Genomic DNA, 144,179 nt, shown 5'->3' on the forward strand with positions numbered 1-144,179 from the left:
GTATCACGATTAACGACATGATAGACAACATAGTGTGAGGACCGAGACGATAATAAGGCTGAAGAACGGAGGTCCAGGATCATTCTTTATGCACTACAATCACTTGGTCCAAGTAGAATCTTGGCTACAAGGAAAAGTAGGTATAGGTTTTAACGATGCATTTATAAGTAAAAATTCAGTTGGGCGCATTAACTTACTAGTAGCTGAAACAACAATGAATTTTGTTAAGTAAAATATCCAGCGTACAAGGAAAAACTAGAGTAATTCTAGATACAGGAAGGGTAGAATGAATCAGTCGATGCTTATTTTCTATGAAAACTAGGAGCAATACGGGAACTCTTGTGGGAGCTATTGAAAACCCGAAACATTCGTTTCTTTCCACTAGGACTCCGACGTAATATCTTCCAAAAATTTGCTGTTGAACCATTCCAAACAATCGAGTTTATACAAACTGGTCTCCATTCGTTAGAATCTGCATATGCTTTGATGAGGCAACGAGCTTAGGAAGAAGTAAGTCAAAGATATACATTAGTTTTGTAGCTAATCACTTCGTAATCAAGCACATTTACAAAGCAAAACTAATAATTTCATGACCATTCCTTTGTGACTCCTCTAATCTATTACTCTGATTCATCAATCTATTTCTTCAGTTTGAATAACTATGTCCTCCATACACATACCAAGTTACGAGTTTACCATTTCAATGGTAGAAAAAATACTTTCTGCCCAGCCAATGCAAAATACATACCCTACTCATTCAACCTTCAATTTACCACAACCAGCAATTGAATGTAGGATTCATAACTTCACCCATACTCCTCTCCCTCAACAACGTAATTATACCTTTAACATCACCAAAATAGTTAACAAAATGCTCGAATTTTCCTTCACAGTCGTTCAAAATGCCATGCAACAAGCTAAATTTACACAATAACACACAAAGAAATAATAAGAATTTTGACAAATCAAAGAATTATGATAAGATTGACAAGATACCAGTTTGCTCTATTTACTTAAAGGGAGGTCGTGGTATATCATCATCCTGCTGAGAATTTAAGCAAAATTTAGAAACAAACGAACGGGCATACTTTGAGAGACTTAACTTGGGAGAACATGGTGACCCATAAAGGTTAAACCAATTAGGGAACAATACCAATAACAGGATATTCCAATCAATCTATTAGTTTCCGTATAAAGTAAAGAGAACTTTCGCACTTAAGGACTTCAAATAATAAACTACTACTTCAGGTAGAACTCAACACAAATACGTTACCTGCTATCATTGGTACAAGATAATTGGTTTTTGTCTGGACTTGGTAAAATTTGCTTCTCAACACCAAGTTGATTTCGTTCGAAACAAACATATATCCAACAAACGTTTCAATTTGAACCACATGGATTGTATTAAATTTCGATTAGGGGACATTAAATCATCGCATTACTTTTTATTATTGATTGTGCATTCCTTCCTCCGCTCTCACCTTAAGATATACAAGCCACTTCGGATATAAATGATGAAAAGACGATTTCCCATGAAGATTTCACATGGTGTGAAACGAATTACTTCATTTTGGATAATGTTGATTGTAAAAGTTATTTTGATAGTAACTATCAGACTATTCCTTAATTAAATTTTATGATAAATGCACCGTTCTCTCTGATTAATTAGAAGTAAGATTATAGGGTTAGTTTTTATACCTCGTATACTATATGTGCATAAAATTGTGTAAAGTATTCCAAAACAAAGTAAGTCCACTATCATGAAGTACGTTTCCTGGAAAACCGTATTGTAGAAAAGAATCCAATAATTCACTACACATAATTTTTGAAGGTAAACCCCTTAAATGTTATAACACTACAAATATTATGCTATCTAACACTACAAAACTTGCTAAAATATCACTATTTAAATATGACTATCAGTTGAATATCAGATGAATTTCAGTTCACTGACAGAATTTTTCAACTGCAAATCAAGAAAATATGTTCGTCAAATTGATTCACTCTATGGATGGTTCATTTAGAAAACTTCGATGTTTCGTCTTAAAAGGCAAGAGTTCTATCTGCAATATGATGAAGGAGGTTCTAGGCCTTTAGTATCCGTCACAATTGCTTTGTATTATATATAGGCACAGCCAACACGTATAGTGAAAACGAATTTTTGACGTTGGTAGTCCAATATTTCAATACTGAAAATTGATGACGTAAACGGATTTTCCAATTTCCTCCCACAGTTCATTTCACCAAATCTTCCACCTTTTACACTTAGAAAAAATCATTGTTTCGATTGGCCTATATAACAAAAATCATAGTTAAATCAATTTAATAAAGTCATTTTATTTCATTTTTACATACAACAAATATAAATTATGATTACTTGTTCATATTACGCCTGCTCGGTGCAAGCAACCGACGCTGCCGAAAGTAACGAGTCAGCATATCCGTCTCATATTAACGCCTAATATCAGCTTTACCTTTAGATTACATATTTCTGATAGTATGTGTTCTGTCAAACAATTTTCTACAAATTATAGTTATAATGGGTACAATAGATTGATAAACAGACAAGGTCATATAATAATTTTCTAAAACAATATATTAATTTTGTAAATCAAATAAATCATAAACATAATTAACAATTGCAATAATTTGCTTACAGGTTTCTTCGTCTGAAAATAGAGAACAGAAAGGATTAAAACTAAATTATATACAAAAATATACAGCCTAACCGTATATATATATATATATATATATATATATATATATATACAGGGTGGGCCATTTTAATTAATCCACGGAAATATCTGAAAAATGATAAAACATAGAAGAAATGTTTCAAGTACACGTTATATATTGCTAAGGGGGAAACCCAATTCCGCCAAAAGTACCCCTCCCCGCTCCCCCTAAATGGGGGTAACGGGGGGCAACTTTGAAATGTCAAATGGGAACATGGGTCGAGTAATACCTCGTTCGAAAGGTCTTGGAAAACTAAGTAACGCTGTACCAAAAGATGTTTCATATTGTGCACCGGTTTCAAAATGGCCGCCATAATATGGTTCGGAAACTCCAGTACCCGTAGTGTGAAAACCATGGAAGGTAAATGAATGGAACAAAATTGAAATACGTAAATATCATAGGGCATATCAAACGGTGTGGTCTCTGTGATCCCAGTGGCCTCCCTAAAGGGATCTTGGGGGCTAACTTCAAAATTTCAAATAGTAACATGAGTCGAGTTGTACCTCGTTCTATAAATCTTGCAAAATCTAACATATTGCAGGAGAAAATGATTGATGTGAAATGGCAGTGTTCTCAAAAGGCCGCCGAAACATAGTATCCGTGTCAGAGAAATGTTTAGTACCCGTACTATGAAAGCAATTGGAGATAAATCAACAGATGAAAAACTGGAGTAGCTAACTGACGTAAGGCACATCGAGAGGTGTTGTCGGGGTGACTCCAAGGGCCAACTGAAAGGTATCCGGGGCCAACTTGAAAATTTCAAATAGCAGCTTGAAGCGAGTAACATCACGTTACATAGACAAATTAATATCAAACAGCTTCTGTAAGAAAATTTTCGACATGAGACACCGTTTTCAAAATGATCGCAAAGACATGGTGACTGTGTCTAAAAAAACGTCTAGTGCCCATAGTATGAATACGGTTAGACATAAATGAAAATAACGAAAATTAAATAGGAAAACCACGGAGGCGTTCCAAGGCTCGAGAATAATACAACAGAGATAAAAATATTAGAGTAAAATTGCCAGAGAGAAATCCAAGTCCTGCAAAATAATCTCTCCCTGCGCTCTGTATGTGAGTGGGGTGGAAAGTAAAGTGAAAGTTCAAACGAGAGCTCTACTTTAATTCGTAAATTAAGGCTAACCTTACAAATAGGTATGGTGTGGTTGAAACATTTGTTTGTGAGGATGACGCTGTAGTGACTAAAAAAAAGAGATTCTTTTATGCAATGCGTGCTGGTTATTCAGAAAGCATTTCGGGGATATACGTACACACCGTTTCGTCCCTCAAGCTCATAGTATGACATGAATGCTAAGAGTTAATCAAAATGTAACTGTGGCCTTCCGCGTTAACTTAGTGCACCAATTCTCTATGCATGAAGTCTGCCTTCCAAACAGCATTGGGTAGGTCAAGCGTACGCCCGAACCGTTGTCCGGTCAGACATTGAAAATTTGAAGTTAGCCCACAAAACCCCTTCACGGAAACCGCTGGGATCACAGGGACCACATCATTCGATATGCCCTATGATATTTACGTATTTCAATTTTGTTCCATTCATTTATCTTCCATGGTTTTCATATTACGGGTACTGGAGTTTTCGAACCATATCATGGCGGCCATTTTGAAACTGGTGCACAATATGAAACATCTTTTGGTACAGCGTTACTTAGTTTTCCAAGACCTTTCGAACGAGGTATTACTCGACCCATGTTCCCATTTGACATTTCAAAGCTACCCCCCGTTACCCCCATTTAGGGGGGCGGAGAGGGGGTACTTTTGGCGGAATTGGGTTTCCCCCTTAGCAATATATAACGTGTACTTGAAACATTTCTTCTATGTTTTATCATTTTTCAGATATTCCCGTGGATTAATTAAAATGGCCCACCCTGTATATATATATATATATATTATATACTGGTAACTCAGAAGAAATAATATTTCCTAATTCAAACGAACAACACAATATAAAAAAGAACAGCATATTATCTACCTGAATCTTTCTTTTCAACATAATCATTTCCTTTTGACCATATCTAGCATCTGGTCCTGAACTTCAAAATTCCCTTGTTATGCACTTTTGGCGAGCATTAAACCACAAGATTCCCAAAGTTTCCATAATTTGCGAACCTTTAACTCGCAGAAGCTCTTGCAGCTCAGGGACGAGGTGGAAATCGGTACGATGAAGGTCACGACTGGATGATGAATATTTGATGTAGCAATTGTTGAGTTTAACCTGCTGTGAGTGGGTGGGCATTGGCGTGAATTATTCCTCGCTCTCTGTTTCGAATAGCTTGTTGTAAGTTTCTTAGAGTCTCACTATAAAGATATACTTTGGTGGTAGTGGTTTTGGCACCAATTCCACGAAAATAACGCCTTTAGATTCACACACGATTATTGCCATGACGTTTCGAGTTAAGGCAGTCTGTTTGAATTGCTTTGCTGTTTTAGTGATGAGGAATAATAATACTAAAGTGATTGGCCTTTGCTTTCTTGGGTAATGGGAAATACCTAGAGTAATGTGAAATACCTAGGTCTCATCAGCGGTTACAATCGTTCATGTAATTGGTATCCATCAGTGAGATATCATTGTCAATAATATGATTGCTGATTACATTTTGTTTCTGGTGTTTTTTACTCAGTTGCCGCGGAAACAATTCTGCACCAATGTTATTGTAGTGTTGACATGTCATAGATTGATCAGTTCCGATACCGGATTATGGCTTGATTAGTTGATATAAAAATGTTTTAATATAATCTAAGTTCACCACTAACTTCTAAGATCATCGTAATACAGAACGGGATAATAAAAACATTATATTTTCCCAAGAAGGTTTTTTGTAGTTATGCATGATATGCAGACTTAAACAAATCGGGAAAGGACAGATAATGCATTTTAAGTTGTTTATTCCTTTAACATTTTCTTTCTGAACAATTTACTATTTTTCTTGCCTTACCTAATATTTGGTTTCATCATGTAACTATTCCGTCAGTGTTTCATTTAATTAATACAATAGAGAGAACCCATTTCTTATAAGTGTTTAACTTTTGTTAGTAAATGACCTAGTAACACGAGATTGGGTGTTAACGTTGGGAACCGGTCAAAACCCCCACAGCCAAAACCCCCACACTAGGGTGGGCCGAAAAAAATTTTTTCAGATATTCAGGATTGAGTAGTTATCAAAAGTTGTGTATTGGTACGAAATGAAGCCATGCCAAATATGTTGATTTTAAAACAATATTTAACCGGGCCCCCGTGGCCCTAAAGTTCCTAATTTTTTGTTGAAATAAAACGATTTTAGGTAATAAGAACATTTTTCCAGACAATACTATTAATACATAAAACATGAAATACATGGTTTCAATATACGCAAATAATTAAGAGCTTAACTAACTTTCATAACTACCATATTAACACACGAAAAACCTTTGTGTTGAGCCCAGCTCAGAACTCTCAAACTTTAAGAGAATATCACTTTTTCGCATCTGGATGCAAAATACATAACACTGGCTTTCCGAAGGCGGCGCTTACATTGATGAATTCAAATAAACTAGAAACAATATGACTGCGAGCCTCTCTTCCTGTATTGTCTTGCCTTCGAATTAAGGATATGATTTTGAATTACAAGTCAAAATGCAAAACGATCATTAACCCCATTAAGAAATAAGACACCTCCATTAAGAGCCAAATTAAAGAAATTTAAGAACGGTGCTCAGAAGTTATTTGATATTTTCTCTTACAAATGGTGCGATAGAGTAACCTGTAAGTGTGATAAATCAAATTAAATGCCGCTTTTGAAGTAGGAGCTTATATTAGATCAGAGAAATCAGAGACAAACGACGATTGACAATGTAGATAAAGCAGAACCCCATAGACTCAAAAGAAAGCATGACACACAGATCGATTATGATGCTGCGGTACCAAATACAAGAGGGTTACAATCGTTAGCCTCAATCACGCACTTGGAACATACATTAAGTGCTTCCACGCCGAATTCAGTCGATGAAGAGTTCGCATGGAGCTATCGTTTAGAGAATGAAATCTAAAGTAAACCTAAATAAACAATAGTGAGCCCTAAACAAATGAGTACCGCCAAAGATTTAACAGGTGTCTCGAATAACTCGGCTGCTAAAATTGTATCCGCTGTTTTAGAAGATATTAATTTACTGAACAAAACTAACCAAGACAAGATAAAACCAGAATCCATAGGAAACTAGCAAAAAAAGAAAAAAGAAAGAGAAAAAAGAAACCGTCTACAGTGTAAAGCTACTAATTTTAAGGGTCTATTTTGATGGCCGAAAATACCAAGCTATAGTTCTAATTGACAATTGCAGTAGGCAAAGCACTGAAGAATATGCTGATTATATCGACTTGACCGATTGGTCAGAAGTAATAGTAACGAAACCTCCAATTTTGGCTAACGTATCGACAGAAGAACTAACCGAAATGATTGTGGAAAAGAGGAGGTTTCACAGTTTGTCACGTTTCCCTTTCACACACAGGCTTTGGAGAGGTGTGTAAAGGTAGTAACAGAACCTTCTTCAGAAGTATGCGGTAGTGTTGCACGAGACGGTTATATTCGCGCAAAACTGGAAGCACGAAAGTATCTACCAAGCTTCGAACATAAATCTCAATTTTTTTTTCCAAGATTAAACTAAGGAGCTTTAAATAAGAGGAAGGTGGGTGGGAAGAACTCGCTGTGTAGCCATCTCCACGTGGTGAGTTCTGGGCTGGTTTGGTGTTTTTGGTCAATTTTTCAATCTTACCTTATGTATTTCTGTCCGTACTATTATATCTACTAAACACCAATTAGACGAAGAGCTGCACATCAGATCAGAACATTTAAAATCCTGGGGTCAAGTTAAATTAGGAATCTTAACCAATTTTCTATACATACTTAAAATAATGGTATATATTAAAAAAAATAAATAACACTTTTCGGACCCACAGGTCCTGGTGAAATATTTTTATCTGCATCTGTTTTGGGGAAGAAACATAGCAATATACAAATTTTGCACGGTACAGAAACTTAATTTTCTGAAAACAAATATTTCAATAATATTTTCACTCTCACAACCATATTTTTTCAGCATTAACGTTCTTTCGGGTTCCCGGGGCCCGGTTAAATATATTTTTATCCGGCTCTGTTTTGGCGAGGAAACATGACATTATAAATTTTGCACGGTACTCAAACTTAACTTTCTAAAAAATAATATTTTCACTATTTACAACTATCTTTTCTTTAATAAACGTTCTTTAGGGCCCCCGGGTCCCGGTTAAATAACTTTTTTCCCGGCTCTGCTTCTGTGTGGAAACATAACATTATACAACTTTTGCACGGTACTGAAACTTAACTTTCTAAAAATATATTTTAATAATATTTTCATTGGTCGCTACTTTTTGAAAAAAAATTACTGTTCGTTCGGGCACCTGGGGCCAGGTCAAATATCTTTTTATCCGGCTCTATTTTGGTGAAGAAGCATAACATAAAATTATACAACTTTTGCATGGTACTCAAACTTAACTTTCTAAAAAAAAAATTCAATATTTCACTGCTCGAAACTATTTTTTAAAAAATTAACGTTCTTTGGGGCCCCCGGGGCCCAGTTAAATATCTTTTTATCCGGCTCTATTTTGGTGAGGAAACATAATATAACATTTTACAACTTTTGCACGGTACTCAATCTTAATTTTCTAAAAAAAAATTTTTTTCGGCCGTTTTCGGCCCACCCTACCCCACACTCAAGAAATGCCAAAACGCCCACACAAACGGTCATAGCCCCCACACAAATGGACAAATCTCCCAAATACACAAACGGTCATAATCCCCACAGCCAAAACCCTCACACTCAAGAAATGTCAAAAGCGCCCACACGATCGGTCATAAACCCCACACAAATGGACAAATTTCCCAAATACACGAACGGTCATAACCTCCACAGCTAAAACCCCCACACTGGTAGTCGGTCATAACCTCCAACGGTCATAACTCCCACACAAATGGACAAAACAGCCACTCTTAGCAAAGGTCACAATCCCCACATAAATGGACAAAACCCCCACACAAATGGACAAAACTCCCACATGCAGAAATTGTCGCAACTGCCACACAAATGGACAAAATTCCCACACAATCGGACAAATCTCTCACACTCTGAAATGATCCTGGGTGCATGTCTTGCCCTTGTACTTTTTAATAACATTTTTTATTCCACTTAAACTGATGTTGCAACTATTCTTCTTGGGTGTCATAAAGAGTCGCAACAAAGACGTGAAATGACGATCATTTCAGAGTGTGGGGGTTTTGTCCGATTTTGTGGGGGTTTTGTCCATTTGTGTGGCAGTTGTGGCAATTTCTGCATGTGGGAGTTTTGACCATTTGTGTGGGAGTTTTGTCCATTTATGTGGGGATTATGACCGTTGCTATGTGTGGCTGTTTTGTCCATTTGTTTGGAAGTTATGACCGATTGTGTGGGCGTTCTGACATTTCTTGAGTGTAGGGGTTTTGGCTGTGGGGGTTTTGACCGTTCGTGCGTTTGGGAGATTTGTCCATTTGTGTGGGGGTTAGGACCGATCGTGTGGGCGTTTTGACATTTCTTGAGTGTGGTGGTTTTGGCTGCGGGGGTTTTGACCGTTCGTGCGTTTGGGAGATTTGTCTATTTGTGTGGGCGTTTTGACATTTTTTGAGTGTGGGGGTTTTGACCTACACCCTTAACGTTATCATGACCCAGCAAAAGATTTGTATTTAAAAGCAAAGAGAACTCGGAACTTGGTAGTCAGCCGGGAAGTCAGTTGAAGAGTGAGCTAACACAATAAATTTATGGGGCAAAATTGGGGTCAGTCTAACATATTCTTTATGATCGTCAGAGTAGGCATTAATATGGGGACATGTCGTACAGTAGTAGATCAGGGGATATATAACCACCGCAATAGGGACCAAAGCTTTTAGGTCCATACGTAAGTCTGGGATGTAGACACCATGAGACATACGGCATGGCCTGTTTTAGTTTTGCACGCCAATTGCTTAACAAGAAGTTATTTAAGACCAGACCAAACAAGATCAATGGGGAGTAAAGCTGCATGAATTTGTGAAATGAAGTACTTTACGTATTTTCTTAAATTTTCCATCATCTTTTTCATTTCCCTACTCTCCTATAATTTTGTCAAAATTACTACTTATGTTACAACCCATATATAAACATATTGCTATATTATCTTAATACCAAGGAAAGCGTTAATATGAAACCGTTCTTATGCTTGTTGTTCCAAAAACGACAGCCTCAGACGGAGTTCGCGTTTTCAGGAGATCGACCACGAAGGCAACCGTCCCGGAAGGGGAAGAGATAAGAAAGTCAAGGCATCATCGTTTCAGTCGTATGCGCTTGTGTCATTTACCGCACCGATTATACTGAAGGTATATACCCTTATACTTTGTGAAAGAAGCGACAGACAAATTTAGCTTTCTGCCACAGCTACTCTGTTACTCATATTCCGATATATTACTCAAAATTTTGCATATGCCATGTACTGATTAGCGCTTCTAAACTTTTAAAACCTATGAATTATTTATGTTAAATTATGAAACATTTTTAATAGGATTAAAAAAATTTAAAAAATGATATTGTCTGCTTCATCCCATTTAACATAAAATCAGTTTTAATCGTATTCGGTGGATTGTTTCAGCGAGGACAAACTTTTGTGGCGTGTAGTTCAAAAATCCACCATACTCCTTAATCCATGATTTTAAGATACGGCGAGAAGGATGACCATTTCAAAGACGATATGAACTCCGGAAAATGGGTTATGCACCAGTATTTCGTCCGTCTCCTCATGTGGACCGGCGTCGGATCTTTATGGGAAGTCGATTCCGTGTATACAAAATGACGCTTGACCCACGGAATGGTCTCGAAAGTTTCGCTGTTGTAGACCTCTTTGTTGAATTTGATCCCTTGATCGAGGACCACCACAGGTTACTTGCCGCTTGCAAAAATTCCTCCCGGCACCATATCCGACCTCGGATTTTGGCCCTGTTCGACGATGGTTGAGGTGCCGAGAGCCTCTGCGGACCAGGTCCTGTGGTGCTTGTGCGCCTCGTTCACGGTGAACAGGTTCACGTCCTTGAAGAGAATGCGGTCCCATCGCATACCTACGGCCCGACGATTGAGGAGGCATCATCGTTCAATTCGTATGCGCTTGTTTTCGCCCATTTGCAACGTAACTCTCTGGAGCTTGTACCGCTTGATATTAAGCTCCCTTTTGGCCATTTGCCGCACCGATTAACAGTTGACCCCTGTCCCACGAGTGATGTTTTTCACGAGGACCCTCGGTTTTCGTACCACTGTATTTTTGATGATCTTACTGTTCTTAGACGTCTAAATGGTGCGCTGGATTCCTCTTCCTGGTCGGTTGCCTTCATGGTCGATATCTTGGAATCGCGAACTTGGTCTCAGACTGTCGCTTTTTGAACAACGAGCAAACGAACGATTTTACATTGACGCTTTCCTTGACGCAACAGTTCCAACATTTCCGTACCTTTGTTGCCATTCAAAAACAAAAAAGAAATTCCTTCTGGATGAGCCAAAAAAGCAGGTAAAGGTACACAAGAATCCAACAAAACCTTTCTTATTTAGCTACAGGACACTACATTTCTGGCAGGATACACTAAACTTTCTACTCGTTACTTCTCTTCAGCCTGTATTATAATGTAATTTTGTTTGTTTTATTTTTTCCTAGAAAACATGTCAATGATATTTCAGCTCTTAATCTTCGTCTTATCAGTTTATTAGAAATTGTATGAAAATGAATTTTTACATTATTATTGCAACAAATTATTTTTCGTTCCTGAAATTTTGTACTGTAGAACTTATCTTATCATGTCACCAAAAACCAGGGAGTATCACAATAATTTGGAGTCGAATTAAAATAGAACAGAGTCATTGCTTCTTCAATTGAATATCATTTATGACTTTTAAGGATCTAAGGCTCAAGCCGGGATAGGAGAGGAGTACGAATACGAAACGTTGTTAGTCATGGCCTACGTTGAAGGTGCAATTCCGGCAATTACCTGGTATGACTGAGAAGAAATGAAATCCTGAGCTACGGTGGCTCCGTTCATCGTTTCTTGAAACTATCAACAAAAGGCGTGGGTATCCCTGGAAGAGTAATCATCAATAGATGACATCCTCCGCACATAACTACCTTAGAGCAATACTGTCTGCTCAGCCCATTAATTCAGCTCAGCGCAAGGATATACGCAGAAGTTGGATTTGGGTATGCTCCAAGGTTTGTTTTTGTGCGAAATTTACGTACGATGTTCAGAATTTTGCCAAACGTTATACTAACTTCACAAAAAATCTTATTTTTTCCTGAGGTTCTGGCAAGACTCCTTTCTCCGCTTACGTTCCTGGCTCAGCCCTTTCCCAGGAGAACTATACCAATTACTTTTGTAGTTATATATTTGGAAACAAGCATTTGTGTCCAGTTTAGTATTTTTCTACAAAAGAACAAATTATGGCTTTGAAACCTCTCGTCGTTCTAATGACCGCACACATTTTGGAGACTGTAGTTCTATCGAACATGCGTTATAGTCGTTAATTATTACAAGCTTTGTATAGTCTGACATAAAAAGTGAAAATTAGTACATGAACTTTATCAACAAAGGAGCCCGCACTTTTCTTATGGAAAGTGGCTTTCGGCTAATGATGTTGAAACTTCGCTGGTTGATAGTTCTTAACATGTGGATCAAAAGTCTCAATGGGCACAAAGACCGAAATCCACTCCTTCCCCCACAAAAACCGCCTGCAAGTAGCTGGGGGGATTGAACTGATTTCAGCATGTAAAACAATTTGTTGTTTTAATCAACTCAACAAGGACCCCAAACAACCACATGTTAGACTATCAAACTACCCCACTTGACACCGCCCTTTCCCCCCACATATCCCCCCCCCCCGCGAATTACCTTACGGATGTTCCATATTACTGTAGTTTATAGTTGCGCGTATCTGTTGAAATACCTACAGTTTTGGTCTCACCGACGATATAATGGGTTTCGCGTAACGCTGATTACGAATCTGAGGTGAGAGTTCTAGAATTAAAGATGGAGGATCAATATGGCGGATCAAAAACACGAAACTCCTGAATGTAGCCACAAATAGCTGTTTACTAGGGTATTTTGGGTCGTTGGTTACGAATCTGAGATCAAAATTCTTGAATTCAAGATTGCAGATCCAATATGGTGGATAAAAACGTCGAAGCCACAAATCGTAGTAGACTAGAGTGTTTTTAGATCGCTGTTTAAGTACGCAACATTCCTTGATACTTCATTCACCATGTAGAATTATTCTGCACCCTTGTCCTTTACCAAAACCCACCACAGATATCTTAATGCTGAACGGTGTTAAAATAATTCATCAATTATCTGTTCATTATTTTCATCATTTCGGTTTGCAGCATCTAATGTGGTACTTAGCAATGAGTCATCGGGATATCTAATATTCTGTAAACGTCGGGCATGGCCTAAATACCACAAGACACTTGCAACGTGCGCACATGTACCTAATGTACGAGCACCGCTTTGACATATACAGTAGTAACCTTGAATAACACTTTGATCATAATCCTGGTCATCTTCATCATTGGCTACATATGCTATGAAAACTTGATGCTTAGTTGCATTGCGGAACCTTGAGTAGAGACGTATGCGCAGGAATCCCGGTTCAGTTACGTTTTCGTCAAGCTGGAATTGCTCATCCTTATCTCGTATTAGTTTATCTTGGAAGTAAGAGGATGAGAGATCTACTTGATATGTGCCTACAGTCAAATCTCGTAAGTAGTTTAAGTTAAGTACAGAGAAATCAATTAGGCTTTGATCATTCAGCGGTACCCATTGACCGTTACTTCTAATAAGATTATCTACCTCCACTCTTGCTTTAACAACGTTCGGCATGATTGACCTATTTCCCATTTCTCTAGCTAATTCAATGGTTGCATCTTGCATGAAAATAACGGGATGGTATCTGTTCAAAATAGCTCCAGCTATGCGATAGAAACTATTCAGTTTCTTTGCATGTTCCAGATTCAATGTTTGTGCTAGGAACTTAAAAACAGATCTTAGATGCCCGTTTCTTGCCTCGACTATGCATCGACTTTTAGTAACTAGTCGAGAAGTATTCGCATCTTCTGTTGATAGTTGTCTTTCATGTGGTAGTAGGAGTGCGGGCATTCTATGATCAATTCCTAAATATTCCAGTAAAGGAATTGCATCGCGGTATCCTCTGTCTACTAACACAATGACCAGGATTATGATCAAAATGTTATTCAAGGTTACTGCTGTACATGTCAAAGCGGTGCTCGTACATTAGGTACATGTGCGCACGTTGCAAGTGTCTTGTGGTATTTAGGCCATGCACGACATTTAGAGAATATTAGATATCCCGATGACTCATTGCTAAGTACCACATTAGATGCTGCAAACCGAAATGATGAAAATAATGAACAGATAATTGATGAATTATTTTAACACCGTTCAGCATTAAGATATCTGTGGTGGGTTTTGGTAAAGGACAAGGGTGCAGAATAATTCTACATGGTGACTGAAGTATCAAGGAATGTTGCGTACTTAAACAGCGATCTAAAAACACTCTAGTCTACTACGATTTGTGGCTTCGACGTTTATATCCACCATATTGGATCTGCAATCTTGAATTCAAGAATTTTGACCTCCGATTCGTAACCAACGACCCAAAATACCCTAGTAAACAGCTATTTGTGGCTACATTCAGGAGTTTCGTGTTTTTGATCCACCATATTGATCCTCCATCTTGAATCCTAGAACTCTCACCTCAGATTCGTAATCAGCGATACGTGAAACCCATTATATCGTCGGTGAGACCAAAACTGTAGGTATTTCAACAGATACGCGCAACTATAAACTACAGTAATATGGAACATCCGTAAGGTAATTCGCGGGGTGGGATATGTGGGGGGAAAAGGGCGGTGTCAAGTGGGGTAGTTTGATAGTCTAACATGTGGTTGTTTGGGGTCCTAGTTGACTTGATTAAAACAACAAATTGTTTTACATGCTGAAATCAGTTCAATCCCCCCAGCTACTTGCAGGCGGTTTTTGGGGGGGAAGGGTGGATTTCGGTCTTTGTGCCCATTGGGACTTTTGATCCACATGTTAAGAACTATCAACCAGCGAAGTTTCAACAATATTAGCCGAAAGCCACTTTCCATAAGAAAAGTGCGGGGTCCTTTATGTTATAATTAAATACTTACAACGTACAACCCCAGCACGCGTATTTCTTGAAGATGCTGCCATTGTGTCCCGAACCTGCTGCCTAGTGTTCACGTTTCTAGCTATTTGTAAGTTTGTTCTATGGAGAAAGGTTTCTTTAGCGACCAAGCGTTCCCAATTACTACAAAATTGTTTCTAAGGTGGCAACTGCCGGGAAACACATGGTCGCTTGAGCGACCACAAATCACGGTCAGGTCCGGTGAGGGTGAAACAAAATTTAAAAGAATTTCACCTTTCCAAGTATAACCGCGATGGAAAATATCAAAGATTCATTGGAATACTGAATTATACTCCACTCTTCCCCATTCCACCCACTCTACTGAACAACAACGGAAATGAAATGACCTTTGCACATGTACGACACTTTGCTAAATTGATATTGATTTGTATAATAGTTTTTTCTATAGAAACGAATAGAATAAATAGGTAAGAGTTACTGAATAAATAAAAATTGTAACTTTAAAACAATTACACAAATGTAGTTGGCAGCACTATGCTTAGAAACCAAGTAATAATAAAGAATAAAAATATATGTTGTCTCAGTGTTCCCAAGTTCATATTAGACAATATAAATTATTTTTCGTGAGAAAAAAATATCTTAATGTTGGCCTCATAGGCCCTCATTTGTGTTTCTTTTATCCCAAGAATGTCTTGGTTTATCAAGGTTTAACCTCCACGTCCCTCCCTCACCTTCTCTTTTGATTTACCTTCTTATTATTTTTGGAAAATTATGATACTGGGTTTCAGTTACCAGTTATCAACCATTTTTTGAAACTCTTGTTTAAAAAATTTTAAAGTGTGATATAAAAGTTGTTTTGATGGAAATTGAAGTTTTATTGCACACACGTGGACTCATATACAAGCAATTCTCACGAATATACTTGCAATATAAATAATCTTTCCCAACAACTCCAGTCAGCATCAATTCAATTTTTCAAGATACGGTTGTAATTCATTTATATCTTTTACTTCACTGCTAATTATACGCATCTTCCCTACGATATTTCATTTTCGTTCCAACTTCATCACTTTCCTCTGTGAAATTTCTGGTAGTTCCAACAAACATCTTCTAAATTGCATGCTATACCAAAATTACTAGGTATCTTTTCACTGATTGTGATTTTCGATCTCTCTAACTTCCTTTCTTCTAAACAAAATTTTTGTTCTGTGTCTGTTCTCCGTAAACAATTAGAAAATAACTGTTTCCCTTTTTACTCACAACTATATTTAATTTTCTTTCTCTGTGTTTCAAAACACTTTCAAATTCACATACGCTTCTTTAATTTGAAACATATATTTTTATTCTTTCTCTCATTTATTACCTGTTAAAAATCACCCATATCTTTAGACTCTCATTTCTTACCCCGAAATTTGCATATAATTTAAATCTCAGCACAATATTTCCTTTCTTTCAAACAAACAGAAACTACATTCATTTCATGCACCATGACGTAGATTAAGAAAAAAAAACGTATAACCGTACAGGCAGCATTATGAAAAACATATGCATGAAAGAGATGTTACGAAAGCAACTTCGAAAACGAGGAATGAATTTTGCCAATGCGTTCCAGCATTGCTCACAGATTCAAAATTAAACATTAATTTAGAGGATAGTCACCTGATTTCAATCGACAAAAATGATCATTGCCACACTCATAAAACAGAACCTGAACAATCTATGATCTTCTTCATATCACAGTAATTTTTCAATTACATTTCATTAGTGTCTTTTTCGAAAACAACAAATCTCATGGATATTAGACGATGACACGACGTTTCTCATCGCATTAAACCCTCTCTTCTACTTCTTCGATGATGGCAACCGAGCATGTTTAACAAATTTTCTCCCTAAAAGAAAAAAGATCAAGCACGTGCTGCGGAGTACTACGAAAAAGTGTTATTCCTTGCAACTAACTCGTGAAAGTGAATGATCTGTGACATTAATACTACTAACAAAGCGGTGAGCACTAACTTGGAACGAAATAAATTTTCAGATATACAATAGTACATTATTTACTTTACAATATGCATATGCTGATAAACATCTTGAAAACTATATACAGATTCGTAAGAAAACTGGTTGTTTCCTTTTTAGCATAAGAAATGTCAAACGAAGTACAAAAAAAAGCAGTGAACCTAATATGCATTATATTTTTATGGGATTCATTAGTGTCATTTCCGATTGACACACATGATTTAATATATTTTGTGGTGCGTAGTGATTGATTCATGGTTGATTTTCTTCTGCTAGTTCTTAATTATGAATAATATTTTTTATCTTCTTCAGTGGTTTTGTCACTTAGAAGTTGCTTTGTTAACTATTATTTAGATGTATTATGCTGTCAAATAGCGTTTGGTTATTTTTGATTCCTCCCTCTCAAATTATATACAAAAAGTTCAAAAAGTAAATATTCAATAATGTTAAAAACGTATCTACCCATATCAAAGTCCAAATATTAGAGTGTGGGAAATCATCGTTGTATTATCGCGAAATCGAATGATGGATTGATTTGTGGACATGAAATTTGTCTCACTATAATAGAGGATCACTAATATTTTGTAAGATTTTTTTCTTTTTTTAGTCTTTTATGTTTAGCAGACTTAAAGCGAAAAATGAATGAAAAACAGTATTTCCGTAACGAATATATTTTAGTTGGAAAATTCTGGCTATGTTTCCTTCCTGCAAATTTTCATATTTTATTGTTTGGTTTTTAAGATTTCATTATTTAACTGCTGCATAATTTTCTATTTTACGTAATAAAGTTGATAGAGCTGGTTCCTCATAATTGTATAAAAAATCTGCGACATGAAGGACCTGGTGACACGAGATCGACTGTAAGCACCATCATGAGGCAGTAAGAGATTGTACTTAAAATCCACATAGAACTCAGTAGTAAACGTCTCGCCTGGGAGTCAGTTGAGGATAGAGATCGCAGAAACAGTTTAGGAGTCAGATGCTAATGAGGGTAACGTTAGAGTAGCCTGTGATAGGCAAACTGGTCATACAGTAATTAGGTCGAAAAAATAACCAGATCCATAAGGATTCAATCACAGAAGAATCGAGGTCCATACTTGAGTCTGAGGAACAGCAACCTTTAGGCTAAAAGCACATACTTCTGGGGTTTACATCAATTGCGAATCAAGAAGATACTCCAAAGTCATACAAAGGAAATAGACCATGAATCAAGCTGAAGGATATTGTACCCTAATTTATTGTATTTGTGTCCTCTGCTTATCCACTTCCTCAATCTCTCTTTTTCTCTAGAGAGCTCTATTTTCACTGTAAACTATCGACTTCAGCATTCTGAAAAACGTCCCCAAGCTTTTTCTTGCAGATCCAGCTCTTCTTTGACTTATTACCAAAGGTAGCAAGAGCAAAAGTGGCAGAGAGATTAAGACAGAATTTCACCAATCAAAGAACGAAAATGTCTGGAACAACAAATTGTTGAGAGTTACGCAGCTGCATTTGTTGATAACGGTCTTAACAACATATGTGATGATGATGGGCGCCCCTGTCAGACTTCGTCGTTTATATTTGTTCTTCCATTATTGAAAACTTAATAGAAATATATCATTTCTCTTTATTTCATTACATTATTCTGAAGGAGAAGATAAATTCAAAATCAAATTTACCTAATTACTCTACTTTTAATCTCGGATATATTTTACAGTTTCACCTTTCGAGCGTTCAGAAATTGAATAACACTCCTTACTACAAAGTTGGCTGGATTTTCAATCTAGCACAACAACTGCAAAAACAGACTACTTGCTACCTAGTCAATTTATAGTGGTCACTTTTTTGATCCTTGTGTAATTTAGTGGTAAAGTATTGTTAATGGTATCATTTTGTTCCTTATAATGTAGAAAATGAGAAAAGCTACAGTCGACATGTCAGATCCGCGAATGCGAAGTGGAGGAGGGAAGGAAATGATGAGATCATTCGCTTAACCATTTATAACTCCGCTCATAATTGTCCGACTTTAATTTTGTTTTTATAAAAAAAGGTCTAAGTACGTCCTGCATATTATGTTATCAGCATCTTTTAGGTAAATGTAGCCGTTTTGATTAAAATTTAAAAAAAAATCCTGAGAAAACTATATCATTTAACAAAATAATCATTTTTGTATTCTTTATTTATGCCAAATAGCTAAATTTATAAAAAGAGCATGAAATGCGGATATTTTTTTTCAAAATCGTTGTATTATAACACGTACGGAAACGTAAGGAAAAGAACAGCACACAAAATCTAATATTTCACTCAAGACAAGCAATTAATATTTTTTAGTTATTATTACACCTATTGCTACAGTTTATCATATTATGATCCATATTCAGTCAATTCTGTAGATGTTCATAAACATTTTAGAAATATGTTTCAATTACCATGGAATAAGTACTCCAATCATGTGTTTTCTTATTATATTCATTTACCGAAAAATAAAGGATAATCTTCTGCTTTGAATCCACACGTTAATCATAGGAACACTTCCAGAATCGGAAGATCCGAAGTTGTCCTTCTTATTTCAAACTTCATAAAGTTAAGTTTTCTTTATATTTCAATATATACAACACTAAACTATGACGCCACATTTAGAACGCACTAAGAAAAAAGCAAGAAATGGTTAAAAAGGAGACAAAGGAAATACGCAAACACATACTGATTTCCATTCCTTCACTTCACAGGGATCTTGCGCTATTCAACCAAACGGCAGCAGGTTGAAAGACAAAAAGACACGTCCATAAAAGAAAATAATAAAAAGTCACATAAAAAAAGGATTCGAATAATCAAGTTTTGACAGTGCCAGTTCCTTCTTGTTTCACGAGATATTATTTCCTTTGCATTATTCAAGTATCAGATTCACTATCTGCGTAGTCAGCTTCGAGGTACCTATTTCATAACTATGATTCAAGTTCATCGCTGAGAGAAGCTTTTTAAGGTCCACAAGAATTATCACACATTATTGGCTTGTATTGCCCTTTGCTATTAACAATTCAAACCCAGTCAGTTATTGTGGGTAGTTCAGGATTCACCATATTAAGGCTTAAAAATGTGTTGCTTCTTGGCCGCAAGCAGAGTATCTTCTGTTGAAGGCGTGCATGGTCCATCGATTTGCTTTTTAGTGAACAACTACCCCGTAATTCTTTCAGGGGTGTTATCTTTTGGACTCTTAAGTATACGGAGCGTATAAATGCTTCCAGAACTGGGAATATTTCTTCGCTGAAAGTATATTTTCCCAGTGATGACTAAGCGTCAAGCACTGTCTTATCAGCATCCATAAATGTATTATAAACTGGTTTTGTTTTACCATTAGATGATCTTGTGATATCAGTCCTTGAGAAAGTATGCAATCTAATCAAAGCATCAGCTCGTTTGCGATCTAACTCTTTATATACCATACGAACAGATATCTCACTTGTTTTAACTCAGGATATAAACCAGATATCCTGGGGAAGTTGAGGGCAGAAGTCCGTTGCTAGCACTAGAATATCAGTATCAGAAGGAAATGCCTTCAGAGTTGTGCTCCATTTAAACTTCCAAAGAGTACATGTAATATGATTTTTCCATGTCCGCCATTATTTTCTCATTCCCTACCTTATAAGGAACAAAATTATACCATCCAAAATTATACTCTACCATTAATTTGCACACGAGATACCACTAGAAAACCCACTAACTCCCACTCACTGCAATCTTATGCACAAATGTCACAGCAACAAGTTGTCTCTGAATAGTAAAAGAGGAGTAAGCTGCGCGATGGAAATGTTCGAATGTTTTTATTTAAATGCTGTGACCACCAGGCTTAATGAATCGAAGTCAGAAGATTATAACATGTTAATTATGAAACTTGAGAACGCATGCGACAAATGTTTATTGAAGGTGGTTGTTATGTAAAGAAGCGAGGAAATGTTTTGTATGTAACACATTTTTTTAACAATTACCCTATTTTTCATTTTATATCAGTAAATGTCTTTATTTTCTGGATGGTATTCATATATCATTATTGTCGTTGATGTTTCACTCAACTCAAGCATTGTTAGTACTTGCACAATGAAGCACTGTGAGTAGTACCGTATATTAATTGTGCAAAAAATATATAGAAATGTTGGACACAGTTTACGCGTTTAATGTTCCAGAAAACATTTTCTATAATCTAATCTCCAAAACATAGAGCTTTCTATTTTACTTTTTATTTTTGGATGTGAAGGAGAATTTTATACACTACCATTCAACGTTCCTTAGGTTTCCTTAAGAGTTAGGTAATGAAACTATGTTAAATCTCATTTGATAATGTGATCTAGAAATGCATATTGCATGGTCAGAAATGATACAAGTGGTACCACAAATAAACATGGGTACATTCATCTGATTAAATGTTAATTATCGGAAACACCATCTTGTATTAAAGTTTCGAAACAATGTATGCGTGTATATTGATATTTCTACAGTCAATAGAAAAATATACTGTAGGATATATGTATTTTTTTTAAATTGTGTTGTTTCCATGTCTTCACGTATGACTTGCTCAACAAAACCTTTCATCACAAGAGTGACTGAAGTTTAAAAAAATATGTAAATGGTTCAGTTATAACAAATATCATTCTCAATTTTACTATTTATATAACGTGCCAGTGTTTGAACACTTTTTTGTGTTTGCAGTCTTTATCAAATTCAGAAGAAATTCAATCACGCTCTCTGCCAAAACAAAAGTTAAAGTAATTGTCAAATTTTTATGTGCACTTCTAACATTGCGTCGAATTAAAGCATGGCTACATAGAAGTGCCTTTTGTTTGTCCTACGGTAATAATACACCATTATATTGTTGCAATTAATATGATACTCATGAAAAAACTGTCAGCTGTAAAACCAACTTCAATTTTTTATTCATAATTTATTGTGAGGAATAATCCGTATGTCCCTTGATCAATTACGCGTAGTTCAGATCGGAAAAGGAATTTTCTAATAAAGGTAAATACTTTACCGTTTGGCACCACAACAAAAATTAGATACTGTTTAGAAAGTTTACTTAGGGAATTATACAATGTAATATGTAGGCTGTGAATATAGAAACCCAAAGGGAAAGTCATAATTTGTATTTAATAAGGCGTTGGGAACATTTAGGCGACTAGTGATTGAGAAACCTAGCAGATGTTTCGAGACTTGAGCAGAAGGATTTCCAACAATTCCTCTTGAAACGTTAGATCAGTACTGGCATATGATTGATGGAAACGGTTCTTTACTCTCTCTATCAAACGAAATGCAAGCTCAAAAATGTAGACACCCATGACTGAACTGAAAATGGCAGATGTTCAACATCACTCGGATGCTTGGCGAAACACTCTGTGACAATTTTAGAAGTGGTGATCGTTCAATTATTATCCTGGAACACTGAATCACCGTCCAGGAAGAGTATTCGTACTGCAGAGAGTAGATTACCTCGATAATGATCCTACAATTATTAGCAGTAAAATGACCCAATACAAAAATTAGTGGACCTAAAGTATGCAAGTGCAACCTCATTACTTTAAAGGGTAATTATAAATGATTAGTAATACTACCAGAGTTATTGAAACAATTTAATAACACTAAACACATTAGTATTAAAATGAACATGCGGGTGTTACCGAAAAGCTTGAACAACTTTTGCCGTCAACTGTGTATTGTGAAAAGTTATATCCCTTTGGTTGGAGAACACAATGCTGTGAGTGCATGGAAGAACCTAATCATTGCAATTTTTGCGGAAAGTGAGTAATCGCTGTTCTTAAAGGCTCCAGAAGTCATTCTACTTCCTGGAAAAATGAAGAGTTGTGGAAAGTTTTCAAGCCAACGCAACAATGTCCCGAACATCCTATCATGAATATGAATTACGCTTATAGCTTGCAAGAACCTGGTAGGTTCTAGCTGCATTCTACTATTCCTACTTATGATGCAAAAGACATTATAGTTGACGCTTCGACGTGTAAGATGAAACAACAAAATGTGAACAATTATCGGAAAAAAAGAGTATAGTACAGGTAACACATGTTCTATTTAATCATTATATTTAATTATAATTTGTTAGCCTGTTCTCCTGCAAAGAGGTACATTATTGGAAACACATTCTCAGAAAGTAGCAAACATAGTATTTGGTTACGTAATTGCTTAACGCAGAGAAAAAGAGAGCCCAGCCTGTGTTTAAAATAATTTGTTGAGCATCGAGTGAATGGAATTATTATTATTTTCATTCCGTCAATCTTGAACCTCATGCACTCAAATAACTCACGTTTTATTGCTACAGAAATATTCTTGTCCCGAAAGTGTCATTACCAGGATAATATTCTTTGAACTGTGTGAACTAGGACATCCCAAATTGAATACATGCAAAACGCTTGATAAAATTGCTCTCTACATTGGCAGTGAAAGGGATACAGATGCATGAAAAAGAAATGCGCAACAAAAGGGAATTTCAGTTATGAAAACGGACGCCGCTCGAACTCAAATGGAACATGATTCTCGTATTGCAAAAGAGACTCTACACAAATGGATTACAACATTTGGTATGTAGCATACACTGTTTACACCACATATTTCCACAAATGTTAATTTCTCTAGTAGGCTACTTTGCACATATAATCTTAGGGTACCTAAGGATCTATGCACTACTGGCCAGAAGATTTAGGCAGTCGATGTTTGCAAGATAGAGACTCATGTCTAACGGTTTATATAAAGAATAATAATGGAGTACTTCAAGGAATGAGGAAACTAAAGCTTGGTCTTATTTTTGTGGTGGCCTGAACAAAAAACATTATACCATTCTGGTACTACTTAGTGCAAGACCTAAGAAATTTTGATGAGGCACAACACAATTTTCCGTTACCTGGTGACACTTTCCTATATTGTGACAGGGATTTTGAAATTATTCCAAAAGAAGAGGTGTACAAAAGCAGAATAAAATCCGCATCAGTGTGTCCACATTACCAAATCATTAAAAAGCCAAACTTTTCCAAGTAACAGAAATGACGAAAAATATGCTCCTTTTGTTTCATCATTAGTCTTCCGCAAAGAATTGGTTGAAGACGTGAACTAGTTATCCATACAGAAAATTTCCAAAATTTGAATTACCAAAGAGAAATCTTCTATTCTCCATATTGCTTACTCCTACTCTGATATAAATATTGGCAGGCAATCAACATCGCCAAGCATTGCCAGTGCTCTGGCCTCAAGGAATTGTTTGTTCTCTATTTCGGACGAAGTAATTTATCTGCTAAAAAAATAAAGGACTTACGAAAGCTTCTCACGTATATTCCATCAGAATTCCGAGATTATTAGGAAGGTATTCAGTGTTTTTACAATTGTCTGTAGGTTAAAATACCGTGTAAGATCTAGACGTAGAAACAAAATAGAAACGCTAGCTGTGGAGGAAAAGTGTGATAATCAAGAGTAGTATCACAATCATGTAACGTATCAGTTTCGTGCACGCTAAGAAGCTTGTCGAAGATGCCATTTTTCTTTCAATCAATTTTCGCATATAACCAAACAGCAATTTGTGGATATGTTTCTCATGATCATTTACTACATACTGCAATGATCAAGGCAATATTTGTATTTATTATAAAGTAAACTTTGCAACTCTTTATTTCATAATGCTTTAAAAGTCACTTATCTGGCTTAAAATTTAATGTTGATGATTATGTGAGAACAAGTCAAGTGAAGAAGGAATTAGAAAGTGGAATCGTAATTGAATTACAGAAAATTTTCAAAGAACTAAAGTATTTTCAACTGTTTCACCAACCTATTACTTGAGAGATAGCAATCAACAGCTCGTAGAGGGACGTTTAATTGAACAGAAATTTATAAGACTAAATATATCCATATTTATCATGTTCAGAAATTTTGCTTCAAAAAAGAATAAACAATATATTAAATGGTTAGGTGTACCGTAACAACACAACCCTTTATTGATTCGAAAAATATGTATTAAAACGGTAATAATAATAATATTTTTATTATATCCTCAATTATTTAATTCTATAGCAGAATATATCTCAACACACTTTAACATGTATGGTAGCAGGTCATATAGGATGTGAAAAATCATATTTTTTTCAAAACATTTCTCAATATTTATAGTAGTTTATTTAAAATATAATATGGTATTATGATGAGTGGAAACCATGTGTGGGACTCTTTCCTCATGTTCTAAATTCAAAGAAGGTTTGCCAGAAAGTAGCGAATCTCAGGCAAAATAAGGATCTCATCTTATAATTACAGATAATGTAATGTGTGGATGTGTTAGTCATAGATATTTTCCTCAAGGAGGGTCATCATAAGAATTTAAGCTTTATATTATAACTCAATATATTTGTCATAAACAAAAGGGATCCTGTATATTTAATTAAATTGTGATTACATAGATTATAAAAGTCTTAGACACAAGGCTCAAATTAATTACTTAGCACATCAATTACATAGGGTAGAAAGATAACACAAAGTTTATTCAGAAAGAGCATCAATATGCCATTAAAATTCCTAAAGATTACTTGCTTTCTGATTTAAAACATAACACTTTTGATGAGCAGCAAGTTTGAACAAATACTTTCCATATGATCTTTTTAATTATGTTTATGAAAGTGTAAAAATAATTTTTATATTTTGTATATTGTGACTGCTACTTATGCTTAACAAATTTAAAATGATTAGAAAAGAAAAAAAAAAACATTTTGTCAAGTCAAAATCTATACCACGCAAGACAATATTACATAACGTAGATTTTGAACTATTTCGACTTACTCGTGAATGTCCATATAATGTATTAGAATGAAATGTTCCATTAAATAAAAAAAATGACAAATAGAGTAAAAATATAAAAAGATCTTAGGTATTTGGCAGAAAGGATCTTCAAATAAAAAGAATGCACTAGCAAATACTTGTGTGAAAAAGAGCTTTTCTCGCCATATTGCTTGCACCAATTTTTCGAAGTGTTCTATTTACTTTAATTTGAATGATAATAATTATGCTACATGAGCAAAAAATATTTTAATGTCTCGAAGAAATTACATGATTATCAAAATAATCTAATGTAGATGATAAGATGAAAAATATTTTATATATGAAAAACTTAGTTTTGAAGAAAAATAGATACGATGTTAGGAGGTGTTACAGAAATGTTTACACATTGTTTTGAAACCTACAGCAACAACTAGTGTAGATAATCAGGGGTTGGGTAAGAAAGAGAAGGAGGGTGAAATATTATCTGCACCTCCCGAATTTTGTCTGGGAGAAGCAAGACCTTCATTACGTAAGTTAAAACAAAATTCGTAAATTCCATGGGATGATATTGGTAATGATAATATTTATAATAGAATAACTCCAGGGACTAACATAGTAGATATAATAGCAAATTTTGTTAGATGTAGTAAGAAAAATATTCCACCCACAGGATGGGAACCGTTTGCTATCTTTAGAGCATATATATAAATATAGTCGTTTGGAAAATATTCGGATTCTTACATTAACTACTTCTCTTTCAAAGGAACGAAAGGTGGTGCAGGCCACACTACGTAAAGGTTAAAGTTGCTAACAAGTCACGTGATTACAGAATATGAAGACGATTATTAATAATACAATATTGTAAAATTGTACTGTATTTTTATATAGCAAAAAAGTGAATGGCTCATATCTCTAATATTATACACATCAAGTGGGTAGTGGATATAATGTACAGTATTATCAGGTCCATCCTTTGAAGAAGGATATGATATTCCGGGCTATCTTTCTATTTGGTTTATCCCGCAGTTTGTATCCATTATTAAAACAAGGTGCTGAAACAGTACGTAAAGAATTGTTACGTATATGAATTAATATAGCTGTTGATAAATTTAATGTTAATAGACCTATTAACGAAATTTCAAAATCAAGCTCGCAAGAGCCAAAATTAATTTTAAAATAAATCAGGAATTGGAAGAATCTGCCAAGTTGAAAAGAAAAGTTCGTGTTCACAGACAGATGATAATAATAAGAAAAGAAAAAGAGGGAAAAATATATATTTAATTATTTCAATATAGAGCACAGTACAAGTATTTATTTCACATACCCAGTAATAGTTCTACGAAATATATTTTAAAATACTGGTAAACTATATCATGTTGTACTACAAAAGTATATCATTCTCTTGTACCACAGAAAGGAGTGGGGAAGACAGCTGTTGTTGTTGAAGTGTATTCACGTTGATATCAGCACTTTCCCAGAAATAATAATAATATTTATTACCGTTCTATGTATAAATAAAGCTGGAATATACCTAAATCAAGCCACTACAGTACTATCAAATTGATATTCTATCTCAAATTCATCATAAAACTAATGAATTAGATTTACAATTGTACGTTAAAGCATTGGTAAAACAAATTGAGGTTAGTAGGGTAAGAAAAGATCAGGTAAATCATATAAAAGTACACCTAGCCCCCCAATTAGCAAGAACATTAGGTATTGATCATATCCAACAAAAAGATATTGCACTTATGCATCATGTGCGTTACCTACATGGTCTGCAAAAAGCGCTACCCACACTCAGTGCATGGCCAAAACTAACGAGGTGATTTCAGACATTAAAATAAGTAAAATCAGAGAATGAATCTAATCAACATTTTAGGTTATTTGGTAGTCAGTGTTGTCAACCTAGGGCAATTGGTATCTTTGTTCCTTTTGTACTCCGTTAATTGACATCGCACTTGGACGAATTGACTTTGGAAACGAAGCAAAATCTGTCCCACGTTTAGGAACAGTTTCAGCAATATTTGCAAACGTGAGAACGTCTAGTGCTATTTGAAAATATAACACATTGTACAATCCGTGGCAAAAAACCTGCAACATGAGCATATAAGTTTATTGTGAAATGACGAAGTCTTTTGCTCCAAAATAAGTGTGCACGGGAGGAGGCCGACGTTAATCCTGGCGTGATTCGTTCCACTTAGACATTATGTTCTTCCCTGTGCTGTTAGGAGTAGTTTCACAATAAACTTACAACCTCATGTTGCAGGTTTTTTGCCGCGGATTGTACAAGGTTGTCAACATTGACAACCCAAAGACCTCAAATGCTGATTAGTTTCATTCTATATGATAGCGTAAATATATTTCCACACGCATAATTCCACCTGATTGTTTTAATTTCATAATATTGAACATTCCCATTTCCTTTCCCATACTGAGCCACTGGGGAGACACGTCGATTGAACACCCTGTATCTCGGAAACGAAGCGATACGTGCCCATGTTTATCGGAACATTTTTACTTCTTTGGATGTCCGCATTCACCTCCTCACTTTCGGACATACATTTATGTAACACACTATATATCTATAATGATACTGTAGAACCACAAATGATAGGCGATAATGTAACTCAAATTTTACGTATTATAAGTACAAATATTAAAGAGTATTGTGCTAGTAATGTGCACTTCTTTGAAAATCCTTATTATTTCACAGTGTATTGTAAAAAATGATCAGATTATTATTGGTTTAAAAGATTGTGCAGGTATTCTACTTCCTTTAAAATATGTAATGTATATAATGTGTTATATTTTCGCAGACGATAATAATAATAATAATTTATTATTATAAAACAAATTATTGAAAATATTAATAGAAAAATGCAGTATAAGTGTATGAAACCAGAGTTACATTTATTTGCGGGTTTGCGAATGAAACAAGTATTATAGGCAATATAATAATCCCTTATAAACATAACATTATCTGATAATTCACCAATAGAAAATCTTTGTGTTTTACGTTACACAATTATGTCGACTAAGTTAAAGGAGACAGTGATGATGAGAAATGAAAGAAATGGTGTTAAAAGTTTGAAGAAAGGCGTGAACCCGAGGAAACACATATCGATCGTATATTGAAAAATTACTAAAATATAATGTCAATACTAAATCAACGCATACCAGAACATCCATGTAGTTTAGAAATACTGCAGTCTTTATGAACAATGTGGCCGCTAGTAATTTAGCATTTAAACAATGTTTTGTTCTCACTTATTTCAGCCAATCTTTTGAATTAGTATGTTATATTCATGGTGATCTTTGGAATCAGGAGAAATTTCTACTGAATGGTGTATAACCACGAATTAAACTAATTCCAGTTAAACCGGAATTTTATCAAGTGGATGAAGTGGATGCGTGGGAAAAGTTTTAATTAAAGACGCAACACTGCTTACTATGATGGTTTATGTATAACCCGTGCTTAACATATAGCAAAATAAGGTATTATAAATCCCTAAATATAGAACTAAATATCTTATAATAAAGGTGTAGTTAAAGAAAGAAACTTAACCACCAAGAATTATAGATAGTAGACTACAAGATCTGTTTTCAGGTATAGTGCCTACGTGTAATTATTGAGTTTGTTACTAACATAGCTTTCAATGATACTTGTCCACAAATCTTTTCTAATTATAACATTTTATTTTGTCATTCTTTACATTGTGTGTTGATAAAATTCCTGTACGCCTAAAACTTTACGACCAGATTTTGATAACAAGCATATTCTACATTTTTACAATTACTGGTATTTCCAACTCTAATTAAGATAGACATACTTAATTAATTTAGTATTCTAATAGTTGTATTCTACTCATGTGTGATGTAACACCGGATTGTTCAATGTCAGGGTAGTGCACGATTAGAGGTTCATTTTAAGCTAGTACTGTAATTACCTAAAGCAACATTATATATGTTAAATTGTCCTCAGAAGTAGAAATTGATTTTCAGAGAAGAATATATATTAATTTAAAAAACACGTTAGTTACCCTTGCATTTCATAAAGCATTATAACTAAATTTGCCTAAATTCGTTTAATAGGTATATATGCTGCAGATGAACCCTATTAGTTTATTAATGCATTTTCCGTAGCCATTATATTAATACTAATGCAACCAATATACCTGCTGAGCATGGGGCTGCCCTTTATATATCTAATATGCATGTGAAGTTATAGTTTGATAGCTTTGATCTACACCCCATATATCGTACAAGATTTTTAAAACGAAACTCTTTGTATTATATATGGAAGGATTGATGTATTCAAGATGACTTTCTCAATATTGCGGACACTATCGTTTCTTATATCTAGGCTGTATAGTTTAAGGTCATTTATTACTTTTCTGACAACATTTTATAGCAATATTAATATATCAATTCTAGTCTATTAATATTTTCTAATATTAATCGTTATAGTAATTATATTATAATGTGTTCAATAATGAGAAGTTTAATACAGCAAATTACTAACATTGGGTTTGTTTAAACCATTGGGGTTATACATGAGAGATGTGTACACTACCTTTCGGAATACAATCTTATCCACAAAACTCATACTCCATCATTCTTATAACGTTAGTTAGTCTAGAGCCACCTTATTTCAAATAGTATGTTTAATGAAATAAATAATATTTTTAAAACTTTTCAACGGCAAATATGTGCATGCAAATATGTGCGTATATATCCTCCTTATAAAGTAGGATATATGTTACAATTGTTATTGTTTTGTAACTGATAATGCTTCCATGGTAGAGTGTGTACATTGCAATTCTGTATATAACGTTTGTCATTTTTAGGGTCTAATGCAACTTCATTTACACGAATAGTAAAGCTTTCATGTTGTTTAGATATAAATTGCGTCTGCTCTTTCCTTATACTTTGCTTGTTATAATTCAGAAAGTTTGGTGGGAACGAAATGTAACTATGCATTCCAGAAAATATCACGTTTTTTTTACGGGAAAGGAAAAACAATCACCAATTAGGAACAAGGTTTTTCGTTCAACAATAATATAACCAATTAGTGGGTTGTATTAGTTACTAACAGATTTAAGGGTAGGTGGTGTGGTGTTACTATTTCAAATGTGAAAGCCCTAATAGAAGATAAGGTTGGCGATATAAAGATGACGACAGCTTTTGCGAATTAGTGGAACGGATATTTGATCAACTCAAGCGACACCATATGAAAATTTTATTAGGGGATTTCAATGCGAGATGATATTTTCAAGCCTAATATGGAAGGAAAGTCTGCCTAAGGAAGGAACAGTTTTACACTCTTCAACTTTGTAACATTCAAAAACCTTACCGTAAAGAGTACAAAATTCCCACATCGCGAAGTTCATAAATACACTTGGACCTCACCAGACGGAAAAAGAACACAAAATCAAATTCATCACGTTTTAGTACATAGAATAAGACAATTTAACATAATTGGTATTCGATCGTTTCGAGGGACTGATTCCAACACTGATCACTACTTAGTAGCAGCTTGAATATCAGAGAGATTATGGTTGAATATAGAAAATATTCAATGTCTGAAAACGGAGACATTTTATTTAAAGAAGTTAAAGAGATCCAGGTAATAGAGAAATTCCAGATTGAAGTTTCGAATAGATTGTCGGTTTGAGAAGATTCGGAGTGCATTAGTGTTGAGGATACTTGGATTTAAATTAGAGTTAGCATTAAAGTTTTAACAAAAGATAAGTTGGGAAACACGGAAATATGTAGGAACAAATCAAGGTGGGACAAAATGTTGAGTTTAGATATAACTCCGACTGAGTTAATTATAGTTACAGGAGAAACATTGAAGAAAAAGATACACAAAATTATTCTCCTTATCTGGAATATGGAGGAATTTTTATAATACTGAAAAGAATAAATCGTTGTTATAAGTGGACAAAGAAAGACGACTAAACTGATTATATTTACTATCGAGGATTTTTCTTCTGTCAACATCCTATAAAATCATTTCAAATATTTGTATTAGCCAAATTGAGCCCGTACTCAGATGAAATTACTCTAGAGTGTCGGTGCGGATTTAGGCAAAATCGATCATCTATCGATTTAATTTTTACCATTCGACAAATACTCGAAAAGAAGTGGTAATACAATGCCCCCGTACATCAATTATTACTGATTTTAAGAAATGCTTACGAAACGACGAAAGAAATATTGTACATCATTCTTAAAGAATTTGGAATACTGAGATAGCTAATAACATTAATTAAGATGTTTAGGTGAATAACAATTTAAAGTTCGCGTAGGATAACTTTTGTCCACGAGTTTTTAAGTCGTGATTCGACTAAAACAAGGAAATACGTTTGTAGCCATTATTATTCAACTTTGTCCTGGATTATGATGTAAGAAAAATCAAAGATAGCAAACATGTACTAGTATTGACTGATATTCACCACATTATGACGTATGCTGATGACGAAAATTAATAGAGAATTATAGGAGAAGAATAGAAAGAAACTCATAGGTCTTTTTAAGCGCAATGAGCAGCATGGATTTACGAGTAAATACAGATATAACTAAATAGATTAAAGTTGATCGGGCTTTAATACGGCACATGATGGATGATTTAGAATTGTATAAATGGTTTTGACAAACTGGATACTTTAAATATCTAAAATCTGGCTATGGATCAACATACTAAAACCATATTCAAGAAGAAATTAAATCTCGAGTAAAAGCAGGAATTCGTGTTACTATTCAGTTTAAAATCTTTTCTTGTCCTGAATTCTGTGTAGGAATTTGAGACCTAAAATATATAAAATGATATTGATGCCCGTTATTCTGTATGGTTTGGAAACATGGTAGCTTACTTTGAAGAAAAACATAGACAAAGTGTCTGAGACAAAATCCATGATACGAATATTTGTACCCACAATTAACCGGAATGGGGAATATAGGAAACTCCATAACGAGGAACTACATAATTTATTAAACAATGTTATGGTCATCAAATTAAGGAGGGTTAGTTAGGCAATTCTTGTAACCAGAATGGACGGAAGTAGAAACGATTTCAAAGTGTTTACTGGAAGTCCAATCGAAAAACGTTCATTAAGAAGACCAAGGCTCAGATGGGAGGACAATATTAAAATGGACCTCACAGAAATAGGTACAAAAATAGAATTTGGATCCAGTTGTCTAAGGATAAAAGTCAGTCGAGGGCATTTATGAACACGTCACTGGACCTTCGGGTTGCACAGAAAATAGAGTTAGTTAACGAGTGAGTGAGCTTCATGCTTGAATTAAAAGGTCAAACTTTAAAAGTATTCGAACAGCCATATTATGAAAATGATAACAGGTTAAGACGTAAGTTTCGACATTGGACTTTACCATGAAATAGTTAACCTAATTTGTAATTTTCATACTTATGGGACAAAATGTAAAACATACAACATGAACCACCATATTTTGGAAACAATACCAAGAAAATAGAAAGTGTTTTCCACATTAAACTTTAATATGAAACAATTACGAACGTTTATGACCATCATATTCCTGAGAAAAAGGGTCAAAAATTCCAAAAATTCGGAAGTCATATCTTTAAGACGGTAACAACTAAGGGCATTTTGTTTTCATATTCGAGTATACCATGAAACATTTAACACAATTTTTGAGGTTTATACTTTTGAGACAATCTGTCAAAATTCGAAAACATCGTTCCGTTATATTTTAAAAACGACAATCGGTAAAGACGTGCGGTTTTGAAATTCAGTTTTAGCATGAAGCTATTAAAACCATTTGCAAGTCTCATAGTTATAACATAATTTTTCAAAATTTAAGAAATTCGAATCAGTATATTTTGAAAACGGCAATAGGTAAATGAAATAATTAACACAATGTACGAGTCACATACTTTTTTCTGACAATCGGTGAAAATAAAAAAAATCATTCTTATTTAAAAACGGCAATAGGTAAAGACATGCGGTTTCCAAGCTTAGAAGTGCCGGGACAAATAACATACACATTAAAACTTACAACATAGTCTTCTGAGACCAACAAAGCAAACGCCAAAATATTCAATCTGTGACAAGACATGCAATTTTCGAATTCGCCATTGGTATAACAGTACCAATTGAAATTCGGCATTGGTATCCTATAACGTACTCTGAACATTTGACATTTCATCCTGAGCTCACAAAAAATAAGCACCCAGGACATAAAAATACGAAGTACGTACATTATTGGTCAATACTGTGTTACATCCCCACTGGCTAGGGATAACAGCTTTGATTTTGGTTGACATACCGTTAATGTTGGATCGGATGAGATTCACGTCCAGTTGGTCCATTCCTGGGAAAATTGGGAATGCAGAGCATACAACGTGAGGGTGTCACTGTCTTTTCTTCACTGCCAGTTCCAACCTGTCCCAAATATTCTCAATTACATTGAGATTAGAGGAATTTGCGATTCAGGAAAGATGTTTAATATTTATCTGATGCTCAGCAAACCAATTGAGCACAATCCTGGTTCCGTGAACGGTGCAGTTGTCGTCTCAGAATTGGGGCTCGGGGATATGGCCATCTTGCAGAAACTTGACAAATGACACCCCCTCATTATGTAACGGAATAGTAACGCAGCTGTCATGTGGTTGCTCACCTCTGTCAAGGGGCACACAGCAGCACGGGAAATACATCCCCAAAAGATGACAGTACCACAACCATTCTGCATAGTTCATTGCACACACTCTGCTTTGTAGGCTCCTCTGGTCCGCGGCATCACCGTTGCCCGGCCGTCATTGAAATTGAGGCAGAACCGGGACTCTTCGGACCAGATAATGCGTCGCCACTGATCAGTAGCCTAGTGGCGGTGTTGTTCGCCAAGACAAGGTACGTTTTCTTCTTTGTGGCACTTACCCTAGGGTGTACCAGGGCAACGCCACTGAATATGCCTACACCGTGCAGTTCTCGGCGCAGCTGACCACGACGACTGGTCCTGCATTGTACTACTACAGCAGTTCCTGTCGGGTTTGAAACCGTTGAGAGGTCACTAATCTTCCCCAGACGTCGATGGTCGCGCGCGGCCATTATGAGTTTTGAGCATAGTTGCTCCGCGACGATTGCTTGTTGCCCTACACTGTGCATGGATAGCACTGACCGTGAACACACCAACAAACTGGGCCAAAATGACCTGCAACTGTACTCCTGTAGGGAATGTCCATATTCACGACCAAACATAATGGCTCCTTTTTGCCACTCGGTCATATCCTTCCTTCGGCCCACGGTTCATCGTGCAATGAAAGAAGATACCATCAGTATACACGTCGTACCAGAGTGACAGTGTCAACAATAACATACAAGACACTAATTTGCGGTATCGACAGACATATAGTTATATCAGGCCTGTTGTTTCATATCCTAACGAATTCTCCAACTTTGTAATTTTTTGTTAGGGATGTTTATGTTCAATGCTGTAGTCTAGGTCCAATTACAAATGTCATGTGATCATTTATAATGTAATGTAAAGCTTTTTAATATCTGCCTTGTTAAATGGTCGCTGAAAACAAAAATATCATCTATGTAATATCTGCATAAGGGTTTAACAATTTGTAATCAGTACAATATTCAATAGAAATTTACCAATTTTCCAGGTTCATGTGTTATAGCGGTTGAAAAATAGACTGTGCTTCTTTTATCATTTGCTACGTTAATAGTGGTAGGAAAAAGTCCCATACATGTATGGTTTTACATAGGGGTTGAAAAATAAGACATTTGCAATATTTAATAGTGTGTGGAAAAGAGAACAACTCTGATATGTTCAATGGAGATTATAAAAGTGTAATATCACGTATGTCACATAGGCGTAGAAAAATTAACCCGCATTCTTTTATAAATAAAGAGAAAAAGGGGCCGTAATAGAGAAATACTAAGAGTTGACCGTACTCTGTTATGTTACATAGGGGTTAAGAAATTGTCAGTAATCTTGTATAAGCATACTTGTACACTCCGCATCAAAAAATTGCGACAGCTAACGCCGTGCAGCTAGACTACCCAATATACACCTTCTGATTCCATAATCGTGCTTGGTAGAGAGACTACCTCCCTCTTTCCTTCCTTCTCTCCCATACTAAAATTAGCTAACAACATGAACGCAATTCTAATTTCAAACTACACATGGATTAGTATCGATAAAATGAAATAACAAAACCGAGACGAAACAAGATTCTTAAGTTATTTTGGGAGAAACTGAAACACACACAATGAAACATTGAAACCAATGGATGTGTATTACACAGAGGTTCAGAAATGAGGCAGAGAGAGAGAGAAGGCGAGAGAAAAATAGAAAAAGGAGAACAAATACAAGGGTGGAATCTTAAACGTAGTAACAAAAGAACCTAAAATTATAAAGTTCCGTTACCAGAAATCCAACATTAATATAGAAATAACACTTGTTTTTATTTATTTTTGAGGACTGTTCGAATATATAGAGGATGCTTGAAACATTCATTAACTCTCTTTCATAAAGAATAGCATACTGAATTTCTAGTGGAATTGTATTTCTCACAAACACATCTAAGATAATGTCAAGATCCTAACACACGTGCTTTGCTTCTGCGTGGTTCGGTTGTAAATTTGGTAATGTTCATTGGACATACTGATGCAAACTACATTCTAATAAACCCAGTATGTATCGTAGGTCATATCTTCTATTCCAGGCCGCTAAAGCAAACTGAACAAAAAAAGAAAAGAAAAGAGAAAGGAAGAAAGAAAGATAAAATTGAATGAGTGCTATTGTACTGGTAATTTTTTATCAGAAATATGCTATATTATAAGTCCAATAGTAAGTTATAAATTTTAAAATGGAAATTTGGATGTTCCTTATAGAAGTAGCAGATCTTGAATGTTTCAAATTTCAACATGAATAAATCACATTGAATTATATGATGGAAACAAATTTGTGTTGAACTAATATAAATAAATTTTTGTTTCCAAATAGACAAAGAGGTTGCCGTTTTCAAGTCTTTTCCGAAGGTTTATCTGTACCGAACATCCAGCATCACTTTCATCTCTTGCGAATGTAACGTAATATTGCACGGAGAGAATGAACAACCTAGAGCTCAAACGGATCATAGTGTCAGTCGGATGATGTTGGTTAGCTTATGGAACACCACTGGCTCGAGGATTCATACCCATAGTAACCGGTATTTCGACTGAGACTCGGTAACCCAGATGACAAAAAAGATATTTTGCTTATTCCCTTGCGTTTAAACTGTATTTATTTTAGAGATGACCAGGACTGGAAATGTTATGTCCATAGCACGTAAAACTCGACGCTAAAGTTGACAGTTAATTACATTCTCAGACCAGACGGTCTCTTGCTCCGTTTTAACTTTGGAACACGCACACGCACATGAAGTGCGTGTGTACGTGAGAGAAAGTGGGAGAAGTGAAAGATGCAACGATAGGATAGATAAACAACAAGAAACAGTGAGAGAGAGAGAGACGACTATAAATATGAAACATACTTATCATTACAGCGTATGATGAAGAACGCACCCACAGTGTTTATTCGAATTCTCGCCAGTAATGATTTGTAAGTACTCCAACAGAAGATTAATCTCCGTTTGCAGTCATTATTTTATGCGAAAAGTTATACTACCTGCCGAGGAATCGAACCCAGAGTTTCAGCTTGGAGGTCTGGTTCTTTACCACTACAACACCGATTGTTTTAACCAAATTTTGTTCAGAAAATTCTGTAATATTTTATTCTGAGAACGATAAGAGGAATGGTGTTTACTGCAGATCAATGAAGTGTTTCGAATGTCCTAGTAAATCCCTTGCCCTTTCTCAAGTGACATTCGTAAATTGTCTCTATCATGATAAAGGTGTTTGCTTCCACATTCTTAAGCACTGCACGTATAACATGAGAAATCGATTCTTCATTGTCACTTTGTAAAAAATGCAATTTTGCGTTAACAGGATTTGAACCTATGCTGAACAGCTTTATTTATCGTAACTCCATTACGTTACCGCTACACTATCATGCCACCTGAAACTAGAAGCCAAATATTACTTAATTTAGCCTGGATCTTTGGAACGATCAAGCTTCTTCCTGTAAGTTTAATTGGACCTAAGTGCACAACGAAATTCATTACAGAGAAATTAGTTCCCACTAATATAGGAAACAACATACAATCCAGGAAAAATTACAGAAATAAGAACATATTATGTATTAATTTCGCCCTGCAAGTTCAAATGCACGCCAATAATAATAATAATAATAATAATAATAATAATAATAATAATAATAATAATAATAATAATAATAATAATAATAATAATAATAATAATAATAATAATTGGCCGCTTCGCTGGGCTAGATTGACAAAAAGTAATAATATGCTCCGTTATTCAGTTACTTTTTACTATTACTAAAGCGCTCTTTGATATGGGTCATTTTCGTTTAGTTTTTATATTCCTTCCCCTTCCCATGTTGCGGAGCACGGCATCTTGAGCGCAATTGCTCATCTCAATTACCCGGAAAACTATGATACAATAATATTGTTTTTTTAATCATTTCTATATGTTTCCCTCTTCTCCATATTACGGGCTAAATTTGCATTTAAACGGCATCAGATGTGTCACTGTTCATCTCGGCGACTCCAAAAATTATAGATTCGATACTAATATCGGTCATTTTTCGTTCTCTATTAAATGTTGCTATCCTTCCAGCTTCCTTTAGTTACACCATCAAAATGATATGTGGAAAACCATCTCGGGTTCGTACTTCATCTAGGTTGAAAATTGTATCGAGAGTAATATGGTGGCTCAAGACTTATGAAATTTTATTTTTGTATATATATATATATATATATATATATATATATATATATATATATATATATCCGTTTCGCATTCAACTTTTCTAATTTCTAGCCTATAAGTGAAATAATAAAAAAACATATCAGGCCCGAACCGTATCTATGTTAAAAATTTGATTGAGATAAGTCGCGTGGTTCACGACTTAAGTTTTATTTATTGTTTTACATCTTCCCCTCCCCACCACACCCCTACGTTTTATCGTCAAAGTGATATGATGAAAACCACTCTAGACTCGTACTTCATCCACGTTGAAAATTTGATGCAGATCTGTACGGTGGTTCAAGACTTATTAACTCATTAACATAGTCACTTTTATTTTAATTTACATTGAATTTTTATATCTTCCGTCCTCCCATTCTCTACATTCCACCATCAAAGTGAAAACATTAATATCATTCCACTGCACAAACGTAATCTATGTTGAAATTTTCATCCAGATTGGTTGTTTCATTCAAGACTTATTAAGTTTTCTATATTTTTTAATATTTTTCCATCCTCCCGCTGTCCTAAGTAACACCATCAAAACGAATACATAAAAATACTCCCAGGTACGAACATGATCAATGTTGAATATTTCAGTGAGATCGGTGGGGGGTTCAAGAGGCTATAAGTCAGAAGCTACAGTAAGAAGCTTGATCGTTCCAAAGAACAGGACTAAAGTAAGTAATATTTGGCTTTCAGCTTCAGGTGGAGTGGTAGTGTAGCGGTAACGTAATAGTTACGACTAATACAGCTATCCAGCATAAGTTCGAATCGTATTCACATCAAAGTTGCATTTTTTACAAAGTGACAATGAAGAATCCATTTCTCATATTATACGTGCAATGCTTACGAATGTAGAAGCAAACACTTTTATCATGATAGAGACGATTTACGAATGTTGGTTGGGAAAGGCAAAATATTTACCAGACATTCGAAACACTTCTTTGATCTGCAGTAAACACTTTTCGTGTTATCGTTCTCAGAAAGAAATATTACAGCATTTGTTGAACAAAGTTTGGGTAAAGAAATCGGCGTTGTAGTTGTAAAGTACCAGGTTTCCAAAGGAAAATCTAGTTTCGATTCCCCGGCAAGTAGTATAACTTTTTCGCATAAAATAATGGTTGCAAACAGACATTTATCTTTTGCTGGAGAAATTACAAAGCATCACAGGCGAGAATTAGAATAATGTGTACGTTCTTCATCATACACTGTAATGGTAAGTATGATTCATATTTATATTCGTCTCTCTCTCTCTCTCTCTCTGTGTGTGTTTCTTGACGTTTTCCTATCCTATCGTTGCATCTTTCACTTCTCCCGCTCTCTCTCACGTACGCACGCACTTCATGTGCGTGTGCGTGTGCGTCTTCCAAAGTTAAAACGGAGCAAGAGACTAATAGACCTGATCTGGAGAATGTAACTAACTGGTAACTTCAGCGTTGAGTGTTTCGTGCTATGGACATAACATCTCCAGTCCTGGTCATCTCTGAAAGAAATACTTTTTAAACGCAAGGGAATAAGCAAAATATCTTTTGTTATCATCTGGGTTACCGAGTCTCAGTCGAATTACCGGGTCACTACGGTTTTGAATCCTCGAGCCAGTGGTGTTCCATAAGCTAACCAACATCATCCGACTGACACTATGATCCGTTTGAGCTCTAGTGTGTTCATTCTCTCTGTGCAAATTACAACGTTCTATTCTCAAGAGATGAAAGTGATGCTGGATGTTCGGTACAGATAAACCTTCGGAAAAGACTTGAAAATGGAAATCTCTTTGGTTATTTGGAAACAAAAATTTATTTATACTAACTCAACACAAATTTGTCTCGACCTTATAATTCAATGTGATTTATTCACGTTGAAATTTGAAACATTCAAGATCTGCTACTTCTATAAGGAACATCCAATTATCGATTTGAAAATTTGTAACTCTCCATTGTGATACGGTTTGGACTTATAACATAGCATATTTCTGATAGCAATTTACCAGTACAATAGCACTCATTCAATTTTATCTTTCTTTCTTCCTTTTTTCTTTTATTTTTTCTTTTGTTTTTTGCATTAGTAGTCTGGAATGGAAGATATATCCTACGATACCTACTGGGTTTATTACAATGCAGTTTGCAACATGATGCCCAATGAACACTACCGAATATACAACCAAACCACGGGAAAACAAAGCATGTTTTAAACTGTTGACATTACCTTAGATGTGTCTGTGAGATCTACAGTTCTACTCGGAATTGAGTATGCTATCCTTTTTGGAAGTGACTTAATGAATGTTTCAAGTATCTTCTATATATTCGAATACTCCTCAATAAATATATAAAAACAAACGTTATTTCTATATTACTGTTGGATTTCTGGTAACGGAACTTTATAATGTTAAGTCCTGTCGTTACTACGTTTAAAATTCCACATTTTTATCTGTTCTCCCATTTCTTTTTCATCTTTTCTCGCCTTCAGTTCTCCCTAAATTAATTATGAATCTCGTTCATCGAAACTAATACATGCGTAGCTTGAAATTAGAATTGCGTTCACGATTAGCTAATTTTAGTATGGAAGAGAAGGAAAGAGGAAAGATAGGGAGTCTCTTTAACACACACGATTATGGGATAAGAAGGTGTATATAGGGTGACCTAATTTCACGGCGTTAGCTGTCGCATTTTTTTTTGATGCGGAGTGTGCAATGTTTACTTTACTACTTTCGTATTTACCGATAAATACGAGTCGTCGAAAAATAGATCATAGTCTTACCGCTACCACATTATATAAGAATTTTTTGTGGACACTGTATATTTCGTAAAGACAGTGATTATTATTTTCGATTTGTACTTTATTCTGGGACTCATATAAGTTCTTTCTTGGGTGGGAATTACTTCTTTCCCACAAAATTGGACAGAGAAATCTTTCATCGCTCTTTCATATATATATTTAAAACATTGCTTTTGGTGAGAAGTTAGTGACGAATCATTTCAGTGTTTCTCTTTGATTTATTATATGCACAGTATATAATCTATAGTTATTGGGAACTGAATTAAGTGTTTTCTTTAATCGCTTATGAAACATTGCAATAGATTAGAGCAGACCAGACCAGAATAGTATTCAAGTGACCAAAGTCGCTCAAATTGTGTTGCTTTGCAGATCCTTATCTGTACATTCTCACGCCCGAGTTATCGCAGTGTCTCGTGCATTATGGGAAGTAGACTAAAATTAGCATAAATTATTTTCTGTATTCAGTTTGCATGCGCATACAGGAGCTTTAAGTGAGTGATTTTTGAAATGAACTGCCAACACTTTTCAGTCGACCATTGCAGCCCTTACCTTGAGTTTTGGTGCTCAGGGAGTTTGACTCCAGGTTTAGAAGTCGTAACCACCCACGTCGCGTCGAGCTTCAAGTATGACTTTGTATTAAGGGCACAAGCTATTAGCCGGTGAAGGACGTTTTCTTACCGCTAGCCCCAACAAGTGAAGTCCCAGGTCCGTAGAGCTTGTGCGTACATGTCAGTTATACACGCACCCTCCAACATCAGCATTATACTTTTTCTTTTTTCTTTTTTTTTATTTTGCTGAAGAATTATCTTTATGCTTGAGAATTGTTCAGCGAACCAACTGGATTCATCGTGCGTGATCCAGACAACTTTTCGCCAGTGCTAATCCCCCAAGTGCGTCAATGGTGTGAGGGAAGCATTTGTCGTGATATCTGAATTATAGTCATGTATATATATATATATATATATATATATATATATATATATATATATATATAAAGGGCTATATTGCCTTAAAGAGCAAAGTGTGATTTCAGTGACGAAAATTATTATACATATTCAGTGTTCAGTGTTGTGTTCATTCCTCTTTGCTATTCTTTCTTATAGTGTTCTAATAAATAAGTATAGCGTCATTTAATCCAGTGTGTTTTCGTTGTTTGTAAAGAGTGATGTTTGTGTGCGTTTTGGTCTGGATGACCGTCTGATCGTCCGTTGGGTTTTCGAGACGAGACATCCGAACCTCTTGGCGCCTAATGCTCATCTCATCATTGAGAAAGACGAGCGATTTGGGAACCATTTGTAACTCTTCTTCGAGAGGTCCTTCATCGTCCTGCCCAGATAAGTTCAAGTATCACGAAGATACTTATTGGCAGGACCACGAACCACGAACAGCGATCAGATTACACTGAGTGGTTACAAATAAATGTTCACCCAAATATATACCTCGAACTGAATTGTTTACAAATAAATGGCACCCGAACAGGGACTTGACACCCGGGCGATTACATATAAATGACGCCCGAACTACCGACCGGAATCGAGACCGTTGCTGCTCGAATACTCATAAGATCAATATATAAATACACCATTTCTCTTTCAGCTCAGTACTAGGAATTAAAAAAAACACTTTCAGGTGATTTTAATCATATTGTTTTGTAATAGTATATTTTATTCTAATCGTACGTTTTAAATTTTATTCTTATCCAAAATGGAACAACAGGAAGTAGATGTGATAACGAGGATGATTTCACTTCTCGAAGAATTACTGGAGCAAAGTAAAGAGAGTCGTGCTGAGTTTAAAGAGAATGTTAACAGATATATAAAGCAAAATAGAGAGACTTTTGCTGAGGTAAAGATCGAATTATGGCAAAAGATAGACGGTTTAGGAGATGTGTTTCGTGAAAACAAGCAAGGAATAGAAAGCGCCTAAAGCAAAACATCGGTATGTGAACCCCAGTTACAGTCAGATGGCTTACTGGATACGAAACACTTACTGGAATTTGAGCCTCAGTTAGTGACTGATATTCCTAGTGTAATCAAAATATCGAAATTAGAGCCTGAACCACACACAGGTATTCTAAACCAACCTCGTAACAAATCTGACAATATTTCATTCATTCAGAATCTAGTGAAAATTACGAACATATGATTGTAGACGACAGAGGTCGTAAGCGCACAACAACAACTACCACAAACCACACAGAGAAAAGGCGCAAACGAGTTTACGGCTATTGTAATAAGCGAAGATACGAAGATCAGATTGTAACAATACAAAAGTTAAAGGGAATCAGAACCACGCCCGCACACGAATAGGCAATAACAGAAATAAAAGGAGTAGTAAATCTTGATTACGTAATCTGAGTTATCACAAACTAGACAGGAACCGCAACTTGTGTGACAACATTAAGCATAGATTTGTACGGAGAGGTAATCGTCGTAGAAATAAACGAACAGACTGCAGTTACCAAGACAGAAATAGTAATCATAGGAAAAGAAAGAAAGAAAAAAGGTAACCAAAACATTGTATGTTGATACAAATTTTTCTTACTGGGAAGCAATGAATTTCTTTTAATATTTCTTTCAAATGTTAGGTGATGAACATTTATTCATTTTTCTTCCTTTTTGCTTTTAGTTTTTGATCAGAACTCCTTGACAAGAAAAGAAGAACTACGCATTTCTTTTAAACATATTTTTGCTTCTAGCTTTTAACTGTTCAGCAAAGAGCAGATAATACGTTTTTCTTTTTTTATTTTGATAAGATAATCGCTGTATTTTAGACCACCTGTTTATGCCGACGAATAACGAGCGATACACAGCTGATTGATTTCAGTTTTCTTTTTTTCTGTCTTTCCTCACTGCCATATCTCATACATCCAACTATTTATCAATGTTGCAAACCTTATTAATGACTTACTATTTGTTTAATGTTATTTATTTTTCTTGTTTTTATTTCAGATGTTTGAATTTGGACTTACGTAAGGGAATTGCATTTTCAAAAGCAATTCGAGATAGTAGCGAAGCTCCGTACATCAGCCAGTGGAAAGATGTTTTGGCGTTATAATATATATTCATATTGTGTTTTAATTTTTTTTAAAATTCTTTTTAGAATTCCTTACCACTTTCCAAATTCTTAAACATGTTATCATACGTATGACTCGAAAATAATTGTTTGAATTTCTTTTTAGAATTAAAAAAACAGCTGTATTTTAGACCACCTGTTTATGCCGACGAATAACGAGCGATACACAGCTGATTGATTTCAGTTTTCTTTTTTTCTGTCTTTCCTCACTGCCATATCTCATACATCCAACTATTTATCAATGTTGCAAACCTTATTAATGACTTACTATTTGTTTAATGTTATTTATTTTTCTTGTTTTTATTTCAGATGTTTGAATTTGGACTTACGTAAGGGAATTGCATTTTCAAAAGCAATTCGAGATAGTAGCGAAGCTCCGTACATCAGCCAGTGGAAAGATGTTTTGGCGTTATAATATATATTCATATTGTGTTTTAATTTTTTTAAAAATCTTTTTAGAATTCCTTACCACTTTCCAAATTCTTAAACATGTTATCATACGTATGACTCGAAAATTAATGTTTGAATTTCTTTTTAGAATTAAAAAAAAACATATCGAGATGCCCAGGATAAGAAAACTTTTGGTTGTTAATTACATATACATTTTTTATATTTGTGATTGAAACTTGGTATGTAGTCAAATGCGTAGAACATGGAATTTTACCCTATAATCAATGTTAAATTTCTTAGTGTTAATCGTAGATTTTCGTTTTCATTTTGATAGTAACCCGTAACTAAGGATGTGTAATCTTAGGTTAAATATTTTGAGTATAGTTTATTGTCTAGTAACATTCTAGTGAATATCGTAATGTTTATGGATCGTAATTTTATTGTGTACTTGCATGCTACTGTGTTGTAATTTTTTTATTAATTTTCAGAAAATTATATTTTAGTCATAGTATGTCCCAAAACTATTTGGAATTTATTAGTAAAATTGTTATTGTTATAGAGGATTTTAGAAATCAACATGGCCAAAGATTTTGAACTACAAATCTTTAGGTTTCAGCCATACTATAATTGGCGGATGATTTTCTGCAAAAATCGACATGGCCTATTATTTATGAGGTTTCAGCCGTCTCAGAGATATTGATATAGACCCCAAAGATTATATATTGATATAGACTTATTTTCATTCTTTCCAACAGCATGAAGCCATAACGAGTTTTGTAAATTACTTTGTTAATTATTTTACAAGCTCGATGACTTTGAATTTTAATATGTCAATAAGACTATTTTGAATATTTGTAGCAAAGATGCCTACGAAAGTTTAACTGACGTGGAGTGACATAACTGTTTTGTAGGGAATTTAATTGGATGTTTCAGACCCATCAGAAAGTTGTAATGTCGGTGACTATATTCTTCTTTTTATCCCATGTTTTTGTTTTGATAGGTCTTGAGAAAGACGAGCGATTTGGAAACAAATTGTAAGTCTTCTTCGAGAGGTCCTTCATCGTCCTGCCCAGGTAAGTTCAAGTATCAGGAAGATACTTATTGGTAGGACCACGAACCACTAATAGCGACCAGATTACACGGAGTGGTTACAAATAAATGTTCACCCAAATAGAGACCTCGAACTGAATTGGTTACAGTCTCATATAAATAGGGATTGAAAAAGGGGTCGTAGGTGTAAACAAGCAATAAGAGATGCACCGCTTCTACTGCGGTTCAGAAAATTAATGGAATTTCTTGACATTGTCATTAAACATTCAGACTATCGACTACTCTTCCTGGAATTGGTACAGAACTGGAGAGCGGTAGTAATGGACTGTTCCTACGTATTTACACGTGTCACGATTTTTCTTATCCTGAAATTATAATGCTATCACTAATATCAAATTAAGTATCGTCAACACTAGTGCAGTCCGAAACTTTTAAACCGAGAATCTATTCGAAACTTTAGTCTGGTATTCCTCACTTAGTTGGCTCTCTTCTAATTTTTTTAAATTAAAATTTTCCGTTTTCGTACATTGAATATTACCTATATTAATGATAATCTCTCTCTTATTATAGCCGCTACCAGCTGGTGATCAGTGTTGCAATCAGTCCATCAAAACGACCGGACATCAATTATGCAAGAGTGCCTTCTACTATCTACTATTGAGGTCCAAGTGTAGAAATTTTATACTCTTCACGATTAAGTTATGGATGTTGCCAAGTTCAAGAGTCTAACACTGTTGTCATTACTATCTTTATACAAGCTTTTGTTTCTCGAATTTCTTTGAAAATACCGTCTCGTCCTTCTTTCGCATTCCCCTAAAATATCCGCCAATAGAATGTTCATATGGTATCGCGGGAGTTTGTCAAATATCCGTTTCACTTCTTAGTAAGAACTGCCTTTTATATCATCATCCTTATCTTCTGTTGGGGCATATACACTTAAATCAATAATATCACACCACGGACCCTTAAGAGTAATAAAAGAAATTTAGTCAGTAGCAAATTCAACCAAATAATTCGTGGTAATATTCGTTTGTGAACGAAAACCCCTGTTCCCAATTGGTGATTTTTATTTCCTTCCCCGTAAACGAACTTAAATTTTCCGAACTTCACAGACCCATTTCCTTCCTGAACTCCTACTATGTCCATCCTGTAATTCTCTAACTCACTCGTTACGGATTTTAACGCGCCTGTCCTATAAAGACTTCTAATATTCCATGTTCAAATCTTATGTTCATTTTCTTTTTCTGATTTCGTGCCAAGTTATCAGTCCTTGTCCGAGGCTTTTGTGGAAGTTTCTGAACAAGTGCCTTTTTTACAGGATGAGGTTGTTAGCCTTCCAACACCCCCAGGCTGGAGGAACAATCCTAGTCGTCTGTCCGAGACTGCTTTTTTTTAGCTTATTTGCAGGTAACATTTATATCTAGAGGCCTTCTCCTTGATCCGCAACCTGAGGACGCGCCATGCCGTGGTGACAGGAACCCAGTACACAATATTTAGCAATGCAAATTCAGATCTTTTCTTAAATAATTGTACTTACGCTTCTATCACAGCTTTTTTGGAATATCTTGACTTCTATCTGTCGATCACTATGTAGTTGGAGCTTAAGAGAGAGAGAGTTCAATGTGTGGTGCGGTTGGGTGGGACTAAATCACTAATCACCACGTGAAAAGAAACTTCAGAAGAAAGTACCAACGGGGTCCATCGAAGGTGAAGATCATTAAAACATGGTTTAAGAAGTTTTTACCCAGGAAGAGTGTCAACCTAAAGCCAGGCTGGGGCAAAACACGAACGTCTGAAGGAAAGGCAGATGGGATAACAGAGCCCTTCATTAGAAGCCCAACGAAGTCAGTTCGTAGAGCGTCACGCAAGCTGAACATCTCACGTTCAACGGTTCATAAGGTGCTCCATAAAATACTCTTTGTATGTATATGAGATGCAAAGCTTTCATGTGCTACAGCCCGACGACCTATAAAAGGGCATCAGGCTTGCAATGAGGATTCACGAACGAATCGAATTTGATTCCGGTTTTTTTAGCGTATGTGAATTTTAGTGATTTTGCAACCTTCCACACATCAGGTAATGTGAATTGTCACAAAACTGAAGCCAGCAACTCCGTCTCATCACATGCTACACAACACATTTCGGAAGATAGAATATCGACTGGAGATTCTGAGAGCTACTAATGGGACCATAATATAAGTGGATATATAGAGAAAAACTATTTGAGTTGCTCTTCAAGATGCCGCAAATCGTTATTCTAAGAATCCAATAGTTTATGCGCAATTAATATTTGTAATCAGTGATATTTCAAGTGGACACCCTGTACTTATCTAACTATGCCTAATGACCTAAACGAATACATTTAGTAACCTTACTTAAATTACTTTAATAACTAAGATTAATATACTAAATAACCCAAACTATACCAGCAGTTTGACCTACTTTACAAACATAACCTCACCCAATTTCTAAATTGCCCTAGCCTAGTAACTTAACCGAACCTACTCAGTTGACCTAACATAAAATACTAGTGTAACTTATTACCAAAAACAAACATATCGCAGTAATCTAATTCATGCTGTTAGTGAACATCTAAGTTATGCCTTCACTCATTTTTGCGAAAACAATAGTTGTTATAAAATTATAGTTTGCACTCACATTGTTAAGTCCTGCGGACTAACGATAATAGATAAAAAGGATAAAGGTTTTCATATTCTTAATCTGCTTGATAGCTTCCCTAAATTATGAAATTCAGTGGATTATTCATAAATATAATATTAAGCAAATACCATCCATATAAAATACAAATCATTTAGTAGATACAATATTACATTTGTGTTTTAGTAATGAATAAATTGTTTTTTTCTGTGTGGTGTTTAAAATGTATTATGCGGTATGCGACCAAAGCTCTCTAACAATTACAATGAATTATCTTCAATGCGTAAGCAAATATCTTCATTTCAGGTATTAACTACATAATCTTTGTACAAACTTAAATGTTAAGCACGATATATTTAACTTAACAAAAAAGATATTCATTTCCATGGTCTCAGATAATCGACTGTGATTGCTTGCATATTGTAAATATACGTTGCAATATTGATTTAGTAATTCAAATATGTGCTGAGGTAAGTTTACTTTTAAACTTGTGTCTTATATTTGAAGTTTCATTTATTTGCTAATTGATAATAGCCAATTTATGGATGGTAATAACCTGCATGAACCTTAAACAAAATCGAGGGTTGGAATACAGCCACTCATATGTATTTTCGAAGCAAGGAACAACGCATATGAGAATGTTATGTAATATGTATTAATTAATCCAGAAGAACAAAGTAGGATACAGGAGCTATCATATTGACATTTTTTTCTTCTTTGAGACGATGTTAAGTTTGAATCATATACCTGCCGAAGATGTGTATCATATCGTATAAGTGACGACACAGGCAATATCAATATGAAATTGTAAACGAAATTGTTGGCCTTAGGAGTGAGACGCTGAACGTATCAAAGCTCTCACAAAACAGTTACAGAACAATCTTATGATTAGTTAGTCTGGGGCTAATAAGAAAAATGGGAAAGTTTACAAAATATATCTGAAGTTGGTAGAGGCCTGACAATGTGATGTGCTGGCCAGGCATCTGAGAACTATCATGTGTGAAACAGCGATACATATCGCTTCTTCCTTGCGTGTCAAATAAAAGTTTTCTAAGGGGTATAAATTACTATAAAATTAGTTTCAAAACGCCAGACTGGCAAAGTGAGCACTATTAAGAAATATCAAGTTGTAGACTACCGTTGTTGCTACAGCAGATTCTGCGTTAAAATGAGAGGAAACTTATGGTGACATTTCACTAGACAAAACATACGAATGGATAAACATACAGTTCTCTGCATACTCCTACAAATTTGACTCAACATCTAACCTCCTAGCATGCAACAAAAACAACTGTACATCGCTGTTAATCACGACTTCGTGAACATCTCCTATCGTAATTGGACCATAGAATAATGGTACAATACTTTATAGTTTGATGAATGTTAATAAATTTATCATATTGGATATCGCGTCTCAAACCATATCTTTCAAACTGTGGATCTTGTAAACAGTAATAAGGAAACGACAGGAGTGCAGACTTCATTATTATTTCGGGAACCTTTCAATTTCCATGTATGTCCCTTTGTATCAAGAGAACCATAAAGGTTCTTTACTGTTGGTAAGTCAATACTTGTTATGTGCACAGATTCAAATTCAATCTATTTTCAGCAAGCTAAAGCACCATGCCAGGAATGCATCGTTGTATTGCACTGTTCTGGGGAGCATAATTAAGAATTATAATTTATTTACAAGCCGAAAAACTCACTTCATTATAAATAATTGAACACCTTGTGCGATTTTGAATAACAATTTCCAGTTAATCGCTTTTCTCCTCGAAAGTTTCCTTAAACTAATAATGATTTTGATTTACAAATTGGTGTGTCACATCTGAACTTATATAAAATAGCATATTTCTTTCCAAGATAAGCCACATATCTATTGTGTCGAAACACAACAACAAACACATTTCATTTTATGTATGTGGTTATGATGTTATTTGAATGGTTACATTTTGACACTTGAAAAACATTTACTATCATAACTGCGGAGTTATATTTGCAATTACACTTACGAAATACGCATTCTGAAAAATATAGAAGAAACGAATCTCAGATTAGAGCATTATAATGTACTATTATATGGGAATAATATAATTTTATATTATGTACAGAGATAATACGTAAGACATTTGACATACATATTTTTACTAACAAACATCTTACAAGTCCAATACAATAACAGTTAGTTTATCATACACTTTCTAAAATGTAAGATTTGTAGGATGTGACATTATCACATTTGCTGATAAATGTAAGTTCTTTTAACTGAATAGAAACCATATATGTGAAAAAATACAAAGCCAATACAATGTTACTAACAAAATATGTAGGAAAAATTTGCTACCATAATTCAACATTTCCTAGGTGATCTCTAACAAAAACATATCTTATTTATCGGCTCTAGGAATATCGTTGTCATATTCCCTACGCGTGTATGTTGTGGAGAACAAGAAAATAATAAAGAGTTTATGTTACACTATAAACGATATAAATAAGCAAAACATGTACCACTATGAACAAACTAATAATTACAAGCAGCTAATTTCTAGTAATAAATGACAGGTGTACACTCTGTATGATCGTGGAATGCTTATGTAATTCACAACGAAATCAGCAGTATCTTAGACTTAAGCTCTTCTTAGTTGAGTACACTTGCACGTGCAGATTTTCCTTCAGAAAATCACCCCATATTGTTAGTCTGTATCGAAGTTCACATTTTCAATTGTGTTTTTGAAAGGTTGATTCTAATTATTTTTGTGAACTTCTGGCCCCGCGTAGCGTAGTAGTTAACAATCTAGCCTTCGGTGCAAGCGGTCGCAGGTTCGATTCCCAGTATATGCACTTTTTCGGACCAGCCACACTGTATGAGGTTTTCCTGGAGTTTTCTCATTCCCACCAAGCAATTGCCATGGTAGTACCGAACTTATAGGTCCCAGGTCGGTTCCCTCCTTCCTTCAATCTTTCTTCCTTCCTTGTTCACGGATTGTGTGCTCACCGAGGGACGTCATCCCTCAAAACGTGAAAGCCTAAATAGACTTAGATGCCGAAAACCCAGAAATCTAAATCCTATCCTAGTCTAATCTTTTGTGAACTATTGTATTTTTTGGTCTGAATTTAATATGAAAATTAAAAACATACGAATTTTGCTTATAATCGTAAACTGATAACTGGTTAGCGTAATAAATTCTACTTTCATAACGTATAGTACTTACAGCAGGACAACATTTTAATATGCCGGAATTCAGATTAGTTTGAACACGTTGCGTGAACTAATTTGTGAACCTTATGAAAACGTGCAGTTTATTTCAGGCACTTAGGGTGTATAAGAATCTTAAAGTACGCAACAAATTTTTGGCTAGGGGAATACAGTTTGGCGAACTCACGAAATATCTCTACAAAAATTGTTATGGATGTACCACAGGATTCTGAAACATGGATATTTGGATATGGCACATATTACTTGCAAAGTGAAGTCTAGGCCCGACTGCGGTAGCTCCTACAGTTTTGTAGCTATGAACCTTAATTTCATTTGTCTTTTTTTGGCAGCCTATAACTCCGGAAAGACGCATTTGTGTGCCCAAGTTGTTCTCTACCTCTTGTATTATCTTGGTATCAGAAATCTCCTCCCAATCTTTGTGGTGTTGTTTTAAAGCACCCTATATATATATATATATATATCCATCCATGACAATTCCATCTATGATGATAATAGACAGTGACATATTTTTGAATATCTATTGGATATAGTAGAGACACATGTTATGTACTCGTTTTCTTTCACTACCCATTTTACACCGATATTTAACATGGTAGGGATTACATAAAATGCTATGGCATAATAACAGAGTACAAACACATTTTAACTACATTGTGACATAGACAAGAAACGCAAAGACTACATTTACCTCCTCTAATTAGCCTTGAACCTATGAATACATATTGCAATCACACGAAAGTCTATGAATACGAGATAACCTGTTTTTTGTTTTTAAAAAGCTAAAATTAATTAGAATCAAGGCAATGACATGGTTGTTGACTACGTACACATATTCCAATAAAATTTTTACATAATTCTAATGCACGCATATTTTCAAACTCCGTTTTTAACAAAGCAAAGATTACTCACGGAAGGCTACTTCTTACGTCTTTCAACACCCGTTTAATGCAGAAGAGGTGAAGTTCTATCACTATACGCAAAACTATATTATAACGTCCGAATTACATAGAGTCTAGGTAACGGCATTGCAGCGAACTATGAACGCGTATACCAAACCTAGTTTACATAGGATGTATGCATAATTTCACTGTCTCGACTTAATAAAACAGAGATCACACACGAAAGGCTATCTTTGCTTTGTTGCAACCAATATTTAACATACCAGAAATTACGTAGAGACTAATCTAAAGAATTTTTAAACCCTATTTAACATAACATAACCCTATTTAACATCACCACATTTTAGAAATTAGTTAGCGTAGCAAACAATGCACAGAGAAAATATGGTGCACATACGTAACGTTGTGATTTCGTTTACAACCCGTTGTTTCAACACATATTGAATAGAGCAGGAATTAAAAAAAATATTCCAAGTTTAACATAGCACAGCTTACATAGCAGAAGTGAATGTGAACTACACAAGAGATGCTATGATCATCTTTCAACCTCTTTCATACAGAAATTACAGCATATTCGGTAAACTTGAGGTCAACATTCAAATATCTCGTCAACACGATAACATTAACATGCTCTTCTCACATTTCGCAATAGAACGATGAGTACTACATACTATAAACGTTGTGATCTTGAGGTCAAACGTCAAATACATAAACCGTGTATAACTCGTATTAGAATTTTCTTTTCACATTTCCCAATGTGGCATTCAGTACTACACACCAAAAAAAAGATGTGACCTCCAGATCAAAGGTCAAATTTTAAACCGTGTGAAACTATTGAACGGTACAAAAAATTGAAAATATATTTCTAAATTTATCAATAGAGCATTGGGTACTACATACCATGAAACATGTGACCTTCAAGTCAAAGGTCAAGATTTAAATGTTTATAACAAATGAACGGTATAAAATATGACAAATACGTTTTCAAATTTATCAATGCGGTATTGAATAATTCATAATACATGAGTTGAGATTTCGAGTCAAATGTTACATATTTAACCTTGTATAACTCTGAATGGAGTAAAATATTAAAACTGTGTTTACACATTCAGCAATGGTGCATTGAGTTCTTGATAAGACGAAAATTGTGACCTCCCGGTCAAAGGGCTAATAATTAACAGTGTAACACGTTAACATAATAAAATATTAAAATTGTGTTTTCCCTTACCAGCAATGGGCCGTAGAGTATTACATACCACAAAATTGTTTACTTCGAGATCTTCGGTCAAATTTTTAACCACGTTAAACAGCATAAACAGTACAACATTTAAAAATTCTTCTTACAGTTTTGGGTATATTAGTCCAGTCAAGGTAAGGATTGACTTTGAACAAATTGCAATAGAAATGAAATATGCGCCAAAATAATGCTAAGCAAACCTGAAAAAGTCCTTAAGAATATTTTATCTGGAATGTTGTTATATCCAATATGGACGCCGTTGGTGGTCATTTGCAACAGACATAATAACAAACGGATATAATTATATGACTTTGAAACAAAATTACAATGTCAACATCCCTGATAAAAGTTGTTCACCAGTCTGTGCCCTTTGTAATAAGGGACTGAACTTACTTCTAATATACAGGGTGTCTCAAAAGTCCCCTGATAAACAGTAACTGTTATTATCAGTAACAGTAAACTATAAGAGAGTAAAACGTCTCCAAATATGACATTTTCAATCTAAAGTGAAGGATTTTTTTCTAAATCGGACGAGACATTTGTGCTGTACACTCTTCATACTCCCAATGTTAAACGAAAACGCAACGTTGTCGTTTACTGGAAGGTGGTAAATTTTGTAAGATTATGATGAATGGGGACTTGCCATCGGCACGTTTGCGTAAAAGACAGTAACTTCATTCACTTATGTTGTGGTTCCCGGTAACTGTCAACCTTGCCTTTTGATTTAACATTAGGCGTATAATGAGCGTCTAGCCAAAACAGTTAGCCCAATTTAAAAAAAAAATCATTCATTTTAGATTGAAAACATATTTGGAGATGATATTCCGTCTTAAATTGTGTTCTAACTCTGATAACAACAGTATTACCATATGTCAGGGGACTTTTGAGACACTTTGTACTTTATTCATTATATACACATAGTAGGTCCTTTATGGTTCTTGTAAGTGTAAATGTAACTCTGTAGTTATTATTTTCAAATGGATGAGTGGTTGAATACTGAACTGTAACTGATGATTTTAACTTTATTTATCTCAGAAGGAATACCAAGGAATTGAGAAAGTGAGTGAATTACGTGCAGCTGCTCTGACAGCCAAACATGCAAAAATTACATCAAGGATACCGAAGGAAGTAATCGAATTTCATTCAAATTAAGAAGGAGCTGATTGATAGAAGGAATGGAGAGCTGATGGATATAACGGTAAATGGAATGATCACTATTTAATTTCACTAAAAGCTAACAGTTTTCAAGAAACCATATGAAAATTACATATAGAACACAATGATGATTGAGTCATGACTAAAAGATGTATTTAATATACAAGAGATTTGTTTGCGAAAGACAGAGTGTACCACACTATTTGCAGTATAAGGTTTAGAACAGGAAAGCGGATTGCAGGAAAGATGAGAAAGCTGATTTATCAGGTGAATATGAACCGAAGAAAAACGGTACGCCCATGCAGAAAGAAAGAGAGGATGCGTTCTTGCGAGTGGTTGAGTATTTGGGGATGAACGATGATAGCAGGGAAAGAATCACAGTCACTGAAATAAATTGTGAAGTAGAGCTGTTACTTTCAAAGAGACATCTGTTAGAATCGTCCAATTTAAAAAAATTCATTCTAGGAGGAACTTTGGATTACTTTTATGAGGAGAACATCACAAAAAAAACTAATGGTGAGCAGTTGAGATTACTGCAAACTGCAGCAAAGGTAATAAAAGTGTGCAATAAAGTCTATGGAAATATCAAAATAGTACTACCCTTCCAATGACAAGTACAATCTTGAAAGTGCTGTGCCATCCATTTTTCCTGAGGTGTTGAGAACATTTCTAAAAAGATCGCTACATTTGCACACATTGAAACCAAAATAGCTTCATTGGGTCATTGTATAATCCAGTTAGCTCGATCAAAACGAATGCAAGCCCCACAAAACGTTGGTTCAGGCTTGCAGATGCATCACGTTCTTGGTTCCCGCTTTCTATTGGGCACCCTGTACCGTCACTGGTATTGCGTTTCATATTCTGAGTTGCAATATCTTTTCTGATGTTCTCTTCATAAAACTCTTGAAGATTCTTGCAGATGTCTCTTTAAAACTAACAACTCTACTTCAACATTTATGTAAGTTATAGTGATACGTTCCAATAGCTTAGCTTCCATGTATCTGAGAGAGTGCGTTTGCTCTTCTGAATAGCACAGCTCCTGTTCTATAACCATTAATAAATAACATATGGTAACCTAATATAATCGTTCACCCCAAATACTGAACTAATCGCAAGAAACCGTCCTCTCTTTCAGTCTGCATGGTCCTGATTTTTCCTTCGGTTCGTATTGACCTGATGACATCCGCGTCCTCGTCTTTCCTGCAGTCCACTTTCCTGTTCTAAAATTTACACTACAAGTAGTGTGGTACACTGCATCTTTTGCAAACAAATTTCTGGTATAAGTTATACAACTTTTTACAGTCATGACCCAAGGATCATTGCGTTCTTCACATAATTTCAATATTGTTTCTTGAAAACTATTAGCTTTAAGATAAATAGAAAGGGATCCTCTTACTTAACGCCAGATGAAATGCTAATCACTACAACAGCAAGATGAAATGCTGGCGAATATGAACTTGCAGATATCTCTTCATCGGACGGTATTCTAGGTAGTGTATCCTTCTTAATTTGATTGAAATTCGCTACTTCCTTCAGTATTCTTTATGTGCTTTTTCCAGGTTTGGCTGTCAGAGCAGCTGCACGTAATTTACTCGCTTTCTCAATTCCTTGGTATTCCTTCTGAAATAAATAAAGTTAAAATCATAAGTTACAGTTTAGTGTTCAAATATTCAGCCATTTGAAAACAATATTCACAGAGTTACATTTACACTTACAAGACACATAAAGGATCTACTATGTGTAGATAATGAATAAAGTACAAGGTGTCTCAAAAGTCCCCTGACATATGGTAATACTATTGTTATCAGAGCTAGAACAAAATGTAAGGCGGAATATCATCTCCAAATATGTTTTCAATCTAAAATAAATGTGTTTTTTTTTAAATAGACGAGTCGTTTTGGCTAGACGCTCATTATACAACTAATGTTAAATGAAAAGGCAACGTTGACAGTTACCGAGAACCACAACATAAGTGAATGAAGTTACTGTCTTTTACGGAAATGTGTCGATGGCCAGCTCACATATGAAACATGCTCCCATTCATCATACTTTTAAAAAATATATCTGCTTCCCGGTAAATAGCAACGTTTCATTTTCATTTAACATTGGGAGTTTGGAGAATGTACTGCACAAACGCCTCGTCCAATTAAAAAGAATCCTACACTTTAGATTGAAAACATGATATTTTAAGACGGTTTACCCTATTACATTGTATTGTAACTCTGGTAATGAGTTACTCTATATAAGGGGACGTTTGAGGCACCCTGTATATGGAGGTATGTTCAATGCCTCATTCCAAAGGGCACGTAATGGTGAACAACTTTTAACATGGATCATAAGCCTGTAATTTTGTTTCAAAGTCATATAATTACTGCATTTGTTATTATGTCTATCGTAAATGACCACCAACGATTTTTCAACCCGTACGCAACGTAGCAAGGATTATTACATAACCATTGTAAAAAATTATGACGCCTTATGAACCTCTTAAAAGTACATTCTAAAGAGCTTCTCTTTTATTGGTTTATATAGGTCAAAGGTTGAATATTTAATCACGTTGAACTCGTAAACGATACAATATTTATTTTTTTTATATTTCGTATGTATGCGTTGAAATGCGGCCATCTTCTGCAATTCACGTAAAAAACATCGTACGCCATTTTGTAAAATGCCAAGAACATTTATTTGTAGAAACAATCGGCACGCGAACCCACTGTGACTTATTTTACCTAATTTGTTTGATTGGAAATTGCTTTAATGTGAGACAATTTGTTTATAGTGTATTATTTTCAAATTTGAAAGTGAAGTAAATCAGAACTTCTTCCTTGAACATATGTGCAGCAATCAGAGAAAATGCAACATTCAGCTAAGCAAGGAAGTTATATTTCAAAATTTGGAGACTAATCTTGGGGTACTAATCTTTAATTCAAAATTTAACCAGCCTGGAATGTTGTACTAGCTTCGTAACTTCCTATACTTCTGTAAATCTACTATACAGTAAACAAAGTAGCGTTATTTTGAAAATGTACTCACTTTGATTACCTATTGCTCGATATATTCAAATTTGAGTTTTGTCTAACTCAGCATTTTTTGTCATTTTGTATGTTACATAAACTTGGAATTATTTTAAATGTACGAAGAAAATCATTTAAAAATCTGGGTGGCATATTTACTTCTGGTGCGACATTTTGTACAATTTTGTATATATTTCTACAAACAAGATAAAATTGTGTGATGAGAGTAAGCGAAAAACGAAAATTATAAAATTTGCAAACCAATTTTTGTGATGACAACCTTTAATTCAATACTTTACATGCTAAACTTTACTGCGGTTTATAAATTTTCATACTAACAATACAGATTTTAAAGGGTATCTCGAGGTGAAACTTCAAACATATTCCTTTGTATAGCTCGTAAACATGAAAACGTACACCAATATTCATATCGGTATTTGATATAATGACATTGAAAACTGGTGATTTTCCATGTTCTAACCATGAAACTTAATAATTTACTTCAAAATGCGGCGACCATGAAGCCAATGAAACTTGTTTATAAATTTCAAATTGTTTTAATATAAGTTCTTTTAATTGTAGTGCGTTTCAAAATTTCCATTTTAGGTAACATATTACTTTGTACTATTTTTTACAGCTCAGATTGTTTTGCTCTTTTTGTAGCATTAAAAAAATGTACAATTTAAACAAATCAATTGTAATCATTTTAAAATTTGGTGACGTGATGAGTTATAATACGACGTTTTTACAAGTATATAATTTTTTTATTATTTAACTAAAAATTTAGTACCATTTACAGAAGCGAAGACATGTCTGAACTTTGTGATGTTATTTCATTGTGGTGTGTCGTATTCAAATTCCAATTTTATCTATCTCAAAATCTGTTATTATGCTTGCACCAGCAAATGTTGTATGCTTCAGATAAAGGGTTATTTAGCTATGGTGAACATTAGGGTGCATCGAATTTCCACTTTTTTTTAAATCAGCTTACCCTTAGTGATATTTTTTGCGAAATGGGCTCCATATAACATGTAAAAAATTGCAAGTCGATTAGTCAATATCTTTAGGTGCCACCAACGGCCGAAAATTTTTAAATTTTGTTAAAAAATAAATGTTATTTTGAAAAATGTAAAATATGTACTTTTATGAAATATGGTTATCCTATGTGGTTTTGTTTCTGTGAAAAGTCTATATTTTATGTGGAAAAATTTCAGCTTGATGCGTCAAATCATTCAGGTGCCACCAGTGGCTGAAAATATGGACAAATGTGTCCCTACTTTTCTCATTTCTTAAAATTAAGTAGCATTATTTGGGATTTATCTGGATCGTTAATTAGATAAGAAAGATTTTGTTTTACAACTGAACCTCTTTGCTTATTTCCAAACATTAATGATGGAAATAATCCAGAACTCACCACGAAGAGGTGGCTGAACTTTGAGGTCCGCCCACGCGCCCACCTGTATATACTAATGTTGCATATGGTAGTGCAAGTTCATATCGTTACTCTTTTACATCATTTTTTTGTATTAAATTCTGGTATATTTTTTTCTTGATTGTAGTGTTGTTAGGACAAATCTATGTCGTGCTTCTTGCCCACATACCGCTGATACCGCTTTTGTCACCAAATTTACCATTCTTTCTACAGCGCGGGTGCGACAGGGTAAGGATGTAATAGATTCATCAGCCATTAGAGCCGTCTTTACATTTTCTCTTAGCTTCTGCAGGCTCAAGTGTTTTTTTCAGTGGTGGCTCCATCAGCGTGCATGTTGACCAATTAATCATATCAACATAGTTTGTCGCTTCTAAGTTGATTTCAGGGACGACGAATTCTCGTACCGGTACCCGATCACCAGATTGGGTCGTTTGTCTTGCTGTTAGGACTCTCCTCCAGCCAAGTTCTCGTACTTTAGCATCTTGGTCAGTCAACATTGATGGAAGTAGGTTCTCAGGATGGCTGTACCACGCATTTCTACGGATCACTGGATGAATTTTCCTGTATTTCGCTTCCATGTGGCGAGAAGTCGTGATAAGGTTCACAAATGACGAGCTCCTTCTGCACACGATGGATTACGGATCACAGCAAACCAGAGTGACGTGTACAACATCATGATGTACTGGACGATGGTTTTAAGTTCATTAGTGGGTTCTTTTGTTCCTACGTATAAACGTAAGACTCTATTTGCTGTAGTTAGCCATCTGGCTTGATGAATTTTACCAGGTTTCATGTGAGCTAACCCAACGGAGCATTCTCCTGAAGAAACCGCTTGGAAGATATTCAGCAAATAGTTTTGATCCGTGCTTAATGCATCCTCAGTGAAGTTGAGGTCCCAGTGTACTGGAACAGGCTGAAAATTCTGGAGTGGCAACTCTTCGCAGGTTGGAAGTGCTGATCCTATTGGTTCTCTAAATTGTGGTCCAGTAGACTTGCCGTCTATAAATTCAATCAAATGTCGAAATGGGAGCTCATTCGTGTGTATGATACAGACGATTCTCTGAAGGGGTTCGTTCAGGAAGACTTCAATATATGCCATCGCACCATTCTGCCGACCAGTGTTGGTAGCAGTACCGTCGCAACCCAAAAAAACCAGATCGGACAGGGGGATATTTAGATAAACAAAGAACTTTGTGATGGCAGCCCGTATGCTCTCTCTTCTTCCAGATGAAGGAGAGACGTGGCCAAGATAGTTCGATCCTGGCTCCTGTAGCAGTACATAGTGATCTTCTTTTTTCATTATTCCGTGGTTGATGCCGTCTTTAGTCTCAAGGGTGAGAGTCTGATTCTTTCTTCTTCCGTCGAAGTATAACGCTTTTACTTTGGTCGATTCAAGCGATGGCGTTTCCTAAGGATTTCTTCTCCCTCCGAATCTTGCTTTTGTCGATCTGCTTATGAACTGGGGTAACCAGTCCGATATCTGTCAAAAGCGACGAAGTGATAATTGCGGTCTGGCAGTCTGATATATTACATCTATATACTGCATTGGAGAATGTCGGCAATCTAACCATCATTTGCTAGTCTTCTTTCTTTTAAGCGCAGGAAGAAACTCGACAGTGGAAACTGACTCTTCTCACGATTCATTTTGTAAAGGGGCACTATCGTTTTCTCTTCTGGAACTACTAATTTCATTAGGACTTGGTTGATTTTTCCGACCACGATTTTTTCGCAATAAATGTTTGACACATTTCTGTGTCTCCTTTCTATAAAGTCCTGCCATACCCATCTGTCGGGTGGTTCTCTGGTCAATTAAAAATTAAACCTTCAAATTAGGCACTTTCTTCTCTCTCGAAGAAGTGCAAGCAATCGGATCGATGCATTTGTAAGAAGTGATATCAAACAAAGTTTTGCTGGCGAACTCCTGGAATTCTGGAACTTTGAAAAAAAACGGGTTTGTCCTTGAATTTTTGCAGCTGGAGGACTTTTTTTTGATAATGTAAAATCAACGCTATAACCCGTTGCTCGCTCAAATTAGCTGCACCGCTGATTGATGCATTTTCCCAAATTTGAATTACTTTCCTTGCCACTGAATGAGCTAGCACCTTAGCAGAGGGGTCCTTCTGAAATGCTGCTTCCCATTTCGTGTTCTCTCTTTCCCACAAGAATTGCTTAAGAACACCAGCGATTGTTGGAAGCTGATTAAAAGTGAATTCCACAGTGGATCCAATGACATTATGGACAAAGTTCCTTACATTCAAACGTGACTTCTTCTTAGGTGACATCTTTACGGACACTTGATAGTTTTTTCACCGTAACCAATTTTGAACAGTTAGACACTTTTGTCAACGCAAGACCTCAACAAACTTGCCGCACCATTAGAATGACAACTGACACATTCAATGACTGCCGACAAGCACAAGTAGGACGCAATCCTTCAAAATCGCACACAAATGCACACGTATTTTCACTTAAACACAATCAGCAACGTAAACAGTTTCCACATCAAACACCACTTTTTCTGTATAGAAAGCAACGCAAAATTACTCCTAATCTCATCTCCAGACACACTAACAAGGAGTCACTTTTTTCTTTTCTCTCGATGCTATTCCACTTTTAATTTTACGACAAACTAGCTTTCGGACGACTTCATTCTATGCAGTGCAGGTGTATTATCGCAAGGAGTCTTTCTACTTGTTATTTTTTTTTTTGCGCTACGAACATAAACTGGACAACTACCGGAATGTGTCTTATTTGATAACATTCAATTTACTGTAAAGTCTGATTTTTTTTACCTTGATTGCCCCATTTTTTTACCTAATTAGATGTTTATAAGAGACGAAAACTCGATTTTTTTGTTTTTTTTTTACAAAACACTGAATAAAACATATTTTGGGGGGTTTTGTCCAAATCTTAAGAAGCCGGTAGCACCTGAAGGACTTGACCGATCAAGCTGAAATTTTTTCACGTAAAATATGTACATTTCTGCCGAAAATAACTACTAAGGGTAAAATGTTTTCGTAAAAGTAAATATGTATAATTTGTTTTTAAAAAATGTATTTCTTAACAAATTTTTGAAACTTTATGCCGTTAGTGGCACCTAAAGAAATTAACTAATCGGCCTGCGATTTTCTATATGACATATAGAGACCATTTCGCAAAAAAATTTCGCTAAGGGTAAGCTGATTTCAAAAAAAGTGGAAATTCGATGCACCCTATTGTGTACCCATTTTCAAGATTTTTTATCCTCAATAAATTCTCTGTCAAATGACATTCAAACTTCTACTTACTTGGTTAAGTTTCTTTCTAACGAAACCTCTTCTTCAAGGACTCCGAGACCCCAAAGAGGTCTTTTTAACTTCATCGGATCAGCATTAAACTTTCTCACAGGAGTTGCTACTGAAGATAAAATACATTCAACTAAAAATTATTCCGAACAACTAAAGACACACGTACAAGAGCTTGAAAACCATGAATCTGTTCTCAGTTCTAAATTTTCTGATATTTCTCATCAGGTTGCAACACTTGCTGAACAAACATCTTCTTCCTTCAAAGATGTGCAAACAACGGTTTCTGCTCTCATTGCCGATGAGACACGCCTACTTGAAGCCATGCGCACGGATCACTCCTCTTTTGTTACTTTCTCTAAAATGTATTTAAAATTTGACAACGCGATCCTCCTTATGCTTCGTCAGTTGCTTTACTTAATTAATTTTAACGACATTTTTGACCAATGTAAAGAAAACCGGTTATCTCCTCAAATCATACCAGTTCATCAGTTACATTCTGACTTACATGATTTTAATCTCAAATTGGTTTCAAAAAACTTACGCGTCAATCCCGTTTTGACAGCACCGATCATTTACACCCTACCCCTTACCACTTGCCGTTTCTTTCCCGATCATATCATTATAAACGTAAAACTCCCTGCTATTCTCCTCCATACACTACCACGTTTATTTAAATTAGTTCCCTATCCGGTTGCGTCAGCTCAACAAAATTGCTATTTACAGCTTCCTTCGAATTTTGTTGTCTTCATGGATAAGCAAGATATCCCTTTTTTTTCTGGCTGATCTTAGATCTTGTTCCTTCCCATCTAAACATTTCTTGTGCAAAATCCCTACTATTTATAATCATACAATAGCTTCTTGTTTACACACTTTGAAATATCAACATATATCGGGCTTACTAAAAAACGCCTGTTCTTACAGCTGCACCCTCACACAACAGTTTACCATCACCCAAGTATACGATCATCAATTTATTTTAACCCGACCACCCAACAACCTTCATTATCTTTTCCTTAATGGCACTGCCACGCCATTATACATTAATAATTCTTTAAATCTCCGTGTTACTTTACCCTGTGCCACAAGCCTCCATTCAGGAACTATCGAACTCATACCCCGCTCTCATTTCTGTCTTCCAACCACAATCATTCCTGTCCATTTAGTCCTTCATCATATCCATATCATTGATTCCGATTTACTCCTCTTACCCGCCGATAGGACTCTCCCTTATAACTCCCTTCAACATCTTCCCCTTAATTTTAGCCACCGCATAACACCAATCATAGCTACCAATTCTTCCTTTCAACCGCCAACTTGGCTTTCCTGGCTTCCCACGGACGACTATCCCACCATCTCTATCTCCTTCTCTCTCATCCTGTTTTCCCTCTCTATGATGAATACCCTCTTCATCTATATTTTACATCGTCGTACACACCAGTTACCTTTAACACCTACCACAACTCAGCCACCCGACCTAATTCCCCTTAACTCACGTTAACTCTCCTTCCGCATCTCTTCCTAAAAAAAAGACAATCTGGAAACTAAATCAAACAATTTTTTGGTACTTACCTCGTACCCTGTCCTCCGCCATTTTCATTCCTCGTTCTACATATCTTAACAAATCCTCTCATTATGATGTTAATAAAACACAAACCCACCCCCACACATTCGCGAACGGCACACATTAATTATCACTGCCACTCGCGTCTCCACTTTTTTTCTCAACACCCGTATACAAGCTCCTTTTGCTCACGACTGGCAACCTTATGCAGTTTCTCCCGAATCATTTGTCTTCCAGGTCAACTTACGGTACCTTGGCCAGGAATAAACTACGACTCACTAATATATATATATATATATATATATATATATATATATATATATTGTTTCTGTCCTACTTAATGGCACATTCACTCTTCATTTCTATACTTCTTCTACTATAACGGAATCCTTCGCTATCCACGACCATACTTCCATACACACCACACACAGTAATAGTAAACATGATCATAATAAAAAAATAAAATAAATAAATAAATAAAAATAAAATAATGGGCTCGTCTCTTACAATTTTTTTCTCTCTTTTCTTTTAGCATCCTCTTCTTTCTGGTTATACCCGGTGTTGCAGCTGGCGACTTTATTCCAATATCTTTATACATTGCAATCCCCTTCATCTTTTTCTTCTGTATCATTTGTGGCTTCTTTTACATCAAGTTTTTTTTTAACTCATAAATTTCGTCGCTCCTTTACCCACCCAACGCCTACCCGCCACACTTACACCGTTTCTCACACACCTCCCGCTGCTCCTAACCCAACCTATCTTCCTCTTTTTCATACCAATAACGTCAAACACCCCGGAATCTCCGTATTTCTCTAAAGATTGATTAGGTGCCTTCTTCATTTCAGTACGCCATTATACGTATTTTTACGTTATCCCTTTTGTTCCTTGTACGTTCCTTTTGCAATAGCATTACTCTTCTTCCTAATTTTCTCTTCTCCCTTTTCTTCTTTCTTTTAGTCTTTAAAAAAACGTTTTCACAATGGTCTTTAACAAGTAATTCAGTGCCTCCTGTCATGTAATTTCTTTTCCACAAACGCACCTTGGCTACCCATCATCTTGCTACCCGTTTCCATGGATGATGCCTACCAAGTCGCAGTTTCCCTTTCTGGATGATGGACCTCACGACTTCCAGACCACAAGATGCTGTCCATATTGGCTCAAGGATCACGACTTCCAGATAGCAGACTTCCAGGAGCTAGCCCTGACTCTCGACGTGATGCACCACCACGATCAGGATTTCCCGAGTTCCAGCCTTCCCGGATACACCATTGGGATCACGCTCGACATCTACACGGACCCAGCAGTTTTAGTGATTTTTTTTCTCGTGTGTGTGTTTACTAGTGCCCCCTTCCTCTAGTGTTTTTTTTCTCTTTCTTTTGTGCACCAGCCCCATGGTTATAAAGGTCTTAAACAATGAAACATTTTAAGGGATTCTATGTCACTGGTTCTCATGAACGGTTGACCATTGTACTTTATTAAAAGGGGGATTATTATATTCCCAAAAACATTAAACAATGAAAAGTTTCAAAAATTAGTAGACGTGCATACAATCAGTGACGTCTCCTTTATGAAGAAAAAATAACAATTTAATCTATCTCTAGAAAATCAAAACAGCACTTTCAAGGTGACTATTTTGGAAGAAAGTAAAAACACATATTTTCTCATTATCAAAAAATCACACAAAGTACCTTTCTAAATTCCAAAACAGTTTTGTGACAATATAAAAACTAGTGTTTTAAGCAAAAAGATCATTCTTCCTACATCTGACAATTGTGAGGTAGGTGTATCGAATTCACGTCGCGCAGGAACTGAGAACGCAGAAAATTCCAAGATGTGGCTACCAGGATTGGCATCCATTACAGGATGTTTGTGAGTATGCTTTGTGTAATCGAATATTGCATGACTTAATTTGAGTGAAGGAAGGACCACAAAACATTAAAGGACACACACGAGAGAACCAAGGACTTCCCCTTGGTGCTTTTCTTTCCACTATATTACTTTGTTATATATTATTATCCTGTATATATCATTCGTTTTTATATCAATATCTTCTTAGGTGATGGTTCCAATAAATATTACAAAATGGAAGACATTTTCCTTCTAATTGCCCTTTTAATATAACTAATAGCATAACGTGACAATTTACAAGCATCTTTAAGCTCTTGAAGCTTTCAACAACATCTTACTATATTGATTAGCTGTATTAGAAGTGCAGCATTTCACCTCTACACTATCTTCTCACTTCATAAGGTAGATATTGCTAAGTTCAGCTCTGACGTATGGAACGAACCTGTGATGTTCTTCCTGTAATGGTATTTCCACCAAACTTGCATGCCGAAGTTAATTTATTCGATAACCTGGAGAGAATTTAGTGCCCACTAAGAAACTAAATAATATACAATAGAGTAAAATCACAGAAATGATACCGTATTATACAGTAATTTCGCCGTGCAAGTTCAAAAGTATAATAATAATAATAATAATAATAATAATAATAATAATAATAATAATAATCCTTCGGTCCTGCGCGGATAGTATGAGATGAAAAGAAATGTTCTTAAAAGAAAATTTTCTTACAGCCGGGTTTGAACCAACGCCAAAGTGAAATTCCTTAATAGCCCATACGCTAGAACACTCGACTACAAACGGCGACAGGATCTAACATTTCCTTTCTGCTATATGTATGTGCTTTCCGCTAACACAGAAAACTATATATCAGGTATGTGATGTTCGAGAGCGTAAAAGGCGAGGAGTATAATTTAATTTCTTTTTGATAACACATTGCATTGGAAATGGTGATAAGCAACATTAGTGATATGTAAAATAATAATAATAATCACTAAAAGATTTTTATGGCAACTCCGTATCTTTTTATTTCTTTATCACATGTAGTGATTGAAGCGCAATATCTGCGTTACAGGAAAAATATTAGTAATTTATATCTAGAGAACGGGATGTGGTAGAAGAATTTGAGCAACGTTGGACATTATGCACTCATAAGGCCCATCTAAAAAAATATGTGGAGGTGCTAGCCCCCCACAACTTGATTAAAAAGTACACAAATGAAAATATGCAATTTCAAGCCAAACAATAATGAAGAGCGTCCTTCGGGCCATCGTCATGTGGAGTCATGTGGCTACAGTAGAGCCCTCCACAGGCTAAATGTCAATAACTGGTGTCGAGAGCAGGACGTGGTAGAGGGATGGAACCAACGTTGGGCACTGTGGGCGCATAAGGCGCATGAAAATAATATGAGGGGTGCGCCAGCTCTTAATATCTTCCTGGGAATTTACCCATCACTAGACATCATATATACATGTTACAGTTGGCAATACTTTTTAAAATGACGCAGTTGCAAGAAATTTATAAAGCGATCGTTGCTTGTTTTCGCACCTTTGATACTTGACCAACAGTTTTTGGTAGTTTTCATTACCACATATTCTCCTAATTTCACGACTTTTAGTAGTATTGCCAACTTTAACATTGATTATCATATCTCCTAAACGGTATAAAATATCAAATTGCTGTAAACGGCATTATGATCATTACATCTTTTGAAAGTAATCTAAGTAATTAGATGTGATACTTATCTAAGCTCTTTTTCGAAATAAAACCCTTTGCAAGAAGTCAAGTTTTGAATTCCTTGTAGGTTTTTTCTTCTGTTTGATAGAAATACATCATATGCTGACCATAGTATTCGACACTAAGGTGCTTTCGATGTGCGATGCACCATCCGTCTCACTTGCGTCATCACTGTTATAGAGACCTCCAAAATTGGGATGTTTCTGGATTTTTGTGATATTATAGCATAATTAGTTTGCAACACTGAACAATAAAAGTGGTATTGTTTGTTTTCGATTTGTATGTAGACTTAAAATTTGTAATAACTTAACATAGTGCTATTCAAAAAATACAACTTTGTGTTGAGTTGGCAACATTTTACATCCGATGATATTAACCAATAATAATAATAATAATAATAATAATAATAATAATAATAATAATAATAATAATAATAATCCTTCGGTCCTGCGCGGATAGTATGAGATGAAAAGAAATGTTCTTAAAAGAAAATTTTCTTACAGCCGGGTTTGAACCAACGCCAAAGTGAAATTCCTTAATAGCCCATACGCTAGAACACTCGACTACAAACGGCGACAGGATCTAACATTTCCTTTCTGCTATATGTATGTGCTTTCCGCTAACACAGAAAACTATATATCAGGTATTTGATGTTCGAGAGCGTAAAAGGCGAGGAGTATAATTTAATTTCTTTTTGATAACACATTGCATTGGAAATGGTGATAAGCAACATTAGTGATATGTAAAATAATAATAATAATCACTAAAAGATTTTTATAGCAACTCCGTATCTTTTTATTTCTTTATCACATGTAGTGATTGAAGCGCAATATCTGCGTTACAGGAAAAATATTAGTAATTTATATCTAGAGAACGGGATGTGGTAGAAGAATTTGAGCAACGTTGGACATTATGCACTCATAAGGCCCATCTAAAAAAATATGTGGAGGTGCTAGCCCCCCACAACTTGATTAAAAAGTACACAAATGAAAATATGCAATTTCAAGCCAAACAATAATGAAGAGCGTCCTTCAGGGCATCGTCATGTGGAGTCATGTGGCTACAGTAGAGCCCTCCACAGGCTAAATGTCAATAACTGGTGTCGAGAGCAGGACGTGGTAGAGGGATGGAACCAACGTTGGGCACTGTGGGCGCATAAGGCGCATGAAAATAATATGAGGGGTGCGCTAGCCCCCTTAATTGTTTTCACATATTAATATTAAATTATAGTGTACGAAATTTACGCATATGTCAGCTAGTAATAGTTATTATTAATATTATTATTAGGCCTATTATTAGTAGTATTATTAACAATATTATTATTAGGCCTATTATTATTATTATTATTATTATTATTATCAACAGTGTCTTTCACTACCTGCGCATGTTTGACATGGAATCAAAGAGAAGATCCATCATTCGTTGAACGAATAAGAATAGACAGTTTTCTTTTTTAAAATGCAAAGGAGGACAGAAAATATGAAAAGAGCGATTACATGTAACGAAAAGAAACAATATTGTATTGACTAACGTTTATATCTGTGTAATATTAAAATTTTTATTCTATAAATTAAAATTACCCCATACTTTTGTATTAGTATGTACAGGAACTGAAAGAACTATAAACATAGTTTATTGTTGAAATATAGACACTTTCCAATGCATAAGCAACTCCAAAATAGTCTTCAAGGGTGTGTGACGTCCTAGTTGTTTATGTATTTGAAGACAGAGAAAGTAATTCTCTGATACATATAAACACTTCCCAAAATTTTGCGGTGGGTAATCGAAAGAAGACGAGAAGGACTACTCGCTTAAGTTGTTATCACCGAGAAATGAGAATTTACTTTGGACGAAGACTTGTATGTAAGTTAACCTCTTTTTAGTTGCATTTTGTCTTGTTTAGAATGTATTTAAAACGTGTTCTCATGGAGGCCTCCTGATAGGACTACTGAATACCAGATCCTTCAGATCTTGGTAATTCTATAAAAGTAAATCTTTAATTGTCTTTAAGACAGCAGGCATTCTTTTAGTGCACTAAATAATCAAAATAACTAATTATGTGAATTACTTATTTACTACTTTATATTTTGAATATGTCTGCAACATTTGTAATTATATGTCTTGTTAATATGGGAATTTTTGATCTAATAAATGTACGTCAATTTGAGTTTCATTTATAGACATTTGAAATCTTAATTTACAATCAAAATGTAAAACCACCATACTACCATTAAAATCAATGTCTATCTCAATTAATAAGTCTTAGAATCGATACATAACTCCGAGGAAAATGGTCAAAGAAAAATTCAATTTTCTTAAATCATTAGTTCTTGCTTGCCTACACCACTGAAACTAGCATTCAGCTATTGTGATATGAAACTTTAAATTAATATAATGCTTTCAAGCTTTCTAAAAAAAGAACAGAAATACATTTTCAGTCAAGCGAACTCAATACATTTTTATCAATATCTTTATATATGTAGTGTTAGTTAGCATCTTGTATTGCATATGTAAGATTTCCTCTGTCTTTTTTACTAGAAAAACTGTTTATTCTTACAGTCTTACAATGTCATGAAATAGGCAGCGAACTTCAAATAGTGCGAATTGCAGTACTTCCGTACATACTCCTGCTTTTTTTATAATTCTTTTCTTGAAACCTTTTCTAATGAAGCCGGACAAGATGCTTCAGAATTCTTACTAAGGTTCGATAGATTTGCACTCATTCACAATTGGAATGATGATACTAAGAAACAAGTATTTAATCTTTATTTGTGCAAATTTCCTTATACATGCTTAGCTAATAATCCGGAATATGTCAATCTTTCATGTAAAGATTTGCGAGAAAAATTTTTGACCAGTTCTCACCAACCCGCTCAGCCCTTCAGGCTACCTTGCTATTTCAGCAAACACAACATAAAGGAAGACCGTTTAAACCAGTTTCTGTATAAGAAATACTATCTCTCACAGAAAATTTCTCCCCCGATGTCGTTTAAGTTCTTTTTGTTAAAAACAACTCCTTCCCTCCTTCCAAGGTATTCCTTATTTAGTCAGCATACGTTTGACAATTTTACTCAGGTTATAGCAAAAGCAGAAATAAAAGAACGTTCAGAGACTTCAGTCAATTATCGCAGTTAAGGAATTTACTTTGCAGTCAACTTCCTCTAGTTCGGAAAATAAAGCCGATCCATTAGAAAAGATATCTAACCAGATAGAAGCATTGCAGATCGCTATTAATACGAAACAGGCAGATGAGAATACGATTGCTGTAGATTTCTCAAAACCCTCAGGGCAACAACAAGGTAGGAACAAAAATAAGAATCGAAAAAAAAGTAGGTGACATTCAGCTCTTGTAAATAACATTCCATCTGAGCAGACGAGTAACTGTTGTTCATGCACCGGCAATCCTGCTAAGTTTCATAGGAAGAAGACAACACCTAACAAACAGTTTTCCCATGCAAAAAACGCATAACATTTCTATCCACAATATTATGTACCTTCGCCCCCTTCTTTTCAGTATATGCATTCTATATTATATAATTACGGATTGTATCCTGCAATGAATCAACCTGTATCTCCTAAGAATAACTTCCTAGCCGTAGAAAATTCATCAAAAAACGAGCAACATTAGGGGTTGATTTTCCTCATTCTCGGATACAACCTCAGAGTGTACAAAATTCAGTAACCATTTATTCAGTTTATAACCCATTTAGGCAAAAGCATGTTTAGGTTCCTTCCATGGTCAACATACATTATTCGTATAGTAGATTAAACCCAAATGCACCTGTATTTGTTAGTAACAAGGCTTATACGCAAGTCTTCTTTAGTTGTGTTTCAGACTCCCGTGGCGTTTCCCACCACTGTGGCTACAGACATGGACACTGATCACCGAAAGAAATCCAATAAGGAATCCAACTCAGGTTTAATACTAGTGTGAAAGAGTCATCAGTGGATAACTCCCCTATTAGTAGTGTTTTCCAACACTTGAGTGCAAAAGCCACTACTGATGATTGAAAGCTATCAGATCTAAATAACAAGCACCAAATTAGTGTTGAAACGCAAAAAAAAAAAATTCCGTCTGTGAATTTATATACTGCGATTAATCAATTAGAAAAGTCCGTACCCCACCACACTATCTCCTCCGGGACGCTTGAATTTACAGACCAAGTCAACCAGTTTCAAAATGATTTTCCTATAATTCAAACATCCACTGAAAACGTAGTGATGTCTACTTGTAATGATAACTCTCACAATGCAGAGGCTAAAGAGAAAAATATGATTACAATTCCATTATTGCTTAAGAATCATTTACCGTATATTAGAGGCAAAATAAATAATACAGAATGTAATTTGGTTCTCGATACGAAAGCCCAAGCCTCGCTACTACACTATTCATTAGTGCCTAAGAATTGTAAACAGTTTTCATTACACACTAAAATATATCAAATACAATCTACTCCGCTTCATCTTACTAAAGCTGTAATTTTTCCAATTGAAAATGCAGGCAAGGTTTTTCATTACTTTTTAGAATTTCACCAATTGCAAATATTTCAATTCTCTTTCAAATAGTTTTCTGTTGCAACATAATGCTAATATAAATTATCAGGACTGATTCTTACAATTGGTGCATTTTGGAAATAATCACAGATTACCAAAAGAATACAATACGGAAACTTCTCTTCCGGCCAAAGTTTGTAAAACTTGCAAATTTAACTTTTATATTAGACAAGGTGTAGTGGTCCCACCCAACTCAGTGCGTTATGTTAGGGTTATATCAGATACGCACATTCCTGATACAGAATTTCTAGTACATTCACCCATATACAAGAACATGCAATCTTGTGTTTTTGTCCATACAGCCTTAAGTGCCAATAGCCTGTATCTTCCAATTGTTAATCGTACTCCGTGTAGGAAGGATTTTGCAAAAGAGTTACATATAGCTCAAGACACTTTGCTTCCAAAAGGCGTAGAACCAACAGAGATATATACAGTTAGGAAATTATTTGAACCCACTAAATAGGGAACCCGGACAAATCTGCCAAGTACCAAATGCGCCAAACGCGAAAATGACCAAATGTGACAATTGAGAAAATGGACAAATCAGCCAATGGACAAATCTGCCAATTACCAAATCTGCCAATTACCAAATCTGCCAAATACCAAATCTGCCAATTACCAAATGCGCCAAACGCGAAAATGACCAAATGCGCCAATCGCGAGAATGGACAAATCTGCCAATTGACAAATCCGCCAACTACCAAACCTGCCAATTACCAAATCTGCCAAACGCGAAAATGACCAAATGCGCCAATCGTGAGAATGGACAAATGAGCTAATTACCAAATCTGCCAATGGACAAATCTGCCAATTGACAAATCCGCCAATTACCAAACCAGCCAATTACCAAATCCGCCAATTACCAAATGCGCCAATCGTGAAAATTGACAAATCTTCCAATTGACAATTCTGCCAAATGGAAAACACCCAACTCTGTTTGTATTATCATCAAATAACTGGATAATCTAGTAAAACATAAAGAAAGAAAGTATTTATGAATAACAAGCTAGAAACTAAGAGTAATTAAGAGAAAGTAATCAAATCATCGCCCAAATATTTGAGGATTTGAACGAGGTAACCATTTACAATAGCATTAACATTTACTTTTTGGGAGAGACCGGGGCTGGTTGACGAACTGCATAATTCCTTCATTAATTAACATAATGAGCTGTTGCTACTGTCATAAAAGAGCGACCTATGGATGCAGCTGCCACCTTTATATGGAATTTATAACTTGCGGATTATGGTGTCTATTAGATAAAGAGTGTTTTTGCCAGTCTGAAGTATTTTTTTCAGTTCTCTGTTACAACATCACAGAATCGTCACTACTTGTGGTACAGAGGTAAGTAATATAGCATTAGTTACATCTAAACTTTGTTTTTATGGATCTTCAAACAATAAAACGGAAAATGCCAAACTATTGCTGAGTAATTACGACTTTGTTGCACAAAATGGGCTTGGGATTAGTTAGCGTATAGCATTTGGGGTTGGTTGGCAAGTGCGCCAAACAACCTAATGTGAAATTTTATTTCATTTTATTTTTATTGTTACATTGTTTGTTTTATTGTTATATAGTTTACAGTTCTACCAATCTTTTACTTCAATGTTATAGAATAGCATGCAGGTATTGGATTGCTGTCAAAATTTAGAAATCGAGATACGACTGTATGCCGGACTCTGAATTTTCTGAATAGGCCTAATTCTCAGGATCAAGAATATTTTGCATGTGCTCTTTTGTTACAAAAATAGAGGCCTAGCTATTGCTTTTTCTTTCTTTGTGGAAAGTAGGAAATAAATTGCATTTCTCGATAATTCAGCTAAAACATATCTTAGTTTCTCTTAGCTACTTTGTGAACAGTGGGAAATAAACTACCTTTCTTGATAGTTCAGTTATTTTAATTACATTTTGAAATAATATGAAGAATTAACCTACACCAAATCATATTAAAACTGATGTGGTTTGATAATCTTGTAGCTTTCAATGTCATGACAACCAAGCTAGAATGAAAGAAAGAAGTTTTCATATTTCATAATGCTGATTCTTTTAAATGTTGTGAATAAAAGTAATTTCAAACTTGAAATAGCCTACTTCATTGCAATATATATAATAGAATTCAGAAAAATAACGTATATTTCTAATAAATCCAATTTTTTGTGTGCTTTGCTATATTTAAAAAGAATGCCAACTAGCCCCACGCTATCAGCCAACCAGACCCTCAGTAGGGGTCGGTTGGCATACTCCGTTTTAAAAGAAAGAAAAATTATTTCTCGAAAACTGTAAGCAACAAAACAAAAACAAAAATGGAATTTATTAGAGGAAACATTGGTCTGTCCGTACACATCCATTACATTGCAATACAGTGCACAATCTGCTCATAAAAAAAATAAAGAATGAAAAGTTCGCCAACCAGCCCCGGTCTCCCCTATATGTTTAAAAAGTTGGTTATTTTGTGAAGACCGGAGAGACATATGATGTAAAAGTTCAATAAATCGTACATGCTCTAAAGCAATGAGAGATAATTTGCTTGTAATTATGTGTTAATTTTGATGAATTTATAACTGTTAAAAATGAATATTTTTGTTATTTGCTGAAGTGATTGGCCACTTTCTGCACTGAGGTTATATTTTGGGGCGCCCGACCTCTTGGATATTACTAGTGATGGGCAGTGGGAATATTTCCAGTGGGAAGGGATTTTTAAAAAATGGGAATATTCCCGGGTTTTTTCCCTGGCCTATAAATTCCCGGGAAGGAATTTATATCCATTTCTTTACTTTATCTTCCAAATTATTAGAACCGTATGACTAATTACATTATTTTAATATATTATGATTTACTTCTAGATTTTAACGAATTTGGAGGTTAAAAAATTAAAAATTTTTTGACTGTACTTGACATAATTAATAATATGAGTTTTTAAGTACCAGTTCCATTTGCACTAAAAGGTAGGGTAATTGTTTAGTATTTTGGGCCAAAACTAGCAAAAAGTAGAACGATTTACGGAACAAATGAGTTGATAGTGGTGTTCAAGTAGTCAAGAAAGTATTGAACACAATTTTGTTTAGGGCAGTAGGGGATTTGTACAAACCGTAAAGGTAAGTGGAAGTGATTTATGTGAGAAAAGAAGGTGAATTGTTGGTAACGAAGATAGAAAACAACGTGCCTTGCGGGGCTCTACCCCGCCTTCACTCGCTAACTCTCGCTCGGCAATGCTGTCTGAATTTAATGTTAGTAACGTAATTTAACGTATGAAACCATAAAACAAACGCATCGGAATAGAATATCGCAAAAAAGTAGGTGCAAAATCTGGACCCACCAAACTAAAAAATAGCCAAAAGTAGCAAAGTACTAATTTACAAATGATGAAAAGAATCCATTTTGTAAAGTAATGTAGAATTATGTAGAAATAGAGATGAAGTACTATTAATAAACCCTGAACCACCGTTAGTAATAGAACTCGGTCTGTCTCCTGTCTCTGACTCGAATTTCTGAAGAGGTACCCGGACTTCTCTTACATGTGAATTAAAGCATGAAATTTTGAGAAATGGGTAGGAAAAAATGTCGTGTATGGCAATATTACATGCAAAATTATAAAGATAAGAAAGTATCTTGCAATCGCAAATGTTGACAAAATGGTGGGACATGTGTCTTCTGGCAGTTACCCAACCTAATTTGTTTATAACACTTAAAAATTTAATATGTTTATATCAGTAGTAGAGTCAAGTTCAGATAATCCACTTACATGTAAATTTAAACTTTTTAGCGGTTTAAAAGTATATGGACTTACTATACCATTTTTGAAACATATTGTAAATAAATATAGATTTATGCGTACTCTTTAAATATAATAAAATATTAATAATATAACATCGTTCAGAATATACATTTTAAAGGCTCCGCTGGGAACAAGAGTAATAATATACTGTGATATAAAAACGAATTTAACTTTGAAATCAAAATATAGTAATAGAATGCAATTTTATTTGTGATTGTAAATAAATTCCCGGAAAATTCCCATTTTGGGGAATCTTCCCGGGAATATTCCCAGGGAATATTCCGGAAAAATATCTTCCCGGTAATTTACCCATCACTAGACATCATATATACATGTTACAGTTGGCAATACTTTTTAAAATGACGCAGTTGCAAGAAATTTATAAAGCGATCGTTGCTTGTTTTCGCACCTTTGATACTTGACCAACAGTTTTTGGTATTTGTCATTACCACATATTCTCCTAATTTCACGACTTTTAGTAGTATTGCCAACTTTAACATTGATTATCATATCTCCTAAACGGTATAAAATATAAAATTGCAGTAAACGGCATTATGATCATTACATCTTTTGAAAGTAATCTACGTAATTAGATGTGATACTTATCTAAGCTCTTTTTCGAAATAAAACCCTTTGCAAGAAGTCAAGTTTTGAATTCCTTGTAGCTTTTTTCTTCTGTTTGATAGAAATACATCATATGCTGACCATAGTATTCGACACTAAGGTGCTTTCGATGTGCGATGCACCATCCATCTCACTTGCGTCATCACTGTTATAGAGACCTCCAAAATTGGGATGTTTCTGGATTTTTGTGATATTATAGCATAATTAGTTTGCAACACTGAACAATAAAAGTGGTATTGTTTGTTTTCGATTTGTATGTAGACTTAAAATTTGTAATATTTTAACATAGTGCTATTCAAAAAATACAACTTTGTGTTGAGTTGGCAACATTTTACATCCGATGATATTAACCAATACGTGGCTAGGTGTAACCCTTCCTACAGTTGCTTCATGCAAGGTTTCGCTTCCTTCCCTCTTTTTGTTTTTCTCTGGTCACAATGGGAGAAACGTCGAGAGGAAACACCTTGGTATATTTCTTCCTCGTTGGCAGCAACACGGTCGCATTACTAGGTGAAAGTCAGATGGTGCGAGGGTGTTTCCTCTCGACGTTTCTCCCATTATGCGCTTGTTTCAATGGAGGCACAACCAACCCCTGTTTCCATGTCAAATTTTGCAGATGACCCCCGTTGGAGATATTCACGATACGCCACTGGTGTCGCTACTATTTTTATTGCATTCTACAAATACGATTTAGTAGTTCATTTTTTTGTTTGACGGCTCTATGTGCATTATTAGCTGAGAGGCCTGCTACGGGTACTCAGATACAAGTCTGCAACAACGCCGATAGCGGTTAAATGGGAAGGGATATAACAAAGTTTGTCCTCTAAAAGTTGCATGGCATTTAATGTTCTTTTGAACGATTTCAACAGTTATACCACTTTGTATTGCAAATTTCGAAGTTGCTCCCCGTTGGAGGTATTCACGACAAGCCACTGGTCTCGCTACTATTTTTATTGCATCCTACACATACGATAGTTGAGATAGGTTGTTGCGGAAAAGAGTTGGAAAGACCTACACCCAGCAGTGTATTGACAATGGTTGACTATGATTATATATCCAGTGAAACTTGTAGAAACCGGAACTTGAATAAAACCGAAATCTGTCTATAACGGAAACTCCTCACAGTCCTTATCGCTGTTATTCCTTCGAGTAAAATTCGGACCCACCGCCTTCTGTTTTATACAAGTTTCACTATATATATTAGCTAAAATGTTAGTTCTTCGCACTGTATGACGAAGTTTGTGAACAATATTTGAATCCCCCAACTCCCCATATAATGCTCATTTCAAAGATTGATTACCCGGTTTACTTCGACTGAATCTATTCTTTGTTCATGTCATACTCACCGTGACTTTTTATTTTTAACTTCCCCCTCACTTCACATACCAGTGGAGGCAATATTTTACGGTAATGGCATTGGGAGTCACCATTCATCTCCGTGACCCCGAACACTAACATAGGAATTCGACACTAATACCAGTCATTTTCGATTATTTGTATATGTGATCCCCCTGTGACACTCTTAGGGATGATAGATGTATCTCACCCCTACAACATTTTTTCCTGGTTATAAGTAATATGTGTACAAAGTTTTGTTAAAATTGCTCCGGGCGTTCCAGAGTTATGCTACACAATATATAGATACATACAGACACACCTACATACATTATTCTTTACATATCATCCTCTTGTGACCCTCCTTAGGAAGAAAGGAGTATCTTTCGCACATAGTGTTTGTTTCCTCACTGTAAGTAATACTTGTACCAAGTTTGGTTGAAATTGCTCAAGGCGTTCCAGAATTATGCTAGAACATATTCACACATACACATAGGGTCTACATACGTTCATACATACGTATCTTTATATACAGTACATCCATGTTTATCCAGACTATCTGGGACCAAAGGCAATCTGGAAAATCGAAAATCCGAATAATCCTGATAATATGGATAATAAGCAAAACAAATCCTGAGTCAAATCACTTCAACGTCTTGTGAGTAAAGATTTCTAAAACTCGATAAGAATCATTTTATGTACATAATTTACTGTGAAATCTATACACGAACTGTACATTTAATCAAAACAAAAAGAAAATGTTTGTCGTACTTATGGTTACGTTCTTGCTATCATAGTTAAAAATTATTATCTATGTAAACATTAAATTTTAAAACGTTTCTACAAATCCGGTTTGGATTATCCGAAGATTCGGGTGAACGAGGGCCGGATAAACGAGGTTGTACTGTACGTAGATTAAAAACTTCAAACTTGTTAAGGCATTATCTATACATATAAAAAAGGATGTATGTATGTATGTATGTGTGTATGTATGTATGTGTGTATGTATGTATGTTCGAGCATAACTCTCGAATGCCTGGAGCAATTTCAACCAAACTTCTTACACGTATTACTTACAGTGAGGAAACAAACACTATGGGCGAAAGATACCCCTTTCATCCCTAGGAGGGTCGCAGGAGGATGATATGTAAAAAAAATGATGTATGTAGGTGTGTCTGTATGCATCTATATATTGTCTAGCATAACTCTGGAACGCCCGGAGCAATTTTAACGAAATTTGGTACACATATTACTTATAACCAACACAAAATGTTGTAGGGGTGCGATATACCTACCATCCCCAAGAGGGTCACAGGGAGATGACATATACAAATAACCGAAAATGACAGGTATTAGTGTCGATTTCTCAGTTTTCGGGATCACGGCGATAAATGGTGACAATCCAGATATCGTTTCAGTCTCAGTGGAGGTCAGATACCCCTACCATCTCTAGGGGGGTCACAGGGGGAATGACGTACAAATAATCGAAAATGAGCAATATTTGTTTGGAATCCATGGTTTTCGGGGTTGTGGAGATGAATGGTGCCAAACCCGATGGCGTTTCTGTCCAAATGTGGCTAATAAGCCCCTATCAACCCTTCGGGGTCACATGGGGGATGACATGTATAGTCGGGATGAACCGTGTAATCAATTATTGAAATGCATATTGTTAGGGTTGTTTGGAGTTCAAATATTTTTATAAACCTGATCTCCCCATTCGAAAGACGGGCATTTCAGCTAGTTTAACCAATAAAATACAAACCAGGGACATACACAGGCGATAGGTTCTGGTAGTCCGGACTCAGCTCCCCCCCTCCCAAAGCTGCTTTTCTGTGAATTTAGTCTAATTTTAGGAGCGATTTTACAAATTTTAAAATTCTTTATTCTCAAATTGAAATTGGACCCCCCTCTAGAAAGAAATTGCTGTGTATGCGCCTGATAAAAACAGTAGAGGGAAAGTGGGTTAGATTGATTGTAACTACCATTTTAAGAGTGATTCGTGCAATTAAATAGGGATATTCATTGGTTAACCTCAATTTAGGAGACAATCATTTTCTCCTCTGCATCGATCGGCATCAGAGTGATAAATTTCGGAATAAATTCCAGCGAAAACTTCTACGGGTGCTGAACGCCTATCAAAAATCCTCTATAAATGTTTGATCCTAGAAGCACCCATCTAATTAATTAATTATTAGTGTTTAGCGTTTCTTTCCAGCACCGAGGCTATATATAATTTGGACCTACAGTTTGAGATGGGATCCGAACCACCGCAATGCACTTAAACTTAAAATCTCTACCACTAGGAATCGAACCCAGGACTTCCTGTGTGGCAGATATATCCTAGGCACTAGACCTGTCTCAAATCCAGTCTCATGTGTAATTATAATATGCGCTTATCCTAGACACTTTTGTCTGATTATCAAATGAAAAACACCGGTTAAGTTGAAAATTACGTATGTGTATACAGTTACTGTAAGCAGTAATAAAAGTGATGTTTAATTTTGTATAGGTGAAAATTCTTTGTATCTCCTTAACATGCACAACGATATGTTCAAAAAATATTTCTAACGTTAAATAAACCACCTGTAGACCTTGTAAACATATTTTATATTTAACTCAATAGTTGTAACAAGGTACAACACTTTTTAGTAAAAACACTGTATAAGATGTGAAGTTTCAATACTATAACAGTATCTTCATCAGACTTAAACAAAGTTATCTAGTGTTTTTTTTGGGGGGGAGACCCTGCTATGATCCAAGCTTCCAGCAAGTGCGCCTTGTGGACAAATATCGTGTAGTTTTCTCTAGTTATTTCCGGCTCCTCTCACTTTCTTCATTTCACTATTATCGTCTTTTTTCTTAAATTTGTTACATAATCACTGGAAAAAAATCAAAATGTTATTTTTACTCTTTCTACATCCCGTGGTGTAGGCCAATGTTGTGGTTGCAATGAGGTACCTAAAAGAATACCAAAAGCGATTCTACTAATGTAATGTCGTATAATGCATTGCCCTTCTTCCTAAGATGCCTGTATTGGCATGCAATAGGTTGTAATAACTTTATCAAGAACGTGGTATGTATAAGCTTTAATGTATGACATTTTAACGAACATACGTAAGACACTATAATATTTATACATGCCATTAAATTGTGTAATTGTGACTCTATATTATGTTTGCAATTGTAAAAATAAAAAGTACATTTTATATCTAAAACAAGGTGACTGAATGAGAATGGAAGAAGAATACATGTTGATTTCGAAGTTACGACTACTTACTTTATAAATTTATAGTTTATATCTATTCTCAGGTTATCGAAATGACTAATGAAAAATATATAACTACAGTAGTTATGCAAATCAAAGAAATATGAGTCGAAATGTTAAGTTTTGTGTAAATAAGTTTATAGTTATAAATAAATTTATAAATACAGAAAAAGGAACATGTCATACGAATCGTTATTTTATAGAAACTAACCTATTCATTGAAAACCATAAAGTGAAAATTGTAAGAGAATAACACTTACCCGAATAATAAGAGAATATATATACTTTATATATACTTTATATATACTGTATTATAAGTAGGCAACTTGTGATACTTTTATTGAAGTTATAGCATTTGTTCCAAAGGACGAAACTGAACATGCCCATGAATATATTATAATGAAAGAAATACAAGAGAATATGAAGATAAATATGTGAGTAATGTTCGTCGGCCTCATGGTAGAGGAGCATTAGTTGTATTTTTAATTTTTTACAGGAGAGAGGAAAAAAGATTTTGCTTGATTTGAATCTTACGGTACTCTCTCAGATTAGAAGCAAACTCAAATCTTTTTTGTTATTTTGATATTTGAGGTCAAAGTTTATATATTATGCCTTTTATCATGTGCATTTTCATACATAACATTTTTATTGAATTTCTACATGTTAGTGTCGTACATACGCCCTTATGTCTGGTGTCGTGTCGTCTCGTAGAACATTACGAGACAAAACTCATGATAAAATTGAAGGGAAAACCGACTATATGCTAGTCGTGTCATGAACAAGCCTGCGTAACTACCGTCGCGGATCTCTTACGTCAGCCTTTGCTTTATACAACTGGGTAGTATTGCTACGAGACGAGGCGGGATATTGGGGCTGTCACATTTTGTCTCCTTACAACACTGTCGCGCGTCTCGTCTTGCAAATAATAGACAGGTTTCGTCTCGAAGTGTTTGCTCGTTGTCGAGAGGAGACGAGACATGAAAAAGGTTTCGTTTCGTGGCAACACTAATTATATATAGGTAACCCTATGGGCTATGATTTTGGCATGTTTCTTTGATGCATAGATGCCTCCATCACACTGATGTGTTCCAATAGACCACGATCATAGGCCTGATAGTGTATCCTTACGCTCTGCGCAGGTGCAGACAATTCGTTTTAATTTCGTTTCAAAGGTATCATGTATCTACTATGGCTTGCAAAGTTTGCTTGTTCTCGGTGGAACCGTTCCCGAGATATCACGACAAATGTAATTTTTAATGAATCAACTGGCTCTGAATCGAATCTCAGAAACTACAGCTTTTTCGACAAATTCCTGCTAGTTACATTAGTTTTGCAAAGTGCCCTATTAATCTACCAAGAGCCATCAAAATCGAGGGTTGTGGCCCAGACACCTTATGGATGTGTCACAGGCCCTTTAAAAGTAGGGGAATAAATAATAAAAAAGGACTTGAACCATATAAATATTGTTACTTTACTATTTCAACAAAAACAAAGTTACAACTGTGCTGACGACCTTTACGGGGATGGAGATTTCACAAGTTTGGTTGGACTTCTCATAGAATTTGTATAAAAGACCATAAAATCTACGAGCAGCCCTGTCTATGGCTGACCTAATTCATTAAACGGATGTCAGCTTCTTTTTTATATTTTCAAAATAAACCAATATATGTATTCCTTATTATAATAGAAGAATGCAGCTGGTAATCAGTTAATAATAAAAAGTCTTCAATAAGAAGCTATAATCTTTAACAGAAAATTGATAAGGAAAGTAAGAAGAAAGGTAATTATTATAGCAATAATAACATCGTTAATAAGTAAGCAGTAGTTAGTATAATCATGACTTGTTTACAAACACGTATCTTGAGATCTTTTTTGAGTACTATATTTAGAAAGTTTAGAATATTTAGTTATTTTTCATATACACTGTAAAAAATTTAGCCTTAAATTTACTGACCGATTACCGTCAACTCTCGCTGCCATCTGATTACCCTAAATTTTACGGACCACCGTTATTTCATAAAAACATCAGACGGTATATTTAGAAGCAAAATAATATTGACCGTGTTTAGAAACAAATTTGGTACCGTATATTTTACGGTAATTTACCGTAAAATTTAGGGATAGTTTTTTTTAAGAAAAAAGCACTAGTGTGTTATTACCGTACAAGATTTACGGTAATTATCACACCGATTCCCTATCTAGAGGTCCTTGCCGGTCCAGCGTGCCCTCTTGCTAGGTCCAGTAAGAATTCTTGCTGGGCAATATATATTGACCCAAGTTTCATCGAATTGCTGGAAACTGTATCAGTACACACACTAGCTAGCAATAATTTTTCCTGGATGGATGCAACTAGAGTGCACGCTGGTCCACTGGTGTTAAAGACTACTTAACTAAAGAGTTGAGTTGAGTTGATTTTAGTTTAGCGTCCCTTTCAGCAGCGAGGCTATATGAGACGTGGACCTACTGATTAACGTGGAATCCGAACCACATGAGCTCCCGCCGGGAATCGAACCCGGGTCTTCCACGCCAAAGGCGCGTACGCTAACCGCTTAGCCACGAGGGAGCTCTACTTAACTAAAGAAAACACAAAAGTGAATGAAAGAAGCGTTGCACCTACGACGTGCAAATATCCATAAGAATAAAATTGAAATTAATTCTTAGTTTGTAACATCGAACCCTTGTTCTGATATCATCTTGAACATACATTGCTTTTTCTTTTCAAAATTACCAATTTTGTCATGTATTGAACAAAACACCAGAAGAGGATTCGATATTACATACAAAAAAAAACTACTTCTTGAATTTTATAGCTGAGCTTTCGCACGCTTTGAAACTGTATTTGGAACAAACATCCATGTCCTTTTAAGATATTCATAAATCGATATTCTGTTGCAGTTTTAAGACTAGCTTTATCGTATGTATTTTCGCTATGGGTACCAGTAGACTAACAGACCTCAAATATTCTAATCAGCGATTCATTCGATTAGTCGCATTCTTACGGTTTCAGATAACCAAGCAGGCACCCGACAACATAGCTTAGAATGGCCAGAACCATGACTAAACAAGTGTAAAACCATATGACTTCTCACAACATTGCCTACAGTATCCAGTATCCGCTATCCCAAATTAATAAATACGTGTTTGCATAATTATGTAACAGTGGCATCAATGCTCAAAAAAAAAAAAAAAGTCACCAAACTTCCAGAGTAATGAACTTTTGCATGTTTATTAAACGCTCAAATGTATTAACAAGACACCAGATCAGATTATAGGTACTCAGAACAAAATTAAAAATATTTACAGAAATATTTTTCAAATCTAACAATTCATTAATCCAGAAAAAATAATGACAGCATGGGCGCCCGATGAAAATTTTCTAGGGAACTCATCTCCCTGGTTACTATATACCCTATTACATTTGATATTTTTTATTTGTATTAAGAAATTTAATACGTTTTCGTTAACTAGGGGAGCGACCCCCTGCCCCTCCTTCGGGCACACATGAGTGACAGTATACTTTTATTTCTATAACATGAAAAATTCCAGTTAATGCAACACAATTTATGTAATGCTGTACTAAGTACGGTAAACTACGAAGCACTTTTCCTAATTTTTTTCTTTTTTTTTAAAAAAAAAGAAGAAAGAATTTCAACATTGTGATTCTAATTCTAGCTTCACCACCACTCGTAGTTGGCTACATTATCATAAGACGTTAGTTTATACATCCAGCAGCTTCTTTAGTTCACTGAGAGTCAGCTTTGCTGGGTTCTTAGACTGTAGGAACTTTGCCCATGTTACAAGTAACTGTTGTCCTCTTGACCTGATTTACAGTCGTGAAATTTAAAACCGAAAGTTATAATAGAAGAAATTGTTTTACAACTATAAATTTTGGTATTTATTTTTTGTACGACCTTGTACTTAGTGAGAAATTCTAATTTGTAATTGTGAAAGTTGTGAATATTTGAAAGAATGTGAATAAATATTTTTTCATAGCCTTATAACTAATAAATAAAGTAAATATTTTAAGTAAACACTTTTGTAATTTTCTTTAAAAAGATTCTAAAGTGACGGCTTATATTTTGATGTCCCTATTCAAATTACCCGTCCTAAAAACAGGTTCGGATTCATTTTAACCAATTTGAAACTACTTAGTACCAATACTTCTTAATTAACTTCTTAATACCAATACTTCTTAGTACCAATACTTCTTAATTGTTATTACCTACGATTACAACTAGCATGTTCGAAAAAGTATATGTGTGTCACCTTACGAAAAGACAAGCAAGCTGCTAGTTCGCTACTGCCAGGGCAATGAATGAAAGCTGTCACTGATTATTGGCAACGAAAGATTCAATTGTTAGTGCAGCATATATATATATATATATATATATATATATATATATATATATATATATATATATATATATATATATATATATATATATTAAAATAAACTAAACATGTAAACTTGTACTCGAGCATCTCACTTTAATCGGTTCGATGTGATTTATTGATCAAAGTATCAATTTTCATATCTACGAATAGGATATTTTAGTACTTGTTCTAGAAAAGTTTACACGGGTTTTTACATGGCATTTTGTTTACCTCAATATTATCAATGGAATGATATGTCTCGTCATTGGAAGACTGTTAGGACTACGCGTATCATTCTTGGAAATATGTGTGTCAGTGTTAAGAGAAATCAAGCAACAAAATGTACAATCCGATTGTTAACAGTTAATATTTTTCACTTTAGGAATCAAGATCACAAAATTATTTTATGCACTAAACATACAAGTTACAAAACACTAGTTGCTAATGTGTATTTACTAATAGATGAAAAGTTAACTCAATTATACTAATTTTCCTTTTATATCAACTAATCTTGGATCATATTTAATCCACATTAAACGTATTAACTACATAAAGAGAAACTTGCTCTGAAAACACTGGTCAACAGTGAAAATGCTTCGGTGATAAAATCTAATCAATTCTTACTAATTTTAGGGTGCTGATAACGAATATGAAATTAGTTTTTGAAGATTGGTTCGGGTTTCAAAGAAATACGTTATCATCCGATGTGCTCTGCTGGGCAAATTAAGGGTTCGTAGCAACAGAAACTGTCTACATATTTCAATAAACTTCCATTGTTTGACGGTTAGTTTCATTGCTACCCTCAGGGACATACGCAGGGGTGGGTCCTGTGGGTCTTGACACCCCGACTTGTTTGAAAATAAGTCTAATTTTAGGTTAAATTTTACAAATTTTAATGTAATTTAGCTTCAAATTGTATTTAGACCCCCGAAAAGCTTAGGGCCCCTCCCGAAATAAACTCCTGTGTAGTCTCTGGATATTCATATTGCTCGCACTTCATCGCTGACAAAGAAATATCAACCACTTCACGGTTTAGTTTGTATTGAAGAGTTTGACAGAGAAAACATGTTGTGTAACGTTATTTTGTAGTTACAATTTGCCATCTCGGACGTAGTGGTGGTGGTATATTGGGCGGGTGCTGCTATTATTATTATTATTATTATTATTATTATTATTATTATTATTATTATTATTATTATTATTATTATTATTATTATTATTATTATTAATCTTTCTATGACTATACTAAGCAGAAACATGTGGCGTAAATGTGTTTGCAGTGAAGAGCAAATTGTTGTTTTTAACGAAGTGAAGCGAAAAGTGGTGTTTCGCTCCTATCATAAAGAAAGCCTATCACTTGTACTTTGGCTGTAAAGTGGGAGATGTGGACAAGAACTGAGCACCACATATATGTTGTAATACTTGTTCTGCAAATTTCCGGGACAGGCTACACGGAAAAACGCCAAGCGTGCCATTTGCAGTTCCAATGATATGGAGAGAACCGACAGATCATACTTCAAACTGCTATTTTTGCATAGTTCTTCCAATTAAAGGTATATCCAAAAAAGAAAAAAAAGTGGACTGCTACTTATATATAAATATTCCTTGAAATGTTCATCACTGAGCCACACTCTGAAGAACTAAAGGTTCCACAACTTCTCGTACCTTACTCCAGTGTTTTACCCGATGAAGAACAAAAGGTTAACAATGTCGACCCACATTGTCAAATTCTGCTGCAGATTCATCGTCTTCCAACGATCCTAACCTCACAAAACCAAAATATCATTATCTATTCACCATATGATACTCAACCTGAATTAAATTGCCTGGGGTTTTCAAAAAGTGGCGCAGAACTGCTGGCATCCAAACTCAAGAAGTGGGGAGCTTATTCTGAAGATCTAAAAGTGTTCGTGTTTTCAACAGTTCAGAATCTCCAAACAGTATTTTCAGTGGAAAGTGACATATTACGTTGTAACTATGTGGGCCTAACTGGTCTTATGGGTAAACTTAACATAGACAATAATCTCAATGAATGGCGGTTATTCATAGACGCATCAAAACATTCTTCAAATATATTCTGCGTAAACTTCCACAAATTGCTGAAACTAAAATCAGATATGAATCCTTATTGGCACTCAAATTCGCCTCCTCAATGATCCTGAATTTGATGCAGTGTTAGAAAATGAAGAGATGATTGCATGAGATTCTTTCCGAAAAGTGGTGACGAATGTTTTGGAAAACGAGCGGTCTCACAAGTAAACCTTACGTTTGGCTGAATCGAGTTGCTGACTGAGACACATATGAGAAAGTAGTACTAAATGTGGTCAGTATTTCAGTGAAGTAATAGGTGCGAAGCTCCAGGGGTTTAGGAGATACAGCTACCAGAACATCACATGGAAGTACAGAATAGTCTTCATACAGTTGGAGGTAAAAGCTCTGTAAGGCCTCTTGTAACGACAAAAGGTGAATAAAAAATATATATGGGTACATATTAGGACTAGAGAGAAGTCATATAGTAAGGGTATACCTGACGGCGGCCATCTTGAAATCCGACATTTTGAATTAAGGTTAAGTTTTTAAAATAGGAATAGGGTCATGTGATACATGATTTAAGGCGCAAATTTAATCAGAACAACAATGGTGACGTTAATTTTGATTTACGCGCAATTGGTAAAAAGTTACAGGGAAATTAAATATTGTTGCAGCATATGTATTAGTCCTTTACCCCACCTTGTAAATTTTGTGTTAATGATAATAATTAAATAAAAAGCAGGTGGATAAATATTAGGTCTATGGTAAGAGTTGCCTTGATGGCGGCCATGTTCAAATCCGCCATTTTGAATCAGACGAAAGTTTAAAACAAAACGAATAAGAGTGACACCTTATTAATAGGAAATTTTACCATAAATCCAACGGTATAACCATTTTTCCTTTATCATTAACCAGACACAAAATTAAATGGGAATAGAGTAATGCAATAGATGACTTCGGGCAGAGCATTTGTGCAAGTCATGCATTCTTTTCTGAACTACATATTGATTGTACTAATTGAGGACTTTTCTGGAAGAAAGGCCCAAGTTCAATTATGACTCATTTCCACTTTGGTCATTTTTCTTTAAATTAGCAACTTGTTTATGCGATAACAAATGCTGGTTAATGATAAAGCAAAAATGGTTATACCGTTGGATTTATGGTAAAATTTGCTATTAATAAGGTGTCAGTGTTATGTGTTTTGTTTAAAACTTTTGCCTGATTCAAAATGGCGGATTTGAACATGGCCGCCATCAAGGCAACTCTTACCATAGACCTAATATTTATCCACCTGCTTTTTATTTAATTATTATCATTAACACAAAATTTACTAGGTGGGGTAAAGGACTAATACATATGCTGCAACAATATTTAATTTCCCTGTAACTTTCTACCAATTGCGCGTAAATCAAAATTAACATCACCATTGTTCTTCTGATTAAATTTGCGCCTTAATCCATGTATCACATGACCCTATTCCTATTTTAAAAACTTAACCTTAATTCAAAATGGCAGATTTCAAGATGGCCGCCGTCAGGTATACTCTTACTATATGACTTCTCCCTAGTCCTAATATGTACCCATATATTTTTTTATTCACCTTTTGTCGTTACAAGAGGTCTTAGAGAGCTTTTACCTCCAACTGTATGAAGACTATTCTGTACTTCCATGTGATGTTCTGGTAGCTGTATCTCCTAAACCCCTGGAGCTTCGCACCTACAACTTCACTGAAATACTGACCACATTTAGTACTACTTTCTTATATGTGTCTCAGTCAGCAACTCGATTCACCCAACGTAAGGGTTACTTGTCAGAAATATCATATAAGAAAGTAGAGTTGCCCCTAATACCTTCTACCAAGCAATAGGGTGTAATGTATCACTAAAAATACATATGTTGCACTCCCACATAGATTTCTTCCCAGAAAATTGCGGAGCAGTCATTGATGAACATGGGAAACATTTCTACCAAGTTATATCTATGATGGAGAAACGATATCAGGGCTACTGGAGCAACTCTGCTCTTGCCGATTGTTGTTGGACGGAAAATTCCCAATTTTACCCTAATTTCCCCTTTTCTCGTACAACACACACACACATATTATCATGATATCATTTGAAAGCCTGTTTTATTCGGAAAAGAATGACGTATAAGTCATGATACTCAAATAAATAATAGGGCCGCGGTGGCTCAGTGGTGGAGCGTTCACCTCTGGTGCTTGGGGTCCCGGGTTTGATCCCAGTCCCCGCCAAGTGAACTTTGTGGTGGACAAACACCGTGTGCGTGAGTTTACTCGGGTTTCTCCCGTTTCCTCCCACTTTCTTCATTCTACCATTTTTTCATTACTCATCATCACCGTCTCATTTAGCCTTACCGGCATAACCGTTGGACGTAAAACTCAGGTTTCATTTCATTTCAAATAAATAATACTGTTCGGATTATTTTGATTTTATAGTTATCTCACTTTCTTCCTATATGAAATTTGGTTTTGTCTAGCAGAACTGAGAAATATTTTTTCCGTCACAACTATTGTAGGTATTACAATGAAACTTGGCACATATATTATTTATAAACTACAGTAGTTTTAAAGGTATATTATATTTGGGTGCCATTAGTTGGGGCCGTACCAGGGGGTGCTACATTTGAACAAAGGGACTTTTGGACGGGAAATTCCCAATTTTACCTTGAATTTCCTTCTTCTTATACATCATGTACACATGCGCATAGTATCATTTGCAAGCTTGGTTTATTCTGAAGTGAATGGCATATGAACCAAGATAATCGGATTAACAGAATTGAAGCAATAGCTATTAAGTGAAAGACCAAATAGGCTTGTTGGCTATCCAATAATTACAACAAACATTAGTCTTTTCTGTTTCGATTCCCAGTGAGAGGGCATTAAAATTCAAACGTGTTACGTCACGTCTCATATAACCTAAGTACAGCAATGGGATGCTAAACTCGAACAACCAACATCAGTAAACATTCATTTTGAAACATAATTGAGAATCTATAAAAGTAACACACATTAAAATTAAAATACCCTTTTCCGCTCTTTCATAAATTGTCCTTCCTCTTCTTCTTCTTTGTAATACTATGGGACGATGATTGAAGAATACATCTAAAGTAAAATGATAGTTCGGTGACTTGTCCATTGGCAGATTTGGTAATTGGCGGATTTGTCAATTGGCAGATTTGTCCATTTTCACAATTGGCGCATTTGGTAATTGGCAGATTTGGTAATTGGCAGATTTGTCAATTGGCAGATTTGTCCATTCTCACGATTGGCGCAATTGGTCATTTTCGCGTTTGGCGCATTTGGTAATTGGCAGATTTGGTTTTTGACAGATATGGTAGTTGGCAGATTTGTCAATTGGCTGATTTGTCCATTTTCGCAATTGGCGCATTTGCTCATTTTTGCGTTTGGCGCATTTGGTAATTGAAAGATTTGGTAATTGGCAGATTTGTCCTTTTTCAGAATTGGCGCATTTGGTCATTTTCGCGTTTGGCGCATTTCGTAATTGGCAGATTTGTCCATTGGCGGATTTGTCAATTGGCAGATTTGTCCATTTTTACGATTGGCGCATTTGGTCATTGGCAGATTTGTCCTAGGCCCCTAAATAGGAGGTTAAAGAAAGAGTAGCTGCACGTTGAAACAAAATTAAGCAGCACATAGATACGTGTGGCAAGATAGCCCCCCACTTTAGAAAATTGAAACAATGACTAGGTCATTCGTTTGTACTACGTTTGTACCGTTTGTACCGAAAATATTTTCGTTTGTACCATTTTCCTTATAGGGTTACTTCAGAGGTCGACTGGGGGGGCTATCTTGGCGCCAAGATAGCCCCCCCGTATCACAGCAAAAAAAATGGAATACACCATCCGAAAGCAAATCGTTTGTACCGTTTGTACCGAAAAAAGGTTTGTTTGTACCCTGATAATTTTCAAGAAACAGGGGACGACATTTGGGGGGGCTATCTTGGTGCCAAGACAGCCCCCCCGTATCACAGCACAAAAAATTGGAATACACCATTCGAAAGCAAATCGTTTGTACCGTTTGTACCGAAAAAAGTTTTGTTTGTACCCTGATAGTTTTCAAGAAACAGGGGATGACATTTGGGGGGGGCTATCTTGGCGCCAAGATAGCCCCCCCGTATCACAGCACAAAAAATTGGAATACACCATTCGAAAGCAAATCGTTTGTACCGTTTGTACCGAAAAAAGTTTTGTTTGTACCCTGATAGTTTTCGAGAAACAGGGGATGATATTTGGTGCGGGGGGCTATCTTGGCGCCAAGATAGCCCCCCTGTATCACAGCACAAAAAATTGGAATACACCATTCGAAAGGAAATCGTTTTTACCGTTTGTACCGAAAAAAGTTTTGTTTGTACCCTGATAGTTTTCAAGAAACAGGGGATGATATTTGGGGCGGGGGGCTATCTTGGCGCCAAGATAGCCCCCCCGTATGACAGCACAAAAAATTGGAATACACCATTCGAAAGCAAACCGTTTGTACCGTTTGTACCGGAAAAAGTTTTGTTTGTACCCTGATAGTTTTCAAGAAACAGGGGATGACATTTGGGGGGGCTATCTTGGCGCCAAGATAGCCCCCCCGTATCACAGCACAAAAAATTGGAATACACCATTCGAAAGCAAATCGTTTGTACCGTTTGTACCGAAAAAAGTTTTGTTTGTACCCTGATAGTTTTCGAGAAACAGGGGATGATATTTGGTGCGGGGGGCTATCTTGGCGCCAAGATAGCCCCCCTGTATCACAGCACAAAAAATTGGAATACACCATTCGAAAGGAAATCGTTTTTACCGTTTGTACCGAAAAAAGTTTTGTTTGTACCCTGATAGTTTTCAAGAAACAGGGGATGATATTTGGGGCGGGGGGCTATCTTGGCGCCAAGATAGCCCCCCCGTATGACAGCACAAAAAATTGGAATACACCATTCGAAAGCAAACCGTTTGTACCGTTTGTACCGGAAAAAGTTTTGTTTGTACCCTGATAGTTTTCGAGAAACAGGGGATGAGATTTGCGGGCAATCGTGTACGCAAGATAGGCCCCCTAATGTGTACTTTTTCCATGTCAATTAAAAAGTATTATATGTTTATCCATGTGAATTGATATGAATTTACAATTCTGGTTGTGCATATCAAATTTTAAAAAAAATGAATTTTTAGTAATAACTCAACGTTAGAATTGAATCGGCGAGTGGGAAAACAGTGTGATTCCAAAATAAACCATTTTGAAGTAAAGGCAAAAATAACACTAAAGATGTAGAACTACAAGTTGTAATGAAGAGCAGTGCAATTTGCAAGACCTTGCACGTTACAATAGAATGCTATAATGTCGACTGTACATTTGTGGCATTAACAAACGAAAGCTATTTTTTCAAATATCTCAAAATGCGTTTTGTGGACTAGTAGTGGTTTTCCTCTCACCGATTAAATTAATTTTTTTCTATTTCTGCCCTTTTCCTTAAGTAAATACGTATTGTTCAGCAATGGCCTATTTGCTTTCGTCTATTGTCTATGAAAGCAACAAACTTCTCGAGCCATTAATGTGACAGATATAAACAGCAAATTTTTTCAGTTGGTGTAAAGCTGAAATGTGGAAGGACGCAGTTTAGATGAGCAAAGATTTCATCTTTTAGTTTTCTTTGTTTAAGATTATTTCTATAAATCCGGTTTCTTTCTGAATTTGTACACACTTCGTTATTCTTTTTACGGTATTTATTTACGGAAAAGGGCGCAAATAGAGAAAATTTGATTGAATCGTTGAGCGGAAAAACACTACTAGAACACAAAACGCATTTTGAGATATTTAAAGAAAGAACTTTGGTATGTTAATGCCACAAATGTACAGTCGACATTATAGCATTCTGCTATAACGTGCGAGGTGTTCCAAATTGTACTGCTCTTCATTATAACTTGTAGTTCTACATCGTTAGTGTTATATTTGCCTTTAACTCAAAATGGCTTATTTTGAACTCACACTGTTTTCCCACTCGCCGATTCAATTTTAACGTTGCGTTATTACCAACAAGTCCTTTTTTTTATTTGGATATGTACAACAAGAGTTCTAAATACACATAAATTCACATGAATAGACACATAATACTAATTAATGGGCATGGAAAAAGTACATATTAGGGGGCCTATCTTGCGTACAAGATAACCTCCCAAATGCCATCCACTCTTTCTTGAAAATTATTAGCGTACAAACAAAACATTTTTCGGTACAAACGGTACAAACGATTTGCTTTCGAATGGTGTATCCCAATTCTTTGTGCTCTGATACGGGGGACTATCTTGGCGCCAAGATAGCCCCCGCCCACAATATTATCCCCTGTTTCTCGAAAACTATCAGGGTACAAATAAAACTTTTTTCGATACAAACGGTACAAAAGATTTGCTTTCGAATGGTATATTCAAATTTTTTGTGCTGTGATACGGGGGGCTATCTTGGCGCCAAGGTAGCCCCCCGCCCCAAATGTCATCCCCTGTTTCTCGAAAACTATCAGGGTACAAACAAAACTTTTTTCGGTACAAACGGTACGAACGATTTGCTTTCGAATGGTGTATTCCAATTTTTTGTGCTGTGATACGGGGGGGATATCTTGGCGCCAAGATAGCCCCCCCAGTTGACCTCTCAAGTAACCCTATAAGGAAAATGGTACAAACGAAAATATTTTCGGTACAAACGGTACAAACGTAGTACAAACGAATGACCTAGTCATTGTTTCAATTTTCTAAAGTGGGGGGCTATCTTGCCATACGTCACATAGATCCTTCAAAATTTCAAATTAACCCTGATTTGACACACAAATAAAAAAGAGAAAATATTTAATGCTCTCAAGACTTACATCCCACTTGTTTTCAATGGCATGATAGAGATTTTCAAAGCATACAAAGCTTTTCTGCTAGTCTTAAGGTAGTAGAAAGTACTTCGTGGACAGTGCCAACTTACACAATACCTTTTAGACTTCGCGGAAGCTAGGGAAAAGATACAAGAGATGTTAGACAATGGTATTTTAGCTCCATCGAATGCTTTATAAAGTGACAACTTATTGGTGATTCCTAAGAGAAATACACAGGAAGTTCGCATCGTTTTGGATTTACGCGTTCTTTGTCAGAGGTAACAAACTATCAACGATGAACAGCCTGGGATACAAGATGTTTTAGACCAATTGTATACAAGGCTGCAAAACTGCATTACCACCTGCAATTCTCCTACCATTATTTTTTGAAACTTGTAGCAGTTCATGACCAATTTCTAAATGTGGTAACAGCACCTCAATATGTTGCTCCGTTTACGAGTAATTGGGTTTTAAGTGTCATCCAAATCGGTTAAAATTGTCATACAAAGGCCGTATGCCACATAAACTATAAGACCCAGGTAAAAAGAATTCTTTGCTATGTAATCTCCTATGTTCGTAGCCTCTGTGGGAAATAGGGGTTAAAAAGGGAACAAGTACATCCCCATTATTCTCTAGTTTGTTCCTGTGATCGATTAGGGTTGTAAACGATGCTCATAAAAGAGAATGAATACACCCTTAGAGTGGACTATGTTCAATTAGGGGTGGAATGAATTTGCTACGTTCAAATAAGGGTGGAAAAATGATCATCAAAGAGAATGAATACACCACTTAAAATGAATATCTGTAGACCGTGGGTGGACGGTTCAGTAATCTTTGCTATAATGTGATCATTGTCTATATTAAAATAAGGGTTGGAACGAGTACACCACTGCTATGTTACGTAGTCTTTTGTATTATCTGCCATGGTAAAAACAGGGGTGAAAAAGTGATCATACGAGTCCACCTCTAAAAGATACTACTATGTGCTCTACTATGTGTTTGTAGTCTCCATGTATTCTCTGCTGTGGTAAAATAAGGGATGAAAAAAGTACGTAGTCTTATGTATTATCTGCTATGTTAAAATAGGGGTTGAAAAATATGCTCATAAAAGTGAACGAGTTCACCCTTTAATCTTCACTATGTTTTGTAGTCTCTGTCTGATACGCTAAGTTCAATTACGGGTTGAAAAATAAGTCATACTCTTTTACTAGTTCTGTTATGTTCCTTATGTTCTGCTATGTTAAAATAGGGGTCGGAAAATATGCTCATAAAAGGAAACGAGTTCACCCCTGAAAAAGTGTTCATAAAAGAGAACGAGTCTTATGTGTTATCTGCTCTGCTGTATGTTCGTTATGTTACGTAGTCTGATGTTCTGCTATGTTAAAATAAGGGTTGAAAAATATGCTCATAAAAGGAAACGGGTACACCCTTGCTATGTTACGTACTCTTATGTGCTCTTCTGTGTGTTCGTAATCTTATGTGTTATCTCCTATGTTAAAATAGGGGTTGAAAAATATGCTCATAAAAGAGAACGAGTACACCCTTGTTATGTTACATACTCTTATGTGTTATCTGCTCTGCTGTGTGTTACGTAGCCTTATGTGTTATCTGCTCTTCTATGTATTCGTAATCTTATGTGTTATCTGCTATCTTAAAATACGGTTTGAAAAATATGCTCATAAAAGAGAACGAGTACACCCTTGTTATGTTACGTACTCTTATGTGTTATCTGCTCTGGTGTGTTTTACGTAGCTTTATGTGTTATCTGCTCTTCTATGTGTTCGTAATTAACATAGGGGTTGAAAAATATGCTCATAAAATGGAACGAGTTCACCCCTAAAATGGAGGTCATAAAAGGGAATGAGTACACCCCCTAAAAAGTGCTCATAAAAGGGAACAAATTCACCCCTAAAATGGAGGTCGTAAAAGACCGTGGGTTGACGGTTCACGATGCTCGATTTCTCGTACCCCCCATATGTTCCCCGGCATAGTGTGTCAGGCGGCACTGGGAAACTCGTTGTCTGGTTCAGGCGGGGCTAAGAAAGTGGGTAGAGGGTCAGTGGCGCAGAACTGCCATTTTTCTACCACTGTGGGCTAATTAAGTTTGTATTGGACTAGATCGTACCCGTTGGTTTACTCAGGGTACTCCTGTTTCTTTCACTTTTCATTGCACCAATTCCTCTATTATCATTGACTCTCTCCAATCATTGGGAGCAGTGGCTCAGTAGTAGAGCTCCCGTTTCGGCGGACCAAGTAAGCTTGTGGTGGACAAGATCGTATCCGTGGGTTTACTCAGGGTAATTCCGCTTCCTCCTACTTTTCACTCAACCAATTTCTCTATTATCATTGACTTTCTTCAATCATTCGTCGCAGTGGCTCAGTGCTAGAGAGCTTCCTCTCGTGGTCCAAGTAAGTTTGTGGTGGACAAGATTGCATCCATGGGTATTGTGAGGGTACTCTTGCTTCCTCCCACGATTCGTTCCGCCAATTCTTCTATTATCATTGTATAACTTTAATTATTGGACGTGATGGCTCAGTGGTAGAACGCTTCCCCTGGTGGGTCAAGTATCTTTGCGGTGGACAAGATCGTATCCCTTGCTTTTCTCCTGGTACTCCCGCTTCATTCCACTTTTCATTCCACCAATTCCTCCATTATCATTGATTTGCTTTAATCAATTTTTCGCCATGGCTCACAGTTTAAGAGCTTCCTCTGGTGGACCAAGTAAGTTGTGGTGGAGAAGATCGTTTCCGTGGGTTTTCTCAGGGTACTCCCGCTTTCTCACACTTTTCATTCTACCAATTCCTTTCTTATCACTGACTTACTTTAATCATTGGCACGGTGAATAAGTGGTAGAGCGCATCCACTTGTGCGTAGAGTCCCGCTTCCTGGCACATTTTATTCCACCTATTCTTCTATTATTATTGATTTTTTTCAATCATTGGACGCGGTGGTTCAGTGTTAGAGCGTTTCTTCCGGTGGGCCAAATAAGTTTGTGGTGGACAAGATCGTATCCACGGTTTTTTTTCAGTGTACACCCGCTTCTTCCCACATTTCATTCCACCAATTCTTCTATTATCATTGACTTGCTTCAATCATTGGGCACAGTGGCTTAGTGGTAGAGCGCTTCCTCCGGTGGGCCAAGTTAGTTTGTGATGTACAAGATCGTATCCGTGGGTTTTCTCAGGGTACTCACGCTTCATTCCACTTTTCATTCCACCAATTCCTCCATTATCATTGATTTGCTTTAATAATATTTTCGCCATGGCTCACAGATTGAGCGCTTCCTCTGGTGGACCAAGTAAGTATGTGGTGGACAAGATCGTATGTGTTGCTTTTCTCATGGTACTGCCGTTTCTTCCCATATTTCATTCCACAAATTCTTCTATTATCATTGACTTGGTTCAATCGTTGTGCGCAGTGGCTCAGTGGTAGAGCGCTTCCTCCGGTGGGCCAAGTTAGTTTGTGATGTACAAGATCGTATCCGTGGGTTTTCTCAGGGTACTCACGCTTCATTCCACTTTTCATTCCACCAATTCCTCCATTATCATTGATTTGCTTTAATAATATTTTCGCCATGGCTCACAGATTGAGCGCTTCCTCTGGTGGACCAAGTAAGTTGTGGTGGGGAAGATCGTATCCGTGGGTTTTCTCAGGGTACTCCCGCTTTCTCACACTTTTCATTCTACCAATTCCTCTATTATCACTGACTTACTTTAATCATTGTCACGGTGAGTAAGTAGTAGAGCGCATCCACTTGTGCGTGGAGTCCTTATTGTTTGGATTACCATCCAAGTACGTTTGTGGTAGAGAAGATCGTATTAGTGGGTTTCCTCCGGGTACTCCCGCTTCTTCCCACTTTTCATCTCACCAATTCCTCTATTATCATTAACTTGCTTTAATCATTGGGCGCGGTGGCTCAGTGGTAGAGGGCTTCCTCTGGTGGGTCAAGTAAGTTTTTAGTGGACAAGATCGTATCCGTCGGATTTCTCCGGGTACTCCCGCTTATTTCCACATTTTATTCCACCAATTTCTCTATTATCACTGACGCTTTAATCATTGGGCTCGGTAGCTCAGTGGAAGAGCCCTTTCTCTGGAGCATGTGGTCCTTGTTGTTTCGATTTCCGGCCTAGTAAGTTTGTGGTGGGCAATGTCAGATCTGTGGGTTTTCTCCGGGTTTTCCCGCTTCCTCCCTTGGGACGAAGTTTCTTGATCGCTCGATCCGCTAGGGATCGATTTCTGACATCACAATTGTGCTAAACGGATCACAACCTTTCCAACAACTTTAATACATGAATAGAAGGGACTTGAGCCTTAACGTCAGGACCCCATTCCTTGAGCTTCCTGGCCTTGGCATGATTTCCGATATTATTATTTCACTCAGGGGCAATGGTAATGTCAGAAATCATTAACCTAACTATGTAGGCGAGTGGGTGTCCTACCCGCTGGTCCAGTGGCAAGCACGTGACCCTTTGGTACCCCAGAGTTTTCAATGAATTCAAGTTTTACTAATTTTCTTTTTAAAATGTGCAATCAATACGTTTGTTAATTACATATGTAGTCACTGTTGAACAAAGTTCTCATTTTTTATTTGGGAATAAGATCCCGTCTCCTCTGTCTCTAGACCCAGTTATATTACACTTAATATAAATATAAATGCCAAATTACGATTTTTATCAACAAAGAGAAGCTGGTAAATAATAATAATAATAATAATAATAATAGTAATATAGATATTTTCCCCTTCTTTAAAATTTTTGTGGGCTTCTCTGAGTCTGGATATGTTGTTTTATAGTGTATAATGCAAAAAGGGACCTGGGAAAAACAATCTGGGAAAAAGTATTTGTGCAAAAGACACAAACGTGAACTAAACAACTGACCTTGTTTCTCTTTGCCTTTAAACACAATGTTACGATTTACAAGGCACAGACAAAAGTAGAGAGCAACTTGATATTTCGTTTAGGGGCAACTTCGTTGCTAAACTGCAGACTAGCAGTCTGTCAATATATTGTATAGCTATCAATAACTCACACTGACAGGATCTTTCCGAACGTTCTGTATAACAGTTTAAACAAACTACGTTGTTGTAGGTAAGAAATGAGACTCTGAAAGACGATAAGTGCTGGAGCTCAGAACAGTAGCTAGAAATTTCGTTGCCCGGGGGCGAAGTAGAATTCGGCGTCTCCCGACACTCATATTACCAACCTTTGACTTTTCCTTTCTGTGCTTTTATTTTTAACATATAAACGAAACACCCTTTCGCTGTCATGCTACGCTGACTTTTTTTACCAAGCCGCTTGGATAGACCAATGCAAAAGCCAAAGGCGATCGTTATGTATTCTTTAACAAATAAGAACCGCTCTCAAGAGGCTTATTTTAGACCTGTTGCTAAACTTGACAAAACTACCTTGTATAAAAATACATTTGGAGAATAATTATAAAAAGGCATGGAGTAAATTCTCCTACGTCAGAGGGACCATGTTACACATGGAGTTGGTAGACGCGATTGGTAGCTCTAGAAAGGTCCGGGTCCCCTGAGTGCAGTAGTAATGTAGAAATCAGGCCCAAGCCACGAAGCTCAAGGAATGGGGTCCTGACGTTATGGGTTCGGATTCCATCTATTCAACTATTAAACATGAAGTTGTTCGACGTCGTGGCGGCATTTGACAAGTTTTGATTCGTTGAGCACAATTGCGATATCAGGAATCGAGCCATAGCCTTGAACATCAAGAAACTTCGTCCCGAAGTTTTAGACATGGGTCTTTCTATTCCCCTTTTAAACATGGGGTTGTTGGACGTGGATGGTAACATTGGAAAGATCCTAGTCGTTTGAGGACAGCGTAATGTCCGAAATCAGTTCCTAGCCTCAAAGCAACAGAAATGAGTTTCCGAATTGGCTCAATCTCAATACCTGGTTGGGCTAGATAGAACAACATTTATAGCTGTATAGATGGTTTTATCTCGCGTAATAAAATACTGATATTGAACCACAGCAAAGCTTTATATCACAACCCAAATGCTTGAAACCGAATCTGGTTTCTGACATCACCGCAATGCACAAAGGACAAAGAGCTCTCAAGGTATCAATGATTAAAGCAAGTCAATAACGATAGATGAATTGGTTGAATAAAATGTTTCAGGAAGCAGTAGTACCCTGAGAAAACCCACGGATGCGACCTTGTCCACCACAAACTTACTTTGCCCACAAGAGGAAGCGCTCTACCACTTAACCATTGCGCCCAATGATTAAAGTAAGTCCATAATAGTAGTATTGGTGGAATAAAATTTATAAGGAAGCGGGAGTACCCTGACAAAAAAACGGATACGATATCGTCCTCTTCAAAATTATCTGGTCCAACCGAGGAAGCGCACTACCACTGGGCAATCGCGCCCAATGATTAGAGTAAGTCAATGATAATATAGGAATTGATGGAATGAAAAGTGGGAAGAAGCGGGAGTACCCTGAGAAATCCCATAGATACGATTTTGTCCACCACAAACTTACTTGGATCACCAGAGGAAGCGCTATGAAACTGAGCCACAGTGCGAAATGAACGAATTCAATGATAATAGAAGAATTTGTGGAATGAAATGTGCGAGGAAGCGGGTGTACTCTGACAAAACATAAGAATACGTTCTTGTCCACCACAAACTTACTAGCCAGGGGATCGAAATTGTAAGAACACCACGAACCAGATGAAGCGTTCTACCACTGAGCCACTGCGTCCAATGATTGAAGCAAGTCAATAATATTAGAAGAATTGGAGGAATTAAATGTGGGAGGAAGCGGGAGTACCCTGAAACTACCAACGGATACGATCTTGATCAACATAAACTTACTAGCCCGAGGATCGAAACAGTAAGGACACCACGAACCAGCTAAAGCGTTCTACCACTGAGCCAATGTACCCAATGATTGAAGCAAGTAAATAGTATTAGAAGAATTGGTGGAATGAAATGTGGGAGGAAGCGGCAGTACCCTGACAAAACCCAGAAATAGGATGTTGTCCACCACAAGCTTACTTAACCGACGAGAGGAAACGCTCTACCACAGAGCCACTGCGTCCAATGCTTAAACCAACTTAATTATAATACAGGGTTGCTGGAATGAAATGTGGAAAAAAACAGGAGTACCCTGAGAAAACCCATGGATACGATCTTGTCAACCACAAACTTACTTGGCCCGCCAAAACGAGGGCTCTTCCACTGAGCCACTGTACCCAATGATTGAAGCAAGTCAATAATGTTAGAAGAATTGGTGGAATGAAATGTGGGAGGAAGCAGGAGTACCCTGGCAAAAACCGACGGATACGATCTTGTCCACCACAAACTTACTAGCCCAGGGATCGAAACAGTAAGGACACCACGAACCAGCTAAAGCGTTCTACCACTGAGCCACTACGCCCAAGGATTGAAGCAAGTCGATAATATTAAGAGAATTGGTGGAATGAAATGTAGGAGGAAGCGGAAGTACCCTGACAAACCCAAATGATACGATGTTGTCCACCACGAACTTACTTCACCCACGAAAAGAAACGCTCTACCACAGAGCCACTGCAACCAATGATTAAACCAACTTAATGATAATACAGATGTTGCTGGAATGAACAGTGGGAACACGCAGGAGTACCCTGACAAAACCCAAGGATACGATCTTGTCCACCACAAACTTATTTGACCCAGGAGAGGAAACGCTCTACCACAGAGCCACTGCGCCCAATAATTAAACCAACTTAATGATAATACAGGTAGTGTTGTAAATAGAAATAAAAACCGTTCGTATTTTTTCAGAAATGTACGTTTTTTAGAAAAAAGAAAAAAATGCCTCTCGTTTTTTTCCTAAATTTCGTTTTTTCAAATAGTCATTTATAATGCATCTTACGTCTATTTTAGTATGAATTATTGTTATTTACGCGTGATCACCGTAAAATGCAACATAAATTAAACGCTAGATACTGGTACGCTACAAATATTTTACAGTTTATATGAATAGCATACCTACTAACAATTCGGGTTTCAGCAGTTTTCATCAATATGAAGTAAGAAATAAAAGTAGAAATGGAATTATATTTTTTCGTGAATTCAGGCCTTTAATTAGTACGAAAATAATGTCACGAAGCGTATAAAATTCAAATAACTTGTCTAAAGGTAAAAACTAATACTAATTTGCCTACTAGTATTTTTCTAAATATCATACATAAATAATTTGTCGACTATATATATATATAATATGCATATATATAATATGCATATATATAATATGCATATATATAATATGCAGAAACGGCTCTACCATATGTGCAACACGTGGGTTTGCATGGAAGGGCAAGTTTGGAGGGTCCGGCAAAATCTGTAGTAAATATATTATTTAAATTTAATATTTCTTGTTGGAAATAGACTTCATGATGATGGTAGTTATATTTATTAAGCTACCCTTCTATTCGAATACTACATTCATAAATTACGTGTAGATCCCATTAATTTAAGGTCACATGGACAATGTTAAAGCAAACGGTCAAATCCGAACATAATTGCTTGATTGTTGTGAAATGCAAGAATTCAATTCTCGAATAGTAGCGAATATATATTCCAATTAGTTAGTTATCACAATTTTGATATGACAACTAGTCTTGTTTTTGTCACAAACAAGTTTCTCATCATTGAAGATAGAAACAAGTTTTTAAAAAATGTTAACAGATGTACAAGAGAAATCAAGAAATAAAGATAAAATAGCAAGTTGCACTGGAATTGCAAACTGATACATTGAGATAGAAACTCGATATTGAATTCTATAAAAAGAATTACCATCTTTCCTGTGCAGGTGTGTTTGCTTTATCTTTCCCTAACATAATAGATTAATACTTAAAGAAAAAAACAGAAACAACGAGATTCTATTTATAGTAAGTATTTAAGCTTTTCTGAGTGTTCATGAAGTAGCATACTTAAAATCATGACTTTTATGATTTGTTTTTTCTGAAGAAAGAAGGAGGCGGCAAATTTTGCCATTGCACGGGACGACAAATTGCCTAGTGCCAGCCCCGATGATATGCATATACAAGACATGAATATAGGATGACACAATTTAAAGTAATGCAGAGTGTTTCAAAATTAATATTTGGGTTTTGAAACTTTGTAGTATCTATTAGAATTAACTTACAATTATAAATATTATATCAAACGAAAGAGCAACTCAAAAAGTTTTGTACGCAGGCATGCACATGCATCGTTTCTTCTGTCTGCCGTTAGAAAGAGCAAGTAGCAAAGATGGAGACTACAGAGCAGAAAGCATTTGTGTTTTAATAAAAACTGAATATGTACAGTGCAACCGTCTGTGTGAAGAATATTAAGGAGACGCTTGCAACTACGTCCTTACCGTTTGCATTTACTACAGGTCTAAAGCCTACACACTACGGTTTACGTGCCAATTTCGCAAGTGAAATATTCCTGCATAACAGTGAAGATTTTTGGGATCGTGTCGTCTTCAGTGATTAATCGACATTTCACCTAAGAGCTAGTGTGAACACTCATAATGTTCGCATCTGGCCGTCAGCAAATCCTCAAGAGATGGTACAGTTGAAACGACACTCCTCTAAATTGAATGTGTTTTGTGCCATAGGGCGAAAAGTTTATGGGCCTTTCTTGCCTATTGGCTAGCTCTTTCGGTATCTTATGGTACAATTTGTATCATAGAGTGTTCCATGGTACATTGCGTTATAACTCTCCTATTTGAGCTTTTCCGTTCGGTCTTTTTTTTAAGTCCAGAGGGATTGTAGAAGACCTTACGTATGGTTTCGCACCTTTCTGCGACGAGACATAGAAGGTGATGACATCATAATTTTAAAATATAGATTTTCTTTGATTAAGCCTATGTTCATTATTTTTTGGCACGCTTATTTTTACACATAGAAGATTGAAAGTTTGCACAAGCATTCAGTCCACAGAGTAGTATTTATCAGATCTTTTAAGATTTCTGCGTTATAACAAGGGGGTCCAGAGGAGCAAGAATTTGAAAGAAGGGATATTTTACCCAAAAATATCTTTTTTCGGGATTTTCCCGCCTTAGATACATGTGAATGGTATGGCCTGAAAGGCGGTTTTATATTGAAGGGAATGATGTGCAAACCTTGATCCTAGGGTAGTTAGTGATGTCTCAGGGAATTTAAAAAAAAATATCCTTCTATATACGGGAATATGAGATATTGTCGGTATATATTTTTTGGCGGGCTTACTTTTCCACCTAGAAAATTGAAATTATGCATATACACTCAGCCCACCGAGTAGTACTTATCAGATTTTTTCAGATGTCTGCGTCAAAAAAGGGGGATCCAGAGGGGCAAAAAGTTGAAAAAAGGATATTTTGACCAAAAATCCCTTTCTTCGGAATTTTCCCGCCTTAGATATCTGATGGAGACAAGTGAGTCGTACCGTGTGAAAGGCAGTTCTATTCTGAAGAGAATGATTGGCGGATTATAGTCTTAGGGTAAATAGAGATATTTCAGGAAATTTTTTACCTCAGATCATGGTCTTTTGCGGTAATTTGGGGCATTGTGGGGATTCATGATAAAATTTCTTCCGTCCTTACTATTCAAGATAGAAACCTGAAAATTGGCAAACACATTCATTCTATCAAGTAATATTTATCAGATTTTTGAGATATCTACGTTCACACAGGGCCGTTTGAGAGGTGCTCAAAGTGTGAAAACAATTTCCTCCAGAAAATTTTCCTTTGACATCACTTTTCCCTCTCCCGGTATATTGGCTGGCCAAGCAAGTGGTACCATTTGAAATTTTGCTCCATTCTGAAGAGAATGAGGTATAAACCATGATCCTAGGATAAATAGTGACGATGCAGTAGCTGCTTGACTGAAAATCTAAAAAATACCCCAAAAACCCAAGATCCCGAGAGGGCTAGATGTGTGCCGTGTCGAATGAATCTCACATCGAATACCTGTAGCAAAGACTGTTTGAGGTGCTCTTTTACTTCATGCACTGTTTATAATTGTACGTAAAATGTAATAAGTACTACGAAGACTTATACCCCGATATTCATTTTGAAACACCCTGCATTTCTCACCACTAGTGTTGGAACTAAGATGTAAAAATGAGAGAAAATTTTCCCTATAAAGTTATTGTTTATAACAACGATATTATTATTAGTCGAGACTAATTATAACTACTGCAACAACACGGGTTAGTAGTTAAAAAAATGTAGCCAAATGTACACTCGTAACCCTTTCGGACCCAGGTGGCCAAGTGGCACACACAGGTGTGTCACTATTCTAATCCTCTCCTCTGTGAACACTAATTAAGATATCGGGATATTATTTTTGCCAAATATGGTTGGACGATAGTTTATCATATTAATTTCTTCTTCATCTGGGTGTCGAATTTCATTCTCAAATTTCATTTCGGTCAAAAATTCGAGAATTTTAGAATTTCGAATTGCCTTTACTTCTTTTTTTCCTGTAGCTTTCTTCGTTGTAGAGAAACCTCCTTAAGACTTACCAGGTAGATGCCTCGGGGTGACACCTAATTGTTGACATCAAAAGGACGGGCCTGTGCGCAGTGCTGCCAATTAGGGAAATTAAAATTTCCCTAAATTTGGACAAAAAATCGAAAATTTGGTTTATAAATCCGTACCTATACGTCGGAGTGCAAGTCAACTTACGCCAGTCGAACATTTGTCCTTACTGAACAAACACAGGTACAGATCGTTACAATGAGGTAATTGGGGGGTGCACGAATTTAGGTTCAAACCCTTGATTTTTCTAGTTTTTTCTACTTTTCTGTTTACCGTAATATATTTTTGGTAATTAGAGGCTTTGTTCCACTTTGATACTTAAATATCGCCCTGATACTTGTAGAATATATTATCGATGTACCAATGTTTAATTTAAGATAGTTTGCGTCTGTCTAGTAGCTGTGTTGCCACCTACAGAAAATTTTAATTCCAGATTTCAGGGAAAAATTTTTGTAAAATTACTTGTTTTGTCCGTATTATTTCCCTCTTGTTGCCTACATCGAAACAAACGTACCAGTATCTGAAAGTCTCGTCTTTGCCCTACACAACGCACTATAGAAAGTTTAATAGGATAATTAGGGGAAGTACAGTTGAGGTTTACAGTAGACTTTGTTTTCTAATTGGAAAGATAACTGATATTTTTAAGGTAGAGTGAGATATTTTTTATTGACACGTTTACTTTATTAGATATCGTAACAATACTTATAGGATATATTAGAGGAATACCGAAGCCTATTTTAAGATAGTTTGTGTGTGTCTGATAGCGTTGCCAGCGTTGTGTGTGTCTGATCGCGTTAGGTAAAATTCCATTTTTGTTTATATTATTTCCCTCTAGTTGGCTACATTCCAACAAACGTACAAGTGTCTAAAAGCCTCGTCCGTAGCGTACACAGTGCACATAAATGTTTGATTAGAATAATTAGGATAAGTACAGTAGAGGCTTACCATGTTCTGTAAATGGTAAGAAAATGGTGATTTTCTGAGGTAGAATGATTTTTTTTTTAAATTTCATACTTACTTGGTTAGATATCGTCGTGATACTATTACTGTAAAAATGTTTATGCTGGTTAGCTAAAGGAGACGGTGATTATGAGAAATGAATGAAATGGTGGAATAAAGAAAGAGGGTGAAAACGGGAGAACCCCGATAAAAACCCACGCACACGGTGTTAATTTTATTACTGTATGCTTAATTAAACTCATTATTACTATATCACTTTTATTATATTAAAAACTAATTTTAATCATTTTCGTTTTCTAATACAACAGCTAATATTCATGTGACCTAGGAAATCTCAATCTCTATTAGCATATGGTATTAGAATATGGCTTTCATGGTAATTACCCATCAAAGCTACTATTGATCTAATGGAAACTAATTCATTTTTTAACAATCTACCTCCTCACTTTCATTTGTAGACTCAAGTACTTTGTCACTATCCCAATTTGAATCTGGTGTAAATCTTTCTAGTGCTGAATTCTCTTTTTCTTTTAATAACATTTCTTGCTCTTTTAGTAATATTTGTTTTTCTAGTAGTGCTGATATGAGTTTAAGATCTTGGTGAATAAGGCTAAGCTTATTTTGTATCAAATCACAATGTGCTTCCATATTTATTGTATAGAAATTTAGCAAAAATGATTATTATTTTTTTCATTAATATACAAACCAGACTATGGAAAGGAAATCTATTCCCCAGCTTAAACAATACTGCAGAGAGAAAGGAATACATGGTTATTCAAAGCTTAGGAAAGCAGAACTAATAACCTTAATCAACGAGCACAGAAATAAGTCTCTAAGAACAACTAGCACAAATTCACAACGATCAAATGAACACGCTAAAACAACTGCAATAAATTCACAACAACTAACTGAACTTATAAAAGACATGGTTCAAAAATTAAATCCTGAACATATCGTAAACTACTTTCAAAGTCCGCTTTGTAGAAATATAGTTATAGATGTACTTAATAATCGAAATTTCGAAGAATGGAAGCAAATTTCAGAAAAAAGAACTTATCCAATGACTTTCTACATACTTTTAAAAACAAGGTGCATTGGCGCTCAGTTACATCAAACCATAAACTATCACTTTCGTTTATTGAAAATCATGAAGAACGCATCGATTGGGTCAGAATATCAAAAAGAAAACTTCTATTTAAACACGAATACATCATCAACAAGTATAGTGATAAATTTTCCTGGGACAAATTGTGTGAACCAAGTTATAGATCAAGGTCTTATCCTCATTTAAGACCAGAATTCGTATTAAATAATAAAGAACATACAAGAGAGCATATTCACTGGAATTACTACACATACGAATATGCTCGACAAATGAGTGAGGATTTTCTTAATGAGTTTAAAGAAGAGATTGATTGTCATGCGTTCAGTGAAAAAATAACTGGAGAAAGTATACACAGAAAAAAGCTATTAAGTTTTGTACACAATTCAGAGAATACTTACATTGGGATATAATCTCTCATCATTCAAATTTGCTCAAACTTGCGTTCCTAAGAACCTTTAAAGACAAACTCCGTTGGAATATTGTTTCTAAAAAGTGTTACATTGAAAGAAAAGAACTAACAACCTTCTTGAGCGAATTTAATTTTCTTATCGATTGGCAAGCTATTACACCACAACTAGATGAAACACATGTGAGAAAATACGAAAATAAAGTTTATTGGCCAAAAGTTAGTTTAGATGATGAAAGCGCAAAATTCATTCTCGAGTTTGAAAGAAAAGTCTTAGATTTAAGCAAGATAGTATATACTTGTTGGGATAGGAGGTTTTCTGAAAAGTTTCTAATGGCAATCAAAGACAAGATCAATATAGTTGAATTCTTAAGAGTAAATAAGCATGTTAGCAATCCCATTAGAAAGTAACTAATATTACTATCAGGTTTACACTTAATACAAAACTCAGAAGAATGTCCAATATGCAAAGAAACAAAAACTCAATTGTGTAAAACCACATGCGAACATGTGTTCTGTGTTGAGTGTATGCTTACCTGGTTAGGAAATAGTAACACTTGTGCTTTGTGTAGAGCGGTTATACATAACAACGATAACAACAACAACTACGACAATGATATTGAATATTCTGCAGAAGAACTTGATTTTGATAATCCGATTTATTCTAGGTATTCTGAAAGTCCTGATATTGATGGCACGTTTTTTTATGAGGAACAAGACTGGAATTAGGTTATTGTAGATAAATGTTAAGCTTTTATGAATAATAATCATAAAAGTTATATTTAAAGCTTTTACATAGGATTAAATATTAACTGATAATATAAACCATCAATTTCTTTAACCAAATCTTCTTCTGATAAGGATGTCCCAAACTCATTACCCTTACCTTTACGAATATCTAGTTCTTGCTGCATTAGGTTCAATAACTTAATACTGTTAGGATCTCTAAACTTTTCGTATATTATATCATGATTCGGATATTTTTCCTCTGCTTCATTAAGAGGCTTATATAGGCTTCTCTTTTGGCATTTGATAGCATAATAAGGGAAAAGATCATTAAGTTTGTTCTTCTTGTATATGATTAGGCAATTATCTTTTGAATTATCGTATGTATATGGTGGTGCCATTTCTTTAAAGCCCTCGTTTTGAATTTTCAATTTCTCCATTGTTTGTTCTATTTTTTCTACTCTCGTTTGCAGCTCTTCTTGATCTTCTTGAATCTGTTTAAAGCTAGAAACAAAATAGTTTTCGAAAATATCATAGCATTTGTCATAGAAGTATTGTGACATCCATAAAGCAATAGCAAGAAATATTTTTCCTTATACATATGTTCCTGAGATAATTTATGTTGTTTCTTTGTCTCATCCTTTTATTAGATATGTGGAGCAACAGCCGAAATTCCGGCTGTTGGTTTTCTCTTTATAATACCTTATTAGTTCTTTTGATTGTTTATTTTCTAACAAATGTTTAAATTCTTTACCACCATCATTACATAGTTTTGTAGCATTAAAGTATCCTGTACTCTTATCTATAATCAATTTGAACGCATCAAAAACCCATACCAATAATTGTCTTTAATCTGTTCGTAGCAAATATCGTTTAAACTAAAAGAACTATCCATAGTACCCATATTTATTGTTTAGAAAATAATTTTTTAACTTATTTTTCCTCGCTATCAGCAAGTTTTATTCCGTAAGTTGCTTTAATATAGTTCCTAGAATTAGAAGGATAATGTTTTTCGTTACTGTGTAAGATGAGTTTTCAAAATATTCCGATTTCGTTCCAGTTAGTTTGTTATTATAATATACTAGCCTTTTATGGAATAATAACCATAAAAGATAACATTTATATTTACACTACAACAATACTTTTATCTATCCAGCTATTATGTGAATCATCAAATCCTAGCCATTTAACGTATACTTTGTTACTGTACCTTTCTTTCTCAACACCTTCTCCACCAAGTATTCATTTTTGTGTTTCATCTTTAATACTTCAAGTTCGTAAAATCTGCCTTGTACATCCTATTCTTCTAAATCTTTAATTCTATACGTAGGTGGATTAGATGGAGTAACTTCGCTAATAACAAATACTTCTGTTGACCAATTAGGTGTATATCCTTTCTCAAATATTCCTTTCAATTTACTGATACGAACTATTCGCGTAATTTGTATTTCGGTCTAACACGCTTATATTCTGTCTGATAAACTTTCTTCAATATTGTTCGTTCATTCTTCTTGTTAACTTCTATAGGCTTTAAACCAATTGTTCTATGCAGCTGATTATTATATTCGCTAACTAGTGTTGGTAATATCTCTATCCATTTATAATTTCCTTGTTTTGTAAATTTCTTCCACATGTTTTGTTTAAGAGTTCTATTGAATCTCTCAACAACAGAAGCTTTCTTACCACTCTAGGTTGAGTAATGATTAATTATATTTTTCTCCAGCTTTTTAAATTCTTTATTGTAAAACTCTTTACCTTGATCAGTTTGTAAGTTACTAGGTTTTCTCATTCCTAATATGGACTCAAATGCTTCTGTAACATTCTTACCGCTCTTATCTTTAACACGAACAGCAAACGCATATTTCGAAAACACATCTATAATCGTTAGCAAATACTTATAGCCTTTATTTAATTTGGAAACAACTTTTAATACTCCACTATCCATTTCTACAAGATCTGCTTGCCATAAATCATCTATACCTTTAACAATAACACTTAGCTTAGGATAATTCTTTCTAGAAGGTTTGTGAATTTTTTGTATTATGTCTTCTCTAATACCTTTACCTTCTTCTGGTCAATCTTTCTTTTTAACGAATTGAGATTTAGTAACACCACATACAGAACAAATACCTTTCTTAATATATCTTCCATTCTTTGTTTGTTCTATTTTTATGGTATTTTTCTCCGTATCTGCTGATTTCTTACACTTAACACAATACATCCTGTTTATTATGTAGAAAATCATTTAAGTTTCGTTTTCTATATACATAATAACAGTTAATAATTGTCCTTCTTCAAAAGCTGAACTTTATCTGCTTGAAACGTAATTATATCACAATTTTTAACATCTAAAGGAAAAGTTTCAACTAAAGTATCGTTAAAAATATATGTGGATAGTATTTATCCAAACTTAATTCCATATGCACTATTTTCCCATTATAGAGAAACTTATAACCATTCGATAGATTAAATATTCTAAAGATTGGATCTTTAACATTCTTAGTTTTCAATCGACATAAAAGATTTATAGTTTATTTCTTCATAATGAACATATTTGCTTCTTTGTTTGATTTTTGGAAATCTTCTTTTGTAACAAATTTATCTATATCATTCTTTCTAACAACATTCTCTAATTGCGATGATATTTCTGCTTTGTATTGATTGAATTCTGATATAGGAACCTTTGCACTAAACAAAAGAACTACATTATTATTAGTCTTTTTGATTTCATCCATACATTCTTTCCTAAAAGCGTTAATATCATCGATCTTTATGTATGTGTCTTGTAATGATTTTAATACATCTTCAAATCGGTTTCTATCACCTTCTAATTGACTATTTATTGATTAAAGCTGATGAAAAGTTACTACATCTTGTTGATCAATAGCACTAGCTACGCTAACAAGTCTTTTGTTTTTAAAATCAACCCATGTTGTATTATTTGATGTAAAACTTTATCTAGATCACTGAGGTTTTTGAGCTCTTTACTAATGATGTTGTTTTCCTTACTTTTAACATTAGCGAAGATATCCATGTTTATTACATAAAAAAATTATATCTATTTAACAGCGAGAAGAACAGTTATACGAGGCCCACCAAAATCAATTAATTCACCATTCTCATCTCATATTGAAACTTTGAAATTATTAAATTTGTTGTGATGTATCGGGAAAAATATCTTTTCTCTAGATTGATATATAATTGGTTCTCTAAATTCTTCATTTCTTCTAAACGTTGCTCTTAAATCTGTTTTGTTTGGTCTTGTATCATTATGTTTTAAAACCATGCCTTCTGCTAAATCACAGTGAATATTTATAGTATCGAATGGGTGAAACTTTGGTACCTTATCTCCAACATGTTTTGAGTTTCTAACTAACTTCTCACTAAAACCTAATACAGTATTAATTTTATCTAAGGTCATATCACAACGCTGGCTAAGCATTCTAACTCTATTTTTTTCTCTGTTCTTTGCAAATTTAATATTTTTATAACTATCGACGGTGTATGGAAGATTTGATTTAATATATTCTTCTAATTCTTTTAAATTATATTGACCAGGTTGAACTATGAGTTGTTTTGTAAGAATAGGATGTTCGTTACTACATGTTAGTTTATTATTTTTCTTTGTAATGTTTGCGGTTAAGTATGTTGTATAAAATCCCGCAACAGCTACTTCTAATTCATTTTCAAATGGATAATGCAAGTACATGCTTAGTACAGATGAATAACCATTTAAATTAAATACTTTCATTTATTATATAATAAAAGTTGAAATGAATAAATGGGATATCCAAGTAATGTTATCAGACCAAACTGTAAAAAAGAAGAAGAATAGTATATTGCTACCTGATGATATAAGATGTTTAATTGTAGGATCAAGTGGTTGTGGTAAACAACACTAATGATCGATAACTCTTTACTAGCACCGGATTGGCGTAAATATACAAATGTTTATATCTATTCTAAAAGTTTACATCAATCTAAATAGCAACAGCTAATACAACTTTTCCAAGACATAGAACGAGATATTAATAAGACAATTGCAATAGTAAAAGGAAACAACGAAGAGATTATTCCGTTAGATGACTGTGAGAATAATTTTGTGGTAGTATTTGATGATTTCATTTTAGAACTACAAAACCATGTTAGAGAATATTTTACTCGAGGCAGACATAAAGGTTTAAACTGTTTCTACCTTGGACAAACATATTCTAAAGTACCAAAACAACTAATAAGAGACAACTTAAATTTTATTGTATCCTTAGGCAGGACAATGTAAATTTAAAGCATATATATGATGAATTTGTTGGATCTAATATTACGTTTGAAAAATTACAATCACTCTGCAATAAGTGTTCGGAAGAAGAGCATGGTTTCTTAACAATAGATATGACTAGGAAAACGAATAATGCAAATACAAAAATAAAATTAAAGACTTTTTAAAAGTATAGACTGGAGCGAAACGTGATTGAACGTATCTAAGCGTGTATGTTGTATTACGTTAAGTTACGTTTTATTTTTTCTTTATATAAAAAATGAGTCAGTTTGATGTTGGTGAAGCTAAGAAATATATAAAGTTAAAAGAAGAACTTGTGAAAAGATTTAAGGAAATTAAACAAGCTAATCGATGTAAATATGAAAAATATAAAGAGCAAGATCAACCTGTTATAGATGCAATTGAAGGTTTAGGACAAAATGTATCAAAAGTAGCAGAAGAGAATAAAATTCAAGATTTAGTTCTAGTTGTAAATAAAAGCGCGAAAGTAAATTCAAGCTTATTAGTAACTCCTCCTATGTATGAGAGTTCAATAAGTGAAAGTGATACGCCTATAACAGAAGAAATCAAACATATGAAAAAACAAATTAAGTATAAAGTAGAAGGAATAGAATCTTTTCCAGCTACCCATTTTGGTAAGATTGCTTCGAGATATTATGCAACTAGAGATGATAAAAGTTTTGGAATTCAATAATATGATGAAGATGGAAAAATCGTACATATGATTGGGGATACGGAAGTTAAAATTCATGGTGATGAATTAGTTATTAATAATCGACACTACACAAGAACAGAGAATTTATGTTAATTATTAACAAAACATAATCCAAAAACTATAATGAAGATGATCTAGAAAAATATACAAAAATAGTTATTGATTCTAATGTAGTATTTCATAAGAATGAACTAAATACAAGAAAACAACGATCTAGTAGAAGTGAAAAATACAAAGAAATTATCAAACCTATTTGGGATGAATATATAAAACCAACACTAAAACCATCACCACCAAGAAAGAAAACACCAAAGTCTGGAGAAGAAATAAAAATATACAACGAATTACCTAAAGAATATATATGGATGGATGATGTGAGAAAATTAATTGATCGATTAATAGTTATAGATGGAGAAGAAAAAGCTAGAAATGATAACTTTTATAATGAGAAAGTAGGCATAATGGATATGATTAATTCTAAACTCACACAATTTATTCCTAATGATCCAAAGGGTATAGGTTATTTGATAAGGATATTGAATACGTTACCACCAATATTTTGGAACAGTGAGAAGTATGGAAAAGAATTAATGAATAGGATTTTAAACATGAAGGGGATACCAGACTTACATATACCGGGCTATGAATTTTGTGGGCCTTTTACGAAGCTGCAAGAAAGATTACAAAGAGAAGTTAAAGGTATTAATCCATTAGATGAAGCTTGTAGAGAACATGATGTTTACTACAGAGATAATAAAATATAGCTTCTAGAAATATTGCAGACAAAGAATTAGAAAATAAAGCATGGGAAAGAGTTTTTGCTAAAGATGCTAATCTAATAAGTGAAAAACTACCTGCTCCTGGAACTGCTTTAGCTATGAACACAAAAGTAAGGTTTGGTTTAGGTCTATAAGTATTGTGTTTAATTTTTATGGATTTATCAATAAAACGTTTATAATAAACATAAGTATGAAGTTAAGTATTTTTACATTTACAATTGCTAACGAGGAGCTTAAACAATTAAATACTGATCTCATTTTAACTAAGAAACAGATAAATGATAAAGCTAAACGATGAAAGAAGGTACAAGAATATCTTTCTATTCATCAAGTTAAGAAAATAAACAAAGAAATAAAGGCAAACGATAATAAAGTTCACTATGGAGGTTTTATATTTACTATTCCAACCATTCTAGCTTTAATAGGTGCTCTTGGATCTGCTGCTGCTGGAGTTGCTTCTGTAGTGAAAACGGTAGAACATGTGAAAAAGAATAAAGCAGACTTAGAAGAAAAAAGACACATAACTTAGCAATGAAAGAGAAACATGGTGGTAAGCTTACAAAAAACGAAAAGCCCAAAAAAATAAAGAAAAAGAAGAAATTAAACCTTTAAGTAACTTGAATCTAATTCATCTTTTAAACAGCTTAATATAAGAAAATTTAGAGGTGTAATAATGAGTGATGAATTACCTAAACAACAAAGAAGAATGAGTGTGGTATCGTTAACTTTGATACGTCTAAAAATATAGGAACTCGTTGGATTTGTTATTGGAAAGAAGGAAATAGAAAGTATGTGTTTGATTCATTCGGACGTAATTCACCAAAAACACTTGTAAAACACCTTGGTCATAATACAGAGTACAGTAGCAGTCGTATACAACATTTTAACGAGGTACTATGTTTTCATTTATGTATTGTAGTATTAAAATGTTTACAGATGGATATAGTTATTCAGAAATTATTAGTCAGGTTAATAGGAATAAGGATTTCTGGGGAAGTTATATTTGAGTTTGTTTTATGGGTTGAATTTATAAAACGATAACAATATTTTTTCTTAATAATAAATATGGATAAAATAGAGTCATATGAATTACAATCCTTTAAACCAAATCAAAAGACAATCGAAAATTTAAATAAACCAAACAGATCTATTGAGTTTAATATAGATGTTGGGGAATGGGTTTGTTCATCCTTATTATGCTGATATTTATGTAACTTTTGAAATTAGAGGTAGAGATGCTAATGGAGAATATACTGCTGGTCAAAATATTAGACTTGTTAATAACTTCTTCCCACATCTGTTTTATCAAGTACAAGTTATTAAACACGGACACATATTAGATATTATAGATTATCCTGGTTTAACTTCGACAGCTGTAAACACATGTACAATTTCAAAACCAGAAGCAAATAATTATGATGAATGTGTATGGGAAGAATTACAGGGCGAAGAACAGATGAAGAATTAGTTTTTTTACTAAGACTTTTACCAGGATTTTGTTCTGATTATAAAGATATTATGTCGAAGAGAGGATTGAAATATACATTTAAAAGAAGCGGTTCATATGATAATGCATTTACTATTTGGAAAACTAAAAAGCAGGATGGAACGTATGAGAATGATAAACCACATCCGGGTAAAGTTAAGATTTCAAATATGGAGTTGAGAATGCCTATTGTTAATTATGAACCTAACTATGCTACCTTGCTAAGAACTAACATGTTAAAAGAGGTTAAGATTCCTATTTCCTTTAACACATATCAATGTTTACAAAATATTTGGAATTTGATCTAACCACACAATTTAACTCAAGTGAATTTGATATGCCTAATTTTTCCAAACTGATAGGAATGATAGCCAAGAAAGAGATTCAAGCTATTTTGATCATTGTAAATTACAGAATATCCATTTTCGTAATTCTAGAAATGAGTCTTTTCCTTTAGAATCTTTGAACTTAGATTTTGAAAGCATAAGTATCTCAAAGCTTACGAAATGTATACCATATATAAGAGAGCTAGAATTGGAAACACTGAGACGTTTTATTATCCTAAAGAGTTTTTAGAAAATAGGCCGATGTTTGTAATTAACAGAAGCAAGCATAAATCAGTAACTGTAAATGATAGAACCAATTTGAAATTAACTGTCAATTTTGAAAGCGATGTACCAGAAAAAGCGATTTGTTATGTTGTAATGATTGGTAAGAAAAAACTTGAATATGATGTTCAAAAAGAAAAGATGATTGAGAAAATTTAAATTCGATTAAATGTGTTTTAGTTTGTAAAGTGTTTTTGTGGTAATTATCATAAACACGTATATATAGACCAAGAAGATAAACAGATTGTGATCCGAAACGTACAAAACAGAACGAAAGGTTCAACTTCTGTTTAAGCTAAGATGAATTGTGTTTAATAGGACCGAAACGTTCCACTTGATTTTAAGCTAAGATGAATGATGAATAGGACCGAAAAGTTCCACTTGTGTTTAAGCTAAGATGAATTGTGTTTAATTGAACCGAAACGTTCCACTTTGTTTATTTAATGAAACCAATAATTTAAAAAATTTAATTGCATTAATTGAGGGTACAATATTAACACTCCAAAACTTACTAGCCAAAACTAAGAGGAAATTTAAGAGATTAAAATGTATTTATGTAACTCTTATTGCATTTACGATACTACTTTCTGCTTGAACGGGGTTTATCAATACATTTATTTCTGTTACAGTCTATTCAATTATTACAACAACATTTGCATCTGCTTCTACCGTTATCACTGGTTTATCAACACGATTTAATATAGCTTCGAAGAAAGAGTATTATAAAAATATGGTTACTCAAATTGCTATGTTTAAGGATGAGCTTAATGTTATTAAAGTAATAAATGGAGAATTAACAGCGGAATATGTAAGACATTGTTGATAGAATTAACTATATATATATAACGAGATAAGATCACTACAAAAATGAACAAATTTTAAAAAGTTTTATACAATAAATTAGAAATGGCCTCACAATTAAACAAGAAAAACAATATTGCCATTTTAAAACTTGTTAAATTGCAAGATCTGGAAAAGGAAAATCATAGGAAATAACCTTATGGAAATTGATACAAAAATACACTGGGGAAAGGGTATTAGTAAATCTAAATGAGAAATTATTACCACAGAGATATAATGAAGATACTGGTCAAGTTATAAAAGAGATGAAAACTAAGAATCAGTATATGAGATATAATGGAATGAAGGATCTTTCTAATGGTTACAAAATACACCAACTCTTCTTTAAAAATGAATCTAAGAAGTAGAAAAAATGATTATTTTTTTTCTAAAGTAAAAAATGGAGTGGTTAGTATGGATCCCCAAAAAAAGGTTATTCTTACTAATAATTTCAATGTAATTGTGAAAAATGTTCAAACCGAAACGGAAGTAGTTCTTGATATTAACGGTTGTCTCTTCAGCTTGAATTATGATCAGTGGACAGAGTTTAAGAAATCGTTGTTTCCGATAGAAAACAAGGTTAATAGAAGATTCCATTATCAGTATCCAAACTTGTAATTTTAAGTATGTTTTAGTATGTTTAAGTATGTTTAAGTATGCTTGTAATTTTAGGTTGATTTTAAGAGTTTTATGGTTATAAAGCTATAAATCTAAGACCTTTAGACATACAGAACGCAATGCTATTTGAATTTCAAAGATCCATATATAAATAAGAGAGTTATTTAAGTTTTTGTAATAATATCCTTAGCGTTATGCAACCTTCAAGTCATTCAAAAGATAGCGGATTTATTTCTCTATTGATTGCGGTTTGAATTTTGAAAACCGATTAATATTTGACGAAGTTACAGCAAATTCAAAATAGTATCCTTAGAGTTATTCAACCTACAGTACATTCCGAAAATTTGCAAATTTATTTCTCTATTGATTGTCGTTTGAATTTTGAAAATCGGTTAATAAACAACGGACATATAACGATTTTTGAAAATAGCACCTTTCAATACGGCACTGATGACAGGGTTGGTTATCGTGTTTTTTTTAACTGCAATTTCATTCCCAGTCGAAACTGGGCGGGCCACAGAAGGTAACGCCTTCTCCGGGGCCAGAGAAAAACTGAAGTGTTAGAGGTGCCTGTTTATAGATGGGATACAGGAAGTTATTGACGGTGGTGATGTATGATCATGATTATATCTTTAGATGCAGTACAAGAAGTGCAGGGTAGAAGAGATTATGGACGATAGATATGCTGATGGGTTTGACAGATGCGACGACGTGGGTTATAGGTTGGCGTGGCCTGGTCAAGCTCATGCAGTGCAAGTAGATGGTCAACTGGTGGATAGGCATGTAGTGGTCGTGCAGGAGTCTGATCGAGCAGTGCACCAAGAATTGGATGGGCCTCAGCGATACGGCTCTGTATATAGCGAGTGCGGAGACGATAGAGATGTTTTAAGAGCGTGGGTTTGGTGGTGTGCCGATAGACCTCCCTAGTAGGAGTATTTGCCGGTAAGAAATAAGCGGTGCGCAGAGCATGACGTTCCAGGACTTGTAATTTGGTGTAGAAGTGCTGAGGAGCAGAAAACCAAGCAATATGGCCATGGGTAAGAGCTGGGCGGACAAATACCTTATACGTATGAAGAAGAAGCCTGGTGTTGAGACCCCAGTTGGTACCGCAGAGGCTTCGCAACATATTTATGCGGCTTCGAATTTTAGTTTGTAACTGAGAAAGGTGGGCTCTCCAGGTGAGATATTTCAAAAAAATATTATGTTTACCTTATTTGGTGGCAATTCATTGGTAATAGTTTCAAGGCTTAATTCGTAATTTTAACAATTGTGGAAAAATATGTTAAAAATAATTAGTTTCCAACCCTGGTTTTAGAATTTGTTTTACTACTTAGGATTTAATTTTAATATTATGGTATCACTGAGTGCTGATGAGAAGGAAAGAGAGAGAGACACTAGCGCATGTATGTGGCACGTTTTGGAACTAAATGCTAAGTCCGCTGATGAAGATTATAACAGCGAACATGCATTCGCTTAAAAGCTGGCCGTTACGAGAGAAAAGTTGAGTGACGAAAACCTCTCTGTCGTTTAGAGCTGAAAAGGAAAGAGAGAAAGAAATCCAAGAGATATTTCGTCATGGATTGAATGACGTCATGTGTGATGTCATCCAGCGAGGAATAGACAACGTCATTGGTACAGCGCCACCTGCCGAAGTGAAAAAGAGTGCTTGAATATGTATGTGTGACGTTGTCCACCGAGGATAGATTATGTCATTAGTACAGCAGCATCTCACGGCTGCTAGCTAAAAGCTCCGTTGAAGGAAGAGAAAAGAAACTATGGCGGTGTCAGGAGAAGGAAAAGAAAATCGGATTGCATATTACGTTCTAAGAAGAAAAGAGAGACGATGTAAATCTAATGCATATATGTATACTCTTGCTTCTCTCAACTGAAATTCTTGCTTTGCAAACTGAATTGTATGTGTGTGCGTGTGTGTGATGCCTGCAGCGTCTCATGAATAAAAAATGAAGCTTGCGTGTATGATGAAATGTGGTGAAACAATCTTCCTTATATAAAGAGAGCACTACGTTACTTTTCATAGTATGCTTAGTGAATATAATAAACAATGTATTAGAAACGTAAGTGAAGATTTTTCTTTTACTAGGTTAGCTAAAGATATTGCTAGTTATAAAGATGATAACTTAATAGTAGAAGCACTTCATTCTCTAGATTATAATGATTTAAGTAATTTAGCTACCATTAATTTATTTGTAGAAAAGCAGACCATGTAGAAAAGCAGACCTTAATTTGGAATAAAGTATTTTCTGAATATTCTGCTATTGATATCGATTCATTTAATAACTTATTAACTTAAATTCCTCTTATAACGAATCGAACATTAATACATTTCATTCGGAACTTTGTAGATTTGAAATAGTTTTTAATTCAATTCCGTTATTAACTGTTTTTTTTGTTGTGGAGCGTTTTATAATTATTTAAAGTAAACTAACAAATTTAGCATAGATAATATTTTTCAGTTATTTAAAATAGCATATAGTGGAATTTATAAGTATATTCAAGCTTATATTTTAATAAAAAAGTTTCCTCTAATTTTAAAATCAAAATTAATTTTTTCAAAAATTGCTAAATATAACACTAAAATAGATGAATATATAGAAAATACAGAAGAAGTTAACATTCCATATAGAATCCCTATTCCTTTCCTTTCAATAAGAATTGATAATAAACTTTATGAAATTAAAATCCCATCTCTCTAATTATTTCAATTTGTTATGTATTAGAGCTCTTGTGAATTTCATAGCCATAGTTTTGGTGAAACAGAGCAATATATAACAAATCATTTCCTTCAATTGGTTTCTCTATCTTCTAAATTTTTTCACCACCTTTTAATGTTGCCATAGCTCGTCTCCAGCCGAGTTGAGAAAAGCAGAGAGGAAAGTGTAAATTTTGATTATTATTCATTTTCTCCATGATGTTAGCTGAAAGGATTAATTGAACCTACACTCCCCAAAGAACCACATGATTTTAAATGTCATAAAAGCCTATTCAATCTCACTTTGACATTGTGCTATTCTTCTGTGTTAAATAATATTTGTCAAAAGTACTGGGAGGGGGAATGTATACTTAAACTAACACCTGAAGGGAAAACGATATTCAAAAAGTGTGCGTGAACTAGATTTTCTAAAGATTTAGCCTAATTCATTTTTTAGGGGTGTGCTAGAACTGGTATATACTCTACTACTCCATCTCGGTAAATAGTGAAGATACGAAAATAAGATAGGAGAGCAAAGATGTTGCAAAGTATGTGTTTTCAATCTAAAATGTTAGAATTCTCGTAATTGGCCCAACCGTTTGTGCTTTACTATGGTGTAGCACCCAATGGTAAAGAAAAATGCAACGTTTTTCTCGGACAACAATGAAGGTAAATGCGTGTAGTTTGAAGTATCCTGGACGAAGGAGAATAAAAGGAACGGTCACAATTAAGGCAGTGAGGAAGGATCACACGCAACGTTAATCCAAGGCAGTTGCGTCTCCATCAGAAGGGGAGGAGGCAGGTACGAAGTATAAATTAAATTGAATTTATTCACGAAAATCTGGTATTATTTGCTTAGTGATGTCGACGGAACGGGCCAAAAACACAATCGAATAAATTGTAGAAGTTCCTAAGTGCCAAAACTCAAAAACCAGAGATAGTTTGACAAACACGAGTTACCGCGATACATGTTAAACGGGTATTGCGGCCGTGTGATTGCTTCAAAACAGAATCAAAAGCTATAAACTCCATAGAGGTGTATTCTGCCTGGTACTAGGAGAACTTCAAATGATACAATTCAATTCTACTCATTGCGGCACTTAGATTCTCTTTCATCACAAAATTGTTGTCTCGTCTAGAAACAGAAAGTTAGTATCGTCTCGTTTCCAGACCAGCTTAAATGACCTTCTTCTTACGTGCCATACGGTGTTTCGCTAGGCGAAACGTGGGTACGAACCCTGTTTCGACGGGACATCCTGACTAAGATTTTCCCTGGCTCTTCTCACTTTCCCGGGTGCATGCCGGAATCGTCCCTTCTCTCCGGCTAGAGAGCTTCCTTCTCTCGTCCTGAATTCATCTAAAGGTCCTATGTGACATCGGAGTAGAAGCCAAATCTCTCCTCGTGTCATTTCCTTGAACAAACAAATAAATAAATAATATTTCTCGGTTGGTGAGCATCATTATTCATTTGCAGGTCTCCTTTCGGTTCGAAAAGTTGTTTTCTCATCTCATTTTGTTGAATGATTGTCTAGTGAGTGTATGAGTTTTTGAAACGAGACTAGAATGTCCTGGGCTTGTTACTAATACTATTTATGTCATTGTAAAAAGGATTAAAATGTAGAAGCCAGCTATTTGAAATGTACCATCCCGGCATTCGCCTGATGGGAGACAATGGCATGCCATCCTTGTTTCTTTTACAAATGAATGATACGAGGAGAATGGACTACAACACGCACACAAGGAATACCGCACATAACCTACTCCATTCTCTTCAAGTCACCTTCCCTGTTGGAACATCCTGAAACTGGTAAAATAATGCTGCAATTGTTCTCAGCGTAGAAGATTTTCGAAGTAATGCCCACTTTGTTGTGCACAAATTTCATACAATGTCGCCAACTTGTCCTAACCCAATGTACAGTCTCAGTGGTAGCAGCGTAGGCTTCGCCAATATTGTGTTGTACGCGGGTGATCCCTGTAAACAACGGATTTTAACTAGCTCGCAGAAAAATCAACCAGTGTTAAATCAGGCGATCTCGGTGGTCACTCCACCAGAAATCGATGCCCAATCCGATGTCCAAGAACTGCTGTATGCAACCACTGTCGAACATTGACACTGAAATGCGGTGGCGCACCATCGTGTGAGCAGGAAAAGTGGTTCCAGTTTGGAAGAAGTAAATTGTCCAAATAAAGTTCCAATATTGTTTGTAAGGAGTTTTGATAGGTTTCACATTTAAACTCCCCTCTGGAAACACTGGATCCACTTGAACATTACTGTGAATTGCACACCACACATTCATACGAGAATCAACTTGATTATAGGAAACTTCGGCAACAAGAGTGTTGCTGTCTACCCAGTATACGTAGTTATGTCTGTTAACAGTTCCATTAGGATAAAATGTGGCGTCGTCTTTAAACATGATGTTGGTCGCAAGGTTTATTTGTTTATGTTGTGTGCATTTAAACTAGTCACAATATTCACGTCGTTTGTCGGCATCACTCCTGCACGAAATGTACCTTGAAGAGATTAAAATGATGGTTGTGCAAAATTCTTTGGACAGACATTCGACTAGTGTTACTCTCTTGGGCCAGTTTTTGTATCGGTCGCGTTGGACTGCACGTACCTTGAGCTAGAATGTCAATTGGGTGTGCCATCGTCGGTTACAGATCACGGTCTGCCACAGTGAGGTCGGTTCAGGACACTGCCAGTATGCTTGAAACGTATCAATAACTTACCAATCATTGTAAGTGATGACAATGTGAGCTATGGATAGCGCAGATGAAACTCTTCGGCAACCGGACGTATACTCAAACCGGATGCGTGAAGGATTATTTCTGCTTTGAGACCTACAGACGCCGATTCATCACATCATTTAAATGCAACAGACATTTCAACCCAATTCAACACATAACGGCACAAACAGAACTAAACGGGAAGTGAAAGATGAGCGACGTTTTGTTCGTGCTTGATTACGTAAGAAACTGTCACTCGTGCAAAATAGGCATATCACAGCATAATTCTCATTTAAGAAAAAAAAAGGCCTAGCAGCGCTTTCCGCAATATTTGACGGTTTCCTCATCTCCGGCTTCTGTGTACCTTCAATAGAATTTCCCATCAAATAACACACATTCGAATAGTTACTGCATCACAATTCAGGCATTTCTTTTTCTTTCTTCATTTATTTCATTTCATGTATTTACCACTTCTTACACAGTTCGCTGTAACTTAGTTCGTAACACGTCTGACTGCGATACAGGTTACTCATGAGGTCATGGTTCAAACCTCGGTCAGGACATTAGTTTATTTTTAAGCACTCTCGAGTCTGGCAACACTGAGGTGAACTCAGCCTCCTATTAAATTGTGTAAACGTGTTTCGGAACCAGTCCCTTTTTATGTTCTTAATTTATTTAACAAGTAGATGACGAGCACTGGTACCCCATGCATGACATTCTCTTGATGTAATTCATTTTGTCAAAGAAATGGTATGGCATTTTCGCTCACCAGTCAAAAGCTGGGATGGTAATCTCAAGCAGCTGTCTTCCACATTTTTAATCCATTGTCAATTACATAAGTAGTATTGCTAAGGAGACCAGAACATTCTCGTGTCTCGTCTCGGTTCGAAAACTTATACACGACACTAAACAATCATTCAACGAAATGAGATAAGGGAACAAGTTAACAAACAGAGCCGTCACCTGCAAATAAGTAATGGTGCTCACCAACCGTGAATCTTTATTTATTTGTTCAAGTAAATTACACAAGAAGAAATCGGGTCTCTACTCCGAGGTAACATCGGCCGTTTAAGTCAGTCTAGGAATGGAAAAGGAAACTGCACTGGCCTAAGAGAAGGTATCATCCCGGCATGCACAAGGGAAGACTGATGAAAACCAGGAAACACTTTAATTAGTATGGCGCGTCGGAGCAGGTTCCGTGCCAAGTTCGACTTACCAAATGAAGGAAGCAGGAGCTCAATTGTAGAGTCATTGTGTATGGGGTCCCTGGTGCATGGTGTCCCAGGTTTAATCCCAGCTTGCGCCAAGTGAACTTTGTGGTGGTCAAACCACAAAGTGTATTTCGTCGTGTTTCTTCCGTTTCCTCCCACTTTCTTTCCTCCCACATTTCATTCTCGTCTCATCATCACCGTCTCCTGTAGTCTACCCGGCACAAACGTTGGACGTAAAAATCAAAGATTTCCTTTCATTTCTTCGACCATTCCTAATGCCGTGTGGCAGGTTTTTGCAGGCTACGCCTACACCAGCGGCTGTGTACGAGATAATTAATCTATCTCATTTGAACTCGTCTGGAAACGTGACGATACTGACGCTTCTGTTTCTAGACGAGATAACAATTTAATAATGAGACAGGATCTAACTGCCGCAATAAGTAGAACTGAATTGCATTTTTCAAAGTTGTCTTAGTACTAAGCAGAATACATTTGTAAACAGTTAAGAGTAAATTAGGGGAACATGAGCACCGGGGTAAAATGGGCACCTTTAAGTCCTTTTATCTCCAGTCTCAGCCAGTGAAAAAATTCGTAAAGGCAATATTCAACATTGCTGGAATATGGTCTATGTGAGTGAAAACATGTTGCCCGCTGTATCTTGTTTTCAAAGAAGTAAATGGCATTCAAGAGTTGTGTTTCAAGAGTACCTCATTATTATGGCTAAAGTTATTTTGCAGACTTAGGAAATAACGTTTACCCTAATAAGTTTAGGAATTGCACAGAAATAAGATTCATGGCCGTGACGCTAAAGCCAATAGTTGTTCATACATGAAAGTCAAGCTTGAACGTTGACTCATTTTCGGCAGTGTGGCCAACTTCATTTTGATGTTACATTACTGGGGAATGTAGACATTTCTAATAGGGTAAAATGGGGACCATCAAGTCTGCGTAATGGAGAATAATAATAATTTTGCACTTTGCAATAATTTTACACTGAGAAAAATATTGGACAACCAAGTCGAGCTTAATTGTAAACTTGGCTGCTAGAACCAGTTAAAAATTTGCAACAACCCTTCTGATACAAAAAAAGAGTTAATTTTGTGAGGTCACCGGTAATCAATCGAAAAAATATCACTAAAAATTTGTAGAAACAGTACAGTGTTTGGTTGTTATTGATCTATAAAGTAGGCTAGAAGAAGGTAAGCAATTCAAGAATGTTAATTTAATTTAAAACTCTCTGTTGTTATCAACCGATTTTCACACAAGGTAAATTGAACCCTCCAGAACTTCTTTACTGGCAACATTTCATTACTAGCAGCACAAACAGCAACATCGCCATTTGCAATCTTAAGAAGTTTTAACGATTGGGAATACATAAGAATAGGAATAGGAAAACAGTTATTAAAATATGTATTTTACATAAATAAATAGAGAAATGGGAAGGAAAGTTTGTATACGGAAATTTATGCATTTTCTGACATTTAAATGACAATATTTGTGAGAAACAACTTTCTAGTACAAATAATGACAATAGATGGTAGCACTACTAACCATGCAACTGCCGTAAAAATGATTTCGTGATATTGAAAGGAAACTTAACATGTTGAACGATGCTTTAAAGTACACATACCAAAAAGCTTTTACAGATTTGCTTATAGGAAAGAATAACGCCGTAACAAATTCTCAGTGGTAGTTTAGGAATACTTCGGATATCCGTCGATTACAAGGGTGTCACATAGCGACAACAGTACAATAAACAGTTGTTCAGCATACTTTAACAAAGAAGCCTAGCCTCTCTTGTGTTAGTTACTGTGCCAGCGAGGACCAAGTATTGCAAAACGTACTTGTGAGCAAATCACACTTACGCACTTAGGGGATTGACGAAAGTTCTCACTTTCGGAGGGCAAGCTTGCTTTTTGAACATAATCATTAATCATCTTTCTTTTCGCTTCCATCTTGCTAGGCTTGTTTCTCTCATGACGGATCTTAGCAACGCTACCGGACCATCGCATCTCGGTCAACAAACTCCACTTAATATAGGCCCCAACGATCGTCAAAAAACTCAGCCTCGTATTGTTACCGGAACACCAAGATCAGGACACAACACCTCCGTTTCACTTAGTTACGCTGCGTCTATTACAAGAGGACAACGCATTCGCTCTCGGTCTCTTTCAGATGGTGAACAATCTATGGATCCTAAGAAACAGCGTGTAACACCTATAGTTGATCAGAGTAACAGCCATAACATGGATTGGGCATAAAGTTCAGCCGAAAACACCTACACACAGCGCCACCCAGAGCCTGTATATAATTTTCTCTTAACCGAATATGACCAGAAGTATGGCACTATTCGCGCAGTTTTTCAACAGTTGGTTAAATATGTGCCTCGTCCAGAAATACGCTAAATCGTCAAAACTCGCAGAGGCATAATCTGAACCCTGGAATACACAGACAAAAAAAAGGTTACGTGAATACACAGGTGGGGTGCCAGCGCACCCCATATAATTAAACGCTACTAAAATTATAATACACGAACTTAAATATATTTATTTTACTTTATCTGTTACAAGAATACACAATTGGAATTTGTATGTATTTTTGAACAGACACAGCTATTCCTTACTGCAGAAAATGCAGACTTCCTTTCTGTGCTCAGCACAAATAGCCTCTTTGCATCTGAAGCAAAAAGATTGAATTTTTCTGTCCTTATTCGTAGGGCACATTCGACATCGTGCTTGCTGTGGAGGACTAGATGTTGAATCAATTACAGGCGACAGTTCTTTTTGAATGCCAATGATATTTCTGACACGAATAGACAAATTAGTTCCAAGATTCTTCTTGAGTCGCTCCAGCATGTAGGGTCTAAGTAACTGCAGCCCAAGTTTTTTTTTTTTGAAACTCCGAACGGATGGTTGAGAATTCCATTTATGGCCGTTTCTTCCTAATATAGAGGCTGCCCTAATAGTTGGATCATTTTCGATGTTACCTTCAGTGTCACTCGTGTCACTTCCACTAATTTCATCATCAACTTCCGATTATACTTCAATATTGTCATCAGACTCTCTGAAATTACCTTCAGAATCATAATCTTTTTCTAATGTGTTCAGTACAAAGTCTGTAAACTTGCTTGAACCTGCACACACTTTCACCATCATGCAATCAAACAAATATGCACGCAAAGTATCTAAAACCAATTTCGTCAAAATTTGAATTTCACATACGTAAATACGCAGGTGGGGTGCTGGAGAACCCCATCCCTTGAATATATTCTCTCCTATAACGAGACAATTTGCTTCACACCCACCACCGTGAATGTCATGCTCCAAAATGAGAATACACGGGAGCACCAACCAATGTGTCTGAGAACAGAGCCACAATAGCGAAGAGTAAAACGTCTGGGGTGCTCCAGCACCCCCTGTGTATTCCAGGGTTAAAATCAATGAACTCCAATTTTGTATCGCATGTCCAAATGCTAAGTTAACAGCACACGCAAAACCCTTCCTCCTCCTCGACGATCACCAATGCTATCAGTCGTTATACGAGGAGTGGAACCAGACTTCACCGATGAGGAAATATGTCAGGAATTACATCAGGAAGGATTCCCCGTAAAACGATGCATCAGAATAAAAAACAATAACGGTGCAACATACCTTGTGCGGGTACTCACAGATCAGCCACAGTTGATCGACCAATTGTTGTCTAAAGGAGCTTACATTTATAGACGACGCTATAAGGTCGAACCCCCTTGTACACCACCTCCTCTACCATTACGATGCGTGAGATGTCAAATGTATAATGCACATCCCACATCCGAATGTAGTAACGATATTAAATGTTGCTATTGTTCATTGCAGAATCCTACCAAGGATTGCCCCAATCAAAAAGCACCTCCACAGTTCAGTACATGTCCTGAGGAGCATCCGACTTATAGCTATAGATGTAAGGCTAAACCAACACCTGAGCCATCCAAACCAGAACTTCTTGCACCCATAAGGTCTGCTAATCGTCCAACTCCACCTGCTAATTCTTTACTCCATCCTGTTACGGTTGAAGATCTGCTCCTTTCTTACTATTAGTTTACAGAACCTCCAACCGTTTCTTCGCACTCACATTCTCAACCAAATGATTCATGCAGCTAAAATATTATTTAATCTTCAACTCAATGCCACCTATTCTGGACCAACAGTTCATTTTCAAATCCAATTTGCTAGCTTTTCTGTTATTTCATTATAGGTTACAATTTATTATTTATGAACATTCGTTCTCTGTTGACCCATCAAGTGCTGTTTACGCAGTTATTACAGGAAGAACATATCTCAGCGTTTGCGCTCAACGAAACTTACCTGACTCCTTACCTACAGTGTTACATACCAAAATTTAATACATTACCCCATGATGCTCCGTCCGGACCACGACTATATGGGGGTACAGGTCTCGGCAGTAGCAGTCGTATACCATACCGCACTGTTACAATACATCACGATTTCAATCTGCCTGAATACAATATAGCAACTATCTACTTTCGCGGTCGCACAATCATATTTGCTACAATCTATGTTCGCCCCGGAAAGATTATCATTTACGATTTCTTTCATTTCATTGATACATAATCTAGGCATTATATTATCATGACTGACTTAAATTTCCATAGTCGAACACAACGAGACAAGCAGCTCTTCCTTGATTTTATACATACTTCCACTACTGGGGAATTTCACAATTTGCCACAGCCTACGAGACCAGCTAGTAACACGACTCCTTAAGTAGCAATAACCTCGTCTTCTTTATCTCCTCTTATCAACATTACTGTACTGGACTCAATCGGCAGTGATCATGTTCCTATTAAGCAGGAACTACAATGTACAGCGAAGTCAACAAATCCTTTACCAGCTAGGAAGATTTATCTCTATCATAAGGATAATTGGGATCAATATCGATCTACCATCGATTATACCATTCACCGCACTCACTGTACCTACCTCGCAACATAGTCTTGATCACGTCATCACGGAACTTACTGACGCAGTTAAAGGTGAAGCGGATCATTCCATTCCATCTACTCATGTCCACCCGAATAAACCTACCTTGCCGCCAAGGTATCTTACATTAACTTCTGCTTCACGTCGAGCTTATCGAGAATATCGAACAAGCGGCAACTTGGAGGCACTTCGTTTATACCGTCAATATCTCTGAATAACACACAACTATATTATAGCCTACAAGAAAAGACAGTGGATTCACACGTGGAACACCCTTAGCAAGGAAACTCATCCCAGCAAATATTGGCGTAAATTCCATCAACTCACTGGCAAAACCTCTCGCACGCCCTACCCTCTTATTCACAACAATCAAGCTCTTAATACTGACATCGAAAAGGCGAATCTTTTTGCTGTATTTTTTCAAGATACCTTCACTCCGCTTCCTGGGTGGCACACACCGCAACGCCTTCAATCTTCGATCAACCGTCACGCTGATCCGACATCTGCTCATTTACAACCATCTGACCAGCATGTTCTGGAACCTAATAATCCACTAACTCAGGCTATAGACCCAGATGACATCAGAACTATTTTAGCAACTAAACGCAATACGGCGCCTGGATTCGACTCCATTACATATACTCTCATCAAACATGCACCTCCTTCCTTCAATCTGATTCTCAGTCATATTTATACGTTCATCCTTCGAACTGGCTTCTTTCCGCTCGATTGGAAATACTCCAAAGTTTCTTTTATTTCCTAAGCCAAAGAAACCACCATCTGATGTCCAGTCGTATCTCCCAATCCATTCAACAAGTTGTCTTTGCAAAGTATTCGAACGTATACTCGTTCGACGGCTTCACGAACACCTCCTTACATACAATCTTCTTCCAATCCATCAAGCTGGTTTCCGACCGCGTTTCAGCATATTAGATCAATTATTGCGACTTACCACTGCCATTTATGACCAATACAATAAGGGATTTCCTTCTTGTTTAGTTACATTTGATTTCGAAAAGGCATTTGATAAAGTCTGGCATCTTGGCTTGATATACAAATTACATAATTATCTGCTACCCATATCTTATATACGCTTAATCAATGCCTTCTTAATCGGACGTATTGCATACATCTCTATCAACAACGCTCTATCACGCCCAATTTCTTACACTCTGGAGTACCTCAAGGTCCTCTTTGTCAAGGACCTCTTTGTCTCCATTGCTGTACTTACTTTACGTTGCTGATCTCATAGTCACTCCCCACGTCCAAGTCTATCAATTCGCTGACGACACAGCTTTTCTAACAACTGCTCGTACTATCCAACGTATCAACAGACTAATGCAGCCAGCCATCGACACTTTTGTCCACTGGTGTGACGTATGGAGACTCAGTATTAACTCTGCGAAAACACAATCCATTGTATTTCTACCACCTGGTGGGCGATCCAGAGTGCTTCGCAATCCAAATCTATTAAACATTCATGTGGACAACACGCCAGTTCCTCTTTCATCTTCTCTTACCTACCTTGGGATGATATTTGACACAAAGCTCACTTGGACATCGCATCTTCAGAAAATTATTACTCAAGCCAAGAACAGACTAAATCTCCTTAAACGCTTAGTTGGAACCAGCTGGGGTTTACGACTACCTACTGTCCTCCATACTTACAAAACTTTTATGAGGACTACTTTAACTTACGGACATACAGCTTCGGCCGCTGCCCCCGACAAATTTTATAAACAATTATCTATAATGGAGCGACATGCTTTCAGATTGGCCTATCGAATTAAATTACCAAGTCCAACTAGGCTCCTCTATGACCTCATAGATTTTCCACCATTGCTTACCCATCTAGAACAGCTTCGCATCCGTTATATTACGCAACGTTTTGACTTACAACACCCCATGCTTCAGGACGTAATACTCTATGACCGAGACAATGATGCACCACCACGATACGTCGATTCTCCGCTAAAGCACTATCTTACATTGTACCACTTGCAAATAGATCCTGAAGACCGAGACCCAGAAGTATTTGCTGTATATCATCCACGTCATCTGTCATCTTCCATATATCCATCATGTGCACAGTAAATGAATACTAACATGGGCCTCTCCTGTCTACATCAGTTCCTGTATAGCCCCAGGAACAGAAGATAGCCGCATCTGTTCACTAACAGAACCTCATGTTGTGGGTTCCAGAACAATTCATCTTCATTTCATCATCATTTCAAATAATTATTCCTACGAGTTCTATTATTCCTGGTATATTTTTGCTATGAACTGTTATTCTTTTTTAATGTTCTTCATATTTGTTGTTATATTCACGCACTGAACCTAATGCAATGCACTAATTTTATTATTTTCTTGTTTCATATTACTCATCGCCTCCCTGCACATTTTCTGTTATTATTATTCTATTTATGTATATCACCAGTTCATTTCTAACGTATATATGTTCATGTCTTTAAAATAATGAATAAAGAGAAAAAAACCCTTATACCAACCATAATTGTTATAGCCTCCACAATATCAATGCACCACTTCCCCGAAGAAAGGGCGGAACCCTTTAAACGGGTAGACTGTAAAAAAAAGTTGTTACCTATTTTGTTATTGCATTATTTGATTTTATCACATAATCAGAGGTGTGATTGGAATATTAATAGCATTTACTTCAATTAAGTGAATATCTTATACCGTATTAATCAAAATACGAAGTTGATGGGTCCTGTTTCGTTAACCGAGCAGTCGGTTGTTCTCACGTCCTAACTAGGTTACCGGTTACAGGCTATGATTGGTAGTGGTAACTACTTGATCAGTTAGTGTACCAAAATATGTTATTACACTGTAACCTAGCAATATTAACCTGTAACACAAGGTTGCAATCACCTTCTCTCCTTAACCTTCTTCGCATGGTTACTGGGCACGCGACTTTGTTGACCATATATTGACAAACTAACTTAGTTACTGTCTACCTTTGTCTTGTTTACTAGTAACCTTTCTTTTGTAGCGTGTTGAAAAACAATAGTATATTTTCCTTCTGAGTGATAATCAAATCATTCCAGACCAAAGCAGGTGGTAATTATTTGCTTCCATCTGTTAATTCTGGTGATAAATCCCTGGGGTTTGAATTTCAAGACCATCTTCCTCCTCAAGGTACATTTTTCATGCCTGACCCAGGACATGTGAATTTAGATATATTTTTTCCAGTTTATTCAATATGTTGTCCAGTTCTTCTAAGTAACCCCACATAATCCAGCGTTATTAATAGTTAATGAGCATGACTGACACTCATTGTTTAAATTTACACATGTTAATGGTGGCTAAAGATAATGGACTTACACTTATGGATTTGCCTCCTCACACTGCAGACGTTATGCAGCTAGCTGATCGGACCTTCTTGAAATCTCTAAAGGAAATCCAGTTCAATAATGTTTCAGCATTTGTACGTTGTCCTGGAGGGCGAAATATAACGAAACTAGAATTCTATGAGATATTTACTGATAGTTGGAATGAACGCTCTAGAATTGACCTTGCTGTTAATGGTTTTAGATGTACTGTCATCTGCCCTTCCAATAGATCAGATCTTCCGGGGTATATATTTTCGTGAAAGAAAACACGTACTACGAACACTGGCAACATGAAATTGAACGTAATTCCTTGCCATCAGATTATTCAAACCCAACAGGCTGTGATATTGAATTGTCAAGTGTAAACAATCGACCTTGTTTCGGAAGTAATAAACATGAACCTACACGCTCTTGTTCTTATTTTGTGACCGGCCCTCGTATGCCGGCTCTCGCACCATGAAGTAGCGTCACCAAAGAAATATTATCCGCAAAAATTGGCAGATTCACCAAAGTACATTCTCTGCGGAAACTGGTACGAGAACTTGAAACTGTTCCAACGACTCATAAGACAACCCCATGAATGCAAACTCGAAGACGAGATGCTAAAGAACTAGTATCTACATAACACATTGCATTGATGAGGAGAAGGATTTCTACGTCTACGAAACCACAAATTAAGGAACCACGACAGAAAATAAGATGAAACTGTTACAACGAGCGGTCATTTACTTGCGAAATTTTTTTTGCCACTGGTTTCATGAAGACCACGAGGGTCAAGAGTATATTGTGTTGTCAGTGTTGCCGCAAACGGTAACACCTGAATGTGTTGCAGTTAAGCTAAATGAACTTACGTTTGTTTGTACAAACCATTTGTAAGCTATTTCAAATACTATGTAATTATTTAAACAGTGGGCAGTTGAAGAAATTTTATTTTCCTTTAGTTTTAGAAAGAAACATTAATTTCAAGTAGCTTTTGTATTGTAATAGTCTTGTTTATTAGATTTCATTATTATTACTTTGTTTCGGTTGTTTTACGCATTAGAGCAAGCTACACATATGAAATACAAGCTGTTTTTTATAACTTAAGTTGAAAATATCGCAATCCTGTATTGTGCAAGCATTTAACACTGAAAATAAATTATTCTCCAGTGAATTACACATTTTACCCCTACAAGTTGGGGTAATACGGGTTTTAGAATAGTTGTGTTTAGAACAGCGTTACTAAAAGCTAAATGTTATGTTTCGATTTATGCGATATATGATGTAACTTAAAAGTCCAAGCTATGTTAAGTCTATAAGTTGTAAGTTAAAAGTCCATAAGTCCAAAAGTCCATAAGTTAATAAATACTTCTGTTATAAGTTGTTTTTCACTTAAGGTGCCAATTTACACCCGATTTACTTTAAACTTAAAAATTTTTGATTCTGTTTTAAAGCACTTACACGTTCGCAGTACCCGTTTAACTTGTATTGCGATAAGTCATATTTATCGATTTCCCTCTGTATTCTTTTTAAGTTTTGGCACTTAGGCCCTTTCTAATTTTATTCGCTTCTACTCTTGTCCCATATCGTTGACATCGCTGAGCAATTAATACCAGGTTACCGTGAAAGAATTCAATTTAATTTATTTTCCGTACTTGCCCCGTACGGAAGGCCACTGGGATCAAAGGGATCACATCATTCGATATGCCCGATGATATTTACGTATTTCAATTTTGTTCCATTCATTTACCTTCCATGGTTTCCGTACTACGGGTACTGGAGTTTCCGAACCATTTTGGAACTGGTGCTCCATATGAAACATCCTTTGGGACAGCGCTACTTAGTTTTTCAAGACTTTTCGAACGAGGTGTTACTCTACCCATGTTCCCATTTGACATTTCAAAGTTATCCCCCGTTACCTCCATTTACGGGGGGCGGGGAGGGGTACTTTTGGCGGAATTGGTTTTCCCCCTTAGTAATATATAACGTGTACTTCAAACGTTTCTTCTATGTTGTATCATTTTTCAGATATTTCCGTGGATTGATTAAAATGGCCCACCCTGTATATATTAATTGTATTCTATGTATCGATGTGAAATATAAATATTAGAGTTATCTAACAAGCATATAAATTTATACCTAGTTATTGGAATTTCGTTAATTATGTAGTACATTTTTTATGTGTTTAGTAATTAAAGTAAAATTAATAGTCACATTTCATTAGTATCTTTCAATAAATATTGTGTAAGTATATCAAGATGACTTTGATTAAATAATGTACAGATAAGTGAAAAGACTGTTCGAAAACGTGAATCTATCTATTAAAATGCTACAATAACAATTAAGAGCGATTTTTAGGTGTACGGGAATAGGGTTACATTGAAATCTTTATTCATCAAATTTAGTTTTATCATTATAAAATAAGTTCCTACTCCCGGCCATTAGAAGGTTACGCCCTTCTTTGGCATATTAAGAGCGATTTTTCTTTTACAATGCAAGAACCCGTAGAAGGGAATACCTTCTCTTGGGAGTGGAGTTATGCGTAACGGGAATAAAGGATAAATTTGATGGACAATGAGATTTAATTTCATTTATTTATTTATTGCCTTTATTCATTCATAATTGAGATTTTTATTCATCAATTGATCAGGAATCATTACTTATTGTACGTACATATGTATCAAATTGTATGTGTGATGAGATAAAAGATGAGGTGCACGTTAGACGCCACAACACAGTGATATTGTTAGTTAGACAGGTGAAGGGTTACCTTCTTGTGCCGGGGCGACTCGACACATGATGAGAGACACAATGATGCCCTTGTTAGTGAGAATTAAAGTGCAAAAGATGCATAAATGTTGGGTGATAAGTCTGGTGGTTGATATGCTAATATAAATTCGTCTATTTGTTTGTCAGGATGTGTAAGAAGATATAGTGTAACTAAGTGCTGAAGTGGTGTAGATTGTAGACGGGGTGGAGCATTTTGATCTGCATCGATGCGTATACAACTGCGAAGGATGGGAGGCCTTGAGTCCAACGGGTAGTGATGAACCTCGTGCGCAGTTTTTCGAAATGAAGAAGGTGCGGAAATGGAGTGTACTCATAGAGTAGCCGGGTAGGACAGGCAGTTTGATGCGATATGCAAGGCGTAAGGCATGTCTTTCAATGATCTAGATTCGGGTGTATAAGAGAGACTGAGCTCCAACCTATAACTTTAGCTTTCAACCGTTTGATTTACGATTATTTGTGATTTCACGTTTATAACGAAGACAAATGTTTTTTAAAAAAGTGTACTTTAAATAAATTGCTTAAACAGATCTTTTTCACAAAGTTAAATTATTGTTAAAAGACTTTTCATTTTAATAACACTTCTCCGAAATAAATGCAAATGAATTGTTCTGCCATCTCGGGAGTTTTTAAACTATACGTTTGTGGACGTTTATATGTTTGTGGCAAATCCTTTCGACAGTGAGATCGCGGAAACTACAGGCTCTAGAAAGATGATGTTTTCACTTATCGATTCCAAATTTTGCGTAAATTGTCCAGTTCTAACTCAATATTTAAAAAACAACATAGCCATTATTTATTTATTAATTTTTAAGGCTACACTGGAATTGTTCAAATTAAAAAACAAAAACTAAAGCATCATATCCTACATATTATACATTCCAACACCATATAATTGTATATAGGGGCAGCATATCTCTCAGGTGTTTGTTTCATGGCCAAATTATATTGAAAAACGAAGGAAAACCATTTCTCCAGTCTATGTTGAATCTTTAATGTTTGGAGTGTTCAGCCTAATGACCATCATATGTCACTGACATAATAATTGATTGTATGTGTAATGTTTTAGCTTATTTTAACATTTATAAAGCGATAATCATGCCTGTTGTTCTGTATGGCTGTGAAATATGGTCTCTTACTCGGAACGAAGAACATAGATTGAAAATATTTGAGAACAAGATCCCGAAACGAATATTGGGACCCAAGAGGAACGGGAATAGGGAATAGCGGAATCTTCATAACGAGGAACTACATAATTTATGCGGTTAACCCAACATTGTTTGGGTCATCAAATCTAGGAGGCTCAGGTGGGCACGTCATGTAGCCAGCATAGAAAAAAGAACGAACGCTTTCAAAATCTTAATTGGAAAACCAGACGTAGGCGCAGATGGGAGAACAATATTAAGATGGATCTCGCAGAAATAGGTATACAAAGTAGAAACTGGATCCAATTGGCTAAGGATAGAAGTCAGTTAAGAGCTTTCGTGAACGCGGCATTGAACCTCCGGGTTCCATAGGCCATAGAGTTACTTACTTTATGTATTTGCATATTACTACATGCAAGAAGAAAGAAAACACAGATCATACATGAATTAAAAACTGCAACGGAAGTAGGCTCAAATCTTGCAAACAGTACGAGATTTTGAAAAAGTAATCGAAAAAATCTCCCCTTTACGTCATCTCTTGCCGATTTTTACCAAGACTTCTTTCACTTGTGTCTGCAGAGGGACATGTACAGATGTGAGGAATAACAAGGAGATTCATGCTCATATATGAATGATGCGCTGTGTAAAGGGCGCAGGTTCAGCTAGTACATATTTAAAAATGTTACATAAAATTATTTCGTTTTCACGCTTTTAAATTATTTCGTCTATGGCACAACGACTCACTCATGAAAGAGAGAAATCCTACATATTATTTTGAATATTCTCTCAGGTGAAATATCTAATTAATCAATTTTATTTCGGCTTTCACTTGTTCCTCATGCAAAAATATTCAATTGTTGAAACTTTCTCTACACTATTCATATGGACACAATATTCACAACAAACAAATTATTTTGTTCTTTAACAGATGATAATTATGTTTATTAGTTTGAAAGAGAAACCATTATTATATTGATGGCCAAATTATATTGAAAAACGAAGGAAAACCATTTCTCCAGTCTATGTTGAATCTTTAATGTTTGGAGTGTTCAGCCTAATGACCATCATATGTCACTGACATTATAATTGATTGTATGTGTAATGTTTTAGCTTATTTTAACATTTATTAGCTTATTTATTTTAACATTCTGAATTAGCACTTATCATCACTCACGAAATTTAAATTTAGAAATTTAAAATTGGGTTTGAAATTTTTTGTATTAAAAAGAAAAAAGAAAAGGAAAATATTTCGACTTACAGCTTAACAATTATGAAAATGCATGATGTAGGAATAGGTTAGAAACGATTCCGTCAATTAACGGTATGTTAATAACATCAGGCGTGAATCAATCAGGCACATGGATATTCATAGTGCTCATTGAGTTAACAAAATGATTGTATTTGAAGTACTATATATGTTAAGCATGTGAGTTAAACCGAATGGCAAGAGAGCAGGATAGGCAATTTAGGGGTGTTTTTAAAATGCAAAAGGCTAATAAAGAGTTGCATCTATAAGAGCTTTTATCTATGTTTCTATGCGTACGTTAACGTAATGCGAAAGGCCAATAGAGCAGCATACGTTTCAAAAATAAAGATTGCTTCCATGCATTCGATAATGTTGATGGTATCACGTTGCAGTCCATTACACCAAAGCAAAACAGGAAAGTGATATTGTTTACAATGCATCCGGAAAGCAAAAGAGATGAAGACAATGGTAAAGAAGAGATAAACCACACTACAAATGGAACAAGGGAACAGTTGACAGAAACGATCAGAAGTGTGCTCTTTACACTTCGTCACAAAAGGCTATCCATGCGTCTTTTCTATAAGGTTCTGGACAGCGCCACTCTCAATGAATAGAGAATCTTCATTGAAAGCATACCAGACTTTGCATCAAGAAAAAGGTACCAAAGATGTATCTCCCTCAAAGAATTGTCTCTTCACCTGATCGTCCCTTAGGCAATTCAAAGGCTAGCGGCCAAAAAACGCCACACGAAGTGAAGAAAGTTATCGAAAGCTGTGTCATGAGAATATAAGCAATCCTTCACAACCAAGTAGTACACAGCGACATGGAAAGCTCTGGCGTTGCTATCTGTGTCCACGAGCGAAGGAAACAAAAACTCCACATTCTGCATCAGCTGCAGCAATTTTGTGCAAACAGCATAGCAAGAATCTTGTAAAAGGCAACTTGTCCAAGGACGATAAAACAGAACTACCAAGGAACAATTACAGAAATAACAAATACTCTTGTGCAAATGCAAAATGTGCTAAAGATGAGTGCACATAAAACATGTATAATAACAAATAACACACGGATATTGAAACACAATGAAAACCTTGTTTGCATTCTTTAGTAAAGATAGCTGGATAATGAAATATCATTCTAGAAGAAATATTATTTGTATAGTTATGTTTTGTAAGTGGGGTCAAATTTGACCCCATGGTTCCTTTATTATATTTTTTCGTGGTACCAGACGGGGGTTAATAATTGTGCTACTTTCAAATATTTCAAGTCCAATTTTCAAAAATTCTCTCCATGTTAACTTTGTTGCTGACTCACTCCAGAGAAAGAAAATAATAAAAAGTTCAGAGAGAGGGTTGAACTTAGTAAATTTGTAGTTTCAGAGTCATTGAATAAGTGAGGGGCAAGATGGTAATTCCTGATTTTACAGCCACTCCTTCAAATATCGTGCACTTCTGTCAATAAAGGAAATATTATTTTAGTCTACATTTTAACAAATCTCTACCTATCTTCCAAATTAAGAAGATAAAAGACAGAAATGTACATATTCTGACAGCTGCTCATTCAGTAGCACGAACAGCAGTATGGATATCGTACACGTAGTAGACAGTGAACATATTTCCTGGGTATTAAATATTGGCAGCGACAAAGGTTACCTTCCTTTTGTCTGCAGGAAATTGGAGAGACTTAAATTTATATTAGTTGGATCTTAGATAAAAGTATAAGACACACGCTGCAAAGTTTCTGAAGGTGTCACGAGCATTAATAATATGATGCAATCTAATATATGTATTTTAAAAAAATAAACATATACCTTGCACAATATACGCTAACATAGCATACTTCTCAGTAAAACGATTCTGCGATATATGAATTCAAGTAACAGTTTTATTGAATAAGTTGGTTACTACTTTTTTAAAAAAAGTATTTTTGAACGCCGTGATATTTAGGGTGACAAAAAGGAATCGCTATCAATCAGATTGCAAAAAAAATCTCACTCGATCAATCAGTGTATGGTTGACCAAGAGCAATAGAAATCCCGCTATATACTCTGAAGATAATAGACGTCAGATTTTGTTGTGCGTGTGGGTATTTACGAAAATCTGAGAAAAAACATATCTTTTTGTTTGTTGCCAGCCGTAGTGAGGTCTTCGTAACGGGAGAAGGACAGTGAAAGTAGCTTATAAAAAGACTTTAAAGAACACTATCGGACTAGATATGACATTAACTGAGGTAGGATTTACAGCAGGAATTAAACTGACCAATATTTAAAAAAAAACATAATGACGCTGGTCAAAGATTAAAGTTAGAATAGGACCTCTTTAGTTCTCGTATGACACGTGTGGCAATGATAACTGCATAACAATGTCAATTACGACTACCATTGACACTTGTCCATTCTCGACAAATCGTCTGACGTTGTACGGTCTACCTAATATCAATATTGTCTTCAACATGGCAGTTGACAGGTATAATGTAGGTAGTAGTAATAATAATAGTAGTACTTATGATTTCGAAGTGCACGAATTTGAAATTATTACTATTAGTCCCTGCTCAGAGAACCGTGAAATCACCTAACAATCAGGTCTATTTTTACTTTCTGCTGATTATATTAACCCCCTCATGTCGTCCATTCTTTTCAACTATAAAACTACTGTAGTTTTACAGCAGGACGTCGTCCTTTGTCGAAGTCTAATGGTGTGGCACAGTCAGTCCTTCTTTGAGAACAGTTCTGAACTTCGATTAGAATTATCTCATACAAAGTCACCCGTACATAAATATTTAACATTGCTTATGACACTTGACATCAGATGAGAGGAAATCACTGGAGTTAGCGAAATAAATTAGAATTAAATGATCTACATGTGAAATAGGTCTCTCACGTTCCAATTAATAAACTAAGAGGTCATTAATTGCAAGACAAAACACATTTCTAATGTAAATGAATTGACAATCCACACTTTGAATAGTGGTAATAAAGTTTAGTCTGGTAAATGTGTACATAAATAATGTATTTCATGTAATGTATTTAGATACAAGAAAGTATATTGAGTGTCATTGCTGAAATAAATGATATTATTGAAATACGATGAGTTATGTTTAAACATTTTGAAAATGACACCCTATCATAATAACTTATTTATCAAACAACACATATAACTTACCAATACTAAGTGCTGAAAGGAGAAACGAAGCATTACAAGTAAGAACATTTAATACAATACAATATATGTAATGATGATTCAATGCAATATATACAAGGCATACATCATCATGTTTTGTTATAAAAGACTGTTTTCATTCATCTACATTCGGAATACTTCTAGATGCCATAGACTCCACTCACAACTAAATCAAACACTTGTGCCTAATCATACAAAAACTCAACTGTCAACGAACAGTCGCTTGTGTATCACGTGCTAGGTGCTAGGTTCATGGTATCCCCACAAACACGATGAAACATACATAAACTTTAGTTTTAAATATGTGTTGACGGTAAAAAGAAAACTAGTGCTATTGCCAGAAAACCAAAATATATTCGAAAATGTGTGATTGCGGAATCATAAAAGAAAACAACAGATCTTTCAATTTTATGGTAAGGTACAAAGAACTAATTTCCTTTCTATGCTGTCTCGTCAGCACTGCTTTAGCACTAATTTTTGGCATAATTTAAAAAATTAGTGTTGCATTATTAAAAGTGGATGGAGATACCTTAACGTGAACCTGCATCCCAACACACACTAATTTTAACATATGAAAAGACTTATTGCCTAATTAGTGCTGACGCTTAAAAAATAGTTGCGTGCAACTAAGGTAAAAACAATTATGGATGGGTTAGATTCACTCTAGCCCCACCCACTCAACCGATTGAGATGAAACATATGCACAAAGTTACTCTTGAATCAATGCCAACGATACAGCGTCAAAAGAAAACTTTGCTGTTATAAGAAGGATAAATACATTCGAAAACCTAACATGGCTATATCATCAAAGGAAGCAATCAATCCCTCATTTTATGATACTAATTGTCTTTCTTTGCGTACCACTAATTTTTTTGTTAAGTTTACAAAATAAGTGCTATTACAGAATCGCCAAAAAACAAAAGGAGATCTAGATTGGGCTAGTGTGAACATAGCCCCACCCACTCATCCGATTGCAACGAAACCTCCATACAAAGTTAAATTAGTTTTGATCATACCTCATAAAAAAATAGTGCTATTATAAGAAAGACAAAATACAGTCGAAAAGTTTAATGGTGAAAGCATTAAAGAAAAGATAAATTCCCCATTATTATGATAGGATACATAGCACTAATTTTCTGTCTATGCGGTATCGTACGTACAAATATAGCACTAATGTTTGGTATAGTTTACAAAATTAGTGCTGCATTATCAAAAGGGCGTGGGACTGTCTTCCCGTGAACCTTGCCCCACCCACCAGAAATATTCTTATAACATATGTGAAAAGTTGATGCAAAATTACTGCTGACAATCTATAATGTTAAAAAGTTATTACTTTACACAAAGGTCAGAAAATAAACAAAAGATTCCGTGTAGAGTTAGGTTTACCTTAGCTCTAACCACTAAGCCGATTGAAATGAACGTATATACAAACTTATCGTTAAATTAGTGTTGCCGATACCGCATAAAACGAATATTAGCACTGTTATCAAAAGAACAAATATATTCGAAAATATTTAATAGCAGCATCATCAAACAAAAACATCGATTCTTCATTACTAAGGATTTTTGGCGCTCATTAATTGTTAATAAAAAGAAAAAACAGTCTATGCAGTGTAAACTTCAAAATTAATGAACAGGTTTCGTATGAAAAGTTTCCAAGAACTCTCTCTCGTTCCAACCATAAACATATATGTTGAAATGTCTGTGTGTGCAACTAACTTCGATCAAATCGCCCAGCCGTACTTTTATGGTTAAAAAGAAAGAAGAATCGCTTCACAAAACATTCTACCAAGAAGTCTCATCGCTAAGTTTAGCCATTTCATCAGTTGGTTGCGTTTCAAGTGAAAACTGTGAGTTTCCCTTTGGAGAAGCAACACAAGAGATTGGCAAAAAAAGCAAGTCAGTGAAGAGACTCGGTTAGGCAGGGGTGCGCCTCGCACCTGTCGTGCGTTCTGCACGTAAAGTAGGCTTTCACACGGGCTCGCACCCAGCTCGTCGATCTGACCTTAGGTTTCCACGGCTTGGTGCCCGT

The sequence above is a fragment of the Thermobia domestica genome, chromosome 4 (assembly GCF_964235325.1).
Source record: "Thermobia domestica chromosome 4, izTheDome1.hap1.1, whole genome shotgun sequence".
NCBI classification, from domain to species: Eukaryota; Metazoa; Arthropoda; class Insecta; order Zygentoma; family Lepismatidae; genus Thermobia; species Thermobia domestica.